This window comes from Rhipicephalus microplus, chromosome 1, assembly GCF_043290135.1.
Source record: "Rhipicephalus microplus isolate Deutch F79 chromosome 1, USDA_Rmic, whole genome shotgun sequence".
NCBI lineage: Eukaryota > Metazoa > Arthropoda > Arachnida > Ixodida > Ixodidae > Rhipicephalus > Rhipicephalus microplus.
In genome coordinates this window covers 248,503,057-248,629,506 of record NC_134700.1, presented here as the reverse complement: position 1 = coordinate 248,629,506, position 126,450 = coordinate 248,503,057, and the positions used below count along the sequence as shown (strand labels likewise).

Genomic DNA, 126,450 nt, shown 5'->3' with positions numbered 1-126,450 from the left:
GGAATCGCTGGATTGTCACGGCAGTCGACCACCTTACCCGCTACGCAGAAACAGCTTCTATACCATCTGGGACTGCCACTGAGATCGCCGATTTCTTTCTTCGCCACATCTTTTTGCGTCATGGAGCTCCACGCATTCTCCTCAGTGATCGTGGCAAAGTCTTCCTATCTTCCATTGTCGAGCAAGTTTTGCGTGCCTCGAACACTGTTCATAAGACCACTTCTAGCTACCACCCGCAGACCAACGGATTGACTGAACGGTTTCATCGGACTCTATCGGACATGATCGCCATGTACATTCACCCCAACCACACGAACTGGGATGCAATTCTACCCTTCGTGACATTCGCCTATAATACGGCTGCTCAACGCACTACCGGCTTTTCTCCATTTTTTCTCGTCCATGGTCGCTCGCCGAGTTTCGCTCTGGATGTATCTTTCCTTTCGGCCCCTGCACCCTCGACGGCTCCTTTCTCTGAAGAATTCCTATCTCGTCTTGCACACTGCCGTCACCAGGCCCTTGTTAACACCGGCCTCTCTCAAGACACTCGAAAATCTCGCTACGACTCGTCTCGCCGTGTTGTGAGTTTTTCCCCTGGTGACGAAGTTCTTCTATGGACTCCACTACGCGTCCCCGGCCTATGCGACAAATTCATCAGTCGCTTCATTGGGCCATACACGGTGGTCGAACAGACATCTCCTGTCAATTACCGCGTTTCTCCTCTTAGCGCTAGTCCTGATCATCGTTGCCGAGGAACAGAGATAGTGCACGTATCTCGTTTAAAGCCTTATGCGCGACGCATTTCATAATACTGTCAAGCGACCAGGCGGCCGCTTTCACCGCGCAGGGGAATTAGTGTGAGCGCGACAAGCAAATGACTCTTTATTCCCTTTGTAATCATCATCACCTGTACATCTTCTTCATCTAGGAATATCATCACCAGCGTGATTGAGCTCGAGCCTGGCCGAATAAACGGGTTCCTCACAATATATATATATATATATATATATATATATATATATATATATATATATATATATATATATATATATATATATATATATATATCGTTCGCGCCTGAATTCAATTAATTTCCGTATGAATGTGTGCCGACTATACAGGAGATCTTAGTCAGACTCGTGTCTGCGCTCCTTTGAGCAGCATATAAGCAACGCCCGTTTTCAAAAGTGGAGGAAGAATTGCGCGAATGTAAAATGTGACGTGCGTGGAATAGCGGCGAGTGCGCGATCACGACGACGTGTCACGATGCCGGCGGTGCGCGGACAAAGAAATACGGAAAGTGAAAGCGGAGCCATGACGACGATGTTTTTGTAAACAAAGGTTGGGCACTAAGCTTTTTACTACGTCTATGCTCAACGGTCACACACTTCATGGAATCAGGCTCGCATATGCATTGTTGAGCGTAAGCAATACCCGTAGGGCGACAATTGCTCGGTTATAGAGAGAGAGAGAGAGAGAGAGAGAGAGAGAGAGAGAGAGAGAGAGAGAGAGAGAGAGAGAGAGAGAGAGAGAGAGAGAGAAGACGATGAAGACGATATAGCGAGAACCAATTTGTTCCCAAACATGTGATCCAATGTAGCCTTGGTGTCCTCAAAACCTGTCACTAAAGCGGATCCGATAAAGCTGACGGTATTGAATGCCACCGATGTACCACGTAAATATATTGTTATGCATATGTGATTTGGGTATGCGCCTCTGGGTAGCGCGGAACAGGCAGAGGAGAGAAGAGGACGTTCGGCTAGCGAGATAGCCCTCCGGTGCACGACCCCTTCAAGTCTACCAGTACGCCACAGTGTAATAAACACATTTCTAAACGTAACAATATGATGTATATAACGCCAGCCCCGAGCAAGGGGCAGCAAGACTGTGCTTGATAGCGAGCTGTGCGATGGCGTAGCGAGGGGAGAGATGGGGTGGGGTTAGAATTCAATTCTCCCCCTCCCCCACACCCCCTGCCATGATAAAAAGTTTTCTGGGTACGCCCTGTTAGGACCGGCGCCAGGTCTGACAATGGATCGGCGTTCCTTTTGATGTTCCTTTTGAGTCGCCAAACGGGTTGGCGGCCTGTGTCCGCCATGTATTGTTCCCACCTGGCCGGAGGGTGCGGCGTCCTGCCGCCGCGGCGCCGTGAGCAGTTCGGGAGACCACCGGTGCAGCTTCTTCTTTGGAAAATGACGGCGGCGGCGGCGGCCGGGAATCGTCCCGCTAATTGAACGAATCGTTCGGCACCATTTGAAGCTTGTTTACGGCGGCCCTTTCGATGGATGCAGTCATCAACTTCAGACCCCTCGCCCAGCGACACACCTTGACGGGGGGGGAGCCGCGTTCGTGCCACATGGCCGTGCGGTGACCACGCTTCAGTTTTGAACGTTCGCGTGGACCGTGCGTGCTCGTCACCCTCGCGGGTAATGTGTGGTCCGTGATTGGACGGTGCCCTCTGTACGCGGTCCCCGATCTAGGGATCTGGGGAGGACAGACCCTTTATAATGAGCCCCCACGGCTCATTCGGTGTGCTTTTTCGAGTGGAGAGCTCGCCATGTACGAAGAACGCCACTATATATCTAAACTTTCTTATTGACCTCTCTCTAATGTAAATAAACGTCTGTTCTCTGTTTTCCCATATAAGCATTGCTTCTCGCTATAAGGGACGAGTCCGATGGGAGCCAGCTACCAACGACGAGACCCACAGGACTCAGGTCCCAACAACTGGATGGCAGCGGTGGGATCGAGCTCATCGACCAGGAGGCAATGCTGAGACCTGCTGTCTGGAGGACCTAGAGTCGGACAAAACTGCTTCGTGGCATCACTGACAACACTGGAAGGAACGCGTCCGAATTCATGACTGCATAGGGTGAGTGCACTGCTTTTCTTTGCTGAGATATCACCAGGCTTTGCGTAGGATTGTAAACAAAGCAGTGATTTGGTAACGGTGGACGGAAGTATTGATAGTACGTCAAAGTTGTTTAGTTAAAAGAGTTAGCAGCACCAAGGACCGCCATGAATTTGAAGGGACTAAAAAAGCCAGAGTTGTTAGAGTTGGCCCGAGAGCTGGGCCAGGTAATTGCCGAGACGAAAAGAAAGCAGGAGATCATTGACGCCATCGAGAAGATCGGGGCAGATGACGAGGAGCTGAGCGAATGCTTGGAGGCTATTACGCAAAGGAAAGAGGAGCAGAGGCTCCGTGAGGAAAAAGAGGAGCAGAGGCTCCGTGAGGAAAAAGAGGAACAGAGACGTCGTGAGGAAAAAGAGGAACAGAGACGTCATGAGGAAAAAGAGGAAAGGGAAAGAGAACGTATCGATCGTATGGAAATGAAACGCCTAGAAATTGAACTAGCAAAGGCTCAATCAATGAACGGAGCTAGCGCAGTGGCACGAGAAAGAGAGCGCCGAATGACAGATTTGATGCCATCCTACGCGGTAGGAGGGGACATGGGTCTTTTTCTGGTGCACTTTGAGCGCACGTGCGAGAGGGAAAATTTTGCTAAAAACACGTGGCCCCAGCGCTTGCTTACGCTGCTGCCGTGTGAAGTAGCTGACATTATAGCCCGTATGGGTAAAGAAGACGCAGACGACTATGACAGAGTCAAAGCGAGTCTGCTCAAAAAGTACAGACTGTCAGCGGAGGCGTTCAGGCGAAAATTTCGTGAGATCGAGAAAGCCAAAGACGAATCATACCCAGAGTTTGCGTACACCTTAAAGGTAAATCTGGAGGAATGGCTTAGAGAGGAGGGTGCGCTTGGCGACGCGGAAAAGACTCTGCAGTGTTTTGCGTTGGAACAATTCTTTCGGCGTCTACCTGAAAACATTAGGTACTGGGTTCAGGATAGACAAGGAGTAGATACTATCACGAGAGCGGCAGAGCTCGCAGAGGAGTACGTAAATCGCCGTGCCCTCGAAGGCGAGGATGTCCCTAGGAGGGAGATTAGTAAATATCGGGCCGACAAGCCTCCGCGATGGACAAAGTCGGGTCGGTATATGCCGAAGGGGGGTTTAGACTCCAAAGGAAGCGGTGATGAGAAAAACAAGAGAAAGGAAGAAGCACCCGAGAAAAGGGCGGAAGGGCAACAGAAAAAGGCGTTCGAGGCCAAGAAGCCGATAGTTTGCTATAACTGCCAACAGACGGGGCATATTTCTTTGGGTTGTAAGAACCCGAAAGTTGTGTTAATGTCACTCTGTAGTAATGACGAAAACATGAAATTGCTAGAACCATACATCCGAGACCTAGTCGTGAACGGCCAACCGTGCCGCGTGCTCCGCGATTCGGCCGCCACTATGGATGTAGTGCACCCGTCCTATGTCGAGGAGAGTCAGTTTACAGGAGAATGCGCATGGATAAGACAAGCAGTAGAGACAAACAGTGCATGTCTCCCAGTAGCAAGAGTCCGCATCGAAGGCCCTTTCGGTGTTCTAGACACTGAAGCTGCCGTTTCGGCACATCTCCCAGTGCAATACCCGTATTTGTTCTCAAATAAATCAGAGTACTTGCTGCGACAAAAAGGAATTGGGTTCAGTGAGGGTATCGTACAGGCCTTAACTCGATCCAAAGCAAGGGAGCTCGCCGCTCAGACAGTTTATAAAGATCCGGTGGCAGACGAAACAGCTTCAGCGGCAGAGCCTTCTTTACCTGGCACGAAACTGGACCACCCTATAATGGAGCCTCAAAACACAATATCTAAAGAAAGATGTAAGAAACCGGATGAATCCGAGGCATCTCGAGAAGTAGAATGCACTATAAAGCTGTTAAATGTAAGTCCTACAGAACTGATAGTGGAACAGGAAAATGACTCCACTCTCCGTAACCTAACGCCAGACGCGAAGGAAGGGGTGGCTAAGCAAAACATTCAGTTCACCAAGAAGGGGGGCGTCTTGTACAGAAAGTACACGAGTCGAAAAGGAGTTCGGTTTAATCAGCTAGTCGTACCGTATCCTTTCCGCAAGGAGCTGCTGCACCTGGTCCACGGAGGTTTGTGGTCAGGGCATCTCGGCATCAAAAAAACAAAAGAATGTTTGTTACGGGAGTTTTACTGGCCCGGCTGCTTTCGGGAGGTGGAGGCATTTGTAAGAAGCTGCGACACGTGCCAACGCGTTGGCAAGCCAGGGGATAAGGCTAAAGCACCTATGAAGCTGGTCCCCATTATCACAGAACCGTTTCGCAGGCTAGTTATAGACACAGTGGGTCCACTTCCTGTAACGCAGTCCGGGTACCGGCACATACTCACAGTGCTCTGCCCGGCCACGAAATTCCCGGAAGCAGTACCGTTAAAGGAGCTCAGCTCGGAAGAGGTAGTTAAAGCGCTTTTATCTATCTTTGCACGTGTAGGCTTCCCTGCAGAAATTCAGTCCGACCAGGGATCTGTTTTTACAAGTGCACTAACCTCGACATTTCTAGAAAAGTGTGGTGTTAAAATCATCCACAGTTCAGTGTACCACCCTCAGTCAAATGCTGTAGAAAAGGTACATTCAGTCATGAAACGGCTGCTACGCGCCCTTTGTTATGAGCAAAAAGAGGATTGGGAGGCTTGCTTGCCCGCAGCTATGTTCGCGCTTCGGGTCGCTCCTCACGAATCAACAGGGTTTTCGCCTGCGGAGCTTGTTTACGGACGTGCTCTTCGCTCCCCACTTCGCATTGTTCGAGAATCTTGGGAGGGCCGGGCGGACGACCCTTCGGTAGTAGCATACGTACTTGAGCTGTTGGACCGACTTCACGCAGCTCAAGAACTAGCGGAGCAGGAAATGCGCAGAGCTCAAAACAACGCTAAGCGCTATTATGACAAGACAGCCCGGACGCGAAGCTTTCGAGTGGGGGAAAAAGTGATGATACTGAAACCCTCACTGAAGAATAAACTTCAGGTCCAGTGGGAGGGACCTGTTGAGGTGGTTCAGAAATTGTCAGACACAAATTACTTGGTTACTGGACTGGGAAGGCGTAAAACGCAACAGGTGTACCACACTAATCTGCTCAAACCGTACCAGCAGAGGCATGCCGTTGTAAACATGTCGCTCAATCAACCGGAAGAAATGCCTATTGATTTCCCGGAGTTAACAACAGAAAACAAAGACATTGGCGAGACTATTAGTAACCTGGTAGAGCAGGCGGAGTTGGAGCCAGATCAGAAAGCGGAACTGAAGGAACTATTGTTTGACTTTAAAGAAACATTTTCAGACACACCTGGCAGAACCAAAGCCCTAGTTCATGATATTGAGCTGACATCTTCGGAACCAATTCGTTCTAAAGCTTACCGCGTTTCCCCGAGGCAACGGGAAATAATGGCCGCGGAGATAAACCGAATGCTCGAGCTAGGAGTGATCGAGCCAGGAGAGAGTGATTACACCTCGCCTCTGATCTTGGTTGAGGTCCCAGGGAAAGAGCCGCGACCGTGTATTGACTATCGGAGGCTCAACTCGATTACAAAGGACCAAACTTATCCAATTCCGCATATTGAGGAAAGACTTGAGCAAGTCAGCAGTGCCAATTTCATCTCGACTTTGGATTTAGTCAGGGGATACTGGCAGGTGCCTCTAACTGAAAGGGCTAGTAGGCTTGCGGCGTTTATTTCCCCGATGGGAACATTTCGGCCGAAGGTCCTTAGTTTTGGATTAAAGAATGCCCCTTATTGCTTTTCTGGCCTAATGGACAAAGTGTTACAGGGTATGGAGGACTTTGCCCTCCCGTACCTAGATGATATTGCTATTTTTTCTTCTTCCTGGATAGACCACATGAAACACTTGCGAGCTGTGCTATGTCGTCTGCGTGAGGCCGGCTTAACAGTGAAGGTTGCGAAATGCCAATTGGGGCGCGCTGAGGTAGCTTATCTAGGGCATGTAATAGGCCAAGGCTACCGCCGGCCGTCAGAAGTAAAGCTGGCCGCAATAGACAACTTTCCCCAACCACGAACCAAGAAAGACATTCGGTCGTTTCTTGGATTGGCCGGTTATTATCAAAGGTATATCCCGCGTTACTCTGACATTGCAAGTTCCTTGACAGACGCTCTTAGAAAGACTGAACCCCAGACCGTAAAATGGGATGGGGCCAAGGAACATGCATTTTCTACGCTAAAGAAGGCACTAAAAAGTCAGCCAGTGTTGAGCGCGCCTGACTACTCTAAGCCGTTCATTCTTCAGTGTGACGCCAGCGACCGGGGTATGGGTGTCGTGCTTTGTCAGAGGGGAGAGAACGACCAGGAACACCCTGTACTGTATGCCAGTAGAAAGCTTTCTGTTCGTGAGGAAGCATACAGTGCCTCAGAAAAGGAATGTGCCTGCGTTGTTTGGGCTGTGCAGAAGCTAGCTTGTTACATCGCCGGTTCTAGGTTCACAATAGAGACTGACCACTGTCCCCTCACATGGCTACAGTCCATGTCATCGAAAAACGGCCGTCTTTTGCGCTGGAGCTTAGCTCTTCAACAATACACCTTTGATATCCATTACAAGAAGGGTAAACTCAACAGCAACGCAGATGGTCTGAGTCGTTGTCCCTAGTACCCCGAGGGCTTCAAAACGATTTTCTGCTTTCTATCCTCGATTTGAGGCCCACTAGTTTTCTGTATTTATCCAATCATGTGTCAAGTGTTTTGTTTAATGTCTTCAAAAGTGGCTGATGTGGTGTTGCGACTCGGCGGGGGCCACAGGAATAAAGTTGAGGTAGAAGGAAATGACTTCCACAGGTGAATCTGAGTCTGGTGATTCTGAGTAGAGAATTGCCGTGTGCTTGCTTGTGTGTGGGTGTGCTTTCGGCGCAGTTTCCGCAGTTCCTCGTTTGTGGTGGGCGGAGAATATGGTGGAGGGGTTCACCTCATCCCTGCGAGCAACGCCCTCTTGGTCGATGATCATCGGATCCAGTGTTCGGGACCAAAGTAATAGAGGAAGAGCCGACAAGCTGCAATACAGATCCCGCTGCACAGTACCTGCTGGCCACTGCACCTCGGGATCTTCTTTCCCCGGCGGAGAGGCTGTTAGGACCGGCGCCAGGTCTGACAATGGATCGGCGTTCCTTTTGATGTTCCTTTTGAGTCGCCAAACGGGTTGGCGGCCTGTGTCCGCCATGTATTGTTCCCACCTGGCCGGAGGGTGCGGCGTCCTGCCGCCGCGGCGCCGTGAGCAGTTCGGGAGACCACCGGTGCAGCTTCTTCTTTGGAAAATGACGGCGGCGGCGGCGGCCGGGAATCGTCCCGCTAATTGAACGAATCGTTCGGCACCATTTGAAGCTTGTTTACGGCGGCCCTTTCGATGGATGCAGTCATCAACTTCAGACCCCTCGCCCAGCGACACACCTTGACGGGGGGGGAGCCGCGTTCGTGCCACATGGCCGTGCGGTGACCACGCTTCAGTTTTGAACGTTCGCGTGGACCGTGCGTGCTCGTCACCCTCGCGGGTAATGTGTGGTCCGTGATTGGACGGTGCCCTCTGTACGCGGTCCCCGATCTAGGGATCTGGGGAGGACAGACCCTTTATAATGAGCCCCCACGGCTCATTCGGTGTGCTTTTTCGAGTGGAGAGCTCGCCATGTACGAAGAACGCCACTATATATCTAAACTTTCTTATTGACCTCTCTCTAATGTAAATAAACGTCTGTTCTCTGTTTTCCCATATAAGCATTGCTTCTCGCTATAAGGGACGAGTCCGATGGGAGCCAGCTACCAACGACGAGACCCACAGGACTCAGGTCCCAACAGCCCCTAGAGCTGTATGTAGAGCCAATCTTGCCGACTAACCCTTCTTTTTTTTTTCGTGTTTCACACTGCTTTTATTGCTTTGTTTTAAGCTTTTGTTAAAGAATGCCAATTTTTTTCTCCAAATATGCTGCAGTCTTTTACTTGCGCCGAAAGCATAATTGAATTCCCCTAGCTTTGATCGCCATATGTGTGCATGAATAAAACCAGTGTTCTTCGATTCGACAAAATACGGTAATCGCATAAGGCCGTTTTTGCTTATAACTCTTCTGCGCCTGTATGTTTTCTCGCGTTGAAACTGCGGTTATATGGTAATGTCGACATGTCTTTCACGGCCCCTTGAAAGATAGCGCGCTGTCATTACTCAACACTGCCGCGGCACGTGACAACGACCGACAGAACACGCCCTTTCGCTTTTGGCTTTCCATTTATATTCAGAGTAGTCAGCGTTGTTCAATAACCGCAACGCTGCGTCTGCATGTCGTCGCTTATGCGGTGTAGCGCCGTATCGCATATTATGCCAGCGCTGCGTTTTGCCCTGTAGTGGCAAACCGTCCTCGGACACTTTCACGAAGGCCAGGATGCGCTACGCTGAGTGTGTCCTTTATTCGTTTTGCTTTTACCTTGTTTACCCTGCCCGTTTTCCTTCTCTTTCTTTTTTTTTTCTGTAAGACTGGGTCCTTCTATCAGCTACACGCATTCAATTTACGAGCACCACCATTCCGCGAACGAAGCTTCGTCGCACTCTTGCAGGTTCAAACAAATGTGTCCACTCGGTTAGACTCCATGTGCGCGAACGCAACAACACATGGTCCACCTCTACCGGTGTTTTACCGTTTTATCCTTCGGCTAATTAATGCTAACTATAACTGATGAGCTTGCGTTTCGGCTGCAGGAAGTTCGAGGAGTATATCCAGTGGGATATGCTTGTGATATCAGCAAAGCTAAATTCTTATAAGGAGTTTCAGGCCGCGCATCAGAGCCTAGGTGACTTACTACATGGAAAAAACCGGTATTCGGAGGCTAAGTGAAAATCTGGCAGTGTTGTCAAGCCAATAGATAAATAATTGTAGCTACGTACCCAATCGCTTTTTCATTGTACGTGAGACAACAGAGTACGTTTTCCCTACTCGTTTCGGAATGAAACGCACATCGAAGTGATGAATTACGGAGGGCGCTTTGGAGTTTGGGACTACAGCATTTTTTTCGGCATGCTTCTGGCCTCCACGGCAATCGGCATTTTCTACGCGTTCAAAGCCGCGAAGAAGCCGCAGGCGCCTAGGTCAATGGGAGCTGTCCCAGTCGCCATGTCTCTGATCAGCACGTCTATATCTCCGGTGGCCATGTTGGGCATTCCGGCCGAGATGTACTTCTACGGACTCGCGTTTATCATGATACAGTTGGGCCTGCTGTTCACCGTGCTCCTGACGAATCACATCTACATGCCTATGTTTTACAACCTCAACGTCACCAGCGCTTTCCAGGTATGTTACAAACAGGCGATCAATCAGCAACATTAGAGTGTCTTAACCAATAACATATTAGAAAAAACTTATCACTCAATGTCTTGAATTTTTATTTTCAGTACCTGGAGCTTAGGTTCAATCGAACGATTCGCACCATTTGTTCAGTGTCGTCGGCTTTGCAAATGGTAAGGATTGCGTACGCTATATACTTTTACGTGTGCCACCTTATCGACCGACATCATAACAAAAATCTGACAGAATGAACAATTGCATGAAAAGAACGCGAGTTACCCAAATATATTGCTGTGATTGCAGGTCCATGCTCTCTACGTAGCCTTCATGCATATCTATAGCTCGCGGCACTCACAGCGCGTAGCATGTTCGTCTTCTCGTACAAAGGTGCTCTGCGATCTGTCTCGCTGATGGATCTATGCGGAGTACACGGCTTCATTTACGAAATAGTTATTCCGTAGATTATCTAAAGTTGGGATATTATTCGTCACACGTCGTTTTGTATCTTCTTTCATGTTTTTTTGTTATTTTATTCAGTGTCGGAATTTTTCAATGCAATGGGCGATACTTAGCACTCCATATGAAACTTTGCTTGCTACGATATATTCATTATTTATTCCAAGTCATACGTATTGATAACACGCTACCACCGCCTATAATTTAACACAGTTGACGTTATGGTGTAACCTCTATTCTGCTTACGACGACGTTGATCGAAAAGCACCACAAAAACACAGCGATACGTGCGATCGCATCAGCTTTATTATGCTCCAACACAAAATTCGCAAATGCGGGTAGAGAAAGCGAGTAGGGCATTAACAAAGAGGCCATTTTTGTTCTTGCATCCGCGTGTCACATGCAAGCCTTTCAGTGACATTTAATTTCAACCAGCTTTCACAGATTCGCGTCCCTCTAAAGTAACTTTAACTTATTCTCTCGTCAAACTTCTCACAATTGGCTGATTACGCTGATTCGTGAATATCTATAAGCGTTGTTCAACACCTGAATGATGCAAGACTTTCAATATAATGCCAACTAATGAAGCCAACACGACGACGTTCAGCGTACTTTGCGACGAAAATATTACGTAGTATTTTTACGTCATCTGCACCGCTTCAAAACAAAATGGATAAAAAGAAGGCAATCTTTGTTTCAGATTGTGTACATGTCTATAGTGCTTTATGGGCCTGCACTTGCACTGCAACAAGGTAAAGCTACAACAAAGTAACAGTGCGTAAATATAGGGTTCTGTTATCTTCGTGCGGTGACCGAATGTTCGCTTGTTTCAATCGCAGTGACCGGAGTAAATCTATGGCTGTCAGTGGTCTCCATTGGCGTTGTCTGCACCTTCTACACGACAGTGGTAAGCGACTCAGTTCTCACCCGCTATCATGCCCACGCCAAATGTTACAAATTTGTGTTATGGTCGATACAACGTTTCCTTAATAAAGGCCTCTCCTGCACCCGCGGGATGCTGCAGTGACGATGACATCCTCAACAAATACTTGCTCAATAAATCATTCTTTCGCAGGGTGGCATAAAGGCGATCGTCATGGCCGACGTGTTCATGAGCTTCATAAAGTATGCATCCATCATACTGCTTGCAGTGAAGGGGACCATAGATGTCGGCGGCTGGCACAGCGTCTACGAGAAAAACCTCGACTCTCAGAGACTTCATCTGTTTGAGTAAGCCCACCTTCTTCCTTTTAGTCTTCTTTTAAAAGTATTATTCAAGTACCCTAAATGCCGAAACAGGCCATAGAAGTGCTACGATAAATCGGTCGCAGTTGCGGTGCACATTATCAAACAGGTAGAACAGAAAATGATCCAACGTACACAAAAAAATGCAACTGTATATCAATGCAACCACATTCCAGAAGATATGGCACAGTCCAATAAAATAAAAACGCTAAAAATGTATATTAGGAAATTGTTGCTAACGCATTATAAATCATACAGAATACAATCAACATGAGACAAGAGATGCACATAACACATATATTAATAAAAACTGTGAACAGAACCTAAGCACGTACATTAATATAGGATATTAGTTTATCAAGATGTACTTTAGGGCTATAGTTGGTTCATTTTTGGAGTAAAACAGCGTCAACGGAAACAAGAGACCGGACTACGAGGAAAACACGTTCGAAAGGCGCACTGACAACTGCAAGCTTATTCAGTAATGACTGAACAATTTATCTCCAACCCGCTTCCTCAGTAAGTGAATTTTACAAGGCAGGGCACCGTCCGATTCATGGCCTATCCCACGGAGTGCATGGGTTGCGCCAAGATGTTGAGGAACCAACCAACCAACTTGCGCAGAATAAGTACTGTCTTCACATTAATAAACAGTGTTACAAGAGATATGACAGTGCATCAGGTGGTCACTTCTACTGCGCGTGCAAAGCGGTTCCTGCAAGAAATCTTGACACCCTTCTGAGACATTACAGATAGCATGCTGACACAAGATTCGCCGAGCTCTTTTATCTCTAGCGCTTTAACAACTGCCCTTGTTAAGCTGTCAGCTGAGTCGCACATGACGCCTTTCTTTCCAGATCGAGGTGCGCAACTACAGTCTCTATACGAAAAATACCTAAATGCCCTGATGTCACTTTCGTTGTTGTATTTAGGCTCTATAAATCTTTCATTTAGGTGTCCTCCTGTTATATGTATGACACGCCTCAAGACAAATGCACTACGTAAATCATGTTTTCAGTGCACTGAACAAACCTGTCGCGATGGTTCTTAGTGTACAGAGGTGTCTTACTTTCTTCGTTGACCACCAGACACGCTTTTTGCGAGCTTGTCGGGCGGTTAAGGAAGCACGGTTGACGTCATACCTTTTCGTGATCGTCGCAGTTTTCGGCCGGACCCGACAGTTCGTCACTCGGTGTGGTCCCTGGTTATCGGTGGCACCTTCCTGTGGCTCACCATGTACGCCGTCAACCAAGGCTGGGTGCAGCGCTACCTAAGCATGCCCGACGTGGCCACAGTTAGGAGGTGAAGCCATCCCTTTCTATTTCGCCGACTTGGGTCACGAAAGTGACGCTACGTGGTTAGTGATTTGCTTGATGAATTATATCGATTGATGAATTTTAACGTCCAAGAGACACTAGCAGACTATAATTATTAGAAATATGTAGAGGTGGAAGGATGGAAGAGTTTGGCACCACTTAATTGAACAAGGGTGAAGGAAACGCGCGCACATTCGTTTCGAAGAGCGAATTGATGATTGATTGATTTTTGCGAAGCGGTATGATGATTGATTTGTGGGGTTTAACGTCCCAAAACCACCATATGATTATGAGAGACGCCGTAGTGGAGGGCTCCGGAAATTTCGACCACCTGGGGTTCTTTAACGTGCGCCCAAATCTGAGCACACGGGCCTACAACATTTCCGCCTCCATCGGAAATGCAGCCGCCACAGCCGGGAATCGAACCCGCGACCTGCGGGTCAGCAGCCGAGTACCTTAGCCACTAGACCACCGCGGCGGGGCTCGAAGAGCGGTTTGTAGACTGCGAACTCTCCATGATCATAGCAAGAACTGCAAAGAGCGCAGAGAGGACACGTTGCCCAAGAGAATGCTTTTTATTTAAGACACACACATATATATACGCTTCAACTAGACGCGAACCACAGGTTCACGGTGTTCCTCTAAGTATCTGTGTCATCCATCGTCTGTACTGGCCATTCTTCATGTCATGGTATCAAATTATGGTAAACCATCCCCCCTGTCTCCCTCGTGCACACATGAGTATTCGCCATTCCCATCGATACCGAGCGCTTCCGAAGGTTTGGTCTTTTCGGCATCGAGGTGCCTTCGTGCCACTTCGGCACCCTGATGACATATGCTGGCTTCATGGTAGCATAGCGCTGCAAAATACTCGCGAATTTGAGCAGGTGCCACTGTACGCCGAAGTCTCGGCCGCCGTTTTTTCGGCAACTTTCTGCAACGGTACATCCCGTATTATATCGGCAGCATTCGCAGCAAGAATCTGTGCGGTTGTTCCGACGATGCCGACAAGTAGACGCATGCGCAAACAGGCAAGAGCCCACGTATCTTAATTACCATAATACGTACCTTGACCACACTAATGTTACTACTATCGTATCTCCGTGAGCCACTGTAAAGTGAAATAGGCGCTATCCCACTCCAAGACTCTCTGAGCAAAATGAGCTGGCATGCATCACGTCTGCATCCAAATACTGCTGCACGAATGGCAACAATATCACACCACGCGGCGCTGATTGACACTCCCATGTTTAAATGCACATATATGTCCCAGAAAAGAGAACGGAGGGATGACCAGCGCTGCAGCTCAGTGGTAGAGCATCGGACACGTTACTCTAAGCTCGCAGGCTTGGTTCCTGCCGGTGGCAAATTATCTCTTCCTCCATTTTTTTCACATTTACATTACAATTAACTCTAATAACACGATTTATACTTTCCTTGCCATCATTGTCTCTTAGTTCTCATTTAAAATAATCCTGCACTTCCTGACCTCCTTTAGAGCCATGTGGATGAACTTGCTGGGCGTGATTGCGCTCCAAAGTGCGCTGTGCTACGTTGGACTAGTGATATTCACACGATACAATGACTGTGACCCCGTCAGCACGAGGCAGGTCGCCGCGGCGGACCAAGTGAGTAGTAGTGAGTAGTGAAACAGAAAAGTTAGTTCGAATTCGTTCGTTCTGTTCACGTGTAAGCTGACAGCTCAATTTGGGCGCCCATGTCTGTGTGGTGATGGGAAGCAGCCCGATAAATAAGGAGAATAGGGCAGATAGACAGAACAATATACACTATGTATCCATCCTTTCGCCTTCCTTTGCTCATCTTTTGCACTATATTTCACATCTTCTTAATTCACCAATTACCACAGCAAAACATATTAGTTATTACATTGTTATTCACTCAGAGACAAAAGTTAATGTGTGTGTGTGTGTGTGCGTGTGTGCGTGCGTGTGTGCGTGCGTGTGTGCGTGCGCGCGTGCGAATAGCATTCACGCAGCCCGTCTTTCTTTCGCTTAAGCAGGGCTTCACCCCTCTGGCTCGTTAATTACATGTACTCGCGCACTTCTACCTTGAGGGCTGCTCAACAGGTAGCTCATAGCTTCGTACTCGGTCATAGAGACGTGAGTTCGCTAGAGGAGCGACCTGACAGCCTTTATTGGTATGAGATTCCAATTTGTTATAATATTACATATAAATTGCTTCGCCCTTGCGGCAAAACTGACTTTTTACCTAATTGTTATTATATAGCAGCTTGCTCGCTAAGCTTCTTATGCTCGAGGTGAGTCTCTTAACGTGTAAGCTAATGCAATGTACCCACTACACGCCCAGCATAACTTTCATGAAGTAGGGAAGCACCCACATATATGCCTGTATGTCATTAGTCATTCTGCTGATAAGCGAGGTACCCGATACACGTCTGTGAGGCATTATGTGCAATTTGTGCTGCGAAGAAGGTTCGTCGACTGGCGGATCGCGAAGTGAGAGCCCGCGAAGCAGAGGCGGCCCGAAAACCTCGAATCGGGACCTGCATCGACATCACCTTGTTTGACTTTCAACTGCAACTTCGAATTAAAGATACCCTCGCCACATACTTCCCGACCCCAAAATTGTAATCTTCGAAGGGGAACGCGTCCCGGAGCTTTGTATAGTCAGTAATGTGATCCTAATTGCATCGATATGTAAATGATTGCATCTTGTGTATATACGTGTAGGTGAATATATTTGCATGGTAATGTAAATAATAAAACATTGTATAGGTTTGTATACACAATTGTATATACAAGATTGTATATACAATCACCCCCATAACAACGTGTCACGTCTTTTATACGGTAGAGGATTTGTACCGAAGATTCACGGGTTCTCTCAATCAGCCCCGATCAAGGTATGTACTTCGTGCAGATGGCGCAATTTTTTTCGCTTCGCGCTGCACATCTCCAGTTTCGGCGTCGCGCACTCTGCATTTGACCATGGTTGCCGTACCGAGCAGCACCGGCAGCGAAACGCGTGCGTGTAACCTTCGCACTTGCTCCTCCTTCGAAATGACAGACGCTCGGATAAGGATTTGTCGAGTTTTCGCGACACTTACGCATTAACTTGTATACTTTGTAAATACGATGGAGAACGAGCGACCTGCACGCATAATTTTTTTTTTGCTTGTAATACTCAAACTTCATGAAAGGTTTTTAAAATTTAAATCAGCAAACGAACTCTTCATTTTTACAGTTAATCTGAACTGCCAGAGTTGTGGGAAATGAGTGGTGAAGTTATTAATTTAAGGGCGGCTACATCGATACCAAAAATGAACATTAATAAAAATTACCTTGCGTAACACATCGAATCAACGATAGTGCACTATATACGCGCAGGTAAATCCATTTTTTGTCATGGACATACTGGGGAGCTATCCAGGTGTGCCCGGGCTCATCGTGTCGGGAATATTCAGCGGAGGACTGAGGTAGGTATAGTAACTTCGTGTTGCGTTTGCGTTTGCGAAAACATGAAATATAAGCTATATCGCTCTAGATTTTAGGGGCGAAGCTCCTTCAAGAATGGGCTGAGCGTCCCGTCGTAATCGTATGTAGCCAGCTCTCGTTAGTTCTTGAACCAGTCGTAGAGGGCGGTACTTGTACATATAACGAAATGCATATACACTGAAAAAGGCAAATGATACGATACTATAGAGGACGTTACTTGTAGTATGATAAATAATAAAAATCACAGCTTATCCATGGAGTGAATGATGACAAGTGGGGCGAATCGTCCATCAGTCCGTCCGCGCTTCCGTCCTTCCGTTCATTCTTGCTCGGTCTATCCGTGCGTCCATCTATATGTGCGTCCGTCCACGCGTCCATCCGCCCGTGCTCACATGCGTCCATATGTGCGGCCGTCCGTCCCTGCGTTCGTCCATCCATTCGTGCATCCGTCCATCCTCTCGTGCGTCCGTCCGTGCGTCAGACAGGCAGACAGACGACGGATGGATGCGGCTAGCGGATGATTCATGGTTTACGATAAAAAGTATGATACGCGCAAGGCGGCGGCGGCTTGAGCTCGAAGACGGAACCCCGATATGCGAGCACGCGAGAAAATAGGAATGACGTCACACGCAGACGTTGGTAATAGCGTGTTCGTCAGCGGCGCCGTACGCTAGGGGGTGCAGTGTAGTAAAATAAAAGCCGTTCTGGCACGCGGTCAGAAGGTCGGCGGATGGACAAGGCGTGTGCGCAAGGCGGCTGCGGCTCGCGCTCGAAGACGGAACCCCGATGTGTGAACGCGCGAGGCAGAAGCGTGGCGTAGAGCTGTGCGGCGGCGCCGACCAGATCCCGGCGTACGAGAACGGGTGCCCGAAGCGGCACGGCAGCGTCGTGCGGACCTGTCTTCGCTCCACTCTCCATCATTCACCCCGTGGATATGCTGTCATTTTTTGTTCAGTTGTGTACAGATCCGTGGAGCAGCGTTTTGCAATCCTCGTGACTGCCTCGATGCGCTCGTTCGCCGTTCGCGCATCGAGGCACTCTACTCGTGATGAGGGAGCCTTCATGTGCGCGCTCCCTTCCCGTGATCACAATGTTGGCAGTTTCGCTGGCTCTGTAAGTGATACGATGTTTCGTGTCACCGTTCGTGGCGCTATGCGGGAAACCAATGGGGACGCGTCACGGTGACGCCGCTGCATAACTAGCGCTGGGAGGTGGTGACGGCGTTGCTTCTATCCACAAAGACGGAGCATGGAGAAACAAATCTGACAGACGTATGATATTGGAGAGGGCAACTCGTGTTTCGTCTATCGCATCTCCGGCGGGAAACACCGTCACCCCCGGAAGTAGTCTTCGCCAGTTCTTTCTGAACAATGAGCGACGCAACTGGTGGAAGTGCATCGTCTACCACTGTTGCCCGAGCAGAGGCTCAATGCCGCCGACGTCAAATCAGCAGCGTTTGTCTCAACTTATCGCAAAATCAAAACGCCTGCCTAAACAGCTGCGCTCAGAATCGGCATTAGGCAGCATCGTAATCGTCGGTGATTTTTATTTTTTTCAAGCTATATGTATGTCACATATTTCTTAATTTTCTGTATCCCATTTCTCCTTCTCCAGTGCAGGGTAGCAAACCAGACACTTGCTTTCTGGTTAACTTCCCTGCCTTTTTCATACCATATATATATCCCTCTTCACATTAGTCTGGTGGTGTTTTACACATCGTGGTATTCTACACATCGTGGTGTTCTACACATGCAGCCACTTGTGCTTCGCCTTCCACATCGACCATGAATTACCTCCTATTTAATGCAGTACTTGTTGTGCGACCGAGTCATTTGTTCGATGGACGTCGGCTGTAGTTTCCACGACGTTGTTTGCTACCATATACAATATAGCCGTTTGAAACAATCGTGCTCTTCTCACTCCACACATCAATCTCTGCCTCAGGTGCAGAATTTATAGACATGGCAACAGATTTTCGCGACTACGCATTCGCTGATGTTGCTAATTGGGGGATAATGAACCCGATTCCTCCCTATTTACATTGCTTGTTTATTTGCAGTGGCGTATCCGCAAGCCTCAGCTCTTTGGCGACAACGACACTTCAGGATATCGTAAAGACGTACATCAAACCGGACCTAGGGGACAGGGCTGCCGGCATCCTACTGAAAGTTCTTAGTAAGCTTACTAAAACAGAGCATCGGAGCTTTCACGTGGTGAAAATCCGTGCGTAATTTTTATTGAATTGTCGGTTATATCTATGTCATTCACGCACGCAGGGCAACGCCTTCTGTTGTGTTGCCCAATATAGATACATTACTTAGGCACCTTCACCACGTACGGGATCTTGTACTATCCAATTAGCCTTCATTACACTACTCAATTTTCATTTAAGTACATCTGATCACAAAGATTGCAGGAATTGAGAAACTGCTAAAAATATTACAATAAAAGACGTAAACCACAAAAAAAAACAGGCGCCTTTCACTTCTCTTTTGGTGGTTTTTATCTTCTGATTTCTTAAACTATGCACCGACTATCCCAACAAGTTTGATGCTAATTTATTGTTCGAACATCGCCTACGTAGGAGACGAGCACTCAGCATTTCATATGTCGTGCAGTAGGTGCTCACAGCATGCAACTCCTGATCGTTTTGTGGCCTGTAGGTGTCATTATGTGCTAACATGTGTATACCTTCCAATTAAAAAAGAAGTCCGTGAGACATCAAAAGCAGCAGCAGGAGAACATATCTGCCATTGATACCTTCGCATTATTTATCTCGGGCGTCCAGCCATAGTGTTCGGAGTCATCGTCGTCGCCATGGTGTATGTGGCCCAGCAGATGGGGGACGTCCTACAGGTAGGTGCAAATGATGGAATGTTTTGATTGTAGCCGATCGAAGGCGGCGTTATAAAAGACAATCTTGCCTAGTCATAGATACGTGCGATGACGTTTACAGCGACCAACCGCTTGCGAACGGTAAACGATAAGGAAGGAATACTATATCGTGTGAATGGGATCCTACATCAGTGGAAGACCGTAACGTTTAAGGTAGCGGAACATGGTGCTACAATAAAGCATCGCGACTGACCTGCGCAGACCGTTGACGGAGCTGTGGCAAGTGCGCCCTGATAGTTTAGTAAACAGGAAGTGCGGAAGCTGGAACCGATTTCTTAACGCTCTTCGCCCAGTCATACAACTTATAAGTCACTGGCTAGCTACACAGTAATGTCACATCTATTATATCGCATTCACCGGCGCCTGTTTTTTACGAACCAGGCTGGCGACCTTGGAGTTATTTGGAAGCAACGGGACCGACTGATCACTCAATGCACATATCTTTCGAAATTACAAATCAACAGTTTAATCTAAAAAAAAAAAGAAACTAATTGTGATAATTAGTTATGCTAACTTCACAACCTTCCCCCAGAACATTTCTTGCGCACAGGTAATCTTCCTCCTATCCGACAATTAGAGTGGTTACAATGTTTGTTCACTGTCCATCCACTCGGACAGCATCATGAATGGCCACAACTGCGAGATTTACCATTGACATAAACTCTGCTGTCAGCAAACTAACGTTGTCATGACAGCCAATGAAGTTGTTTTATAAACAATCTACGACACAACGTTGGTGAGCATCATAAAGGCATATATGCATGCTTGGCCTATTTGACTATGATTGCACTTCTTCTTGCTGCCACTTATAGAAAGTACGTTACACCAGGCAACTTGTGAGTATGACCTTGTGTTTTACGTCACGCACGTACGTCGCAGTCAGCGCTCTCTATCCTTGGTATCGTCGGTGGCCCTCTCGTCGGCGTCTACAGCCTGGGCATCTTCGTCCCCTTCGCCAATTCCTTTGTAAGTACGTGCGCTAAATTCTTCTGGCACAACTTTTCAAAATGTAGTGCTGGAAATCACTGGCACGGAGTAGAGCTAGCAGATCGGGGTTTAACGTCTCAATAGGAACCCTTCGTTGAACACAATGGACACTTGATAAAAATCTACAAGGCGGCTTTCCTGTAAGGTTGTATTCCAACCAAAAACTCTTGTTCACGGACTACTTTTCTTACTCACTCTGTTTGTGCCTTTCCCCCGTTCCTCACGAATGACAGGTGCTATGTCATCCACCATTCTATGCCTGAGGGTACAGAAGCCGGGCAACCCCAAAGTAGTAGTTGGAAAACAAAAAAAACGTTTTGTTGTACTCACACGTTCTTACTGGAATAAGGAGAGGTAAAAGCACAATGAGCGAGAAAAGCAGTCTGTGAACGAAAGGTTTTGGTTGGAAAACAGCCTTACAGAAAAGCCGCCTAACAGTTTTTTTTTTCAGTGTCCGTCGTCGGGTTCTCAGGGTCCTGTTTTCTGTATTTATACTCTGGCACCCTCATCTGTGTACAAATATCATGTAACTATTGCATATGTAACCAATAAACTGAAACTGAGGGACGCCGCAGTGCAGTGTTCCAGCCAAGTGTCGGACAGCTGTCCCAAATCTCAACAGCAGGACGGCACACAGGCGTAGGAGGTTTCCTATTTGTCTGGGGAAAGGCCAAGCTGGCTTAACTGCATGCACAATGAAAAGTGCAGAGTACAAAACAGATCTTGCATTCCTGTGATCAAAATGTGGAAGCTTGTCATTATGCTGCATGTTTAGAACAAAATGCTGCTACTATAATTAGGACAGCTAATTAACGGAAGATTGCGGGAAGATGAACTCACACGAGCGCAGCCAGAGCTGATCGCGGAGGCCCCAGTTGTGTGTTATTCTAAATGCTGCACGAGTTCTACCTTCACACGTTTTCTTTTACGGCGAACTTGTATACCTCAACCCCGCAACGGCTTCGTCTCTGGGAACAGAAAAACACGTAGGCAACAAAGCGCCAGCCCCTAAATCTGTGAAGCCACAAACTTATATCTGGCGGAGAAGGTAACCATATTGTAGGCGGGATCCCATCCTAAATCAAAAGGAATGGTTACAGACTCTCGAAGAGCTTGCGAGAATTATCTTTCAAAGGAACTCTCTCCGTTGCCTAACAAACTATTAAAATTGAGCACGAAGGACCGCGATCCCCATCCTAACACGTCTTATACGTACTCCGGGACATCAGGGTTTCCAGGGTAACGAGGCTGCACATGCAGCGGCCCGCGCGCTTACTTCCCGGGAAGCTCCCCGTTGCCCTGATAGATCTGAACGTCCCACATCTGCAACACGGTAGAAACCGAAGAAAACTACATTGAGCAACGCCGCCTGTACCCGCACCAGCGAAGGGACTCTTTAAAATAGAGGAGCGCGTCCTGCGGTACCCACAGAAAAACACTCTGCTCTGTGCAGCTGTTTACAAACCAAAGTAAGTGGGCAGTGTCCACTTATATTACGACCCAAAAATAAGTTGGCAGTACCAGTACTGTGGTGAAGTGGCTATATGGCCTGGGCCTGCCAAATGAACCCAAAATTAACCCTGACCCCCAAATCCACCAAGCAGGACTGGGAACTAGAAGAACAGCGAACTGTGGTCCAGCGGGTTCGGGTGATGGCTTTGACTACTGACATCCTGGACTGGGGATGCCGACCAGCCCGGTGGGGAAAAGGGCTATGTGGCACTGCCAGCTTAAATAATGGTTCTTCCTCCTTCTCCCCTAAACCAACAGCAGACGCTCGCGATGGCCTGCTTCTCTGCTAGCAAATGCGAGCGCTCCTCGAGTTTTCAAGAGTGTTCGGGAATGTGCACAGACGGGCCGACGATGCGTTCGCTGCAGACTCGTGCACAACAACGCGACAACAAAATTTCAACCTCTGGGTGGTTTAGGGGAAACAATTGAAGGCAAACTACATATCTTTCTTTTGCAATCAGGCATACAGCGCTAGAAAAACTGCAAAACAAGCCACAAAACAATACAACTCTATAAAAACCACGAACATTTCATTTGAATAAAAACCCCAAAACAAGCATTGAAGCCGAATGCTGACCAGATGATAAGGCATCCGTGAAAAACGGGAACGCCCTTCCGCACTTTCCGGTAAAGATTGGGTAGCAGCAACACACTCAAAAATTTTTTCTCTTTTGAGGGTGTCATTGCTTTGCACTTCACAAGACGCCTCCGAATAACGTGAAACAGCTTTTCTTTCTTGTTTTCACATATATAAGAGAGAGATCTGTCTAGCAACGAATCAGTTTATTCTAAGACTGCCATGGGTAGACCACAGAAATTAAAGGGGGGTGCTACTAAAAAAAGAGAAAAAAAAAGATTTGTTTATTCTGTAGCGTATGGCAATGAATTTTTTGCTGCTACGTAACTTTTTATGCTAATTTCAAATATGCACTGAGTGTTATTGCAAGTTGCATGGTTGTCAATTTTTGCGATGACAATGTGTAAAATATAGTCTTTTGGACAAACTTTTTCTGCCCTAAACTTTTATATCTATGTGCGAATAATGGTTCATATTGCTCCACATAAACTGCAGAATGTAAATAACCATTAAGAAGATGTTTAAAATAAATTTAAATGAACAAAAATAGTAATGGGAAAAGTTTTGAAACTTTTCAGCCAATACTAAGTTAATTTGGGTTCATAATAATCAACTGTGAGATATCACATCAAAGGAGGATAAATACAAGAAAAAATTTTTATCCTAATCCGGCTATCAGAAGTACCAAAAACGTGATTACCGAATTCAGGAAGCTGGCCGAAATTGCATCTCTAGAAAAACTAATTTTAAACGTAGAAACGAAAGTGCGTCAGTGTGGCAAATATATGTGTGCTAAAATGATTTCTTGCGTTATGAGAGCTTGGGAATCATTGTTATCTTGGGCATGAGGTTTTAGTGAACTCATGCGAAATGTAATGGCAAGCAGCCAGGTGACTATTTCCGAAAGACTCTAGACAATGAGCTCTTTTTAGTTTTGAGTAGCCACCTTGTGCTCTTTAAAAGCGATTTTAGCCTAATTCGAGTTTTATGACACCCTTAAATTTTTTTTGTCATGAAAGTAGAGAAACTAAACTTGTGAAAGCAAGTGAAAGCAAAAAAAATTTTGAAAAAAAAAAAAGCATTTTTCGAGTAGCATTCTCGCTTGAGGACACCGGGGTGTGAATACAATGCTCGACGAAAAGAACAAATTCATTTCGCTGACAATGGTCACAGAACCAATCGCGGTCTACTACAGCAGTCACAAAGCAATTATCACAAGCATTACGTTAAAGGTGCACAAAGGAATAATAACCCCCCCTCAGCAGGTTTTTTTTTTTTATACAGTTTCACCGAACATTCACGTTCGCAGAAACGACTGGTGGCTTTTTTTTTTTTTCCCATCCTTGATGTGAATGCACCATGATGCTCATTGACTCCTGGCTTGTAGAGTTTTTAAAAAGATGCTAAAGAGAACTGTATCATTAACATTGAATATGCATTACCTTTCATTGCATTTTTGTCACACACTTCATGCCGATTAAAAGACAGTTCATGAGGGGAATGCACAAAGACCATGTCTGAAGTCATTACGCCGCCCCGGTGGTCTAGTGATCATGGTGCTAGACTCCTGACCAGCAGGTCACATATTTTTCGTGGAGGCGAAAACGCTCGCGGTCCATGTATTTAGGAGCACATTACAGAACCCCAGGTGGACGAAATTTCCGGACCCCTCCACGACAGCGTCTCTTATAATCATATTGTGGTTTCGGGACATTGAAACTCAATAATTATTGAAGTCAGTAGATCAGTTATCAACCACACAAAATGGGCCGCACTGCATTTCATCGAATTCTTGTGTCGGATAGGGAGCCGTCACTGGCTTGGTGGCCGGTGTGTTCACACTATCCTGGATCAGCGTGGGCGCCTATCTCCGGAGGCCGTTTCACTGGCGACCACCGGTCTCGGTGGACGGCTGTGTCCAGCTGTACCTAAACGCTACAGGCCTCGAACAGCCAACGCTTCCTTCTGTCGACATTGATACACACAAGTAAGCGTGCAATCACCGTATGATGGCCGAAAATTGCGGGAAGCTAAATTACAGATTATTTTATATAAATTATTAAAACGAAGTGACAACCAAGGCCTTTTATAGATGGAAATACTGCACAGCATTATTCTAGCAACCACCACACATGACGTCTTATTGCAATGACATGGTAGCATACGTCTTTTATCATAGCACAAGTTATTCACAGGACCCATGACCAGTAAGCATCATGGCCTGTGCGTGATGGCTCATTGAAAGACATTGGTTTTGTCGTATAACTTGTCTTCTCTTTCTTTTTTTTTCACAGTTCTCAGATTGAGTACATCTACCGCTTGTCCTACCTGTGGTACAGTTTTCTTGGTGCATTTATCGTCCTTGTCCTGGGAACCTTCGTTAGTCTTTTGACAGGTGTGCACAGACAAAACTATTAAAAAATCATGGTGACCCTCCTCCACATTCTGCATGTACTCAATTATGGCATTCAAGTCATACCATCTATTTTGTTATTGTACTAGCACTTGACATCTGAGTGCAGTTGTCAGAAAAGTTTGATCTAAATTTTGGCATGACAGTTGGCTTTGCAACACTTTACACTGTGTCATCTGCTGATGTCGCATTACATCAGTTTGCAATATTTAAATGAAAATGATAAAGTGTGTAGCAGTAATATGTGACCTTCTACAATGAATGGCAAAACAAAGAATACATGCTATCAGGACATGTTGCTTCATATTTCTTTCTCATCAGTTCGATGGTCCAAGCCAGTGGAGGAACGTCTGGTGATTAGGGTCACCTGCAATTGTTTTTCAAGAAGGGGTACAGGAGAAGACGCCAAGTCACCCTCTGCGGATGCTGACGTAAGTTTTGGGCCAATTCACTTGTTACTGCCTGAATATCGTTGCTAACAGACATTATTGCTCGTTTCAAAGTTTTCGGTTACGCTGTGCTACTTCTTGCAGTGCAAATATTTAAGAAAATTGACTTTGAACTACACTCTAAGAAACTCACATTTGTACATAACCAGTGAGAGCTCTTTTGACTTTTACTTTAAGCACTGGGCCTTGTCAAACAGGCCAATGGCTAAATTGAACAACTTTTAAGAATAAACCCTGCAGGTTTCATTAAAAGTAAGCAGTCTTGAACATGATTATTAAAAACTGATGTTGTTCATGCTTTCTACAGTACAATGTAAATGTGAGGGAAGCGTTCATTTACATCTGTCCAGGTGACATGACATTTGTTCTCTTCATCAGATTTCACATGGCATTGGTCCTTTCTTTGTGGAGCCAAGAGTCACAGAGTTATCACATCATAACTTGGTAAGAATACCAGCATTTTCTGGCAACCAGTTACTGTAACCAGATTCTGCCAATTTGATAAGAATGTACAGCCCTTGAAGGCTTATAGCAACAGAAAAAGAAGCCATGTGAAGAAATGAGTAAGTGAGAGACAGTATAACTGACCTGGCGACTAGTATTCCCACAATGCCAAAGGTTTATTATGGGCATTCATGTTTAAAAGGACAATGGAGTGAAGCAATAAATCCATTTCTATAGATAAAGTATTCCTTGAGAACTCTGATGTCAGTAATTTCATCATAATAATCTCGTTACGGGAGGAGAAACTTGAGGTTAAAGTACCATTTTTAAATCTCACTTCCTAATCTCTTTGCTAGATGCAAAGAATTTCAATTTAGCAACATTGGCAGAACGAAATTTCCTGAAACTTGGTATGTTAGAAATACAGCCTGCCCAGAGGTCAATCTGATTTATTTTTAATAATTAGGAGCTAAGTAGCCACTAGGAGACGCCGTTAAAACCTAAGCCGTCGCAGTGTTTTGTGCGAGAATCTCAAGGTGGCGTCGCTACCTGCATTTTTTCTTTGCGCGTTTTCTCGATTACCAAGACTCTTTTCGCAGAAGACATTGTGATTTTGGAATTGAAAAAGTCATTAACCAATAGCAAAAAAAAATCCTTCTTTGTAGTGCCCCTTTCAGTTAGATTGAAGCCACAAGGATATATATAGCATACCTTCCCATATATTTTGATTGTCCTGAATTGAGCATTCAATACAATTTTTTTTATATAAAGGCTCAAAGTATAATGTTTAAGGCCACAATTTAAACCTACAGGGAACGTGTCACAGTCTCATGACAATGGTGTTATCTGAAGGTGTAGTTATTATGCCCCGAAGAAGTTACAAATTCACAAGATACCTCTGGCCTGTCGAGCTCAATGCGCATCGCTTATGATGGCAAGCATAATAAGTTCTACCTGAAGTATTATTCTTATCTTTCTTGGAAATTCCGCATTCTGAACAAAAAGGAAGTAAAATAGGTAATGCAAGAAGGTGACAAGGAATAAAGAAACCTCAATGCTTGAAGATAGCATGTGCACACATCGTGGGATGTCACAGTCAAGCAAAAACTGTTTATTAACCAGAGCATTGTGGGATGAAAGATCACTTTTGTTTCTATGGAGTAACACATACATACTGCATCTATCAGGTTAAGGACTAGAAAAAAGCATATAATACAGCACTTTCTCGCAAGCAAATGGCATCGTAACATCAAAAAGTCATAATGCTAAGTGATTTTATCTCTCCACAAGCATTTCAATTAACATGTCGTACTTCATCAATAACACTGTGGTCTCTCCGACAGCGTCATTCAAATATTTGAAAATTCCCTTTGCGCCTACTTTACGCTGTCATCCATCCATCGTCATCGTTGGGGCACTAACTTCTAGGTCTCTCATCCATTTACCAAAAATGTACAACAGTCTCCAGCTACTGTCTGTAAATACAAAACATTATAAGCAGCTATGTCATGCTGTATGTCAGGAGCATGAAGTGGGTGCTTCTGATATATTAATCTGTTGTCTAGTGCCCACTATTCTTTTTGTGTCCCGTTGCCTGAACTGTTTATTTGGTACATGAAGCAATGCCACAATGGAATGCAAATGCCGGATGCCGAAGGAACGATATGTGGTTGGTGACGGCAGAGCATGTTACAAACATAGTCATCTTACAGGCAGCACTTGCCATCAGCAGCAAAACACCAGTGGCACTCGTGACAACCAGCAAGAAGAAGAAGAAGCCACTGGAAGAACCCACCTTCCCAACTTTGAATGGCACGGTTTCCAGTGTAAGTGCACTCATATTAAGTACAGGCAATTTTGTCAGAACTGCAGCCAGTTTCTTTGTTCTTAGACAATGTGAACGGTTCAGCACACTACAGCATTTGGCCACTAATGCTGGCAAGAATGAAAATAAGGCAGCACTGAGCACAAGATGCCTTTGCTCAAGTAGTAAGATACAAACCCAAGTCATTGTATGAAATACACATGTAGTTTTCTTAGTTTAATGAACACAACAAAAATCAGGGTATCACAGAGCCATTCTGCTTCTAGTACTCGTTTACATGATACCAACTTTTGAAAAACAATGCAATGACCAAAATGAAAGCCAAACAAAAGTCTCCCAATGATCAGAGCTACAATGAGCTTACAATGTATGCTCACATTTAAGCATTCATGCCTACCATCATTCAAAGCGTTTAACTTGACAAAAACTTTTTCACAATTAAACTCCAAATCTTTAAATCCAGAGATAGGGATGCTTTGGTGCACTATCACTCCCAGATGATATATGCACCACTGTCTTCCATTACTGGCAGAAGCAGCACCTGAAAAAAGACTCGTCATCACACAGTTGCGATGACCCAAATACTCTATGGAATTCACATAGAGGGGTCATTAAACGAAGCTGCACATCCCACATCTAGCTTGCTTTGCGTCAGAGGTGGCTAAAAATGACAATTAACGTGTCTTTACAGCAACCTAGCACCAGTGCTGCCTTCCATGACTTCTTCTCCTTGTGCCAACAGTAATGTTGCGCCAAATTGAAGAAATGAATAACAGCACAGGGAATGCTGTGAATAGGAGCACAGTCATTTACTTACATTAACGCACACATGCTAAAATGTTCGAAAGCTCAAAGAGTTTCCCAAAATATCACCCGAAGATATATTTTGCAACATTGACTGCACAACCTTTCTAATTGGCACTGTGCTATAAGAAAACACCAATATGTGGGTGAGTGGCATTTTGATTGTGTAAGAATTAGCCTAATATGAAATTATCTTTGTACAGATAGAGCATCGCAAAATAAAATCTTCCTGAAAAGTTTTAATTCACCAGCATCATTCTTTTAGATAAAGTTTATTGACCTGTAATCCGTAATCAGGCTGTGAGAAAAGGTAACAGATCCTGTCATAAAGCAATAGCAGACACCATTGTTTGTCTTCCAATTTTAGTGGCCCACTGATATTTCTATTTTTCATACAATTGTGTTTGGTGCGAAAATCTCAAAACGGCGTCGCCACCCTCATTTTTTTGTGTGGTTTCTCGCTTACTAAGCGTCGAGCCGCGGTAAGAGAGGTGTTTTCGGGATTGTGAAATTGTGCTTTACTAAAACGCGAAATATCGTTTTGCTCTTTAGCATCCCTTAAAGTGCACCACACATGTTGGATCAAATGGTACTTATTAAACTTTATAGCATTCGTGTAGCACAATATACTTTTCTTCACTTGATGTGGATGAGTTAATGTACTTGAAATGTGCAATATGGTGTGGTCATTGTGATTGACGTTCTGTAGGTGTTTGAAACCTGGAAGAGTTGTATGTCTTCGCCAGTATTGTAGTGTTTATCTTCATCGTAAATAACATATTTTGATTCATAGATATAATAATTTATCCGTATTGCCCCAGTCACACATCTTTCACTCAACGTGAAATATTTTTGAATAAATTGGTAAATTAGAAAAATCAAATAGCTCTCAAAGTTATCAGTTTTGTTTCTTTGTTGTTGTTTTTATTCTTGTGGCAACGAAGTCAGAACAAACCACGGCAACAAAGGATTTATATTTCTTGTCTGTCCTTACAGAGGAATGACACGCAGACTACTTCAATAATAAATGATAAGGCATCATCATCAGGAGATCACTGTGGCAGGATAAGCAGCCACGGTGCCATATTTATACCACCGCTGGCTTAGACAACATGTGCCACCTTCCTCGCGATGGACTTCATCACCTACACACATCTATTTCATACGCTTTCATTAATAAACAGCAGGCTCTGCCAATAGAATCTATAGAGTGAAGAGTATTTTTTGTCATAATTTACATCCACTTTGTTGTGTCAGGAACAAACATTTTTGCATATTATTTATGCCACGAGTTTAAAGACTTGTAGAGAAAGAAACAAATCACACCCTGTGTGGTCACAATAATTGTGCAAAGCACAATGTTGTGGCAGGACAGGCATAAGAATAAATAATATTATCTGGGGTTTAAAGAGCCACCCACCAGGCCCCATACCGAATTTTAGTTAGACCGTAGAAGTTGTTGGGTGAGTAATGATAAACATTTTGCTACATGATTTTTTTTAATCGGTTCAATACGAGCCGAGAAAACTGTTTTTTTGAAGCGGCACGAAACGAGGATGACAGGAGGTGAGCTCGAAACTCTTGCCCCTCCTCCGCGTAGCCTTTGCAAGCCAAATCTCTTCCCTGCCCTCTCCAGCATCCGACCAAGAGGTCACGTGCGCATGACGTGCCCGTACAAGCCAAACCCCAGTGCACGCGAGGGGCATTTTTCTTTTTTACCAGCATTGTTTTGAGGTTTACTACCTGTTTCTGCGGGATGGTTTGAAAACGCTGGCTTAGACAGAGTAGAATAGACAGAGTACGTGCTGGAATAGATGAGCACAACGAGTGCGCGAACGCATAGGAGCGTTCTACGGCTGTCACCTGCTCGATGCGCTGACCCCAGAACTGCGGGGACACAAACGCATGCGAAACGTTGGCACATTAGCCCCGCATCTCGTTGCGATTTGCGGGGGAAAAAAAATGATAGAAAAAGGACACTCACGTTCCCTTATTGGGTCTCATTATTAATCTAGAGATTTATTAATCTCTTCACGCAGCAATACACAAATTACACATGTCGTGTTAAATAGTTTTGGTCATGTCACGTGCCACTGTTGGCAACGTCAAAGCATAGCCGTCTACATAGAGGACCAACTTTACTGCATTGCCATGTTTGTAGGGCCTTTCATACGCGCATGTCATATGCATATTCTCTGGGCGTGCGCCCGCAAAAGGAAGGGGGAGCAGCGTTCATCTTGAAATTTGACCCGATTCCGCGGCGCGTAGCGTTGTCAATTTTGGCAGATGTGATGATCACGAACGTCTCATCCACGCATCGCGCTTGTCGGCTCAAAATTGTGAAACCTGGTGAGCGGACCTTTAACATCTCAAAACCATGATATGATGCGTCTCTCCTAATCATATGCTGGTTTAGGAACGTCAAACCCCACAAATCAATCAATCATCCATAATATGATTATGAGAGACACTGTAGTGGAGGGCTCTGGAAATATCAACCTCCCAGGGTTCTTTAATGTGCACCTAAACCCGAGTACGCATGCCTCAAGCGTTTTCGCCTCAACTGAAAACGAGGCCGCTGCGGCCGGGACTCGATTCCACGACCCGTGGCCAGCAGTCGAGCCCCATAACGGCTAGATCACCGTGGCAGTTTCAGACATAAGAATGCTTTACACAAGCTCCAAAAGGAGGTAAGCTTCACAGCTCTGCAATTTGCTTGAGCTAAAAGGGGGATGCAGCAATGGTACCTCCCATTGATCAAAATTCACAATTAAAAAAAGTTCATTATCATTGTTATTATTTTTGAAATTCTCAAGACAGCCTTTTACTTGTGTACTGTCATAAAAACCAGATTGCTCTGCCACAAGCCTTGCGGTTTTGCCTTGGCAAAGTGCAGCTATATGACCATCATCGTAGAGAGGTAAGAAACTCAGGGTAGTTGCAGGGCCTTTTTGTCAAAGTAAAAATAAAACCAGCTCTCTTTTGAACTCCGATCAGCATTTTCTCAGCTCCATGTTTTTCTGTGCCGCTGTGAGTCATTCCTATGCCATCCCACAAGAAATGAATATAAAGTCGTTCAGTATTTCGCACTTGGATTCTGAACTATTCATGAGTTGTCCATGAGCTATGCATATAAATGTGTACACACATATACACACACTCACACGCATAATTTTATATTGAGTGGGCCCAGTATTTCTTTTTTTTTTTTACCAGCTCCCATCATTCTAAATAAAATTGTGCTAGTATATGAGAATCTGAAAAGTAGTTTACATGGTGTTATATTTCTGAAAAAATTTTGTGAAGACCAATGGGAGCTTTGAATTTTGCACCCGCAAATGAAACTGTCGCACCAAATAGTTAATTTATGTTACTAGTTCGAGCTATTACTAGGAAACAATTCTCATAAATTTAAGGTGTTAATCATTCATGACTGCAATAGTTTATTTTTATTTTACTTCAATTATCTTTCTCCTTGACGAAATGTCACAATATGCTGCATGTTTAGTGTTAGAAAAAGTATATCGTGAACTCCTTTTAAGACAAACTGTGTTAAGACAAATTCTTGGTTAAGACGAACACAAGGGTGTTTGTTTGGTTTCCCTTAGACTTAATAAAAAAAAATCTGCTTAAGACTAACTGTTTAACATGCCTCTTCTGTCAAGAGGAATTCTTGCTGTGACCAACAACGATGAGGATTCTGCGCAATGAATAATATAGTCTTGATGGAGGCATTCAGTCGAACTGAGAAAGCAAAATGAAAAAAGAGAGGAAAGAGAGAGAGGACTTCTGCCGTCAAGACTCAAAGTATATCGAAAGCTAATTGTGACGTGGATTGAGAAAGGAAGATTAGTGCAAAAAAGAATGTCAACACATAAAAAGATGGTATCTCCCTCACCCCTAGCCTGGAGGTGAAAAAAATGGTCGTGCTACAGTTTTATTGTTGATATGTAGCAGCAATTCATTCATGAGCACATTTATAAATGAATCGTAAAATTGAGTACTCGCTAAATTAGTCTAAATACTCCACTCGAAAGCATGGTTTTTATCAATCCGAGCCAAATAAATGCTTTTTCTTGTTCCTTTCCTCCCCATTGTGAGTATACTTCATTCCGTGTTTTCAAGCAACATATTTAGGTGTAATTGGCATGTTAGCATTTGGTTTTGGGGGGGTACTTCTGATAAGACAAAAAAATGATCGTGGTTCCTTTGAGTTCGTCTTAAAATGAGTCTACTATAAATCTTCTTGGGAGTAATATAGTCATGTTCTGGGTTTCGCAAGTTAAAATAATAAGTGGTAAAAATACTGCATGACAAAACGAAGCATAAACATTCTCACTAAATATTGCGACAATGTTGGGAAAAATATCACTTTGACCCGTGTTGCACCTTCATCTTCTCTACTCAATGTATAGGTCCAAGTAAAACTATGGCTTATAAGTGTTTGTGTAATATGATTTGATGGCATAACACACGAAAGGTTTGCAAAGTGTGATGTTTTTTTTTTAAGTAAGCAAGGAATTTCGAAACTGAGTGACCACAAGGCTGTGCCAAGTTTGCCTTTGCCTCACGTTCACTCCACAGCACTTCGGAGCTGGATTCCAGCAGGCACGCCTCTTTGCAACGAATAATGCAAGTCCTATGGTTTCTTGTCGCTTATTACAAATAGTAAAAATGTCAGTAGCGGTAAAACCTCAAGAGTTTCTGGGCCAGCAAAAGACGCACCAGAAGCCAAGTGATGTCCGTGCTGGCAGCTTTTACCTGACGGTTAAGGAGGTACGATAGGACAAGTTAAAATACCGTCCGGCAGAGGTGACTGATGTGTCATATGTCGTATTATCTCGAAGGTTTACACCTAGGATGTATCGTTTCATCAAGCAATCCAGTGGTAAATGATCAAGTGATGACCTTTACTTTAAATATATTCATTTTAAACAAACTACAGTTCAGTTACACCGTTACATCGAGCCTAATAAGTTACACTGTCATTCTTGTTCCACAGGATCAGAAATCGTAACAGACTGCCGTTAAACTGCTTTATCCATGACATGATGATAAGCAAGCCTAGCACCGAGCACTGTTGCCATCTAAACACTGGTTTACACACATACAAGCACACACATACAAGCACAGTACCTGTGCTTGTATAGCATAGTGCATAGTGCAAGGTACTGTGCTTGTATGTTTACACACATACAAGCACAGTACATTGCACTATGCTTTACAGGTGATCCATTTATATTTGCATAACACGGCCTAGATGTTACTAGGATTAGAAAGAGTGCTAAAGCTCACCTTTCACAAAGAAAGTCGCAGGACCGTGCTGACCCACACGTAACCTCCAGGTGGTCAAAATAATCCAACAAGACTGGCATAATGGCACTGAATTCTTGTGTAATGTGAATGATAGTCTCTTATATACAATTCTTTGTTACAAGGAACACTTTCTTGCTTAAACAAGGCACACATCATCGATGGTCTGAAAGATATCATCAGCATCATCTGAAAATGCACAAAGAGAAAATGTGAAAAATCATGTGCATTTACTTTTCATGAGTGTGCAGCCAGATTGTCCGAAAGGTTAACAGAGGAGCTTTTATTGTAATCACCTCAAGGTATACTGTACTTAAAAATCTGTGGCATATCATCCAAAACTTAGCAGAAGTGTTCCCCTTCCCCTTCTGAAATGTATTAGATCTTTACCTCTGATAGTCACTGACAGATTTTTGTGGACCTACTTCCTACTATGCAACAGGATAAAAAGCCTAGAAAGATGGTAGAATATGCTTGTAAAGCTTGATGAATGATATACTTTAATAAAGATATTTAAACAAATAAAAAAAATAAAATAAATTAAAAGTGTTTCTTAACCAGAACATAGGACCTACTCTTACTCCAAGTTAAGACCAGGCTGGCATGCCAAATGAACTTTGTTATGAAATGGCAACAGTTGGCAGTTTAAGGTTGAATAAAACACTGCTGGTATATATTATGCATTTTCTCCTTTTTTTTTTTTTGGGGGGGGGGGCATGCTACATCACATCTTCATTGTATGTCGCACTACCTTCAAGAGTTTGTTAATAAAGATGAATTAAATGTGCAAACCATTGAGATAAAAAGAAATAATAATGACAAAACATCCCTGCATTATGATCAGTGATTACTCCTACCTTCGAGCCACTGAAGTTCTTCCACACTTGTGTCATTATCACTTGGGACCAGCAATTTTGAGGAACCAGCTGCAGCATTTGCTGATGTGCCATTCACCACACACTTGGAAGGAGTTGCATTGTTCAAAGCACGGGGCTGTGCTGCTACTTGAGGCTTGTTTGCAGCGGCCGATTTCAGCAAGCTGACGACGGGTGACACAGCACACGGCGGCTTGGGGCTAGAATTTGCTGTTGACGGCTGTACTGGTGGCTTGTATGCGGGAACTTTTGGGGGGCACGGTGATTCCAATGGATGATCAGGGTGAATTGCATTATCCTTTAGCCATCCACTTGGCCTCTTTGTTCCTGCTCCTTGAGCTAGCTTAGGTCTTGCACTCATCATGGGACTTTGTGACGTGCGAGTTGCACCTGTTGCTTCTACTCGTGTTTGCCACGAACCTGCTTTGCTATCACTGGTTCGTGATTGAGCACCAACATTACCCTTGTTAGAAAAGAGACTCGGACTTGCACTCCCCTTGCCCTGATTCCACTGTGCTCTCCCATTTGTGGAACCAGGCGGCACAGACGAAAAATTCCTGGCACGAGATTCCAAGTATGGAGAACTGCAGCCCAGATTGGAGTTTCGGTGTCCTGAACCTTGAGCCTCACGTTTCGCAGCATCTTCGAGAGCTTCACGCTCCAGCTGAGCACAGATGCACTCTAGCTCTTGCAGTGTCATGGGATTGACATCGACTCTGTTGATATCAGGGCCACCGTCATCAGAGCTGTAGTAGATATGGGCAATATTCTGCTTTGTTAGAACAAGGCAGTGCTGACTATGGTCATTGACATAGACACTTGCCTGGAAAAAAGAAGGAACAAGCTGTGTTGAAATATGCAACCATTATACAATGCAACATTGCATATGACCATCGTGAATATCAAGTATTGTAGTACAAGCAACCAAATTTACATGCAATGGGTATCTGTTATATTCACAGACAATAGAGCAGGCAATGCACGGCACTCTATTGACTCATAGTAAGCTTTTAAACATAACAAGACAACATACACTAACTTCTCAGTTCAAGTAAAAAAGTGATAAAAAACACACAAATAGCCTTTAGTTCATAGGTCTGTGGCTGAACAATTACAATTTCATTCCAATTTTCTGGTTATTCTTAAAAGGGTGGTGCCATCAAATTTTGATGCAATAACAAGCCTATTGTGGATTTCCTCTGTGTGCAAGGACACTCCCCACGAATGGTCGGACACAGCAAATGTTTAAAATAAATTTTAATTCACTTCCAAAGTATACCTAAATGCCCATTCTCCCGAAGGAGTCCTCTCCCTAGTGCGTCCAACAATGATGTAGCACTATAAGAAGGGTAGCGAAAGTTGTAGCAATGTTTAAAGGGGTTGCTGCGCAAACACAAAAGTGCTGAACGAAAAGTGTATTGGAAGGCAAGCCGAGGAACGGAAAGCAAAGAGAGATAACACAAGCCCTGGTTACATCCCTTTTTTTGCCGCTTGTGCTTGTTGTTGAGTGTTTCTTTACTTTGTGTGTGTGTTATTTACGGCCAAAGCATGTCAGTAAGCCTTGCCTTCTGTTGCAAATTTACTTCAGCACTTTCATGCTTTCAAAAGGAAGGCAGGGAGGTTAACCAGATGCTACGATTTGGTATGCTACCCTGCACTGGGGTTGGGGATTAGAGGGTTGAAAGAGGTTTCAAGCTTTACTGGCTGCTGGCTATAGTAAAGAGATGCCGCGAAAGCAGTAAAGTACGCTCGAAACAAAGTGAATGCATGCGTTGTCGACTGTTTACTAACTTTATTTTTAAGATTGTGTTGACCATGCGAATACCATAGGTAGCGGGAGAACTGCTCCTATGGAAACTATTAGTGTGAATGTACTGCACGAGATAAGTTACCTATCCCTCGACTGTGGTAATGTGTTTAGCGTAGTTTTGCAGTTCTTATGCATCTGATGACATCAGCTTTATGTTGTTACAACCATTCTTAGCTCGATAAAGCTATCAAGATATACCTTTGCTATATCGAGGAACTGTAGAAATGAAATTGACCTGCCTGGCCATTCCCAGAGTGAGAATGGACCAAGTTTTTTTTATTCCGAGGAATGCAAAAGAATGGAATCAGAGCAAGTTGCCAGTCCCCGGAATAAAATTGGAATGAAATGGACGTGCTGATTCCACAACACTGATGTAGATTTGTGAGGGTAGGGTAGATGGAGAAGTATTTTGCTGAATTTCTTGGTCACCAGCACAACAGCTGACACAGGAAGCGAGTAAAACGAAAGAGCTTGTTATCTGTTATTTATCTCAATTTCTGTGGTACTCCTCAGGCTGCTCACCAAATATGTTATACTGGTTTACTCGTAAATTTTTGTGCACGAAAAACAGACAGAAACACAGATGCACAGCATTAAAAACGCAAAATAAGCTAACATAACACGTTAGAAGGGTGCTGGTTTGGGCTTGTTGGTTTGCCATACTCGTAAATGGTTGCACGTGAAAGACGTAGACAGGAACACAGAGAAGCTTTCTGTGTTCGTGTTTGCATCTTTCAATGGCAACAGTTTAGGAGTATGGTAAACGAACAGGCTCTAGTTGACACCCTCCTAATATGACTTGCTTTACATTTTTAATGCTACTATATAAAAAAACCAAAAGATCCAAACTTGGTCTTGCAAGACTTCTCTTAGAAAATAACTAGCAGTACGCAATGAACTGAAAAAGTCTAAACTTGGTCTTTCAAGATTTCTTTCAGATGACAACTAGCACGAGATTAGAACAGCTATCCGACAGTCAGATAACCGTCTACGGCTATAAATTGTGTTGACCAAGACGTCTTAGCTCTTTCGACTAGCTGTTCAAAACATTTATTAGACATGAAATAGCTTTATTTGTGTTTCACGGAAAGTAGCAACTAGCATTTCTTTAATTACGTGTGGCGATACCGCTAAAGAAGGAATAAAAACAGTGCCACAGCGAATCTTGCCTAAAGTGCCCACTATGAAGCCATTTCTGTTTTTCTGCTAATAGTTAGCAATGATTTCCATTCTCGCACGATCATTCGAAGGCACGCGGTGGCGAAACCAAAGTGCATTTCGAAGCTACTGCAGAGTCCAGAATACGCAGCCAACACTGTGATTGACACAGCGGCGAAACGGACATAATCAGCAGTCCGCAATAAATGCGAGAACTGACAAAGTATTTTTTTTTAGATGCGGTACAGTCGCAGGGAGCCAATCGTCTACCATTTAGTTGGGTGCAGCACTTCATCTACTTGGCATACACACCCTGCTGAGCCGACTGAACCCACTCCTATTCAGACTGTGCACAGATGCGGCGAGAAGCCTGTTGCGTTAAGGCGATGCTGCGAACTTTCTACAAGCAATGCTCTCGCGGACCTGGCAGAGGGCCGAGGCACGTTTGGGCTGTCGCCTCATGAAAGAGCGTGCTACATTTGCTGTATTAGTGCCCGCGATCTACAACGCTCAACTACGCGACAACGGGCAGCTGTCGTTTCTGCAAAGCGGTGCACGCTGAAAACGGTACCATGCGACGACTCAGGTGGCAGCACTCAGCACCTCAGCGCTCTCAGGTAGTCGACGGCTATCAAATGTGTGCAGTAGGCTTAAAGCGGTGCTACACCACACACGCAGGCTTCTTGTTGATGATAAGCCATACTGGCGCTCTTTATGAATTACCAGCACAGGCACGGCCACAATCGCGCAGAAGTTGGAATAATTTATCGGCTGATCAGCACAAGTGTACAATATGGTGACCACGCATACTACTATGTGGCGTAGCAATGGCGCAAATTAAGACAAGAAAGACCCTCTTGAAGCCGTATGGTGCAGTGATTTCCAGTTGGCACAGGTTTCCCACAACTGACATATGCTTGCCACACAGATGGGCCGGGTTCGATCCTCGCTCAAACTCAGGAATTTTTATTTTATTTGCATCTTTCTCAATTTTTCACTCGCAACCAACAGCAATAACACCGACACCGGAATTTGTGCAAGAAAAGCTCTTTAATGCTATCCCATTAAAAGCGGCAAATACAAAGTTGCTACAGTGCAAAACAAGTGCCCATGCACTACCAAGCAGCGGTAAGGGTACCTCTCATTCACTTGAGAAAACTGCCTTATTTCCTGCATTACGGGGCATTGAACCCAACACCTCTTGCATTGGTCGCAGATGCTCTATCACTTGACCACAGTGAAAACTGAAGAGCACCGACATATACTGAAAGTACCACCTTGTCAAATAAAAAACAAATGATCTCACCTTCATCAGAATAAAGGCAGCACCTGCTTTTAAGCAGTACTTGTAATCTTGACAGCTTTTGTCAATAGTTGCAAGAATCTCACCTAGTGAAAAAAATATTTCACACAGTTCAAAACTGCAAGAACAGCAATATGAAACACAATTACAAAATCACAGACTATCTTCTACTCTCACACTTTAATGAAAAGGAATAAGAGCATTGAAACATAATATATATAGGTGTTGGGGTTTGATGTCCCAAAACTGCCATATGATTATGAGAGACGCTGTAGTGGAGGGCTCCGGAAATTTCGACCAGCTGGGGTTCTTTAACATGCACCCGAATCTGAGCACACAGGCCTACAGCATTTCTCCCTCCATTGAAAATGCAGCCGCCGCAGCTGGGATTCGATCCAGCAACCTGCGGGTCAGCAGCTGAGTACCTTAGCCACTAGACCACCGCGACAGGGCGTACAGAACCACTTGTACTGTTACAAAGTATTCTAGGAAATTTAAGTAACTTATCAAATTTATAGCAGTACAATGTTAATGCCTGTATGGAGTAAATAAATGAAGAAATTCCAAGAAAGGTACCCAGCAGACACCACAATCAACATCTTCACAAGCCTATGGTTGTCTCACCTGTACCATCACGAAGTGTGAGAATATCTTTTGCAACATTCTTGATAGAGGTGCAGAGAACTGGCACTTTGCCACGAGGAAGCTGCTGTAGCCGTTTCTGTAAAGAAGACATGGCGCACAAATCTTGCGCTCAAGTCAGGCATCACACCACTGGGCAGTTGGAATGGTACAACAAACATGGATGAATGAGGTAAGAGGCAAAAAAAATTATAAAGTTGGCAAGTAATACTACTTACAGATAACAGTTGTACCTTATAAATGACTGAAGAGTTAGCAATGTACATCTCTTCAAGTATTTGTATAGCATATTGCCTTTTTTGCATTAAGAAATGCATAAATTTCAAGTACCTGTGTGCGATCATGCACAAGTACTAGAAACTTATGCATTTCTGAATGCAAAAAAGGCAATATGCTAATTCTAAAAAGTATTCTACACACTGTTGCGGTACAAATATGTGAAGTTATAAATAATAGCTTAACTCATAAGTTAATAGCTGCCATTGTTTTTGTTTTACTTTTACCAGTATTATGCCTCCTAGAACTTCAAACCTGCTAGCTTTAACATCTGTTGTACGGAATACAAAGACAATACTAATATGGATATCGTACCATCTTGAAGACCCAGGCAATGGAGTACTCATTCAGCTTGCTATTTTTCACATCTTCCATTCCCAGATCCTGTCTTAAACGTTGCCAAGGAGAGAGCGGGTTGTCTGCCTCAGCACTCCATGGAGTGCAAAGCAAATCCTGGAAACGTACAACAAATAGTAGGCAGATGAACCACAACGCAACTTAAAAAAAAAAAAGAAACAAGAAACTGACCACATACATACACATATAGGGTGACGTGTGCTTATTCATGATTACGATCATACAGTTGAAAATATAATAATAATATGGATTGAATTATATTTTACTGCTGGACACCTGAACCGAGGAAGCAACTCCATGCTACAAAAGATACAAAGAAAAATGAAAAAGCTGTTTATATAAATTATGGTCTCACCTAGTCAGACTAGAATGCAGAGGCAAAACTAAAGTGGGCACTGGGATTATATGGGTATATGTACACACTCGTGTGTGTACAATATAAATTTCTAGGTCTCATTCTCACTCACGATTTATCTGATTCTCATCACATTGAAATCATGTGTAACCGTGTGCTTAGAAAGTCAGGCTACCTGCAATTCACATTACGTTCAGCACCTCTTGGCATTCGACTCCTTACTTACAAAACTTTGCTTTGTCCAATATTGGAATATGGTCTGTTGTATGGAACCCACACAAAATTTCTGACATCACCAAAATAGAAACTGTTCAGAAGAAGGCTGTACACTCCATTTATCGTTGCTATGGCAGGTATTTTTCACCTAGTTCCCATCTTCCAATTCTTGAGCTTACCAGTCTCTCTTCTCGTCGTCAAGTTGAATGTTTGAAATTTCTTCATAATTTAATTCACTCTCCACGAGTCCCCCTACAAAGAAAGTACATCACACCCACTAGACGAACAACCACCTTACATTACTACGAGTTAAACATGTCTACTTTTTCTCATCGTATGGTGGCGTTTAAATATAGTTTCTTTGTTCATTCTATAGAATTGTGGAATGCTCTGCCTGGGTATGTTCGATCTTCATCACTTGGTGACTTCTTTTTGTATATTACTAATCGATGATGTTTAGCGAAATTTGTTATGCTCTTTTGTGTGTTGTATTTCGCCACTCCTGCGATAGTTCTTTGGGGCTGTAGTATGTTGAAATACACAAATAAATGGGTGAAAAATATCACAGTGAACTATTATGCCTGCCATAGAAAATGCACTATAGTGTTACAGGTATCTATATAATGAAGCCAACAGAAAATAAAGCTATGGAAAGTGCAGGGTACATTTTGTAGTTTCTAAACATAGTGTAATAAGTGGAACGGAATTAAAGCGGACAAAAAGGAGAAATACATTTGCTGCTGGTGAATATACACCCTCCGAATTGCGCAGCTGATGCTCTACCAATGATGGCAACTATCACCGTTTACATTGTTGAGTATTTCTGCAAGTGTAATCCTGGCAGCATTAGCCAGTGTCACTTCTAGCCATGGCGGCAAATGAGGTACACTTTTTTGGGGAAGTTTGCATCACATTATATTTTTACAAGCAGGCAGCTTCATGCTGCTCAAAGGTATTAAGACTGGCGGGTTGAGACTCTTGAATTCTGTGTATCTAGCAGTACACTGACCATATTAGAGTTTCAACCCACTTCTCTTCTCGACACTCATTTTTGCCAATGAAGAGTGCCAATACTTCTTTTTTACTCACAAGATACTTACATCAGGTGGTTCTGGCTTCACGGAGCTTACTTCGCCGGTGGTCATTCCAGAACCAGGAAAAGGCAGTGAAGAACGCTGCAAACAGTGACACACAAGGTGTTACTATGTTTATGTCTAAACAAACGTCTCACGGCATGCTCACCGACTTGGGAAGTATGCCAGCAGGGCCTGGGAACTTCCGCTTTCTCGGCACAATCTCAGGCTCTTCTGCGAGCCAACCAACCGAATCATCGTCGAACATGTCCGATGGAATCTCCGGTAGTACGTTCGGAGCAGGGCAAGAAGGCAAACAGCGACTTCCTTCCCTCTTTTTAGGCTCGCTCTCATTGGCGCACTCATCAAAATCATCGTCGAAGCAGTTTTGAAGGTCCTCAGCACACAGGCCCGTGGCAACAAACAAGTTATCGTCGTTTGCCTTGTCGGGCTTCGTAGCGCTCTTTTTACCAACACCCGCAGTTGCTTTGCGTTTAGCATGCATTTCGGGACCTCTGTTTGATGCACTGCTGGCTCCATCAGCTTCGCAAAATGCTGCGCAGTCATCGTCGAATTCGTCCCAAAAGTTCTGCAAAGTTTGAGAATATGTAAGCAATGGGATGAAAGCAAATAAGGCATAACAACTAAGGTAACAAGGTCGGAATGTTTAGCGTACTTACATCGTCGGTTATGTTGAAGTCATTTACATCCCTAGGGAGTGACATGACGACAGTTTTCAACGATATTTACACGATTTACAGAAGTGTCATTCACACGGGCAATCTCAACTGCTCTACATCACCACTCTTCGCGCGCTCAAACACTGCGCCATCGCACATCGCAACAACAACGCATGTGCGAGTACGAGGAGCTTTCAACTCTGTAGGTTCGTATGCTGCTATATGATGAGAAAAGTTTGCTTGTCATAAGTTTTTTGTTTTCCTTAATGTCCGAGTACGGTACAGACTGTTAGTTTTTTTTGCGCATTTTTAAGTAACTTTATTCAAATTGCAACGGCATTGCCGCACTTTCGCATCTGTCATGGCGGGAATGTAGCATTTCAAAGTGCAGTTTTTGCTCAATCTTTCCTGCTTCTGCATCTCACAAAAATGTGCTCATTATCGTCGTTTCCTCGACCGCCACCGAGAGGTCTCATCACCCTGTTCGAAAAGGATGGTGACTTGCACGAAGGAAATGAACGTGAATGGAAAGAACTCGCGGAACGAGTGAGTAGTCCGTGTATGGTCTTTTTGAGTTTCGTACCTCATCGCTGTCTGGGAAGCTACAAGAATGAAGCACTTTACTGTTTCGATCCACGACTGCTTTTAGAAGATGACACAAACACAGTTGCGGACTTGCGGTGTAAAGCGGGCATTTAGAAAACAAAATTTCGGGTCTCAAACTTGCGCTACAGCCAGTCTTGCCGTACCATGCACAAATTTCTTGCCTTTCTTTTCACGATGTATGGATATATATGAAGAACTTCAACTGGAATTTCAAGGTGTCCTCAACTGAAATTGTATTAATCAGTTTCCAGCATATCCTCGTGTATCGATAGTCCGGGAGACCACAAGACACCCTGCTTTTGCGGAAAGTGCTGCTGGTGCCTTTCTTCAGCAACCCGAGTCCATTTGGAAGCAAGCATTTGTGTCATGGTAAGGCTCAACACCATATTTCGCTCCAATGGTGTGTATATTGTTGGGCATTATTTCGGATATTTGTATTCTAGGCAAGAGAAAGGATTCATTGGCTTCTTGGAACAGTTATCAACATACAATGAGTCATCTATTGGTGAGTACAGCAGATCAATGCATTTTTTTCCATCTCTAGTAAGAAACCTTTGTTTATAAAGAGCAGCAGCTATGGCCTCTGTTAGTTTCAGTTTGCAAAAATAAAATTTTTGCTCTATTTTTCAGACTTATCTATAGCACGATTTGCTGCAAAAAGTATTTTATTCGGCACGAGATGGTTTTACAAGCAAGGACTGCTGTTTCCACATTTGCTCGTGAGTGCCTGTTTTACTTCCACTCGCGTTTCTATTGAGCATGAAGCATGTTGCTTCCACTCTATGTAGTATGGTCACTTGGGCTACCATTGCTTTCGTGGGTTGTATTAGCATGGTGTACATTTGCAGCAGAATCGCACACATTTTGCACACGTTTTTTTTTTCTTAGGGAGCAGACAACATATCAATTTCACTTCTGCACATGCTTGCTTACATCTAGTATGTGAAGTAAAGTTTGCCTGCACGAAGACTGCGCATTGTACAGGCCATAAGACAGTGCCTTCCCTGTGAGTTCCACAGAAAATGAAACATAAAAGCAGAAATTCATGCTCTTTTTCATAGCTCTATCAAGCTGGAAATACGTTTCTCTGTTTCAATCTCTGTTAGTAATGCACAAAATTTGTCGTTTGCAATCAATCAATCCTCAAATCTCGCAAAGTATGTCTCCTCCGCTCCCTAAAGTTATTTATCATATGCAGGGCAGTTATTGTGGCAACCAATTTTAAATGTCAAACCATTTACTTTCACCTCTTTCACTGGTGCTATAATTATCAAGACATTTAGTCTTAGAATTTTGGGAATGATACTCGATGCAGCGAGCACAAATTGTTTAACCATTCAAAAATTGTCAAAGAAGACGGTTAGCATCATCGGTCGCATCAAGCGGGTACCTAACAGAAGGCGAGGCCTGAGCTAGAGAACTTGATATGGCTTGTGCATGCTTTCTTGATATGCTATTTCACGAATGTAACGGCTATGCACGTCTGGAAGAGGGCCTAGCAAGACAAGCTAAATGCCATGATAAAAAGGGGGATCAAAAGTTGCTTGGACTACCAAATTACACACACACTGACTGGCTCCTGCAGTTGAGCATTCACAATGCCCCAGTAGAGATTGCAGAAGCACAGGAAAGTGCGCAGATTGTCAGACTCTCTGGCACCAGGGCAGGCAGGCGACTCCTTATAGAGATGGGTGTCCCGCCCAGCATAGTTGGACACCTACCACGACCTTCCTAAAGAGCAAAAAGACAATCTCATCATATCCCCCACCTTGTGCAATATGCATCCCCAGCGTAATGTGGAAAGAAGGAAGGACTGGGTAGGGATGCTCCTACGTCGGGCGACAAAACTAGAAGCTGCTTTGTTGACACGGCCCGATATGGCAACAGCAATTGTTTTGCAGCACTATATATCAACCACATGGGTTTGACCATTAATGCCGTTTTAATACGATGCTCGTTGTTGTGTGGGCCGAGCAAGTGGTCATTGCCTTGGTGCTTCTAGATGACAAACATGAGCATATAATCAGGGACTCCAGGGCAATGATCCGTGCCTCCAGCTTTGGTGCCGTTTGTAAAGAAGCCTATCACACACTGGAGGGCAAAAACATCACAACCCACACTCTCACGTGGTTCCCCACTCACACGGGATCAATCAGGGAAGGCCCCACAAACCTGAATGAGCTGGCCTGCTCCAAGGTGCGAGGTCTCACTTTCCACGACCATGGAGAACTCCCCTGCCGGCCCGCAGCTGTGGTAAACAGAGATCATCGGACCGCTTATAACTTTTAGCACTTTCATCTCGGCAAGGGAGACATTCCCCTTCCTAACAAGAAGTTAAATCGAGGGCTAGCTTTGATTCTCAGACTACTGCAGACGGCTTCGTATTCCAGCCCGGCTTTATTGCATATAATTTATCCCAACATTTGTCCTAATAGCTCTTGTAAGCACTGCAACGAATTTGCCAGCCTAGACCACATGCTCTAGCATTGCCCCTCGTTACGGGGCATGGACCAATCCAATAAAGACAATTAGCTATCCACTATTAAGAGTCCTAATGTCTGGGATCAACTGCGGGCTGTCCAGAGGGCCTACAATGTGGTGGTTGGGCTTGCTTGGCCTGACTGTCCCAACGTGGGAGCGGCTTGTTGCGCATTAGTTGTGCCCCTCAGGACCCACAATAATGTTTCCCATATTTTCACATATATGTAGTAAACAAATTTACAGTAAAAACAACAGGCGTTATTTGGGGTGCAAGACCTCTTTGGGGTTGGTAGGTCCTTGACATTGTAGCTTCAGCACCTCATGACATGGCATCAGTTGATAGAAAAGAACCTCCCCTTTTCACTGCCCAAACACACACTCTCAGAATCGTTCAACTCGACAATCTGATCACTCCGCAGTGCCTATTTCTTTGTTGCTACAGCTCTGACCATTTGGGTCCCAATTGCCCGTGCACCCATGCAAATTTAGAACACATCGTTTTTACAGACCCTACAATTTCCTCATTATCCTAACCCACCACCTCTCTACTGGCAGGTGCGGTTGGCATTGGCGGCTGTTGCCGACCAATTTACCATGCTCCTGCTCTCTGAGGAATGTCTGTAGGTCTTAGTTTGACCTCCATTAAATTCATTTCTATCTCAGATAAGAAAAAAAAATGAATGGATGCTGATGGAATTTAGTCGAGATCAAAAGTGCTCATTTGACACGAGGACAAGATTTATTACTAAATTACACTGTGTAGAGTGAGAACATTCTCATTAGCTAGTAGGAAAAAATATAGTTTGGCTGCTTGCAACATCAATTGTCACAGCCGTAATTATTTTAAGTGAATGAACTGTGTTGTGACTTTTCAAGCGATTCCATTTTCACAACCTGAGTATAACATTTTTCAGTTGTCCAGTGAAGATATGTGCAAGGAGTTTTCATTAACGTTAAACTGGTGAGTGGTTTGTTCATTTCCTCAGCCCTTGATAGCAATGAATGCTTATGGGCACACCTACTTTGCTGTAGGCATGCAACAATTCGCGATCACGCCATTGGTCTTTTATTGAAAGTATTCTGGCTAATATATGCTGCTTTAGCTGCCTAGTTTTGTGGGAATCATGATATATGGGTGAGAAGCATAAAATGGCATTGCTGTATATCTGTTAGCCATATGCCCTCTGTGAATGCCTGCAGCACTTCATCATTTTTTTATTCCTAATTACCGTGCAAAAATGTGTAGTGCCTCATTTGTCTCGACTCCTTGTTTTTAAAATCTTCCTTCACTTCTCTCATTTTGAAGTAATAAATTAGCATTTACATCACGCCTATTCACTGCTACATGTACACAACTGTAAAGATAACACAATGTACCATGAGACAATGGCTGGGATTTAGACCCACAGGCATAGGGTTCTGAATTTCACTGAACATGATGTGCCTCAAGGCCTGATGTATTTCATGTCCTTACAATTTACATGTTTTCTCACAGGGCAAGGGGCCACGTACGAGCGTTTGCCTGGCACCCGCAGTGCCCCAAGTTTGCTGTGGCATCACACGGTGACATGATTCGCGTGTATGCACCCAACATGAGCATTACGCCTGTGCTGAAGCACAGGTCTCAGAGGAACATCACCGACATGGCTTGGAAGTATGCTGATCCTATGCAGCTTTTGTGCAGTTCACTTGTCTTTTATACTACAGCCCAGCTGAAATTTTTTGGTTTGTTTATTGACAACATTTTATTTCGCTTTTGGTGCAATGTGTTGGTTACCACAGAACAAGCTAGAAGAGTGCACTGCACAAAGATGTGCAAATGGGCAAAGCCTTATAGACAAAAAAAAAAGGACAGCGTATCAAGAAATGAAGTAAAGAAAACAGCATTAGTAAATGACACAATGATATCAAGTTTATTGGTGTACTTGGAAATATGCAGCATGTAGTGTATTTCTCACTTACTTTTAAATGTGTTCCTAACTACATGAATTTCTTCACACATAATTGGCTCTCTCTCTATGCTCTTGTACTAATTTTACTCTCTAAGAAACTGTGTTTTAGTTCTTACGATTGCAGCTACATTGTCATTGAGGAAGAACACAAAATGCCTACAAAATTTCAGGGCATTTAAAAGAAAGATTGCTGGTTTAAACAGCCCTTATCCTTCACTTTATGCCCCTGTTACTTAGGCAAGTTAACTGTGACCAACCAAAGTTAACTGTGTTGAACCGTGGTTAGCGCCATCTATGGTTAGCTGATGTTACACAGCGCAGAAACGTCTTTGGTTAACGTGGTCGACTCATCCTCCATGGACAATGCCATTCCCTCAGTTGACCACCGCATGGAAGTTGCCAAGCTCGGTTTCCTAAAACCGCGATTAGCGCCATGTGGTTTACGCTGCTTGTGTAACAAAGGTATTAAACAGCCTTAAGCTTTGCTTTGGTGGCTTTCCACTCATTGTTCTTTGTATTGCCATGGATTGGCATAGGTGTTTTTGCTTTGTATAGTTCATTTACTTGCTTTTCAATAAAACAGTAAAAGGGCCGGGCACCACTTTTTGAGTATGGTCAGAAAATGCTGCTGATCAGTTGTCAAGGCTCCCGAGAACCCGCAAGTGAAACATTATAGCGCAACACATTGCCTAGAATTCACGGTTAATTCTCGAAGTCAGCTAGAAATCGCTCCCAGTTCTCTCTACAAATGATGCCATATATCCAATGCCTTTGCCATATATACCCAAGTTTACGGCCATCACCTTATTTGAGCATCACTGCCTGTATAGGCCTTTTGGCTGCTGCAGGATACCACCACGTGCCTGCGTGCTTGCTCGGGATCATTATAAAAGTAAGCCGTGCTGCCTGCGTGTTTGTAGAAACAAATCACATTCAGTAACACTGACAGTTGGGCGAGCTGGTGTGAGTTTATAACGGCACAAAGAACATGGGACACAAAACCATGAGAACACGAGAATGGGCGCCATACTCGCAAGATTTGCAAGTTTGGCGCCCGTCCTCGTGTTTTCATCGTTTTCTGTCCTGTGTTTTTTGCGCCGTTTTTAACTATGAAGAAACAAAGGACATGAAACAACTCAAGGTCATGTCGCTTGCTGACGAAGAGACGCATCTTCTTGCCCCCGTGTCATTTCCCTTCCTGCATAACGTTCAGCGTGCTTACTAGTACAGAGCACAGAGAAAGCACAGAGAAAATGCTGGAAGTGGGCTGCAAATTCCTGTAACTCTGCTTGTACATGACGGATTCTAAAACATTTTGCAGCATGTGACTCGTGAAGAACCATGTGCTCATACTGATTATATTCCATTGTAACTCAGAAAGCGTATCAGGGCCTTTTTAAGGCATTTTAGCCAAATTGAATGTATTTAAGAAATAAGTCTAGCTTTCATTCTTGCCATATAGTATGAGATGTTCTCAGCCCCTATAGTTCTCTTGTAAGATACTTTAGGTTACTGTTTCAATAACTTGGCAGATTAGTACAGCTATTCATACTTTATGCAGTAAGGCTAGATATTTTTCTAAATAATGATGTATTATACAGTTTTTCATACATCTGGTAAATACATGTATGGCTCAGCAGACTTGTGAAACAAATAAAAGTGCATGATTGCCTGCTTTTGTTCTAGACTGTGTGGTTGGTGCTCTTAGACCTAGTTAGACTTCTTGTGATTTACTGCTCACATTTGCACCTAGAATTTCAGCAGAGTGACATGCTTTCTCTACAATGTTTTCTTAACAGTCATTGGAGCTTGGCAGCAGAAACAAAATTGTTTTTAAAAAATTTCAGCAGTGAGTACATCATACAAACAGAGGTGTTTAGTCTTTGTTTTCTTTTTTTTTCTTTTTTAAGTTATCTAAAGACTTATAATATCTGCACATTGAGGTCATTGGTAGCTTGTTGATATGCTAAAATATAATACTGGAGATGTTATTTAGTTTCTGCGGTTGCACCATTGTTTTCAGGCCTTACAGCTCTGCAGTTCTGGCTGTTGCTTGCCAGGAGGGGGTCCTTCTCTGGCAAGTGGAACCGACCTCTCTTATAGCAAGGTCAGTCACTTCAAAGTTGTGCTGTCATGGGTGATATGTGTATAAGTAAACTCTGAAAACTGGAGTTGTGCTCAGAAGTGCATACAAAGTTATAAACCAACTGGCACCAGGGTTGTGGGTGTTTACCAGTGATAGTTCTCATAACTGTGTCAATGTCTGTGAATAGAAGCCATATTTCATAACAACTTGCCTTGTTTATCGTTTTTTTTCTTTTGCACCAAGCCGTTAATCTGAATTTTGTAGATATTGGTGTGTAAGCCAGCTTTGAAGGCAAGAACAATAATTTAAAGAGAAATCAGTCATTAGAAATTCAACAGCAAGAGAAAATATGCAAAAATGTCGATCTAGCATGTGCTTGTACTGAAACATTCAGATTAGTATACAAATTGATATGGTTCCAGTGCCTGATAGCTCTAATTAAGTTCATTTTTCTATTACATTGTACAAACATGCATGTTCTCAAAAAAGCCTGATGCAACTGGAGGGCGTAAGGACATGCTTAGCAAGTATTGGGTGCAAGTTCGAGGTAATCAAAACAAACAGTACTACTGTAAAATCCGGAGCAAGTGCGCCCCTTTTCATGAAAGATAATCAGGCAAGATTTGGAGGGGGCACAAAAGCCTTTAAGAAGAATTCACACCTGTGCTTCTGATAAAATGCTCTATTGAATACGTGTGCATCTACCATTTTTACTGAACCGGAGGGAACCCGCATGGGAAATTTTATTTATTATAACAAGGGAAAAAAACCTTCTTTAAATGTTCCAACAATTTGTGACAAACTCGAATGTAACCCAAGGCACAACACCCTTAAAGTACTAATAAATTGTGCACATATCTATAGACTGCAAAAACCTGGGTTTCTGGGAACAGCTGGGAACAGCGTCACAAGCTGGGATTACGTGGCAGATAACAGGCTAAGAAGGGAGGGTAGAGGGGGGGCACTTACTCCGTCATTGGCGCATACCTCAAATATCCAGGAAATGAAAGGGGGTGCTTGCTCTGGTCGGAACTCTTGCTCGGGATTTTACGGTAGGGTATTGCTTGTAGCCCTTACGAAAGAAGGCAATTTTGAGGGCTTGTTTCTGTGTATGATACAACCTTAATGAATGTTGTAGCCCTTATGTTTTTTTGGCTTATAATTCCAATCAGTCAATTCGTTGGTTTGTCTTCATTAAAAAATACCATCTTAAAAAGGCTTGAGCATTGTGGCAAGATCAAAGGTTTACCTTATAGGCCTCTAATTTACTTATGTTGCTTTTCTGTGTTCTTTATTAACAGGCCCTCTTCAGCATATGCATCACTCCTCTCTCGAGAGGGGCACAATCCAGTCAGCAGCATTGCGTGGCATCCTAAAGGAACACTCCTAGCATCAGCTTCTGCAGCTGACTGCTCACTTCTTGTGAGTAGTTCTTTCATGTAACTTTTTATTATTTCTATTCTACGTGGATATTGTGCAGCATGTCGTCAAGGCATCTCTCACCAATCTTAGTGGCTGCATGTAGCGAGCCCGACTCAATTTTGAGTCTGTGTGGGGACCAAGTGCAACAATTCTCTTGTAACTAAGATAACTGCATGTTAGAAAACATGAGGTGGTTAAAGTTATTTGGCCTTTCTTAGTACTGTTACTTGCAGCTGAAATGTACTTAGCTTTGAGGTATTAAATCAATAAGTTACCAATTGCAGTTGTTCATGGCCTGCATAAGTTAAGTACAAAGAATGGGGTAAGCGTTGGGCTCCTTGCTGCCTTAAAATATTAAAGGGATGCTAAAGGAAAAAGTCAATATTTAAATTACCACACAGCACTATAGAGATCACTCTTACTGTAAGATGATGTTTTGTAGGTATAGGCCAGAAAATGTGTGTAAGGACTGAAGGTGGTGTCACCTTGTAGTTTGCACAGTAATTCACCTTGACAGCATGGATTTTAGATGTGCTCGTGGGGGCCTCATTCTGCATCAATAAAAGTGGACCACACCATGCCACAAAGAAGCCAGTGAGATGCAGGCATAATTTGTGCGCTTTTATTTTCTGATGTCATCCAAATAGGAAACATATACACCTATCCCTTGTTTGTAAACAGGAGTAGGCGCCGTCGACTTACTGAGTCGTGGCACGCAGGCTCTGCCCATTTCAAAGCTGGTCACCGCCCTCTGTGATCACGTGACAACTGGTACAGCAGCTGCAAATGTGCGCTCGCGCGGGAGACTTCTTGATGCGCTGTGGTCGGTGGCAACTTCTGCCACTGAAACTGCTAGCTATTTATTGTCACTGCCAGCTGCAAGATGAATGCAGCATATTTGTGTCAACCTTCTATATGAAAATTCTTGTGGTGCTGGTAGAGCTCAGCCATATCGATTTTTTTCAATTTGTTGTTGATTTTTATGCATTGTTGTCGCGACTGGAAATGTAAGGATTGGCCTGTGTGAGGGGATCTCACTTGAAACATGGTGTTCTGTGAACTTTACTTCTGCTCATCAAGAGCTCATGTATGGTAGTATGTATTTGAAAATGCTGCATCATTTGCTTCCTCTACAGATTTGGAATGTTGCTATGGAAGAGTGTGTTCCATTGACTCACATATCTGGTGGAGGAGTCTCTCTCATTCGGTGGTCACCTGATGGCTGCCGACTCCTCGCAGCGTCACCACAGAGCCTCTTCAGGTAAGGGTTATGATTTTTGCGTAGCCAATTTCAAGGACCAGTAAACAATCTCGCAGTCAAACATTTTTTATGTAGAAATAATTGTGCACTTGTATAATGTGAGCATGCTTCCGCAAGAACTTTGCGAATTAGTGCTACATAAAGAAGTTAAGGTGTGCAGAACGATCCACCCTGGCTAGTTTCAGTCGCGTTTTTTTCGCATCGTAGTGAAGTGGGCATTAGCTCTTTGTCACGACTGTGCCCACTTTATCAATTTAGCACGACTGCAGCGGTTACATCATGGGCGTGCACCCAACGGCCAAACAAGGCTTCCTTCGCATGCATGTGTGTCATAGCGGTGTGAGGAGGAAGTGTGGTGTGTGGAGTACGAGGCACTGGTACGGTATGCATTGGGTGTGCACCCCTTTCCCTACTGATAGATTAGAGGATGCTTCTTCGTTTCGGAGGCTTTCGTTTTGGCAATGACACTTGTCCTGGTAGTCTCGGGCTTTACAAAACGGCAGGGGGCAGCACAGGAAAGTGAAAATGTGGCCTGCGCGGCAAAAACTGCATCAATGCAGGACCAAGGCACCATTTCTTAGTGCAAGGGATCAATCGATAAGCTCAGTGGTTTGTAATGCTGCCCACAGGCAAGATTTTGTCACTGCTGCAGGGCAGAAGATCGGACAGGTTTAAGGATGAAATAAAGAGTCTGTGTAGCGCACAGTGTTGTAATATTGGCAAAATGTGATCATCGCAGTTTGCTGCACAAATCAGCAAGCTTGCTTGGGGGGTGTACAAAAAAAAAAAGGTCTGAGCCTGTTTACTAACTCTTTAAGTGATCTCTGTTAATCATTTCACTTGGTACATTGAAAAAAGGATTTCAGTGAAACGGCCTTTATATATTTATGGCATGTCAAGCATGATGACTTAGTGGCGATAACATTACTCTACTGCTGACCACGAGGTTAAAAGCTCAATTGCATGCTTCTGTTGCTGCATTTCATCAGGCTGGTATCGAAAATGCTTGGTCTGCTGAGCATTTTGTCGTAGCTAAGGGGTATCGGCTCTTCAGAGCAAAACATTGCAAAAAAAATGTGTTTGTGGAAAATGTTATTTTTGGATGAGAAATGAGACATATTGTAAATTGTGTCAGGTCCTGTCTGTAGCTCATCTTCAGCCAATGTGTGGTATTATTGGGTGTCATTTTCTCGTCCCATGTTTTCAAAGGACTTGCTTTATCTTGCGTTTTGTATGTGACCTGCATGAATTTCTTTTGCCTGCTGGCAACCATGTTCTGCTAGATGGGTACATGTTATTTCAGTAATAACTGCAGTTTCACACGACATTCCAGGGTATGGCATACAAACCAGTGGCAGTTTGACAAGTGGTCAACTCAACAGGGCCGCTGCCGGGCGGCCTGTTGGAGCCCCGATGGTCGCTGGCTGCTGTGTTGCTTTTCCGACAAGCCTCACCTGTACGCGCTGAACTTCCCGCCTCCAGTCGCAGCCTCTGTTGATGAGGACGAAGGCGAGTCATCCACTTGGTCCCCACACCCAGATGCTACCTTTGGGACAGGCTTACCTGTTGCTGACCTCACCGAGGTGGACTTACCGCTGCACTCTGGTACTGGTGAAGGAATTAGGTATGCAGTTTATGCTTTTGCTGTGACAGCAAAGTCGAGAAGTCCTGACAATCGAGCGAAATGCCTGATGCATCTCAAATATTTGTTGCATTTAAGATAATGCTTTTCTCTCTTTCAGTATAGTGCTAATGTTTAGCATAGTTGTCTTATTTTGAAGTTTGAACCATATTTAGATGCTGTAGTACTGTGTAACTTGACTTGAAATAAGCAATGGTATGGTGCATTACGGTGTCTTATGAAAAAGTTATCTGTATGTAGCAGTTTTGTGAGCTAAATGTTCCTTGACATTTACTCACTCACAAATATTCAACATAAGTGAATTTTTGTTCGAAGTGGTTCAAAGCATTAATTTTCATTTTGCTTTATACAGTTCACATTCCAGATTATTATGACGTCCTCATTTACTTTGTAGCTTCCTTAGTTTAAGAAAACAAAGAGCCCATAAAATATTTTGTTTTATTAACGGCATGTTGTGCTATGGAAATTATTGGATATTTGAAATCAACATACAAAGGTGCACAAAAAGTTTCATTAAGACTTATCAAAAATCAAAAGAAAAAAATTGAAAAAGCAGTGTTGTCTCTCAACAGGACACCTAAATTAAGTGAAACAATGACGTGGTTTAGATTTACAAACTATTTATTATTGTAAGTTTCACAATCATAAGTTCATTTCTAGAGGAGAAATTAAGGTTAAAGTTTCATTTCTCAATTTCGTGCCGAAATCTCCTTGTGTGGCGTCGAAAATTTCAAAATGTACAGTGTTTTTTTGTATTTTCACGACATTGGCTAGATGAAATTTTCTGAAACTTCACATGCTAGTTCTATGGCGCCCAAAGATTAGAATGTACTTCACTTTTACCAATTCAAGACTACGGAGGACCTGGTAGATGCTGTCAAAATCTATGACGTCACCTTGTTTGGTGTGGGAATATCAAGGCGGCATTTGCACCAGCATTTTCTTTCCACATGGTCTCTCAGGTACAAAACATCGTCCCGTGGTAAGAGAAGTCTTTTCAGGAATTGTGACATTATAGTTTACTAATACGCGAAAAATTGTTTTTCTCTAGTTTCTCTTTTGCCTCTTAAAGTAGCAATTTGTGCTAGGGCTCATTTTTCATTGCATGAGAAAATTTTACCCCTGAAATAATTGTGAGCTCAATTTTAGCCTTCTCATAAGGTATTCTTTCTTGTTTTCGTTTGTAAGGCTGACGGGCTCTCTACAGAGAACCATGACCAGATTCCCCCTGTCCTCCTTTTTTCCCCTTTCTTCTTCTCTCTCTCTTTTGCTTTGTAGGCAGAGCATAGAGCAATTCTTCATTTCAGTTTGGTGTGTAGGAAGGCACTCCATAACTTTGCACGCCTTAGCATCACGAAGAGTGTGATAGGTCAAATGGAAATAATGGGTCGACCAGCCTTGGTTGTCTGTCTGCCGCATAGTTATCAGTATTTTATTCAGCATGGTTCATGGATTGAACTGAAGTGCAAACATGCTCAGTTATTACACATCATAGGACTACTTGATATAACATCTAATTGAGCAGAAATGATGAGTGGACTTAGATGACTGGGGTGTCCGGTTTCTCTAATGCGTGTGGCTTATCAAACTTAATCACTACCGTAATGTACAGGATCTGTCAAAAATTCCCAGACCACACTGCCATAGTAATTTATGCAATAGTGGCCTGGGAACTTTTGATGGACACTTGACCTCCGTGTTTACGTGCTGGTTAAATTTGCGATGTCAAGTTCTGCTTTGATGGAGGTTTCCTGCACTGAAGTTAGAGGTAATCAAATATTTGAAACATTCTATTAACAAATATAGTAGTACTTTGGGCGAACTTTTACTTGGGTGACTTGTTGACTTGTTTGATAAACATATTGTAGCGGTGCAAAACTCAAAAAGAAAAGAAAAAAAGGAAAGAAACAGCAGGAGGGGAAAGAAAGAAAATGAAGTAGTGTGTAATTTCATTCTCTTTCATTATAAAACTATTTGTACCCCTCAGTAACAAAATCACCACGGAAACGATCTTTGTTTCCCAAGAATTTTGTTATCGCAAAAAATAGAACAAAAATGCACACCAACTACTTTTCACCACCAGAATTTATTTAAGGAAGCCGCTCGTCTTGTTCTATTTCATGTTGGTTTGAAGGAGCTCATGGCTTGAGTCTGGCATCTTAATTACCTTTGCATAGCTTTATCATTATGCTGCACTCCAAGGAAAGTGCGAATGAGGAAAAAAAGCATCAACAACTTTGCGCAAACTTACTTGCCTTTCTTGTACACTGTTCCTTTTCTTACTCTCGTCATCTTCTCACGTTCTTTACACATACTTTCAGAGATAGCATCGATAGTGCGTGGCATCAAGCAGTTAGGTAGTCAACAGAATGTCTGTTGGCATAATGTCGCTTTTGTAGGCATTGCCACCTCAAACGTCATTTGTCAGTATAGTTTCCAACAAAGGCAATAGCAAAAACCTTTTCTCGGTGAAAAAAATTGTTGCTATCATTGTCATCCTATCGAATGTTAATTGCAATGGTCGCATCGATGCTTGCTGGTGAAAACATTTGCCTGAGTAGTGGAATGAGTGGCGCTGCAGCTTTTCAACTTCTGGGTTCCCAGTTAGTTGATAGATTAAAAAAAAATGTTTCAAATTGCTACCTGGAACTTTTGTTTTTGTGGGAGTGCTTTTTAAAACCACTTTGGTTGCATTGAATTCAATGGATACACGCTGGGTACGCAGGATTTCTTCGTTGTCGGGAAAATTTCATTTTTAGGGGCTTTCATTATTGAGGGGTTCAACTGCATTATCGGGAGATTTAGGTCCTTGAAGCAAGCGGTCAATTCATATTCTCACTTTTTTTCGTGTAGCTTCCAAATGGTTATATATTGTCGACTGCACGTGATCATACATAAAGCAAAAATGACAGCTTTCATCCTATTTGCTGTCTATATCAAAGCGAATTGGCAGATGCTGTTTATTACTAAAATTATTGAATTTTCGGACATGCTTGTAATTTGGATACTTTGATAGCACCTCCCCGTATCTCACAAAGCCAAGTTTTTTGGGGTGTTCAAATCCTTGACCATCTGATTTTTTTACAGTGCAATACTAAGATAATAGTAATTGATGCCACCACTACGTCTATGCTTGTTGGTTAAAGTTTGACGTACTGAAGAACAGCATAGACAACGAGGCCCCTATTTTGTAGGTGTGCCTTATGTTTATTCAAAGCAATCCTATCATCTACCACTCATGGCCTGCCAATTTCATTGATTGTGTGTTTAGATCATTACTCCCGGCCACTGGCTGAGTGTGTGGAAAGGTATCGCTCCAAAATACCAGCCCAGGCCATGACAATATGCTCGCTTCGCTGTGATTATCTAGTACTCTATCAAATGCATAGCTTAGTATTCCATCCAGTTTGTGATATTTTTCAAAAGCATATATTTATTTTTGAACTATTGATATTCCACCACTTAGCAGTTTCTTTAGAGTTCAATATATCTGGATGTTGGCTGTATTCAATTAATATTTAATTCACTTTTGAAACTCTTGAATCTGCATTCATTTCACTTTTAGAAACTACATAGTACTCACACATGGATAATTGAAGATAACATTTGCTTTCAACAGGGTTGGAGGACTTGTGCAGAATATGGCTTGGGACAAGCATGGAGAGCGCTTGGCCATTTCTTTCAGGGGTAAGCTTTCTTGTGTGCGTTTTGCTGCTTAGCTACTATGCGTTTCCTGCTTTTTAACAGTACCGTATTTACTCGATTCTACCGCGCCCTCGATTGTAACGCGCACCCGATTTCCACCGCGAAAAAAAAAAAAAAACGTAAGACATCAATTGCAACGCGCACCCATTTTTCTCGCCGGCCCGCACGATCACACCACTCGAAAAAACTACTCCTTTCGGGAGCGTATTCTATTTAAATATGAGGTACGGGCGAAGCTTGTGCCCATCTGACGTGTAACAGAGCTTTCCGTCACGGTAGTTTTACCGTGGACCGATGTCAGCACGCGAACTTGCTTCGCCCCCTTCTTCTCGGGGGTTGTGGTGCCAGGCAAGTCGAAGTAAAGAGGCGTCTGATGGGCATTCCCGATTTGCTCAAGCAGGTAGCCGTTGTTGCGCCGCAAGTTTAGGACGAACCTCTGAAAACTGTGAAGCTTTTCATCGTACTCCTCCGCAAAACTTTTCGTATATGCATGTTCCCCTTCGGAGGGAAAAGCCTTTCCTCTAAATAAAGTTAGTTAGCCAGCACCTGCTCGCTTTAAACTGGCTCTGCATTAGACCTTTTTCCAAGACTAATTGCATAGCCCGCACTTCGAGCAGTTCTGTCGTCACGGGCCGCTGTGCCGCTCGCTGCTCAAGCACATACTTGCCGAGCAGCTCTTTAATTTGCGGAAACCGACCCTGCTGTGGTCCACTGAAGCATTTGCGTGAAGCTTTGCTGTCGAGAATCTTCTGCGTTTGTTTCCGCCGGTCCCGCACGCACGTTTCGGGAACTCCGAACGACCGCGATGCGGCCCGATTTCCGTCCGTTTCTGCACACGCCATAACTTTTCTTTTAAAAGCGGCATCGTGGTGCTATCGAGTTTTTGGAGTCGGCCCTTCCACGCCGTCGATGCTAATGCACTACTAGATGACGAACTCCTCAGCACACGTACGAAGTGCCGCACATGGGAAACACATAGGCAGAAATGGCCGACGCGCCATGCCGACGCACGTAGGGGGCGGCCATTTTGGATTTGCCGATGGCAATAGATTGACCGTAATTTTTTTGTTCGTACTCGATTCTAACGCGCATGCAATTTATAAACTCGCTTAACCGGAAAAAAGGTGCGCGTTAGATTCGAGTAATTACGGTAAGCTTAATTACTATTAGAATTACTAATACAGATATTAGAATTACTAACAACAGATGTTTTTTTGTTCTCTCTTGTGTCTATGCTTGCTTGCGCGCTTTTCCTTCTTTTATAATGGATCCTTAGCAACTATCTCAACGTTCTTTCATGCTGTATAACATGTGGACTTTTGATATTTTCTATGTATATTACCAAAACCTCTGGCTCTCTTATTGATTGTTCTGCAGATCACAGTGAGTACGTTGCTCTGTTTAGGACCAAGACTTCCCCTGTCTTTCAAATGTTCCCATGGTGAGTCAAGACACTACTAATATTGTAGCGCAAAGTTCCAGCAATATTTTCAACTTGGAAAGTTTGTATGACTGCTTCACGGCACAAAAATGAGCAATAGCCTTTTGTCTGTGTACGTTTTTCACTTGGAGTGACCGAACATCTGTGAATTGTTAAAATCTGATCAGTTCTCTGACTCAGCTTCTGGTGTATTGGACTGCATCCACCAGTCTAGCAATTGAAAGGCTGATACATGTATGCATTAAAGTTTGCTCTTCTTGAATTGGAAAGTGTAGTTGCGGTTACTAGGGGTGTACAAATATTGAAACTTACAATTAAATCGAATGTGAATCGAATATGAATATGTTGAATACTACTAGAATATTTTTCAAATAGTAAAACAACAATCATTAAAGCATGCCTAGGATTTCAAAGCTCTTTATTTCAAACAAATAACCGCAACCTTTAACAAAGTAGCATTACCTTTAGATTTAACCAATAAAAGACATCACTTTTACGTAAACATTAGTAATATCGTATACAGTAGTGACTATAGCCATCAAAATATTTTTTTAATGGTAAGATGACTGCAGAAGTTGAGTACTTCATTATACGAGGTGGTATTTTGTCACCAGCTTTTGAATATTGCCAAGGCTTAATGGTTAAGTAATTTTTTATTAATTAGCTGCATGAATCTCATGATAATGGATTGAGGACACATTCGCCTCGGCGACATTGTAGTCTTTGTCTAGGCAAAAATTTCTTCATTCAACGATGTGTAAAGCTTCAATAGACTCGTGAAAGCTTGAACTGCATGCATATTGGCTAATCACTCGTTGAAAAAAAGGAAAAAAAAGACGATTCTTTCTTTTAACATGCTGTTGCTTTGGAGTCTTCCCATCAAGGTTAATTATTCTAAAAGTATTAAAAAATATTCAGTAATTGGAATATGTGCTATTCGATTCGACTACCAAATTGAATACAATGCTATTAAATTTCTTATTCAAAATTTTTCTATACTCACACACCCTTAATTGTTACCCTAGAAAGAAGTGCTGCCCATGCTATGGTAACCTCTTTGCTGGGACGTCTCTATTTTAAGGCCACTTTGAACAGGATGATTTACCAAAGCTGAAACAATCGTATTGGGACAAAACAGTAGTAGTAGATACTAGTACTGAAACTGCCTAGTGATTTTGGGTTTTTTCACTTGTGGTAGCGAATGGCCAAGCTTCAAAAGTGGTAGCAGTAATCACATTGTGCTTTTTTTGTTTTGTTTTGTTTTCACTCAGTGGCTTTGTATCTGGTCCCCCTGGTGAGTCGGCTCAGCTGATAAGCTTCTACAATGGCTTTGAAGGTGGCTCACTGCTTACTGTGGTAAGTGTGGTGTTTGCAGGATTACGTTTATAAAGAAGGCTGCGTTATACAGCAGACTGCATCCTCTCTTTAGGCCCTCAGAATTTATTTTCAGGAAAGCTGCAGGTATATAATACACAAATTCAGAATGTCTGGTAACTGTGACACGTCAAGTGCACTCGCTGCTTATTGGTGTCGAACGCTCTCTAACCAAGCTGTACTTAGTTGCACCTCAGGCTATTCATATCGCCCTTAAAAACCGTGCCGGGCGCTGTGAATTACGTTGTGACAGCATTCAACTGTAGTTGTCTTTGATTATCTCCGCAATGCAAAAACACATGTTCATATTGTAGTGGGAATATTGAGTTTCATAACTGAGTGCTATTTCCTATTTGTTGTTTCATTACTATTTGTTGCAAGTTTTTTTAATGTTTAGTGCTTTTAATTTGCAACATTTTTAGTATGTAATACAAGTGCTCCGAGCATGTGTTATTTATGACTATCTTTCTTTACTAGGCTTGTGTGAATAGTCTATTTTTGGGTTATAAGCAAATAGTGATTTTGTCCTGATGATTTTGAATAGAATATGAATACTAGTATATACGACATATACAAAAAGGGGCATATTTATCATGACCTAACTAACCTGCACATTGTTTTTTAAAAATTGAAATAGGGCCTCATGCAAATGTCCTTTTTTTTAATTTAAAAGAAATCGAAACAACTTGGAGTAGTAGCAGGATTTGACTTTCGGCAGGATGCGAGTCATAACTCATAAAATAAGTAACATTTTTAAAATTTATTATACTTAGCACATATTGTACTTAGCGCATATCATAAGAAGCTTGTAAGCGTAATAAAATGAATTCATTTGAGGGGCATATTTTCATTTAAAAGGGACCTGCAACACTTTCTTTGTCAAGTAGCCATGGAATCAATTCACTAAAGAAGTTTATTGCCTCATGAATTGACCGCCACAAAAATTTTTAGAATCCGTCCAGTACGAGCGGAATTTCAAAGATTTGTCGCACGCTGCAAGTGCATTCTCTCTTCTCGGGAGAAGGAATGGCGCGGGGAAAAAACATACATCATGCGTGCTTTCTGAGCTTATAGGGTCATTTGCTGAGGGAAGGGAGCAGTTTTTAGCGGACTTTGAGAATTTATTGTCAATTGCAGACCGCGTGCTGCGCTATAATATTTGGCTCGTGTGCCCTCAGTAGGCTCGACTACTGATCAGCTACGTTTTCTGGCAATGCTCAAAAAGTGTTGCAGGGCCCCTTTATACTCGCGACAGAGCGAATCTCTGGTGGGTAGGAGTTTTCACAGCTCAGTATCCCCACACTGCTGTGAAACCATCTTGACAGGTGGTACATTTGGGTTAATATGCACGTATTCGTTCCTTGTGAATACTTCGAAATATTCAATCGTTTAAATGTGAGTCTAAGCGAATGCGTATACCCTACTATTCCTTTGAATATTCGAAGCATTGAAATATTCGCACAAGCCTTCACTTTTTTATAATAGGAATTCGGGAACTTTGTCGAAGTGCTACTATGGCTTTCGTCCCGTCCGAGCCTTTTTGACGGGGTCCCTTTTTTGACAAGGTCCCGCCCGCTGCTTTTTGAAATCCAGTAATATCAATTAAGAAATCGGAGCATAACCAGAGGGTGGCACTCCGGCATGCGCTCTTTCCGAAATTTCCTTCTGTCATAGGGCACAGAGCACAAAATTAAGTTCAACCACCCTCGCCTGCCCTGCCTTAAATGCATATTGAGTAGTTTGCACTAGCATCTTGTCTGCTGCCTAGTTATATTGGTGTGTTTTATCACATGCCCTTTCTGGCAGCTGTCACCTTTGAGTTGAGATATCAATGTGAGCCTATGAATGCAATATTATGCATGCTTCCCCATCTTTTTGTATTGGAGTTAGACATGACACACAGGGGGATTCAGAGGCAGTGGCATTATTTTGCAGTTTTTGTTCATAAATCTTCCAATTGCAAATTCAATAACAGTGGTACGAGAAGCTTTATATGGCATTAACCCTTTGGGACACAGTGTACTCATTTGAAGGCAGGACTTACTTTTGCCATTTCTGTGCACTGTCGCCAGGGAAGAGACTGTAAACACTGAGCTCATGGTAAATAAGGATTTCTTGTTGCCAAAAGTTCCTTTATATCACTCCTAATTGAAATATTTTGCTATACACAATTGCTTTGTTGAAGACAGTACTATTTTTTGTTTAACGAGCCGTTAGACATGGGCGGTTACGGCAGGATATGTTTTATTCCATTTTAGGAATGCTTGCTGTCAGCAGACAACTTAATTATCGTGTGCAATTTCAATGGCCCTTGAATTCATTTAATGAAGAAGTAAAGCACTACTAACAGTAAAATAGATTTATGTTTAATTCCACTGTGATTGCAATTGATTGCTGTAAAGTACAATATAAATGTTTTTAACACTTCCACTTGCAATTGATTGCTGCAAAATGCACTATAATTGGTTCCAACACTTCCACTTGCTTGAAATTTTGTCTCTAAAACCTTTGGATGAAATTCTCTTTTTCATGCATTTATAGACATTTGATCAAGTGCATGTCACAAAGGGGTAAATGGGCACTCAAAGCCAAGTACGCGTAGCAATGAAGGCTCCGATATTCACCTTTCTTATCATTTTTACCCTTCAATATATTTACGATATTCACCTTTCTTATCATTTTTATCCTGATCAGCTGTAAGGGACGAGTAACGCTCATCACTTTCATTGCCTTTACATGTTCCCTTATTTCAGTGCTGGAGCAATGGACTGGTGAGTCATGTGCCACTCTGTTACTGCCCCATCTCACCTTGCGACTCGTCAGGCACGGCAGCTAGCCTTCCCTTTACATCGCTCAGGCCACCACATTTGTACAGCACGTGAGCAGACAGGAGGTGAGCGGTGTCACCTTTAGTGTGTAAGATTAAATAGCTCATCACACTCGATATAAACTGGAAAGAAAAGACACACCAAAAAACTGCTGCTTTTATGGCGAGACTTATTCAGCTTTAGACACTGAGTTGGTATGCAATCATTGCATTTTATGATGTAAAAAAAAAAAAACAGTACATACTGTTAGCAAGTAAAGTCAGACCTCAGTATTACAAACCTCTATTTAATGAAATCCATAGTGTAATGAACTATTTGTATTTCTCTATCGTGGCTACATTTACAGCACTGTATATATATTGTTTAGGAATTCGACAACGTAACCTCGGGCAGTACATTCAATTTAACGAACACTTTTGTGCATCACATGCACACACCTGGAATTTTTGTGACATACTTTACTAAACACTGGGCGAAAGAAGTTGCACCTTTCCCAAGCGTTCTTTCACGTTGAATTGTTGCCAGAGGGCAACATGACACTTCTCTGCCATCGCAGTCTATCTCGCTGATGTGGCATTTGCTCTGCCTGTGCACCATTCATGCTCACAATGTGTTTGTTTGTCTAGCATACATACCAATTTTACTGTGCCTGAGATTCATTGCAATAAAGTTTCAATGAATTTTGTGAATTGTTTTCTTTTTTTGCTTTGTGACTCATATAACAGTCATGACAAGTATAATTTAAAAAATGAAAGAGATATATAAATGATTGAAATACATCGAATGGTCGAATTCCTAGCAACCTTCATGCGACAGCACTGAATTTTCACAAGCTTAAATGAGCAACTGTCAAATGGAAAAAGCCTGTGCAACGCGCTCAAAATTCTTGGCTTTGCGTAGGAAGGCGACACATAATGTGCATAGTCACACAGCAAGTCTGTTGAACTATACTACTAGAACATTAGCTACTTGAAGTCAATTAATTCTAAAGTATTGCAACCATTTTTACCTTACGAGGACTCCTGAATGTTCCATTGTGTATGTTTATTTTACTTGTATTGATTTTTTAAAGTTACTTTCTCTTTCTTTTTTATGATATGCAGCCAAACAAAAACCACTGTATGCACTCTGGTTTTTTATAGTTAGCTGTGGAATGCTCCTCGCCTTCATTTATGACACATTTCTTTTTTCTAATATATATCTATCATACTTTGAAACAGTCAAGGCTGGATGATTGGTTCTGGTATATGAGTAAATTATCCAAATGCATAGGGCACATCAGTAAGCTTACCCTTGGTAACATTTTTCTGCCCGTGTTTTGCTCCGAAGAAAGGCAGAGGCTCAGGGGAAGGTGGAAGCTTGAAGGGACGAAAACTTTGTGAATATTGTGTGTCACTAGAGCCAGCGTTTCGACAAGCGGGCTTGGCTACTTTGAGGTCCTTGAAGACAAGTCCACTTGTCGAAACTTCAGCACTAGCGACACCCTGTTTTCAGGAACCTATCAACAGCGATAGCGTTAAAGAGCTTGTTTTGCAGAAATTGCGGCATTGGTGTCATTAGTTGTGAGCGAAAAATCATCTTTGCATGACCAAGAGAACCAGAAAGATGTAAATAAAATAAATAATAAAAAATTCTGGCCGTGAGTGGGAATCGAACCTGGGTCGTTCCCACGGCAAGCGGGTGTTCTACCGCACAGCCTCTGCTTGTGAATATAATGAAAATAACCTATTTTGCTTGGAAATGCAGTAGAAAGCATAACTTTCATGCTTTACAAACACACACGGTCTGTATACATGCTTCACAGTACAACATGAAAAATTGCCGTAAGAACGCGTGGTACAAGCGTACATTGCCATCAGGCATAAGAATGATTTCATCGTTTAAAGCCAGTTGCCCACTACAAAAGGCACACATGCTACTGCACCCTTAAGGCCACATAGAGGGTGCATAGCAAGTTGGAAAAGATTTCATACTCCGTGTTTGAAGTAGGCACTAGGAGCACAACATTGCTGTCACATTCAACTCTTAAAGGAGAAGCTTAAGGGTCCCCCAATTTTTTCTTTGTATGTTTTGTGCATATGTGTTCATGTTACCTGTAAACTGTGTATTCTCATTATCGTTCCATTTTTTCAGGAGCTGCTCGTGGACTGATGACAAATACGGCATGCCATATTCATTTGGGCTAACCACCTTCTCTTGAAAATTGTTTAGCTTTTATATATATTATTATCAAATCAGTAATTTCTGTATACTAAATACACTTACTTTACTAGTGAGAGTGCTAAATACGAAACTTAGGTTTACACAATTTAGTGAAAGTGAACTCTGATAAAAGCAATTTCCAAGCAAAAAAATTTTATAATGTTAAACAAAATAAATGTAGCAAAAAAACATAATAAAGATTTGTGTTGTAAGAATGGTTTGCAATGTGCTATGAATCATAAGGTTACTGGTGCAAATACTGGCAGAGAAGTCTGAAGGGAGAAGCAAAGTGACAAGAGGAACTCTTATGTAAAAAAAAAAAAGCAATAAAACAATTTCATAAGATATAGCTTTCTGATTAGCTTCCTGTAGATTATGAAAATTCTGGCAAAGAGCTGTGTTGTGATGGTACATGCATGTAATGTGTAGTATTAGTTCATGCTTTTATTAAAGATTAAGTCACAGTCATAAAGGCACTCTGTAGAACACCAAGGTTTATAAGTGCGTAAAAGTAATGCAGGTGGGTATGGGACGTGTGTCTTGTCACGGTGTCATCGTTTTGTGCACAATTTCGTGGTCACAAGATGTTTAGAGGCCTGGAAAGGGGGCAAAGGAAGTGGATGCTTCCTGGTTGGAAAAAAAAAAGGAGCCGAATAGGAAAGCAATATATGGAAATGCTTCATAATACACCAGAGGCGTTCTTGCTCTGCATTAATTATGAGCTCCTATTTTGTCCGGCTTTTTTACTGTCTTAGATGACTCTTTGACTTATGCTAATTGTATTCTTGAAGTTATTGACTACTGTGTTCTTGCTGCCAACTTTTTTATCCGTTAAGTGTCAATCTTATTAGGTACATTCAACCATCATACATGAAGCTTTTTTACTTTTTGCGAGCAGATGTTGGGAATATTGTTATAATCTGTGAGATGGTGCGTAGTATGCGTTTACTGGCACAGGAAGACATGTCATTTTCAGATAAAAGCACATTGCGTGTTGCATCATAAATAAACATACAATTTTTATTCAAGTAATGTAATTTGGTGCAGTTTATATCCTACTAGCCTAATGGTAATATTTTTTTATATTTCTTGCATTGTTTGTAAATGGGACAGGGACATAGCAAGACAGTTGTCTGCTTTTAGAGGTTTTTGCAAAATGCACAGTATGTCTAACATATAAGGTTGAGTATTTTGAATTTGAGACATGCAGCAGTGTGATAGCTGCGCGAATAGCCAAACTGTGCCAAGTGGTAAAGCCTGCTCCATCCTGCAATATTTCAGCCGATATCTCACTAATTTGCACCAAGACGTCACTTTAGCAGACTTTTGATGAAAAAGCAATATGTCAGGCACTCGATGTAATTAAATGATCAATCAAACTGTACAGGTGTAAGGTTTCTTCCAGCAGGCCAATTCCGCTACTTCTCGGCAAGACATGGCCCTTGCGATCGAAGTGCGGTAGCTGATTGCTTCCACAACTAAAGAAATAGTTAAGGTCACCATTTGCTCGGCTCATGTAAATATAAAGCAAGCACCCATTAGTGCAGGCTCGTGTGTATTCTGACATGGCCACTGCCTTCTAAAGTTGTACAGAATCAATTGAGCAGTAATTCTGTATGCTAATGTTTTCTTCTGGAAGGATTTGGGTGGGGTGAAAGCTGTCCTTCACGCGGGTGAATGGACCTTTGAATTACTGAATTCTGCATTTTGTACACAAAGCTGCCCACAAATTAGCGCCTTAACAATTCTCTTCATGAAGCAAGGAGCATTTAGGTAAGCATACAACGTAGACCTAGGCTGTGCTTAAAGTACGAACATCATCAAAATAGCTTTTTTTTTCTGGAGTACAAGAAGTTGCACAAAATAATTATGCAGCTTGCGCTTCCGTGCAGTAACTAAAGCATCATAGAAAGCATCATTTAATTTCATGTATGAACTGTATTGCGGGCAAATCTGACTTGACAGGTGTTCACAGGAGTGGAGAAATCGAGGGTTGGGAGCAAAAAAATAAATAATAAAAAAGTGTTTAAGGTTCATTTCATCGTCTGAAGTTATAATAATAAGCATTCATGTGTGCTTATATGCATTTTATTAGGCATGGCACAACTGCTCCGTGTTAGAGAGGCAAATGTTAGCATTCGGGAACGTTGGATTGGAGCCATGCATCAGCCAAAAGGCTGATGCGCAGTTTCATAGTGGGGTATCAGCTTCTCCAGAAGCTGTGCTATGAGTTGGATCAATTACATCACTGGTGATACCCACTATAGCTATCGTGGCAAGGTCTGTCAGTTTGTGTGCGAAATTACATGCAATGTACATTAACAAAAGCCGCCAGCTTTGCTCACTGCACAAAGAGTAATTCAGGGTCAAAGTACGAGTGCCCTTAAACGAGCCTTGCAAGTCTTTTTGAGCATGTTCAGAAAATTCTGCCTCCCGAGAACCTGCGAGCCAAATAATATAGCTCAGCACAAGACCTGGAATGTACAATAAAATCACAAAATCAGCTAAATGTCGTTCCTCTTTGATCGACTAATGGTGCTACATACTAAAAAATGAGTGCTTCATAGGCCGAAGTATTACTCTATTCAGTGTTTTGAACATGGCACACTCTGGAGTTACTGGGGCCACCACGGGAGCCCACAATTTGTCCATGCACGCTATTGCACTGAAAAGCTGTCCATTTAAAAAAAAGAGAGAGAGAGAAAGCGCTTATGGTCCAGCGGGTAGCAGGACGTACCTTCCCCCGTGCCATTCGTCCCTGCTTAGCTTCCAGCGCCTTCATCAGAATGAGAGAAGAGGGAATGCAATGTCACTGGTGACAAATATTTGTAAGTCTGCTCGTAGTGGACAGATTCTAAAAGTTTTTACGGGGGTTAATTCGTGATGCAATAAGCTCCTTTACTGAATTCATTTAATGGCTACTTGGAAAAGTGTTGCAGGGCCCCTTTAAATCAGTTGTCTGTTGTCTTGTTGGCTATTTGAGAATATTAGGATATAAAAATTTCCTATGGCACCTGCACAGCTATTTGAATGCTGCGCTGAAATTTCGGTTAGCTAGCTCGGTGTTCCAGCTGTACTGGCTCTGGTCATTATCCTTAGGAATGATGCACTTGAAGGAAACTAGTCGACTGAGCATTGAATTTGTGTAGCAATGCACTAAGTGAATATTTCTTTTGAGCTCACGCTTTTGCAATCTTCAAGCTATTTACATGTCCTGTGCATTTTTTCAAATGATGACACTAGTAGAAAGTATCAGGAGCTACTGTGTAATGTTATTTTGAAAAATATTCCATGCAGTAAGAAATCACAAACTATATTTTACACGGTTATGAAATTTTCTTTAATTTTCTATAGATAATTACATGCAAACTGAAAGAAGTAAACATAGAACAGTCTTTGTACACGTTTTACATCATGAGGTGAAGAAAGGTGTATAGGGCCTAGTCTCACATATTTTAAATAACTGGTATGAACGATGTTAACAAGTGTCGCCGTGCAAAAGGCTTGTTTACCTAAGAACTTTTCACTAAGCTTACGTAATTGGTTTTATTGTTTTATAACTGGCATCTTGTTCTGCTGCCCCCTTTGGTGACAGTTACAAGGCTTACGTAACGTTGAAAATTGACCCGACACTGTATTAAGTTGGTGAATCTCACTTCGAACTCGGGATAAAAGCCTTTCTAAGCCATGGCGAAAAATCATATAATTTTTTTAGCATGTAACATTCTGAAATTTAATTTAATAGTTTATAACATGTCCATATTGCGATTTTATGAGTACTGTTGAATCGTCAGAAAGAAAATGGCACCCAGTTTGTCAAGTTCTCTGATGAAGTATATTATCTACCTTATGAGAATTGAATTATCCAGCTTGAAAAATTGCAATTTCCTTTCTCTGCAGCAGTTGTGGTATGGCAACCCACACTGCATAAAAAATTATTGTATTTGGCATCGTCTGTTGACAGTGAAAATGTTGTAGCAAGATGAAGGTATTATTGTTTTAGGGCAAGATTACAAGTGCAATAGTTTTGTCTAGGGCATAGTTCTGGATGGTCGCTATGAAGACAAAACGAAAATATAGGCACGTCGCTCATGTTAGGTAGGTAGTGCAATAAGTGGCAAAGAGTTGGCTGAGTGCACTACAGGACTCACTGTTGTCTAAGCATATTTCTCCTTGATGGCGTACTCTAGCCGTATGTCCAGATAACGTCCAATGAAGCCACCCATGAGTGCCCCTGCCCAGTAGACTGTGAAGTGCTCGGTAGTTGTGCTTCCGGCACAGCCCAGCATAAGTGCTGACGCCATGATGGGATTGAAGTAACCACCAGTTGTTGTCAGAGCTGCATGAACAGGCAACTGAGTTAATGTCTGGTAAACAATGTTGTGACGACTATCTGCTTAACAATGTCAACACAGTGCTCACACTCGTGTGCCATATGGCGCCAAATGAGATTTGAGCCTAAATGTGCTCCCGCGCCCATATGCGCCAAGGTGTTGCCTCCAAGACTACATGCACAGTCGGATTTCGGAAGTCATGGCCAAAATTAGTGACAGCGTGAAAAGCGTGCCGCAGTAGTGGTCTGCAGACGTGCGTGACATGTTTCATGAACTGGCTTAATAAATGTTTCTCTCCATTATCTAAATTTGCGTGCTGCTCGAGACGTTTTCGAACCGCACGGTCTCTATGGTTGTTGGCCGCATGCCGGCCCATCGTGGAAGCCACGAAGGAAAGGAAAACTTGGTGAAACTTTGAGCATCGCCTTCAAGAGTAAACCGTTATAGCGTAATCGGACCTCTTGCCCATCGTCTTCCTAACCGCTCGCCTCGCTTCGGTTCTCGGTGGACGCGTCAACCGTACCGCAAGAAAACGAGTGTCTGTGCGCATTACATGACCGTTTCAAACTTTCCTAGAATACCGTATTTACTTGCGTAATGAACGTACTCGTATAATAAACACACCCCCAACTTCAGTCGTCAAAATTCGGATTTTTTTTTCTCTCTTGTCATAAACGTACCCCCCCCCCCCCCCCGCATTCATCCGCTGCAGTCCCGCTAACCGACACCTGGCGCCTGCGTGCCCGTTGGGTCTCTGCCGTTTTTTATTATTATACCGAGCTCCCCCCCTCAGGCACCTCGACTCGCTCCCTCTCCATTTCGCCCGCTGATGCGCGCCGTATTGTTTTTTCTTTCTATCTGTTTGCCACAGCGGGGTTCACGAACATTGCGAGTGTGAGACATCGCAGCTGATGAGCACACAGCCAGCGAAGGTCACGAAACTGCCCACTCCAACCGACGGTCGCTTCTGGCAAATACGAAGCTTTGAGGCCCAACCACATGCACGCTATTTTCAAGCGACGACGACAGGATTTGTTGTCGCCAATGGCCATGGCTGTCGCGAAGGGCCATTCGTGACCATCGCGTCGCAGGTTTCTGGAAAACCAGATAAAAATCGCTTGTCGCCTAGAAAAGATCGTGACTATTTCTGCAACATGATAGCACCCTCGATTCTCGCTTCGGTTGCAATTTGCTCTTCATGCTTGCTATCTGCGCGTACTTCAAGGAACGTACTTCTCACGTGGACAACGAAGTGGCGGTCGTATTTTGTCGTTAATCTTGTTATCGACGGTTTGTTTTGGTGCTTCGGTGGTTGCTTGCTACAATGTCAAACGGCGCCGGTTGGTATGTGGGGTTTAACGTCCCAAAACCACCATATGATTATGAGAGACGCCGTAGTGGAGGGCTCCGGAAATTTAGACCACCTGGGGTTCTTTAACGTGCACCCAAATCTGAGCACACGGGCCTCCTTCATTTCCGCCTCCATCGGAAATGCAGCCGCCGCATCCGGGATTCGAACCCGCGACCTGCGGGTCTGCAGCCGTGTACCTTAGCCATTAGACCACCGCGGCGGTGCATGTCAAACGGCGCCGTCACGGTCGTTGTGCGTACGAGGTTGCCACGAAGTTGGCGATGTGCGTCGTAGCCCACGCTTCTGGGCGCCCCTCGAGATCGCAGCAGATACCACGGGGGGATTAATCGATTGCGAGAAAAGATAGCCGCGAAAAGCTTTTATGGCGTGTGCGGGCGGCGTGGGGACAGCTTGCAGAAGATAGCGACATCCAACCACCGAAGACGAGTGACGTGCAACGGAGAATCTCTTTCCAAACAGTGTTCGCGTATGTCAATTGCGAAAGGCTTAGCGACCTAACTTTTTCTTTTTCCATTACCGCGTTTTTTGCCCTCCCGAAAAAGTTTTCATATATTTGCCCTGCGTAATAAACGCACCCCCAACTTGCCTGCGATATTTCGAGAAAAAAAAAAACTATGGACCATCTCTCCGAAGGGAACCCTGGTAGGATGCGAAGCAGCAGTGGTGCGCACGTCGTTGACCCGGTTGAAAGGGGCGTCGACATGGGTGCTGGAACAACAGTTTGAAGCGAAACTCGTAGCGTTTACTCGAGTATAAGTTTGTTTGAAACGCAAAGACACGGGAGCCGGGACGCGTTGAAGACGCTTGCGCCGGGCTTCCTTGGCTCGCGTCTCGTCGGTGTTACCCGCGCGCCGTCTAGATTCTCGAACGCGATCGGTGTTCTTGACTCGCACCTCGTCGGTGTCGCTGGTCTTCCACTGCGGACGCTTGCGTTCGGCTTCCCTGGCTCGCGCCTCGTCAGTGTTGACGTCGCCATGCGCGAACGCGATCGGCTTCGCTGGCCCTCGCAACGCCGGCGACAGCCGGAAAATGCCGCGACGGCATCCCGCGCGTCGGCGTCATCGCGTGGCGAGCAGCGGCGCACTGTTGACATTGTCAGCGCCGCGAGATTCTCGAGGCGCGTGCCATGGCGTGCGCACCCGCAGCAGAGTTGCCAGGTTGCCGCCAAGCGAACAAGCAATTAGTCACCCCAAAACAAGCCCCAAAAAAGCGGCGGTGCTTCTCCGAATAAGTCCAAAACAAGCGGAAGCTAAACAAATGTTCTTATTTCTGAAATTCTGTTGTAGTACGGAAGAAAATACTATGGATACTTCTGGAAGTTCTACAACTATTTTCCATAATGAGAATAGATGCATGAATAAAGGCATGCGTTTTTCTAGCTTTACACTAATTGTTTCCGACATCTGTCTGATTAGGATAATTCATGGTATTCACGTCCGCAGAACCATAAGTGTTTTTTTTTTTTTTTTGCGTTGAATAGTTCCATCATTTGCGTTTGGTTGAAAGCCTCGGCAATGAACTCCACGATTTTCAAGGCTGTAGCGAACGTGGAAGATGACGCTCAGCAGGAGGATGCATGTAGATTTATTATCGGCTTCGGTGACTGAACGTAACGAGTACTCTAGCTGCGGCTCCTTTTCCCACTCTTTACAATACTTCTTGCCGTAATTTGACCACCTCGAAGCCATATATAGCAATACACTACGACGGCACGGGGACACAAGGAACACACCTGACCAGCACAGACTGACAACTGATCGTTATTTACTAAGAAACCGTCAAATATACTTTTTTTCGCACCTCATGAATGCTGCGCATGAGCAAAACGGCATCGTGCAATCGTTCAGATAAAGCCTTACCGTAGAAGGTGTAATCCCATATTATAAGGACATCATGTCTCATAAGGACATGTGCGTCAGTCCCTCTTCGGTTTTGCTGAATGATTAAGAAACTGAATTGTTGAACAAGATATGAGATTCTACGGTGAAGGTCTTATCATTTTATGTAAATGAATGTAGGATGCCGATTCGCTCATGCTCAGTGTTCACAAGGTGCGCAAAAAATTATATTTTGTGATTTCTTAGTGAATAACGATCAGTTGTTAGTGTGCGCTGGTCCAGCGTGTTCCTTTCTTGTGTGTCCTCGTGTGTGCGCGCTAAAGTTCCAATGTGATAGAATCGCCGACTGGTGTAGGGAAGCGTAGTTTCGCCGTGTTTGATAACGAATTGCGTGCTGAGCGATGCAACATTATTTTCAGAAAAAGCAAATGTAAGCCCCCCCCCCCCCAAAAAAAAAGGAAATTTGCAAGCGTTTTGGTGAAAAAACAAGCCCAAATCAGTTTAGAGTAAGCTGAACTAGCAACATTAACCCGCCGGCTCGCGGCTTTTGTTCGCCGAAAGATGGAGAGAGTTGGCGCGGGTAAGATGATGCCCACGTCAGGAGTGGGCTGAAGCAACGCCGACTAAGCGTTGGCTCAAGCGTTGCGAGAGGTAGAGAGGGTGAAGCGATAGAGCCGACCGGCGGTGAGCGCGCGGCAGGAAAGGGAGGGAGACGTCACCCAACGTTGCGTCACCGCGCACAGCTAGGATGGCGTGAGCTACTTGGCACCGCTCCAACACCTGCGGCGAGGGAAGCCGTGTGGATGGAAGGACGGCGTTACACAGGCTTTTCTAAGAAAAAAGCGCGCGCTGAAATTCCGTGTGCTCTGCTTTCTGCTTTGGTAAAGCCGGGCGCACTAGGCGATACAGGGTGTTTTTGCTGGAGTAGAGAAAAGCTGGGGAGCGCGCTGATTGGGACGGCTGGACAGAAACATGGCCCGCGCCCACCATCTCGGAGACCATGGTATGGACATGAATGTTCTCTGGTGTACATCGCTCCTTGCGTCATCCGCTAGTCGCAGCGTGCTCGCATGTGTGCACACGACATAAGCGTCCTCCTAAGGTAGCTTGTTCTGGCATTTTAGCAAAGTGTCAAATTCTTGTGCATAGGCCTATACATTACACACAAGCACTTCACCTACACATGTGTGCCCTCTAAATTGAGTGCGTGCATGCGTCGGCGGGGCGCTAGGTGTAGTCATCGTATACTGTGTATGCCCTAAAATCATTTCTATGTGGGTGCTACTTTGTCATTAAAGCACACGCAGTGCATTTGCCGTCGTCCAATATAAAAGTAATACTAAATTACGAGGTGTGAAGTCAGAATTTGTAAGGCAGACCATGAGTTAAACCTAAAGCAAAAAAAAAAAACTGACGGCGTGTCAATGAAGTGAATGCTGATAGAGATCCTATTGTATAATATGCTATTGTATAATATCACATATCTGTTTTATAAGTACGGCTGAAATAAAGTCCTATTCTGTGTCTCGAAATACACATAACCAAGTAGTATGGTATAGTGCTCTAGGCTCACATTTTTATGATTCGCCCTGAAACACAAGTGCTCCCCTGCACCAGACATGCATCTTGAAAGTAGGGGCTACATATATACTCTGAGAGTCGTTCAAGTACTGTAGCGTAGGGTACTCGTTAGGCTATCTATTCTTTGTTTTTATGACGCACCACGCTAATAAAAAAAGGTCGGCATATTCTAAATAAATACTTACCGTTCACATGTCACAAAATGCACTAGCCTCTTATCAATTGAGGGTAGTAAAATGCAGGTTATCAAAAGTTACTTCATAGTAAGTGAAAAGTGCTGACTCAAATGTTTAGCCCATTAATAAATTGTTAGTGACCCCGCAAATAGATGTTTACACCTGTTTTGTTATGTGTGTGTGCGTTGCCTTATTAGTATGATGCTATTACAAAAGTATAGGAAAAAGAAAACGAAATGGAATTGTCCTCGTACATCAAAGGGGCCCTGAAACACTTTTTCCAAGTAACCTTGGAATGAATTCACTGGAAGAGCTTATTTCCTCACGAATTCAACACTGCAAAAATTTTAAGATTTTGTCCAGTGCGTGTGCGGTTACAAAAATTTGTTGCACGCTGTAATTGCATTCTCTCTTCTCTCGTCCCGACGAAAGCGCTGGAAGCTAAGCAGGGAGGGATGGCAGGGGCAAAGAAAATACGTCATGCGCACCTCGTGACCTTGAACACTTTTTTTTTTCCTTTTTCTTCGAATGCGCAGATTTTTCAGTCTGATTGCGCGCGCGCGCGTGGACAAGTCGCGGCCTCCCGCGGTGAACTCTGTAACGACCGAGCTCGCCATGTTCAAACTAGCCAAGGCTGATAATAGATGGGCTTTCTACGAGTGATTTTTGAGCGTCTTCCATCATTAATCGAGAGAATAGAAAACTATTTTTAGCTGACTTTGATCATATATTATGGATTCAAGGCCGCGTGCTGCGCTATAATATTTGGCTCGTGTGTTGTCGGGAGCCTCTACTACCGATGGGCAGCGTTTTCAGACCATGCTCAAAAAGTGTGGCAGGGCCCCTTTTATTAATGGCTGCTAGCTACTTCATGTAACTGTACCGGGTTAAGCGCTCATTACAGCAACATAACTATAGAGATCTGATCATATGTTTGCATGGTCACATGAATATACCATCATATGATCACACATATGATGTATTCATACGATCATATTATATCATATATATGATCATGTCCCTATGATCATATGAATATGAGAACTCGTATGAACAGGATCATGGGTATGAGAACTCGTGAATGGATCACAAGCGAGAACACATTGCGAAACGCTCACACAAACTTCAAGACTTCGACATAGCAGATTTCTACTGTAGCAGCAGCTTGAAGGCGATATATGCCTCTACATTGGGATTGCACACCGTGTACTGGTTAGCAGCCATAGAAAATAGAAGAATAATTGATGTTTTCTGCACATCATCGTGTGCCCCTCCCCCATATTTGTTTTTACATGTGCCATTACGTAGCATGAAACCTCTAATCGAAGATAGTCAATAAAATTAAAGCTTGCCGAAATTTCGCTTACGAGTGTCGACATTATGGCGAAATATGCTGTGGTATTTACGTTAGATCTGGCAACGTAGGTGGCTCAGTAGTTACATAGTTAAAAACGCTAAAAAGGCTTCCCTGGTTGGTAGCGGCAAAGGTTACAAGCTTTATTGGCGGCTTGCTATTTAAAATATGCCACGAAGGTAGTAAAACACGCTGGAAACAAGTAAGTACACGTGTTTACTAACTGATTATCAGCTTTTTGCTAAGAGTACATGCAAGGATACCTGAAGATGTGTAGTAATGAGACATTAATTTACCAGTATTAACAATGGAGAAATGATGTTGTGAAACGAGCATGGTATTAACGGCTACTTTTTTCCCTAAAACCTCTAAAAGTTACTACTTATGGTTAGTTACGGCTAGGGTAGTAAACGCCTACTGAATGCTGTTAGTAACGGCACAGGTAGTAACAGTTACCACCCTCGCCTTTACTAACTGCACTTACTACCAGCGTTGAAACATATGTGATTAGCCATTACTACTCCAAACTTAGAACACTATCTTCCTTTTTTTTTTTTTTTGATAGCGTAAAACCCGTTTTGTTGTCGTGCTGCATTGCACGGAACATAATCTGTAATATAACTAAATACGCGTTTTAGAAGTTCAGCAAACACAAGAATACGTGCTCTGATGTTCTAGAACACTAGAGCAGCCCCGCCACGGTGGCCTATATATGCCAAGGTACTCAGCTGCTGACCCGCAGGTCGCGGGATCGAATCCCGGCTGCGGCAGCTGCATTTTTGATGGAGGCGGAAATGTTGTAGGCCCGTGTACTCAGATTTGGGTGCACGTTAAAGAACCCCAGGTGGTCGAAACTTCCGAAGCCCTCCACTCCGGTGTCTGTGAGCATCATACGGTGGTTTCGGGACATTCAACTCCACATATCGACCAATTAGAACATCAGAGCACGTGTTCTGTGAGCGAAGCACAAGAGGAAGAAGAAGGCGTGTGCCGATTTATGATGATGGTGGTTTTCTGTTCGCTCTGCACACACTGAAGGCTGGCCTATATCAGCTCTCAGCTCCGCTATTATATGAGTCGACAGGACCAATGCAGGGATGGGGTAATTTAGTAAAACGATAGTGTGTGCTCTAATAACACGCACAGTCAAAATGCATTTCGTTCGAGTCGCGTGCTGGTCAACGAACAATTGTTTTGGTTGTCTCAATCTATATGTGGACAGTGACTTACCGGCCAGCACCAGAATGACCGTAGTAATGGAGTTGATGGCGGTGGCCACGTTGTCTGTCCAGTAGATGGAGCGCATGGCCACGAACCGGCTGACGCACGTGATCGCGCCCTCGATAAGGGCACCCTTGGTCGGGCTCACCTGCGTCGACCGTCATCAGAAGCTCGTATTATATATGCACTCCGTGGAATGATCGTGCATAAACATTCACCGTGCGTGCCAATTTTTTATCGCAAACTGTCGATACGCTCGCGGAATACGGAAAATATCTTCAGCTCGATCTCTACCCCATGATGGTCATCGATCGCGATAGGAGCGCCGTGCGACCGTGGTTCATTCAACGTTTGCAGCTTACAGTATTGGAGGCCCCCACCGGATAGACTGGCGCTGCCATTGGTGTGGGATATAGCGTTAGGGTCAGATGGGCGCAACTGCCGGTTTTCTCCTCGAAAGCTTAACTATATAATTGTGAGGGCTTTAATCCTTGCAACTTTCGGGTCCAAAACTTGATTGTGAGGCTTGATTGTGAGGCATATATGGATAGATGTGCAGTTAAAGTGAAGTTTATTTTCATTTCACACAAAAGGGGAAAGCTGGGGCTATAGGATGGAGTGCCTGACAAAGGCCCGGACTACCTTGTACAGCCTGACATATATAAACGAAAAAATTTGATTGCGGAGTTAGCTGCATTCGCCAGTATAACACAATGCTGATTACTGTTAAGCATGCAGCGTATAGACAAGATACAAAGCATTACAAAAAACACAAACTGATACAAACCACAAATCAGATTCAAATTATTATTTCTTTATTTGCTTTTTGAATAACTTCAATGCAATATCAAAAGGAGTATTTGTCGGCACTTTATTAATAGCAACAGTTACCTGATAATTTAATTTTCGTTTGCCATAGTTTGTGCGCGTCATAGGGATCCGGTGGATCATCCAAGTTCACCTACAACACCCGTATCTTTTGCAAATTCTTGGTAATATTGCGCGAGCGTTGACCCCTGGACGTGGTAGTGCCTAAGATATGTATATGCGAAAAGTAATCGTATTTCCTACGTGATGCCGTAGCGTGGAGAGAGAAAGAGAAATCTTATGTTATGCTGATCGTGTAATCGTTGACCGCGTTGCTTCTCGCCGCTATTAGACGCTACCGTAATATGGAGTCGACGCTCGCATGATAGTAAAGAAAATTCCAAGTAGCCGTGTGTGCTGGTTACCCGGGTGGCCGAATCGAAGGACCAATTAAAGTAACTTTCAGGCCCGTATAGCTAAATTGAGGGCAGTCTTTCTATATATCGACTATATATTTTTTTCTAACATCCAAACACGACAGAAGGTCAGTGTAAGATGGAAGCTTGAAGTCGTGGAAAATTGTTGAACGTGGAATGGCGCTGTTGGCATCGGAATCTCTGGCTTCGGCGGCATTCCATGGTCAACGATTTTTCAACACTTGCTCTTGTAAAATAAAATTTGGGCAGCAATCTCGACTTTAGAGTATCCCTCCAGCAGTTTGGCAATCTTTTTGCGCGATCATGTGGCAACACTGGAGCTCCCAAAAATTACTAGAAAAAAATGCAGAATTTCGCTTCAAAAGATGCGTCGGACGTTTCAATGATGACCAGTTTTGTGAAATATACAAACTTAACGCGACTAATAGCATCTCGTGGCCTAATTAACTCATTCTTGCGAAACTTACACGAGGTCTTGGGAGGAAAAAAAACATCTCTTATCGCAGAGATAGGTATAATAAAGAAATAAATAAACGAATATATTTAAAGTAATACGGAGTTTTTTTGTTGCAAAATACGTATATTTCCGCAAAAACAGCGGCATCTTCGGTCTTTTTATGTAGCGGAACTAGCACAAGGATGCGGAAAAAAGAGCACACTCAGGTACATGTGTATGCGTCTGTTTCGCTCTTCCGTCCTACTGCTAACCGCTGAACACGAAAGGGCTTCAGAATGTTTTGCCAAGGAGCTCCAATTTCTTTAGTGATGAAATTTCAGACTTCTTAGGGAAACTCTGCTTCGTGTTTGCAGACCTGTCCCTTCTATAGAGGGATACCTTAATATTGTGTGCTGGCATTATTGTAGTACACTAAACTTTAAGCACTCGCTGTGTCGGTTTTCCGCTGATTTGCAGGTGAGAGGTTTGATTCCCAGTCATGCTGGCCCAATCGAAACGTCAGCGGTTAAAGAAAAAAAAAACGGAAAAGCAAGTTTTGCTGTTATCGATTCCAAAACTATGAAGTCACCCACCATCTGCTTCTTTTGGTACATTTGAAAGATCACCTCACTATTGCACAAACTGTCCGTCAGGGTGACTTGAATCTAACGCTTAAAGCTGGCCTGCATGGCTATTACGTATACGCGTGCAATTGCGTTCCGTGTGGTGCGCATGCATATACTACCATAAGGGAGGTCTGGCATTCCGCTGTCGCCATGATCTTGTGCTCCGGGATAAGGTGCCAGGACCAGATGAACATTATGTACCTGTTTCGAAAAACAAGCCCAGTGATAATTCATATATTAAAGGCTGTTCTGTCAGTTGCTAGAAACAGCTATAGCACTCGCACATTATGACGCCTGGGTGCAGTTTCAGTGAAAACTGAATGATTAACTGACAGTGTCAAGTCAGCTGCTCGCTACATGAGACAGTTCCGGTGGCAATAAATAGCGTCATCCTGGAGAAGTGTGCGGTTTTCTTTTGTCTTATGGCCATCGTCATCCTCGTATAACGATTCGGTGTTACTGTTTGACTTGCAAGGTCGTTAAACCATTTGTATTCGTATGCGCAATTTTTTTCGACAATTGCGTGCAACTTTGAAATTGAGTTTACGTTCCGCAGTCGTTGCATCTAACGAAGCTGTTTTCTTGTCAAATATCACCAAATCCGGTGAAATTAACTTGTGAATACCACTTTTGTTAGAAGTGACATATTTACTAGTTTATTTGGTGCTCGACGTGCTTAAATTAATTACACTGTATGCCGGCTAGTTAAACATGCAGTTAATGTTTCAGCGCTAAACACCGGAGGGACTAGACTGAAGCGCATGATAAGGACTTCTGGAAATTGAATTTCTTAGCCAAAACCTCGATATAATTTAAAGGCCCGCCGTGATGCGGGCTTCCGCAAACCGCCCAGGGGCTGTTAAAGTGCACCTGGATCTATAGGTACATGGGTGTTTCTGCAATATGCAGATGCTGTGGTACGTGATTGGTACCTGCGTCTGCAAAAGATTACCGGTTTAATTAGCTTAGTAGCCGCTAAGCTACCACGGTGGTTGAGAAAATGGAGTGAGGATACATTCACACAAACTTTCGATGTACTCTCGCTTCAGCCCGGTCACTTCGTCGTTTCGGGCGGGTTTTTAGCATTGATGGTGGTTTGGTTCTCAACGTAAAAGACTCACTGAGCGGTGAGCAGTCCGCCCATCGCTTGTCCCAATAGCCGGGCGCGGTAGTCTCCGGGCCCGATGCCGAACAGCATGTCCTCGATGGGACTGCACGGGCATGCCTCGGCGTCGCCGAACGACCGGCACCACCACACGCAGCACGCTAGCAGGGCCAACGCGTACACCCAGACACCGTGCCGCTCGTACACGATGCCTGCGCGCAGCATATCGCAAGTGGTTTTAGGGGCGAAGGTCCTAAAGCCGTGGGTCTGTCCATGCATGTCTGTGACAGGTTTGTAACCACCAAGTTGTATATAGGACTCACTCAGTAGGTGGTGCTAATGTGACAGACAGACAGACAGACAGACAGACAGACAGACAGACAGACAGACAGACAGACAGACAGACAGGCAGGCAGGCAGGCAGGCAGACTGACAGACAGACATATGGACGGACAGACAGACAGACATATGGATGGACAGACAGACAGACAGACAGACAGACGTATGGACGGACGGACGGACAGAGAGACAGACAGACAGACAGACGGACGGACGGACGGACGGACAGGCAGGCAGGCAGGCAGGCAGGCAGACATATGGACGGATGGACAGACAGACAGACAGACAGACAGACAGACAGACGTATGGACGGACGGACGGACAGAGAGACAGACAGACAGACATGCAGGCAGGCAGGCAGACATATGGACGGATGGACAGACAGACAGACAGACAGACAGACAGACAGACAGACAGACAGACAAAGGGACGCATGGACGCACGGATGGCCGGACAGACGCTTCGCTTCACTCATCATCATTCACTCCGTGGACATGCTGTGATTTTTCTTTCTTTGCACGGACGTTTATTTTCGCATAACAAAACGCCACTACAGGTCACGTTATTTGTGGATGATGCATAGTACTCACGGATTCAAACGCGACAGCAATATTGATTCGTATATGCGCAGTTGCTCGAGACAAGCACGTCATGCAGTGGTGAAAGCTGCTCTATAATCATAATGTTATCTCTAATGTAACGAGTTCGAGTCAAAATTAAGCTGATATATATGTGTGTTACTTAGTCGTAAATTGTGTTACTTGTGGGTACTTTGCAATCAAACTGTATACACCGATAATGCAGCGTGTCTTTCGGTGTCACGTGTATATAGATGGCGCACGCGATGTACTTTAGTGAACTAATTCTGCATTCCATATGGCATGTATGCAACAAAATAAGCTTCAAAACATCTGTACGGTTCTATAAAAGGGCTCGGTCCTCCCATCGAGAACTTCGAACATTTGCACCCATTAGGGCGATTTTCTGCCGCACAGCGCAATTGTCGTATGGCTTGTGTGCTTTTTCTGCACTGACGCCGTGTGCCCGGCATCATCAGGCCACGGAGGGCGTGTATGCATTCAACGTCACATAACAAAAAAAAAAAAAGAAAAAAAAGAGGGGGTGCGTTAAAAGGGTGTCATTTTGTCTCAAAACAATACTAGTTTTCTGGCTTGCTTGTATTTTTTTATTGAAGACTCGGGGCTCGCCACCATCCAATCAAGAATGCTGACACGCTGATAACGCGCATGCCTTTCGTGGCCTGAAAATACCGTACTCAGGCGCTAATGCAAGCAAACGCACGCGATATGGCCATTAATGGTGTGGAACAAAAAAAAAAACGCCCTTTTTACCCGCTGAGTACGATGTTTATTGGAAAAAGACGAGCGCCTATAGTCACGGCCGTTTCCGAGATTTTCAGGAAAGAAAACGCCAGCAAGCTACATTAAAACCTCGTTAAGTCAACACTCGTTAATACGGAAAAAAATTGGTAATGCGGACGTGTTCTACGATCCTGGCTATCATATATGCATTGTTTTATGTCATCAAGCTCTCGTTAATTCATTTATAATTTGACCGTTACCCGGTTCATTCGGATGATCATCGGAGCACAACGAGTACACGCATACCAACTTGACTGCGGGTAGTTCATGCATTCATTCACTAATTCGTTCGTTCAATCGTGCATACATACAAGCAGCCCTTCCAGATTGACCCACTCCCCTCCCCCCTTCCACGTATTCCCGTGGCAGTCTTTGGAATTACATCGTATACGAAATTGACAAACCCAGTTCCGCGACGTCGCTACACAATTCCCACGTTCCGATGGCCTCCGAGATGGCCAGGCGCCATTTGAGGGGAGACAGTCTGTTTGCCAGCCGGCGAACTATCATGAACAGTAACGTGTTCCCCAGTAGCAACAGGTACGGGACGAGTTCGTCCACGTACGAAGAAGTCGCCGCCGCCTGCACCACCGCATCCACTGCAGGTTCCGGCTCCGTCTCATCCATGCCTCTTCACTCTGCAGCACACTGTAGAGTTGTTCCCATGGTGGCTGTGAATGTCTCAACACAAGCGGCAACGTGAACTCAACGAAATTCGCGAAGACTATGAATATCGGCCTCAATCTGCGTTTGATAGAACCCAAGTGAGTGCGTAACCAGAACGAAAACAAAAACGTGGCAGGTCCTCCTATATAGAAATTAGTATAACACGAAAGTGAAACATGTATTTGCAGAGGTTGTTGAGCGTATATTGTGCATTGCTTCAGCAACAGCATCAAATTGCGAAGTCACGTTAAGAACGGCAAGTAGCTCAAAACTTGCAGCGCACACCTCAAGCAGAAAGCACGCGCGAAATTAGCATACACAGGAGGAGCGCGGGATAACAACTTTCACAGCTCGACAGTTAAAGCACGCTGTTCAAACACAAAGAAAGACGCACGAAACGAGTGTGCAAGTATACACAATATTCCTGCGTCGTGTGTGAACAGCGTGCTGCTTTCGTGAACGCAGCCGCAGCAGCGAGCGAAGTGACCTTTGTCCTCGCCCGAATCGTGACTCTGATAAGCGCGCGCGCAGGAAAGACCATGCTCCGTGGAGGCAGCGCTTCGAGGAGGCGACGACCTTCAGAGCGCGCTCAACGCCAGCCCTTCGCAACATCTCGCCACTGATAACTAGAACGTTAAGTTTCGGAGCTCTGAGGGCTGCCAAACGGTGTATGGCGTATAAAATAGCTTGCCGTTAGCATTCCTGGCAACGTACGCTCCGTGCTATGGTGGTGAGCGCCGCGCGCTGAGAACGATGAGGTTGCTGGTTCGATTCCGCGCGACGAATGCTTGCTTTCTGGTTTTTAGGGGTGAAACTCCTTAAGCCGTGGGTCTGTACATGCATGTTTCTCTTGGTACATGACCGCCTAGTTCTATGACTCACTCAGTAGGTGCGTACAGACGGACGGACGGAGAATTCACGGTTTACCGATGAAACCCTCCGAAACTTCGCATCACTCATCATTCACTATGTGGATAGGCTGTAATTCTTTTCTTTGCAATCTCTTAGTGTATATTTTAACGTTACTTTCGTGACAAAAGTACGTCAGCATAGCCGTGATTAATCCCGGCATAAAACACTTTCGTGTTAAAAATAACTCTCTTATCAGCGTCAACCCAAAACAAATTATTCTTCTGAACAGGCTGGCAGAAGGTGGTCTTCACATTAATTAGAATTGGGTTATATGTAAAAAAATGGTTACGCGCACGGGTTTAAGGTCGCTGATATTTATAGCTTCGATGCAAAAGAAGCTCCAGACCTTATGTCACATTTAAATAAAACTTTAGAGCATACACATTCTAAATTTTCATCTGACAATGTGTTTCATTGTATGTATGCGGCGTGAGTATATAGTCTCAACCTTAACGCGTTGTGATCTGTGTCATAGTGCAGCTGGAGGGTCATTTCGAACCACTTATGCGTTCACGTTTTCGCAGCTATGCAGTTTTAGATTAGCGTACGCAAAGCTTTGCGTTAGCGTTTGCTGCCACTGCGCATCCGTCGCATACGCTATCCTCTTGTGGGCCCTCGTTCAAAATAGCGGGTTACCACAACGTCCGCTATATTTGCGCCTAGCCGCGGTCGTCTCCATGGCGCTCGATTCCTGACCCCAAAGGTCGCGAGTTCAAATCGAATCTCGGCCGCGGTGGCTGAATTTTCGATGAAGGTGAAAATGCACATTGAAGAAATCCAGGTGGTGTAAATTCTCGGAGCGTGCACTACGGCGTTTCTCGCAGTCATTTCGTGGCTTTGGGAAGTAATACCTCCACAATAATAATAATACCTCCACAATTTCGGAATAGCGTACGCAAATGTTCGCGCTTGCGTTGCGAATGCGTCATACGCTAACCTCTCGCGAGCTCCCATCAAGTCACGCCCGCAATCTTTGTGTGTAGTATTCTAAAACTTTGCGTGTAGTATCCTAAATTTTCAAAGGCATATAGAGCTTAGCGATCTTTCACCTTCATTGGTGTTCGTGCCGTGAAAGTTTCGTGTAACAATAAAAACGACCGCATAGTATTTTTTTTTCTTTTTTTGCTGGTAACAACTGTTCTCCGGGGTAGCACACTCGTATTCCGAAATGACTCGATGTTTAATAGTAGATAATTTCATTTGTTCGTTTCGGCTATTTATTTTATGATGGTGGAGCCCTCGGTCCAGGACGTCACTTGCTGTTGCAGTGCCATGGGTATTTCGGTTAGCCGGGTGTCTTGGGGCATTCCCACGTATAATGGTTAATTGGGTATTCTCCAGATTAGTTGCTCGGGATACCCGCATAGAACTGTGATGGTTTATTTAGTAAGCACGTACCACATAAACAGCTTGCAGCAGGCCCGTAACCATGAATTGGGGGGAGGCCCCACCTCTCTCACCTCAACTTTTCCGCAGTTTTGTTGGAGTGAGTATTTCGCCGACAATAAAAAGTAGGCGCTTTGTCAAATAGCCAATGCATTCAGTGTCCCCTTCGACTTCGAAAAAAATTCTCACCCCTCAAATCCTGGCCCACCAGGGGGCCCGCGTGAGGGCGGTCAGGTTTAACCATACCGCCATCGAGTGGACCTAGCCAGGGGACGCTGAGTTAACTCGCGTCTGTTGTGGAGTTATTTTACTCACTCACCCATACACTCACCCACTACGCGCCTGGCTTGCAGCATAGTATTTCCTGGCATTGGTATTATAAATAGCAATTACAAATCTACTTCATCGGCCTAGGATTCAGTTTGTTTCTTAGCCGTGATTTCTGCTCGCTCTCAAAGGAGCTGCAAAAGTTTTCACATACCTGGCGCTGCACGCCAAGATTTCGATGTGGAGCAATACTACTATTGTAAAGAAAAAGGGGTTCGTGAAGGTGCGTGGAGGAAACACCAGGTGCAGTAATTTTCTCTCCCCTGTCCTTTGTAATTGATTCGACGAGCGTGATGCTACTGCGAATTGAAAGTTCTTTTTCCATCCGCACGTGGTAATTAAAGGAAACAAAAGCTCTACTATTCTCGACGGAACAAGCAAAGTCAACTTTGTATGACCTGCTTGACTACCGCGTTGGTTGCGAGCCATGTTTACTCAACGCGCGTTTACACTAGAGAGACACGACACCGATTTTGGTCTGCTGGCTGTCTTTATGAGTGTATTTTCTTTTGTTTTCAGTCTATGTACGCTGCAAAGACACAAACAGTCCGCGGATGGTCTCTCGAAGACCCCGCCCGCGCCTTGTCGTGCTCACAGTCGTTCCTTGGGTAATTCTGTAGTCACATTGGAGGCACACTCAGCGACACCGACTAAACTTGCACACGTGCACCTCATTTTCAGCCAAGCTCCCCGCTCTGCCGTTGTCCCTCTCCGGCTAAGCGGCGCAGCCCCCGCCGTAATCCACGGTAATTTAACGAGGGACGGGGGTGGTGCACACAATAGGGAAGCGAAGAAAAGACTTCCGTTGGGTGCTCGAGCTGCCTATTCAGACGCCGCGGAAGCCTCGGAGAGGGCATTGTTAACTCCCCCAAGATTGCCCGCTTCGTGGTCGTTTAAAGCAAAGGCATGTGGTGAATTTTCGCTTAGCCGCCGATCTCCCGAAGACACGCCAATGACAGGACTGCGGATGCGTTTTCCAGGGGCTTCCGGTCTCTCACCATGTTACAAAACGATGAAATGTTGTCTTTTGGGGCGTCGCCAGCCTAGTGCGACCATGGGGTCTGGCGACTTCGTCAACTGGCGACTCGTCGGCTGATGGTTTGCCTCTGCCTCGTGTTTTCTTCGGGGTGATGACAGTGTTGTGTCGCTCTAATATAAACGCGTTTTTAGCAGCTGTGGCACTCGCGTCAGTGCGGAGTGAAGGAATGAAGTGAAAGAAGTGGGTATATTGCGGTGGTTCATATGGCACCGGGACTGGCGCTCCTTAAGGCGCGTTTACACTAGAGCGACACGACGCTGACACGAGCCCGCCGAGGACACGAGGCAGACGCTTACCATCGACCGACGAGTCACCCGCCGACGAAGTCGTCACAACCCATGGTCATACTAGGCCGACGATGACGCCTCAAAAGACAGCATTTCGTCGTAGTGTAACAGGATCAGAGACCGGAAGCACCAGCAAAACGCATCGGTAGACCTGTCGTCTGCGTGTCTTTGGGAGATCAGCGGCTGAGTGAAAATTCGCCCCATGTCCTTGCTTCACACGACCACGAAGCGTGCAATCTTGGAAGAGTTAACAACGCCCTCTCCGAGGCTTCCGCGGCGTTTGAAGAGGCAGCTCGAGCACCCAACCAAAGTCTTTTCTTCGCTTCCCTATTGTGTGCACCACCCCGTCCCTCGTTACCATGGATTATTGGCGGGAGCTGCGCCGCTTAGCCGGAAAGGGACAATGGCAGATTGGGGAACATGGCTGAAAATGAGGTGCAGGTGTGCAAGTTTAGTCGGTGTCGCTGCGTGTGCCTCTAATGTGACTACAGAATTGGTCAAGGAACGACTGTGAGCATGACAAGGCGTGGGCGGGGTCTTCAAGAGGCCACCCGCGGACTGTTTGTGTCTTGTAGTGTACATAGGCTGACGACGAGAGAAAAGACGCTTCTAACGACAGCCCACAGACCAAAAACGGTGTCGTGTCTCTCCAGTGTAAACGCGCCTTCACAAGCAGCGAATGTGAAGGTTAAACCTTTGTTCGCATGGTTCCCTGCTCACGTGGGTCCCCTGGAAAGAGGCCTAACTAACCACAACGAGCTCCAATGCATGAGGCCTCACTTTCCGGTCATCTGCGAGAACTCCACAATCCGAGGTTTCGAATAACGTCGACTTTCCGAGCACATAAACAGTGAAATCACACAACACTTACACCTAAACTTAGAGGACCTTTCCCTTCCTTAAGAAGAAACTAAACAGACCCCAAACTAATTGTTATTGTTATTGCTTGATGTAATTCAAACTGCAATTTTTACAATATTACTCATGTATATTTACGTATGATCTTACAAGCCCATTTTGTACTGTTAACGTCGTATGCTGCCAATTGTAAAGGGTCTTCAGGGACCAAGTCAAGCTGCCTCGAGCAGCTTTTATCCCTGAAGCCCATCCAGAATTTCTCTGGTGAAATAAACTTTGACTTTGACTTTGACTTAATGCTCCGTCAAACCGGGGCTTAACCAAACTAGATTTTATTACACGCGCTGCACCCAGACACGTATACACTCGTGCACATCCTGCAAAGGCATAGCAGATTAAGAACTGCTGCTCCTGTTGTGCGGGACACCATGGACCTCAAGCAAGAAAGATAGTACTCGGCCACACGCAGTCCTGACTTGAAGAACCATCCATGGTGCCCATGACTGAGTGGGCAGGGGCTGCTCGCCCCGACGTGGGAGTTAGCGGCCCTTTTCGCGTTAGAAGGTCGCGTTTCTCGGTGCCTCAATAACGTTTTGCTTCTATAAGTGCTTGCAAATGTTCCCGCGACACAGAGCGAGGATTCACTGTTCACTTTGTGCACTAGCTTGTAGTTAGTCCGCAAAGAAATACTCACAGAAGGAGGTGAATCAGTGCGTAGTGTGTATGCGCTCTGATTTTCCGTGCCGTTGTCTCGTCAACTTTTTACGGCATTGAATGGTCACTCTTATGAATGCCTCAAACGTTAAAAGATATACTTTCTACTTCAAAAAGGAAACGATAGATCTCAGTGGATCTTCTTGCGGACTCGAATAACGGCGAAAATGGAGAAAATACGAGATAAAGATGTAAGATGGGGTTCTATTAGTTTAAATGCGAAAATAAACAGTTTATGCTTTAAAGGTAACTAATTGATAAGCATACAGCTGTGCTATGCAATGCTATAAACCTCAACAGCTGGCCTTTCTGCATTCCTTGGTGTCTGGGTCTATATCGAAAAACTTGCTTTCACGTGCGCCTCGTCGCGAGCATCCGTCCTCACAAACACGACAGCTATTTTCAAACGCGCTTTATCCCGTACACATTCATTTACAGTACCCCTATAGAGGCAACGCAAAGGATAGCACAGACGAAGCCTGCATGTTTTCACGAGGCATTCCTTAAATTACTGTGAAGTTTGCACTCGATTGGACACCTCTGTCGTTCGTTCTCCGCGCCATCGCTATAGCGCTATTTCAGGCCCGGGTGACTTTGAGACCTTAATTTTATCTGTATCCCGATCTCACTATGGTTTAAAACTCCGGAGATCCGCAGGACAGAGTCCGTGTTATGAAGCATCAAGAGTAACCCATCATCGGAGCCCGTCGCAACGACCCGGGATTATCACAACGCGGGAACCAATCGCTTGTAAGAAGAACGAAGAAGGAGAGGAGCAAGCAGAAAAGTGTTAACACGCTCACCGTTTAGCAGGAGCCCTCGATGTCGACCCAGGGTCGGGAGTGGAAGGTGGGTGGGAGGCGGGAGGCGATGCCGCGCAGGCATCGCCGGGACGAGCCAAGGCTGCCGCCGGTGACGCTATTCTTGGCATCCCCGCTTGTCAGGTGTCCAAGGGTGCGGGGACGCCGACACACTCACTGCACGGGAGCCGAGCTGCAGAGCCGGGCCCTGGTCTCTGCACTTCCTCGACCCTTGGGCTGCAGTCTCCCGTGCGCTCTTTATGCAGGCATCAAGTTTAACGCAGAGGCGTCCACTGTCGTTAAGGATCTCCTTCGTCCTCGTACGTGTGCATGCCTGTGCGTCATCTGTCATTGTGCGTGTTGTCGTTTTCACAGTGCCCCTGCTGCTACCGATTGTGCGCGCCCGTGCGCAGCCGCGCCTTTCACGGCTGCAAGCAGTCGCGTGTGAAAGCGCCTGGTTGCGCGGTGCTGTGTGAGCGTGTTAAATCAGCGTTGGATTTCACGTTCAAGGACGAGTGTCTGCTTCTTGCTAACTCGCAATTGAGTCTTTAATGACCATAGCATCCATGTTAACGAACGTGCAAAGTATTTCTTTCTAAACTGAATTAATGCGTTCTCTTTCGAATTCTCGTTAGCGTTTGTATTAGTAATACGCTCTTTGCCCTTTTATTTCCTTGAGATCTCGCAGATGTTCTCACGCCTATTGCCCTCTCGCTTTCTTATACAGACACACCAGTTGCAAGAGCCACGCTATCGTACCTCTCTTTCAATAACTGATTCAAGCGCACGCCAAGAATGCGTGCAAGTGGAGGTCGGATCAATTACGATATGGAATTTCCGAAAGCGGCCAAAAGGAAGGATCGTGTGTATTACGGATGCCTCACATGCGAAGCCTCACACGGCGACATTACGGAGGAGTCTGTGATGTTAGTCTGTGTTCATACTCACTTGTCGAAGAATTCCACTAGGCAGGTAGAACGCTTATTTGTTTCGAGACCGGCGCGTTGCCACGCGAGATAATTTACGAGCACATGTTTGTAGGTCTTTGTGCGGAGACAAATCACAGTGTTGCTTTGACGTGCAGCCTGCATTAGCATGTGACGTGCTGACACAGGCAGAAGGCAGCATGTGACGTGCTGAAATTGTGACGTGCTGCCTGCTGACGCAGCACTAAAGCGGATATTCAAAGTACACACTTTGCTTTGATCATTTTGTGACGAAACCAGGGTGATCCAGACAGAAGTAGAGGCGCATTGGTAGCTCGCACGCCATGTTATCTACGAGCAGTATGGTCAAGATAGCGGCTTAGATGACGTCAAGGCAGTATAATCACGTGGTGATGAACCTGCTTCAGTGTGATAGCGACGTCGTTGGATTGTTATTGGGCCTCTGTGCACGAATAACGAAGAAATCGGCATGTACTGATAACACTATAGCGTGGCATCACAAAGTTCGCATCCCAATATGTTGGTGCTCCAACCACGTGGCTGTTTCAGTGAGGACAGTGCGAGCCTTCTATACCACGGCACTCCTACTAGCTGCAACAAGTCATAAAATAACACAGCGCGTGCGCGCGCGCGCGTTTGTGTGTGTGTGTGTGCGTGTGCGTGTGTGTGTGCGTGTGTGTGCGTGCGTGTGTGTGTGTGTGTGTGTGTGTGTGTGTGTGTGTGTGTGCGTGTGTGTGTGTGGAGATAATGCTGCCACAATTAACTTCTACCCACAAAACAAAATAAATAAGCTTAACGCGCAACAGGAAGATCGAAAAAAAAAAACAAAGTATGCTTGCCAATAGCTATGAAACACAGTAATGAGACTGTTACAGCCGTAGCTGAATAGCGACAGCGTCACGTACGTGTACGATACCTGCCTCACCTATGCTGTGCCATGTCAGTCATATGATGTTGGGGCTTTCGCTCAACGAGTGCTCTCCAATCGACGTTCAATAAAGCAACCATATAGTAGAGTTACCCACACTTTTTTATCAAGGAATTCGCGTATCTACATTTACATCCTGTGGGCGTTTTGGAAAGCACCAAAAGAGAGTTGGGGAGGGGTGAAGTGGAGTCGATTTATTGATACATTTATGGAGGTGTTTTCCCTTCCGACAGCAGTTGAACCAAGGAATGTGTTGCGCGAGATGAATATACATTCAGTATTAAAAGGAGCTCTTGAAGCCACATCGGAAATGAGGTGGCGGGTATAAGAACATGGAAGTGGAAGTGCGCGCACGTGCGTTCATACCCAACCAGACATACTTCTGTCGAATGTTTACATTCATGTGCGTTTATGTATCCCTACATTTATGTCGAGTATTTCGATAAGTTTGTTTTTTTGCTCCTCCACACACTGAAAATTGAAGAAGGTGCAAAGAAATTGTGACAGAGGTTCGCATACGTTTAATGTCGTGTATATGGCAATGCACAGTCGTGTCGTGATAACCTATAGGGCAAGTGATCCAGTGTACCGTGACGAAACGTAATTTTGGAATTTCCGCATGCCAGAATTAGGCCAGACACGGTAACGCACAACCAGCGCGAAGAAAATCGATGCGCCGAACATGGCCCACTGTGTTATTCCACGCGACATCGTCAGTGTAACTGCAGGCAGCGCGATAACACGCTTGCCATCGCTGGCCCACCTTAGGTGACGTCAGTTACTGAAGGGGTTGAGGACCTCGCCCCGATTCGCCGTGTCGCAAAACTTAGCAGCCACGTGGTGCATTGTAGGACTGAACTTTGTTGAGGTAAAGTTCTAAACTTGGATTACATCAAGGAATCAATAATTTTGTGGGGCTCCCTCAATGCGGAGTACATCAACACGTTCCCACTCTCCGCCTTATTCAATTTCTGGGAAAATGAGGAAGTTGCTCATCGAGCCCCAAACCAATTCATACCGTACCCGAGCGACACCGCGCAGTGACCAGGTGTTCATTCATGATATTAATGTCATCCGGAAATGGAAGAGGCGTCTTATGAACATGTTGAGTTATTTCGGAAATGACTATTCGGGATGGAAAGGAAGGGGCTGCGTCACCTGGGGTGGATAAGGGGTTTCGGGGAATGCGTATAAATCGCGGCGCATGCTGCCCTAGAAGGGAAGGCAATACCACTATGGAATTTTAGTTGACGATCATATTACCACCCCCACCTAACTATAGACCTATGTCAAACACTTGAAAGATGTCATATCGGTCAATGACTTTATTCGCATCGTTCAATTAACTAAGCGAATAACTCTAGAAGCTCTTGGCCACTTACTTGTAGCCTTTCTACAAGATCTACATCGTCATCTTATTTCTCGTCTCGTTCCGAGAGTGCGCTGGCCCATTGACATGCGTACAATATGGTGGTTGGGTGAAGGTGCGCCAGATGGCGTTGGTGGTGCAGCAGCTCTCCGATTGGCTGCTGCGCGGGGTTGCGCCAGGCGCCGAGCTCTCATTCGTCGGATCGTCGCCGTACGAGTGCGCTTGCCGGATCGTGCTGCTTGGCGGACAATGGACGACGAGGAGCGCCGGATGCCGAAGGCCACTGCGGCTCGTGCTCGTCGGCCAAACCCTACCACGGACAGGGGAACGTGCATAGAAGTTGTCTTTGCAAATTTTGGTCACGCCCGTTCAAGAACCCCTATCGCTGCATTTAACCGACAACAAGGCGGTAATCATGAAGGCGAAATTACAACCGGTCGTTGAAGTTTGAATAAAATTTCACACACACTATCGCTTTCATTACTGCTGGGCGAAACTACTGAAAATATCATGCTGTAACTATGATTGCTTCGCGAGATTCGCCACAAACTCTTCATCATTCACCCCGTGGATATGCGGTGATTTTTTTAGGACCGAAGCTCCGTAGGGTGTGGGTCGTTCTCTCGTAACAGTATATGCTGGGGCAGTAGCCACATCTCATTTAGACTGTAGTAGTAGCCACTTCTAGTTAGTTTTAAGAATTGCTTACTAAATGGCGTTATCTGTGTATGACCTTGCAAATAATATCACTGGCGTCTGTTCTTTTCGTACAGTTGACGATTAAAGAGGACAGATGGCGCTGTTATAATAACAAATTCACAGCACATCCTCGGAGTCAATGGTTACGAGTGGAGTGAAGCGTCCGTCCGTCTGTCTGTCGCACAGACGGATGGACGCTTCGCCCCACTCATCATCATTCACTCAAGGGATATGCTGTGACACTTTTTTTGTTTTAGTCGTTTCACGCGGCTCGAACCGTTTCAACATGTCGTAAAATCGAATGAAGCGTCTGCATAATGCGTGCTGGAAAATGCGAGACTCCTCCGCAGGCGTGTTGTGTTCTTTGGCGGCAGTAGGGGCAATGTTTGTTGCACCATATACGTATACATTTGATGTCCTCGCATGCAAATTTAATGACTGCCATTCACCTTAGTTATACTGACCTCTTTTTTTTCTTTACCTGCTCACGGCCTGTACCCGTTATATACAGAGACTTGCAATGTACCTAAAGAACCCCAGGTGGTCGAAATTTCCGGAGCCCTCCACTACGGCGTCTCTCATAATCATATGGTGGTTTTGGGACGTTAAACCCCGCAAATCAATCAAGACTTGCAATGTACGTTGGATGAGCGACAGTCAGCTTGAATAATCTGCTGTGCATTGCTCCCAGCACTGGGTGATTCCTCAAGAGATCGACACGGGTCGAAAAGTTGATATTTTCGATTTGACTGTTCATTTTATATTTTATGCACATACCACCCAGTAGCCCAAAAGTGAACTTTGTTTTTATTAACTGCATAGTTTAGGCGGAAAAAAATATAGAACCCAATTTGTAAAAAGGGACCGCTTTGGTCCCTTGTCATTTTTGAAAGTTAACGACGATATAAAAACACCAGTAATAGCTTGATGAAGACGATTTTTTTTCTAGTAAATGCACGCGCAAGGAAGAGTGAAACAGCATTGTTTGTAGCTTGTGAAAGAAACTGTTTCTGAAAATTGTCTGAACAGGTGACAATTTCAAAAAGTGGCTTGATTTGAAATTTTTTTTCTTTATAAGCTAAACCAGCTAGTGTATCATAACTTGGTTACCTATTACAACATAATGTGTACAATTTTGCCTGTCAGTACTGTTGCTGTACCTCAAACACATAATTTTAGAAATGGCCTCAAACTTTCACATTTTCGACAGTAAAGCCTATTGAATAAGCAATATTTAAAAAAAAAACATCTACTTCTTTTAAATCTCATAAAAGTTCCTAACAGATAATAGAATAAGAATGTCAAAAACATATTGCATTATTTTAGTTGCAGCGACAAAATTATGGCTGGAAGTTTTAGCTTTTCGAGCATGCGTTTACCGCCTAAGCGGTAAACGCATGAGAAATCGGGCTAGAAAAGTGAGCTTGAGCTTCTGAGTCGTTTGAAGAGGACCATATTTACAGAGTAAAAGCAGATTTGGTAAACGGGAATGACCGTTTTGAGTGCGCCCTTCTGAAATACCACAATTTTCAGTTTCATGCCGAGACTTGAGACCCCCAAGTTATTGGCACTTAAGTTGCTCACCTCGGTTACATGAGGCAGCTATTACAGTCATCTGCTTTTAGCGTTTTGGTTCAGCACACTTAGATGGGTATAGGCTCGTGAGGGGAACCACCGAAGCATAACGAATGCTGAGATTTAGTAACGCTGCAGCCGCCTCCTTAACCTGAACACGGTTTTAGCGTTTCCTTCTCCGGTCGCCTGCTCAACAATTTCATGCGAGCCCCCTCTTGTAGCCAATGTATGATATAATAAGGTTTCAACTATAGGAAATGGTAAGAAATCTGTAATTTTAACGGAACATAATTTAGTAAAGCTTAGCAAAGCACGAAACCTCACTCTCCCACCTAAGAGCGGCAAGCTTGGGAGTCATTAAGCCGGCATCTGAAATTCGGGTGTGGAAGACCATATGGCTAAACGTCAGAATTCTCTCTGTAAATGGGGATTAGCTAGAGACCATTCGTTACTTTAAGATTGTTCTAGTGCATATTTTTGCCACGTGTTGCAGGCCTATGTTTTCGGTGCGTTTGGTCAACCTCAACAAACGATACAAATTGTGGTCGTGTTTTGTTAGTGTCAAGCACTGCTGTAAGTCAACTGAGAAAAAAAAATGCAGCGTTTTGAGCACACCGTGGCTTTTGTTCAATGCATTCCTCAGCTTAAGAGGGGATAGGGGAGGCGGTCATTCCAAGAGTTCATGTGCTATCTTCCCCTGGTCCTATGCTGGTGTTAGAGCATTTTAATTCATTGCGTTGTCTGCAAATATGTACGGATTGCCTTAGAGCATGTCATTATGTATTGCTCATCCGGCATTAAAGCTAAGCGAAACGCACCAGAAATGCGCCTTTACAGAAATTTATTCCTAAATGTGCTAAATACGCTTCTCCTCTGTAAGTACAGTCCTGTTCAAACGACTCAAAAGCTCGAGCCCACATTTTCTTTAATCCGATTTCTCAGGCGTTTACCGCCTAAGTGCATGCTCGAAAAGCTGGAACTTCCAGCCGTAATTTTGTCGCTGCAAATCAAATAATACAATATATTTTTAACATTCTTTTTCTATCATCTGTTAGGAAACCTTTTATGAGATTTTAAGAAAAATCAAAGCTGTTTTTTAATTTTAATATTGATTTTTCAATAGGCTTTACTGTCGACAATTGCAAAAGTTTGAGACCATTTATAAAATTATGTGCTTGAGGTACAGCAACGGTACAGACAGGCAATATTGTAAGCATTATGTTGTAATAGGCCACCAAGTTATGAAACACTAGCTGGTTTAGCTTAAGAATAAAAAAATTCAAATCAAGCAACTTTTTAAACTTGTCACCTGTTGAGAAATTTTTCAGAAACAGTTTGTTTCAGCATACAAGCTACAAACAATGCTGATTCACTCTTCATTACGCGTACATTTACTATAACAATTTTCTTCATCCAGATAATGTTAGTGTTTTTATATCGTTGTTAACTTTCAAAAAATGACAAGGGACGAAATTGGTCCCTTTTTACTAAATAGGTTCACTATTTTTTTCGCCTAAACTTTGCAGTTAATAAAAAAAAGTTCACTTTCAGGCTACTGGGTGGTATGTGCATGAAATATAACATAAACAATCGAATCTAAAATATTGTTATGAGTAACTTGTTTAATGATCTATTTACAGCGCACAGAACTCGACGAGCAAGATGGCGTCAGACCAGCATCCAACGGAAAAACCCACTTCTTCCTCCTCTTTCATGCAGCCGTGTTTAGCGGCTGTTTTGTATCATAACCCCCGGCGGTAGAAGCACCGTCCAGGTGCTAAATTTACGCATATGATGTCGAAGGGGGGTAATAGGGCTTTAGCCGAGCCACGTGAACGGTGTCGCTCGGAGCTGACGATGACTTTGTTGGATCGGTTGGAACAATCTCGTACGTGACGTCTGTCACTTGACGAACGATACGGAATGGTCCAGTGTATGGCGACAACAGTTTTTCAGACAGTCCCACACGCCGAGTAGGTGACCAGAGGAGCACGAGAGAACCCGGAGAAAAGTTCACGTCCCTATGGTGAGAATTGTAGAGCTGTTGTGGCGCGCCTGTGAAGCCTGTAGACGGTTACGGGCGACTTGGCGCTCGTGGTCGGCGCGAGCAATGGCTTCCACAGCATATTCAGTGGCCGCAGGTAGTAAAATGTCTAAGGGTAGAGTTGGATCCCGGCCATATAGTAGATAGAAGGGCGAATAGCCGGCAGTGTTGTGACGAGATTGTAGGCGAACGTCACATACGGCAAATGAATGTCCCAATCATGGTGGTCTGGCGCAACGTATTTGGCAAGCATATCGGTTGGGGTCCTGTTAAGGCGCTCCGTGAGGCCATTTGAGTGGGGATGGTACGAAGTAGTAAATTTGTGATTGGTATGGCAAGACCTCAGGATTTCATGAACGACAGCTGATAAGAACGTGCGGCCACGGTCGGTGAGAAGTTGACGGAGAGCACCGTGCACTAATATTATGTCGTACAGCAGAAAGTCCGCAACGTCGGTAGCGCAGCTGGTCGGGAGTGCTCGTGTGATTGCGTACCGCGTCACGTAGTCCATGGCAACAGCAAACCATTTATTTCCGGCTGTGGAGAGTGGAAAAGGGCCCAACAGGTCGAGACCAACTCGAAAGAAAGGCTCGTTGGGAACGTTGATCGGCTGAAGGTAGCCGGCTGGGAGGGCAGACGGCGTTTTGCGACGCTGAGAGGGCTCACAAGCGGCGACATAGCGTCGAACAGAGCGGGCAAGTCCAGGCCAAAAAAACCGACGTCGTACCCGATCGTATGTGCGAGAAACGCCCAAATGGCCCGTCATGGGAGCGTCATGAAGTTGATGCAGGACAGTGGAACGCAGGTGCGCTGGGATGACAGGAAGTAAGTCTGATCCGAAGGAATCAAGGTTACGGCGATATAGGATACAGGCTTTCACCAAAAACATTCGTAGGGACGGGTCGCGAGGTGTTGACTGCAGTTTGTCAATGATGGCTCGTAAAGAAGCATCCCGACGTTGCTCTTCGCCAATGTTTAACAGCTGCGACACGAAAAAAAAAACGTCCGTGATAGCGTCAGTATCGGTTGCTTCGTCAACAGGGTAGCGGGATAAACAATCCGCATTCTGATGTAATCGCCCTGTTTCGTACATTACAGAGAACGTGTACTCTTGAAGACGTAGAACTCAGCGAGCGAGACATCCCGTGGGGTCCTTCAGGGAGGCTAGCCAGCAGAGCGCGTGATGATCCGTGACAACACGGAATGAACGCCCGTACAGGTATGGGCGAAACTTGGCGACTGCCCATACAAGGGCGAGGCACTCGCGCTCCGTGATGGAATAGTTGCGCTCGGCTGGAGATAGCAGTCGACTTGCGTAGGCTATAACACGGTCGTGTCCGCGTTGTTGCTGCAATAGCACAGCTCCTATGCCGTGTACACTGGCGTCCGTGTGAACCTCGGTTGGGGCTAATGGATCGAAGTGAGCCAAGATTGGTGGCGTTGAGAGCACTGTCGTTAAGTTGAGAAAACGATGACGCTTGGTCATGGCCCCAGGTAAACGAGGCGTCTTTCTTCAAGAGGTCTGTGAGTGGGCGTGCAATGGTTTCAAAGTCCTTAACAAAGCGTCTGAAATATGAGCACAACCCCACAAAACTGCGGACATCCTTTGTGGTCTTCGGAACGGGAAGTTCGTGACTGCGCGAATTTTTTCTGGGTCTGGACGCACGCCTTGAGCATCGACAAGGTGACCGAGCACGGAAATTTGACGAGTGAAGCGGCACTTGGAGGCGTTAAGCTGGAGTCCGGCTCCACGAAAAACGTCCAGAATAGCTGACAAACGATCAAAATGCGAGTCGAATGTGGGCGAAAAGACAATAAAATTGTCAAGGTAACACAAGCAGGTGGACCATTTCAACACATGGAGCAATGAGTCCATCATTCTTTCAAATGTGGCTGGTGCATTGCAGAGTCCAAAGGGCATCACCTTAAACTGATAAAGACCATCAGGAGTGATGAATGCGGTCTTCTCGCGGTCCATCTCGTCGACGGCTATCTGCCAGTACCCTGACCGAAGGTCAATAGTTAAAAATTAAGTGGCACCGTACAGGCAGTCGAGGGCGTCATCGATGCGAGGTAAAGGATAAACGTCTTTTTTTTTTTTGGTAATTTTGTTAAGGTGACGGCAATCGACACAAAAGCGCCATGTTCCATCTTTCTTTTTAACAAGGACGACTGGAGAATCCCAGGGGCTGCATGAAGGCTCGATAATGTTTTTCGCAAGCATTTTGCCGACTTCATGTTGTAATATTGCACGCTCCGACGCAGACACACGGTAGGGGCGTCGGTGAATAGGGGTTGCATAGCCAGTATTTATGCGATGGGTGACAATGGTCGTTTGGCCTAAAGGAATGCTGGCAAAGTCGAAAATGCTACGATAGCCCCCAAGAACGTGGCAAAGCGCTGCAGCTTGCTCAGACGTGAGTTCCGATGACACCATTCGCTCGATGTCGGCGCCCCGAGAACGTGATGGAGTGGAACCACTGACTGAGCTGCAGCAGTCGTCAACTCTGAAGGGCTCAACATGGTCATCTTGGAGAGCAGTAATTTTGGCCAGGGAAATACCCTGTGGCAAAACTTGGGTGGTGAGTGAAAAGTTGACCAGTGGAAGGAAGGTGCGGTTTCTCTTAATCGTCAGAATCATAGGCGGCACAGCAACCCCATGCGTAAGCATCACGGCAGGAATCGGGGCCACCATGTAATCACCATCAGGTGCTGCCGGCGTGGAGGATAAGTCGACACGTGTGACAGAGTTAGGAGGGAGGCGCGTGAAATCAATGCAGCAGAGGCTGGTTTGCGGTGGGCTAGGCGGGTCGGAAAAGAGGGGTAAATCGAGATGGAGAGAGCCAGCTGAACAGTCTATGAGGGCAGAGTGCGTGGCTAGAAAATCCATACCGAGAATGAGTTCATGAGGGCAATGTTCGATAACGGCGAAAAGAACGACAGTGCTTCTCTCCCCAACAGACACTCGCGCAGAGCACATGCCAAGAATTGCGGTAGTTCCTCCATCGGCGACTCGTACAGCTCGGTTGAGGGTGGGCGTGACAACTTTTCTAAGTCGGCGGCGAAGGTTAGCACTCATAATGGACACATGCGTGCCAGTATCTATCAATGCACTGACACGAACATTGTTGACAGTAACATCCAAAAGGTTCCGGTTCGTTGTTAATGTTAATCGAGGATTTCTTACGAAGGTCGTCAACGCAGCTCCACCTCCAGAAGCTGCACGGCCTAGTTTTTCGGTCGGAGATGATGCGAATAGGTCGGGGAGGCAGCACGGCGTCGTGGGGGCGACCGGGACTGACGACGAGCAGGGGACGGTGACCGGTCGTAGCAAGGTCTGCTCAGAGGTGCTGTAGGAGTGGAAAATGTGGTCGGCGTTGATGGAGAAAGTGATGGGGACGACTGGCGAGCAGAAGTGGCGTGTTACTGAGGTGCATAATGGGACGGTGGAGCCCAGCGGCTGCGGCAGTGACGAGCGATATAACCAACGCGTCGACAGTTAAAACATATGGGCCTGTCATCAAGAGTACGCCATTTAGACGGATTACGTTGTATGCGAGGTGCAGAAGGGGTACGATAAGAAGGCTCAGCAGAGTATACGGTAGGAAGAGGATGTAGGCCGATATTCGATAGCTCTTGACGAACGACCGCTTGTATTAAAGAGATCGTGGTCGGGGAAGGCGCAGGCGTCGGTAATGGCGTGGCTATACCGGTTGTGCTGCCTCGACTTCTCGACGAATGATGCGTGTAAGGTTGTCACACCGAGGGGCCTGGTGGAAGGCGTCGTCACACGAAGAAGTGGCCGCTGTGTTTGGAAGGCGCACGATGCTTTGGGCTACGCGGCGGGCTTTAGCTTGTTCGAGACGTCGGCATTCTTTAAGGATTGTGTCGATGCTCGAGACGTTGTTAAAAACTAACAGGTTGAAGGCATCGTCAGCAATGCCTTTCAAGACGTGGTTAACCTTTTCGTGTTCCGACATGGACTGGTCGGCCTTGGAACAAAGGGCCAAGACGTCAAGAATGTAGGAGACGTGTGGCAAGAGTCTTCTGTGGCAAGAGTCTTCTTGTGTGGCAAGAGTCTTCTTGTGTGGCAAGAGTCTTCTTTGCAGCGAGCTGACGACCAGATGAATCGCCAAACAGGTCACGTATCTTTTTTTTTTTTTGAAGAGATCCCAGCTCGTTATGTCGGCTTCGTGGCTTTCAAACCATGTTCGGGGAGTGCCGTCTAGGTAGAAAAGCACGTTGGCGAGCATGAGCGTGGGATTTCAGCGGTGAGTAGCACTGACGCGCTCGTACTGCTTCAGCCAAGTGTCAAGATCGATCGCACCATCACCGGAGAAAGTGCCGGGATCCCGGAGGTGCGGGAGTGTGACGTAGATGGTGGCTTGGACTGATGAGGGCGGCGTAGAGGAAGTACCAGCAGTCGAAGAAGTCGAAAGGTCGCCGATGGTGCGACCGCTGCGCGTCTTTATTGAGGTACGGGGATCGTCCACCTCCACCAATAATGTTACGAGCAACTTGTTTAATGATCTATTTACAGCGCACAGAACTTGACGAGCAAGATGGCGCCAGACCAGCATCCAACGAAAACTCACTTCGTCCTCCTCTTTCGTGCAGCCGTGTTTAGCGGCTGTTTTGTATCAATATCATCATTTCGACCCGTCTCAATCTCTCGTGGTATCTCCCCACTATGAGTTCGCGTGAGCAAATTTGAATGGTGCATCGCAGCGTGTGCTTGTTTTTACAATGATTCGCGATACTTTTTCGCTAGAGCAGCTGCGCTTCACTGAATCAAGTGGCACGTAGTCATTTTTGTTGGAAGCCATGATCTGACACGCGTAGGCCTATGTGTAGAATGACTCGCGATTTTCTTGGGAGTCGGTAAGTACTGCTTTTAGGGGCGAAGCTTCTTATAGCGGCACCAGTTCGTCCCTCGTGGCCGTCATAGTAATACGTAACAAGTATTACATTTTGACCTCCAAGGTGGTGCTGGTGAGAAATTTCTTCTGTCGTTCTTGAACAATAAGAGATAGTGCTCAATGTACATGTTAATGACTGCTATATAAGGGGGAATGAGAGAAATGAGAATTCGGCTTTTAGTTAACGCGCACGCAGCGAATTTTTTATTGTTCAACAACGCATAGAAGACAAGAAAGGGTTGCTACGTTATAGTCGCTGGGCGTAACCTCCTAGGTTTTAGAAAGGTTTGGCGAGTGTTGGTTTGGCGAGTGTCATGAATACAGTGAACTAGTATATTTTATGAACACGAGGTGGTTAAAGGAGGGAAGTAGACGCGAAGCGCAAGCCGTAAGAAAGTGTGCGTGTGCCTCCTCTCGTCCAGTCCTTGGAATGTCCGCTGGATGGCGGTGCTTCTATATGAGGAATACAAGATGAAAAGATGCGAGATGGTGGTACTTGGAGTGTTGAATAGGTGGACGAACGGACACACAGACAGATGCATGGACGGACGCACGGATGCCTTCACGGACGGATGCACGCATGGACGGACGCAGGAGCGGATGCATGGACGAAAGCAGAGACGGATGCGTGTGGGTGCATGAACAGACGCACGTGCGGACGGGCGGATGGACGCACTTATGGATGGACTGAAGCAAGAGCGAATGGACGGATGGATGCTTCGTCCCACTATCCATCATTCACTCTGTGGATGTGTTACCATTTTTTTTTCTTTTTACCTGGTAGTGTTATGAAATATCAAAGTGGCCCTTCAGCACTTTTTCAGCATGGACAGAAAACGCTGCTGATCAGTAGTCGATGCTTCTGTGAACATCTCAGCCAAACAATATACCGCAGCACGCGACCCGGAATTTACAACCAATTCTCAGGGTCAGTTTGAAATCGCTCCCTCTTCTCTCAATTTATGATGTCATAAACCCAAAGCCCACGGCTATTAGCTGACTTGAGCATAGTGAGCAGCATAGTTACAGAGGCCGTCGCGAAGTGCCACCACATGCCCTCAAGCGCGCTCGCGATCACACTGAAAGTAAGGTGCGTTGTCGAAGAAAAAAAATACAAGAAAGTGATGGAGGTCATCCCCTTCCCCCCACTCCGCATAGTATTAAGCGCTTTCGCTGGCATTTTTACCCGTTGATAGCCCGTTTCAGGCCAGGAATACCAAAGTGGTTTTAGACTTCGTCAAGTCCTTCACTCAGACGTTCCTCAGAGCTTTCTCCATGTACAGACAGGTTCACTGTTAAAGGGAACTCTCTTGTGTGCACAATGTCAATATTTTGCTCTCTGGCAAACGCATAGTGGCTGATATTTGGATTAGATTATGGCTGGTTGACTTTTCTGACTCATTTTGATAAGACTAGTGCCAGGCGCAAACAATGTTTGTACGTATACCTGCGGTTATGGGGCCCACAATATGACAGGTGCTCATTAGAGTGGTCGTTTTAACAGTGGACGGCACTGTACATTATTGTTCTAATCCTTGCCACAATCTGACGTGTTTTCTTGAGCTCAAGACTGTATTGATTGATACGAAAAATGTAGCTTCCGAGCATACATGCGCGGAGCGGTTTTTTGGGGATTCTGTAGTCTATGCATACTTTCGATCTGCATTTATAGTGGGATGTGCATCCATATATGAAAAAGGACGTAATATGCATAAGATCATGTATTGCCTCTATCCTCGGTGATTTGTTCTTAGCTCAACTTGATAGGGGCCTTATAGTTGCCGACTCGCGGATTTTATGCAAACAAGGCATTTAGACACCTTGACGACTTCATAATATTTCTTGAATGTAGCTCTGACACTTTTGAATTGCTAGTCAATAACTTGCTAATCCTTGAATACAAAGGCCTAGTGCCGCTAGAAATCACACATGAAATGCAATAAACTGACAGTATATTAAGTTTCTTAACATTAGACTTTAATTAGTGGCAAACGGGCGTGCTGGAATTACGAGCCTCGTGCTAACAAACCGTTTTTTCCTGATGACTCCGCCCATTCAAAACTAGTTGAGACGGGCATCCTCAACTCATGCATTTCGAATGCAGCGCACAAATCATGCCCGAAACCAGTAGGCGCCAGCTTCAACGGACAAACCATCCGGCTATCTGACTCTGGTTATCTCACTCAATTAGTTTCGCCTAAGGCATCCTGCTAAAGAGAGAGAGATACTTTTTATTGCAATCATAGAGAAAAGTCGGGTGGGGCTCTCAGTCCAGAACGCCGACAGCCGCTGCTGCGTTCCGTGTCCGCCGAACCAGCGCCCGCTGGCCACTCGGGCTTTCATCGCGCAGTATGGCGTCCCAGTCTTGGGTAGGAATAGGAGAGGAGTTTGCAGAGCGCATGGCAGGCGGACGCTGACATTCCAGGATTACGTGAAATAACGTCGGTACCGCTCCGCAGCCAGGGCATTTGTCAGGGTAATAAGTGGGATGGAGGATGTGGAGGACATAGAGATTCGAAAATGTGTTCACCTTCAGTTGACGCACTGAAGTTGCATCCTCTCGGGTGAGCGTGTGGTGTGGTGGTAGGTAATGAATGCGTTCTCGTCTGTAGTAATCGAGAGTGTCTCGATATCCTAGAAGTTCCGTGTTTGTGTCCTCTTCCTCTGAGTTGGACAGCTCTTCCTCCGCTTCCCGCTTAGTGAGTGCTCGGGTACGTAGCTGCATGTGCGCAGTCATGGCCAGGAAGAGCGGCGTGCGCAGCTGTCCAGACAAGTCGGAACTTACGTGGTGTGTGGAATGCACTGCTCGAAATTCGGTGCGTGCGCTGTGAGACTATAGCTCGTGTGAAGGCACGACAGGTATCCTGTGAATCTGTAAATATTAGAATAACATCTGTGTGAGGAAGGTTTATGGCAGTGTGGGAAATTGCCAGAGCGACGGCACACTCTTCGCCCGGCTCATATATCTTCATTGCAGGTACGCAAATTGAGGCTATACTATGTCGTGATCGTTGTTCACCACTGCTCTAACTGTAAAACTGCGGGAGTAATGTCTAGCGATGTCGCAGTATAAGAGAGTGTTTGGAGGAGACGTATTGATGAGGCGCGTGAGGGTTTTCGCCCTTGCCCGCCTGCGCTTAGCGTTGCGCTCAGGGTTCATATTGCGTGGATGTGGCGTGACTGTAATTCTTGCTCGGAGATCATTGGGTAGCTGTTTTTCTGGTGTATTGTATCCACATTGGTTCGGAGGATAGCCTAGCCTGACGAGTAGCCGCTCTCCCACTTGGGTGCTGCGTAGTCTTCGTAGCTGACTATTACATTGTGCTTCGGTTAGTTCCTTTAGGTTGTGTACTCCCATGACTAGGAGACGGTTTGTGGATGCGTACGTAGGTAGTGCACGTGCCGCCTTGACGTCTCTGCGGAAAAGAATGTCCAGTCTTCTGTCTCGTGCAAGCGTTAGGGTTCGATAAGAGACGTGGTAGGTGATGCGGCTTACTATGCAGGCATCAACTATACGTAGAATGTCTTGCCCCTGAAGTCCATGCCTGCGGTTGGTGATGCGGCGGATAATATGCGTGATTTGAGAAACTTGCTGTTCTATTTTCATGGTGTGCGTTGCCTTGCGATCAGCTTGAATATAAAGGCCAAGGACGTGGAGTTTCTGTACGCAGGGAACTACATGGTCCTCTAAGGGGACTGTGATTTCTGAGCTGTTGTAGGGATTTCGTTGGGGACGACGAATGAGCGGAAGTTCCGACTTCTCTGCAGAGCAAGTTAGCCCACCTGCTCGTGCGTATGCCTGAACTGTATTACTGGTTCTTGGAGCGCATCTTGTATTTGTCCGTCTGAGTCTCTGGTCCCCCAAATTGTGACGTCGTCTGCATATAAAGCATGCCGCAGACTTTGTATTGTGGCCACTCGAGGCGGTAATTTAGCCACGGCGATGTTGTAAAGTGTCGGAGACAACACCGATCCTTGTGGCGTGCCTTTACTCGCGAGCTTGATGATGTCACTACTTAGCCTAATCCTATGGTTGCCATCCTGCTTGTTAGAAATGCTTTCACATAGTCAGAAACCCGTCGTCCGCACAGTGTCGACGCGACATTTTCCAGTATCAGGTCATGCGAGACGTCGTCAAATGCACCGCGGATGTCCAAGGCAAGCAGAGCTCTTGGCGCAGAACTGAGCCTGTCAATTACTTTTTCTTTTAGTTAGAGAAGTATGTCTTGCGTGGAAAGATGTGCCCGGTACCCAAACAGTGTGTCTGGAAAGAATCCCTGGGCCTGAAGGTCTGTTCAACGAAGGCAGGTCTGTTCAACGAGGGCGTCCTGGACAAAGTTGCATGGAAGCGTCCAAGTACTGGGGAAGAGCGGTGAAACACGTCCGTTCAGTTCCATGGTCGAAAGAAGAGTCCTGCTAAAGAGAACTTCAAAACATTCTGATGCGTTGCAGGGTGTTACCAGCCCGTGGAAGCTTGCTCATAAGTCCGTGGCTTGTCCCATGGGCTAACAAAAGATGGGGCAAAAGGCGAATGTCGAAGCCGTTTTTTCTGCTCCTGACAAACCTCAGAAACTGACTGTTCAGAATGACGAATCTCAGCGTCCCTCACTATACACAGTGTGCAAGAAGCATAAAGAGAAGTTCGTCGATTGTGCGGATTCAGTCGAGTATACATCTTCTCTATATCATGTGGCAAATCCTATGCAGAATGAAGGAACTGAACAATTAAGGGCTAGTCTTTTTTGTTAGACACACTATTAATGTGATCTAACACACAACCATGACAAGAAAAATGTAGGGGTTATTATATGAGGTAATTGTAAAGTGAATACAAAGAAAGAAAAATGGATGAAAAGATAACTTGCCGTGGGAAGGGACCAAACTTGCGATCTTCGAATAACGCGTCCGATGCTCTATCAACTGAGCTACCACGGTGGCTATCCCCCATCCACTTTACTGGTTGTATATGTGAATTAAACGTGGAATAGTCAGCAAGGGCCACCTGTCGCCATGGAGGCGAGTTTGGAACACTCTTCTTGCCTGTCTGGCGTCACGAAGTACGTGGTCTTATTACGAGGTGGCAGCTGACCAATATACCCTCGTACACCTTCTCAAGGCATCACGTTTGCCGGATTGAAACCCTCGCTATGAATGAATGAAAGAAGTGTACAATTAAGGGCTCGTTTTTTTTTCTATTCAGTTTTCTTTCTTCACATGTACTATCCTCTATATTTTCCTTGGCATGATTGTTATATGTCAATAATGTTGTTTCTAACAACAACAACAACAACAACAACAACAACAACAACAACAACAACAACAACAACAACAACTAACACAACGACAAAACCTTCCTTATTCTTTACGTGAGAGCGTGTTCCCACGGTAAAGAATAAGGAAGGTGCGCATTTAAGCGCGCATGTCACTTCATGTGGATGCACACCACGCTTAACACAGATTAGGATCCTGGGCAAAAGTAATAGGAAGGTAGCATGAGAAATTTGGGAGGCCTTTCCCACGAAGGAACGGTGTATCAATTGTGTTAGCGAAACTTCATTCATCCTGTATGAGTCGGAAGCACGGTTCTTGGAGAGCACGTGGTCTATAGCGTGATTAGGTCAACGACGGCTCGAGCACGTTGCGCATGCTTTGACGAAAAGTGAGTTTATATTGGCCTGTTTCCTTAAAAAAATAAACAGTTGCAAGTGAGCGCCCGTCCTTACCATGTATACTCTTCTTCCGTGTGGTCGTGATTTTGTCGCGAAAGTGACTAATTCCGACACGCGCCAACTAGCCCACCAGCAAGCTCTGCTATATACGGTGTCTGGGGATTTCCTAATTTTAAAACAAGGGCGTTAAAGAACCCGCGTCGGAGAAATTCTGGCGTCGGTGCTGGCGGTGTTGGTTGTGAGCGAAAAATTGGCGTTGCCCAAAGCGGTGAATCGCAATTGTGGCAAAGATAACTGATGGGTTCGAACCGGAATCGAACTCAGGACTTCCGGGTGCTTGAAGTTTAGTAATTTCTTTCCTGTGCTGAAAGAGGAGCAAGAAATGAATGCCATATTGCCACTAGCCACCAACGATTTCAATTCAGGGTTTTAAAAAAAAGTACCTATACAGACGCCACGTCTCTTTTTAATTTTTGATTTAATTTATTCAAAGAAAATTTGTGTACAATTACCTCGGGGGACACGAATCAAGGCTGAGTAATCACCTGGCTAGGTCGTGCCACCCTGACAGCAAAGCAAAATAAACACACCAACAAGCATTTATAGTACCGATTGCACTGGTACATATTGATCTGCTCTATTGATGATGTTCAAGGAATCGCTTTCATGCGTGCAATATTTGATTGATAGATTGATATGTGGGGTTTAACGTCCCATAACCACCATATGATTATGAGAAACGCCGTAGTGGAGGGCTCCGGAAATTTCGACCACCTGGGATTCTTTAACCTGCACCCAAATCTGAGCACACGGGCCTACAACATTTCCGCCTCCATCAGAAATGCGGCCACCACAGCCGGGATTTGAACCCGCGATTTGCGGGTCAGCAGTCGAGTACCTTAGCCACTAGACCACCGCGGCGGGGCATGCAATATTTCGTGGCAGAAGCATGGAATCGCACCAGGAGTCACGCTGTGTGAATTACGCAGCGATTGCGTGGTTTTATTATTATTATTATTATTTTTTAATACTGTAACCCTCACTTGAGGGTCATTAGAGGGAGGAATATAAACACAAAACAAAAACAATACACAATGACAAAACAGGCATTACGTTTCATGTTGCCGGCAGTACAATTCTAGCGAACACTCAAACGCTTTGACATTTGCGCTAGTAACAGCGTACTCTGGAAGTCTATTCCACACTTCTATACTATACGGAAAAAAAGAATTTTTAAAGCCATCGAGACGCGCCCAAAAAGGCCTTATTGGGTGACTATGGTTCAATCGAGCTCCTCGTTTGGGTGCAAATTGTATGTATGTGTCTTTATTTTCATTTCGCCTCTAATAATTTGAAACAGGAGTTTTAACCTTTGCTTTTCGTGGCGCACTTGCAGGGGTTCTAGCGCACATGATTTTAACAAATTTGTGACGGATTCCGTCCTCCGGTACCGCGAGCGAATGAAGCGCACTGCTAGCCTTTGAATTTTTTCTATTTTATCTCTCAGTGACTGCTGATGAGGACTCCGTATACAGAAGACGCATACTCCAAAATAGGGCGAACAAATGCCTTATATGAAAGTAATTTGACATCTCTAGGGGCATGTTTGAGTTTTTTCCTCAAGTAAAACAACTTCCTGTAGGCCTTTGAACACACCTCCTCAACATGAGTGTGCCACACCAAATCGCTGGTAATAGTCACCCCCAGGTATTTAAAGCTGTGTGTTCTGGTCAGAAGGCTATTTCCGATTTTATGATCATATGCGAGTACGGATTTTTTCTTGGTTATATGGGTGAACGTAGTCTTTGAAAAGTTAATTTCCATCCCCCACTGGGCGCACCAATTATGCAAGGTTTGCAGACAGCGATTAATTTTGATTTGGTCGTTTGCGTTAGTTACAGGAGCGTAAATTAAACAATCGTCTGCAAAAACTTTGATTTTAACCGGGCTTTCGACAACTGCGGAAATATCATTTATAAAAATTAAAAACAACAAAGGACCCAGCACAGACCCCTGTGGGACACCAGACAGTACTTTCAATGAACTAGATGTGCAATCATCTACACGTACTTTTTGTTGACGGTTCTCCAAATACACGGCTATCCAATTTAGTATATCTGAGCTAAGTCCTAGTTGCTGAAGCTTAAAAATTCATTTGCAATGAGGAACTTTATCAGATGCTTTGGCGAAATCTACACAAATGACGTCTATTTGTTGTTGACCTTGGAGAGATAAATAAAAATCATGAACTGTTTCTACCAGTTGAGTAACAGTTGACAACGCCTTCCTGAATTTTGTGTTGATGGGGATAAAAATACTCTTTTGACTCGAGAAAAATAACAATGTGCCTTGCTATGAAATGTTCTATGATTTTGCAACACACAGAGGTCAGTGAAACGGGGCGATAATTGTTCACATGAAGCCGATTGCCAGCTTTGTATATAGGCTTTACAATTGCAGTGCGCCAGTCTTGCGGTAATGAGGACGTTTCAAGAGATTTTCTGAAAATGATTGTTAAATAAAAGGACGACCATTCGGCATACCGTCGCAAGAATTCACTGGGAATTTCGTCTGGTCCGGTTGCCTTTTTAGTGTCAAGCCCTAGCAAGTGAATGAACACCCCTTCCTGCATGATAGCAAAGGACTCCATTGCGCAGGCGCGCGGGCAGGCCTGGTGTGATGCGATGGTGATGCGACTGGTGCGCGTAATTGTGAATGATTGAAAAGTGCGCGAAATTAAAGGATGACCGAGTGCACGTGCTGGGTCGCCTGAACAACGACGACGCCGAGGACCGGTACACGTGAGAGCGTGGAGCGCAAGCATCCAAGACCATAAAGCAAACAAGGGCCAATGGCTGATCACCACGGAGTTTTGAAAGGCCAATCGGGACGAGACAAGTGTGCCCCAGAGGAAGCCAATCCTGAAGGGCAAAAGAGCTAGGAGTTCGAGGTGAACGAGGCAAGAGGAAGGTCACAGCTGGGAGCTGAAGACAGGCAGTCGGGTGGCAGACCTGAGCCTTCTGGACTTCACCCGGTCTGGACCTCCGGACAACGCCTTCCAAGGACGGCGAGCTGCCTCAACGGTCGAGACCAAGGCCTGCAGATTCCGGTGCGGGTGCAGCAACGGCAGTTCGGGTCACTGGCCTGAGCCTTGCAACCAGCCACCTCATCGGGCGAATCTGGGCCGCCACAGGCATCACCGAGCGAGTCCCATTCCATCGTCGCCGCCAGCGAGCATCGGTACACGCCGTCGCCACCATTACAGCAGCAACGTTTTGGTGAGATCGAACTTGCTCTCTTCCCTGCACCGCCGAATCACCGCGTCAGAACTGCATCATGTAGCTGTGACTTTCCGTCGGCAGTTTCGGGACTTTAGATGTTTGTTTTCCTTTTAAATCCCGCTTTTAGCCAGCTACTCATTTCTTGTAGTTTGTGTTTGAGTTTTGCTTCAGTTCTGCAGTAAATGTTTAGGTGTTGTTTGTTAAGCAAACGGCTTCGTCTTTATTAGAAAAACTCTCCGGGGCTCAACCAGGAGAAACAAATCAGCAACAAGAACCCGCGTCACAAACTGGCGTCCGCAGCGACAGGACAAAGCCGTTGGTTTGACACCTTCATTTATTGACGCGGTTGACATCATGTCGAATATGCGAGAGCTAATGGCCTTGGCGGATCGCATGGGAATTGATGGGGCGGATTTTAAAGCATGGTACGAGGAGAAGGAGGCACGAGCACGAGAGGAACGGGCTGCGGAACGAGAAGCTCGAAAGGAACAGTTGGAACGGGAGACGCAGGCCAAGAAGGAGCAGCTTGAGCTCGAGACGCGCGAAAAAGAAAAACAGCTCGAACTGGAGACACGCGCAAAGAAGGAGCAGCTGGAATTAGAGAACCAAAACCTGCAACTGCGTCTTAGACTTGCCGAAGCTGAGAATAGCCGTGTAGAGACAAGAACTGTTGACTCAGCACCAGGCTCAGCACAAGAAAGGAGTGTTTCATGCAGCGTGAATCCTCATAAGTTGATACCGGGATTTAATGAAAGCCGGGACGACTTGGACGCCTATTTAAAAAGGTTCGAGAGAGTCGCCATCGGTCAAGAATGGCCTAGGGACAAATGGGCCACAGCTTTAAGTTTATGTTTGAGCGGAGAAGCCTTAAAGGTGTTTGGAAGACTTTCGCCGGAGGATTCACTCGATTATGATAAAGCCAAGTTGGCGTTGCTCCAGCGTTTCCGTTTTACGGCCGAAGGGTATCGGGAAAAGTTCCGACAAAGCAAGCCACAGGACGGCGAAACAGGCAAGCAGTACGCAACTAGGCTACTGAGTTTTTTCGATCGTTGGGTCGAAATGTCGAGGACCGGAAAAGAATATTCGGCTCTTCGTAACTTGATAGTTACAGAACAGTTCTTAAGAAACTGTCATCACCGTTTGGCACTTTTCCTGCGAGAAAAGAACTTCAACAAGCTAGAGGACATGGCCGAGGCCTCAGATAACTTTTTAGAAGCTCAGAGGCAAGTCAACCTGTTAGTTTTCCGAGAAAAAGTGGAATCTAAAAGCAATACGGAAAAAAGTGGTAGTTACTCGGAGAGAGGAGCAGTACGTTGTTTTGTATGTGGCAAAATGGGTCACAGGGCATCGGAGTGCCGATCAAGGCCAAAACAACCTTTCTGTGGATATTGTCAGAAGGCGGGGCATGATTCCAAAACTTGCTCAAAGAAGAACGGTTCAGCCAACAAGACGTCATGTCTTTTGTCGCCAGAGGAGCACTCAACGGAAGTGAAGCTTTCACCGGACAAAGAAGAGGACATGGCGGGCGCCGTGAATACTCACCCGAAGTTTGCCACACACAAAATGCCCGTGTTACAGGGCCGAATCTTTGGCCGAACCGTCTCAGTGTTGCGGGATACGGGTAGCAATACACTGGTGGTGCGTCGTTCTCTGGTACCCGATGAAGCCCTCATAGGTACTACCGCTACGCTATTCTTAGCCGATGGCAGTAGCATCATCGTTCCTGAGGCGGAGGTGGAAATTCATTCACCTTATTTTTCTGGTACATCTATTGTCAAATGCATGACAAACCCACTCTACGACCTTATCGTCGGAAATGTACCAGGTTCACGTGAAGTCCATGACCCCGATACCAAGTGGGAGGAAAGGATTCCGGTAAAAACCTACCCCAACTATATAGCGAGTGGAAAAGGAGCAGATAGAGAGGATGGTACCCTGAAGTCTTCAGTGGTTGGTATCAAAATCCGAGAGCAACGGTCAATCTCATCTGAAATCGATGTACCCACCTTGAAGACGACCCGAAAGGATCTTAGTGCCGCTCAAAAACAGGACAAGACCCTAGATTCTTGCAGGAGTAAAGTAGGTCAAGGGCTACAGGGAGGATCAAAGTCCTATTCGTTCGAGATAGAAAAGGGGCTGCTATACCGCTATTATCACCTACCATCTGGTAAGGTGATTCAACAAGTAGTAGTGCCCCAAAGATTGCGCAGCCAAGTGCTTACTTTGGCGCACGAAACCCTGATGTCGGGGCATCAAGGAATAAAAAGAACGATTGATCGTGTTCTACAATCATTTTACTGGCCAGGAGTTCAAGAGGCAGTGAGGAGATACGTGCGCTCTTGTGACGCATGCCAACGAACCTACCCCAAGAGCAGAGTTGGTAAGGCACCACTAGGTCGAATGCCTTTGATAGACACCCCATTCGAAAGAGTGGCAGTGGACATTATCGGGCCTTTAAAGCCAATATCACACATGGGTAATCGATATATACTAACACTAGTGGACTTCGCTACTAGATACCCAGATGCAATAGCCCTGCCATCCATCGATTCAGCCACAGTAGCCGAGGCACTGGTAGAGATGTTTTCTCGAATCGGGTTCCCGCGTGAGGTACTTTGTGATCAGGCATCATGCTTTACATCGGAGCTAATGAGAGAGGTCAATGACTTGTTGGCGATCAAGCATCTCAGCTCCACACCCTATCATCCCATGTGTAATGGCTTAGTGGAGAGATTTAATGGCACACTAAAGCAAATGTTGCGTAAATTGTGCCAAGAGGAGCCCAAGACATGGGACCGACTATTAGCCCCACTCCTGTTTGCATACCGGGAAGTCCCGCAAGCCAGCTTGGGATTTTCGCCTTTTGAGCTGATCTACGGTAGAAATGTTCGAGGACCTCTCAGTCTACTTAAAGAATTATGGACCGGAGACAATCAAAGCGAGGAAGTGAAGACAACATATGGGTATGTCCTGGATCTCAGAGATCGCCTAGAAAAAACATTGCAGTTGGCACAAGAAAACCTGTCACGAGCTAAAACAACGCAGAAGAAATACTATGACCGGGGAAGTCGGATGCGTCGGCTAAAGGTTGGAGACCGCGCCCTCGTACTACTTCCCACGACGGAAAACAAGCTTATGATGCATTGGAAAGGACCTTTCAGGGTCACAGGAAAGAAGGGTGACTCTGACTACTGGCTGGATATGGGACATACTACCAAGCTGTTCCATATAAACATGTTAAAACGCTACGAAGAGCGTCCTCCAGAAATATCACCCCAGTCCGCATCTTTCATTGTAGTGGAAGAGGAAGAGACAGACACGCCAGTGCCTACCTTTAAAGCTACTGAGGGCTTTGGTACTGAAGCTATCAAGCTTGGTCCTAACCTCAGGAATAGACAAAGGGAAGAAATTGACGAGCTCCTAGCCACCCATAAAGACGTCTTTTCCGAAGTCCCCGGCAAGACAAACTTGTTAGAGTGTCGTCTTAAACTGACAACGTCCGAGCCTATCAACACTCCACAATATCCGTTACCATTCGCAATGAAAGAGGTAGTTGAGAAAGAAGTCGGAGAAATGCTGCGACTCGGAGTGATTGAAAGGTCCGACTCACCTTACAACTCACCATTGGTGCTGGTGAAGAAGCCCGATAAGAGTTACCGTACTTGCATCGACTTCCGTCGCATCAATGATGTGTTGGTCTCCGACGCAGAACCAATTCCGAGAACGGATGTATTGTTTACAGAGATCGGCACTAGAAAATTCTTTTCCAAGTTTGACCTTACGAAAGGATACTGGCAGGTGCCCTTGGACAAAGAATCCCGGCTAAAAACGGCATTCTCCACCCAATCGGGACACTACCATTTCCTCTATATGCCATTCGGTATCAAAACAGCGTCCGCAGTGTTTACCCGGCTAATGAGACGTCTCCTTCAGGGCATCCCGAACGTCGTTCATTATATCGATGATGTTCTCGTCGCTACGACAACCTGGGAGGAACACATGCAGACTCTGAGTGAACTGATGAATAGGATTCGAGAAGCAGGACTCAAAATTAAGCCCCAGAAATCGGAGATTGGAATGACGTCGATTGTGTTCCTGGGTCATCGACTGGGAGATGGAACAATTCAGCCGGTAGAGGACACGATCATAAAAATCGCCAAAGCCCCATTACCCACTACGAAGAAACAACTACGTTCGTTTCTTGGCTTGGCAGGATATTATCGTGATCTAATCCCTCACTACGCTGAGGAGGCACTGCCTCTGACAGAGATGACAAAGAAAAGGGAGAGTAACAAGATCAATTGGAATATTGAAGGGCAGACAGCTTTCGAAACACTAAAGCAAGCTCTGGCGTCTGGACCTATTTTAAAGGCTCCGGATCTCAAACGTGGATTTGTACTCCGCAGTGACGCCTCCGATTCTTGCATCGGTGCAGTCCTTATGCAAGAGCACGACGGTGTTTTATACCCGGTAAAATACGCCAGTCGTCAGCTACTGCCTCGAGAACAGAACTACTCAACAATCGAGCGGGAGTGTCTCGCGTTGGTGTGGGCAGTGGAAAAGTTCCACATATTTTTATATGGGACATATTTCACGGTTCAAACAGATCACCAACCGTTGCAGTACTTATCTCGAGCAAACCACCTCAACAGCAGAGTTCTGCGGTGGAGTTTAGTACTGCAAGAGTACAACTTTCACGTAGAACATATAAAGGGATCCGAGAATGTTGGAGCCGACTACATGAGTAGGTTGCAGTGAATATGTTCTGCGTGTTATTATTACAAGGTTATGCTTGTGTGGTGGACTGTTACTGGAGTTAATGACTGTATTTGTACTGTTCTTAGTTGCTGCCAAAAACTTTTCTTATTGTTGTTGGTTGAATGTTACGTTCTGTGGACTCGGTGTTTCGACGTGAGACATGTCAACGAAGAAGCAGTGTGGTGCCATCGGTGTGTTGTGATAGCTTGTGTGGTGCGCATCGAACGACAGTTTTTCAACGGGAAAAACTTCTTCGAAAGGGGGCCATTGTGATGCGATGGTGATGCGACTGGTGCGCGTAATTGTGAATGATTGAAAAGTGCGCGAAATTAAAGGATGACCGAGTGCACGTGCTGGGTCGCCTGAACAACGACGACGCCGAGGACCGGTACACGTGAGAGCGTGGAGCGCAAGCATCCAAGACCATAAAGCAAACAAGGGCCAATGGCTGATCACCACGGAGTTTTGAAAGGCCAATCGGGACGAGACAAGTGTGCCCCAGAGGAAGCCAATCCTGAAGGGCAAAAGAGCTAGGAGTTCGAGGTGAACGAGGCAAGAGGAAGGTCACAGCTGGGAGCTGAAGACAGGCAGTCGGGTGGCAGACCTGAGCCTTCTGGACTTCACCCGGTCTGGACCTCCGGACAACGCCTTCCAAGGACGGCGAGCTGCCTCAACGGTCGAGACCAAGGCCTGCAGATTCCGGTGCGGGTGCAGCAACGGCAGTTCGGGTCACGGGCCTGAGCCTTGCAACCAGCCACCTCATCGGGCGAATCTGGGCCGCCACAGGCATCACCGAGCGAGTCCCATTCCATCGTCGCCGCCAGCGAGCATCGGTACACGCCGTCGCCACCATTACAGCAGCAACGTTTTGGTGAGATCGAACTTGCTCTCTTCCCTGCACCGCCGAATCACCGCGTCAGAACTGCATCATGTAGCTGTGACTTTCCGTCCGCAGTTTCGGGACTTTAGATGTTTGTTTTCCTTTTAAATCCCGCTTTTAGCCAGCTACTCATTTCTTGTAGTTTGTGTTTGAGTTTTGCTTCAGTTCTGCAGTAAATGTTTAGGTGTTGTTTGTTAAGCAAACGGCTTCGTCTTTATTAGAAAAACTCTCCGGGGCTCAACCAGGAGAAACAAATCAGCAACAAGAACCCGCGTCACACCTGGTCAGCATCCACCTGATCGGTTTCATCTCTAGTGAAGACCGACTAAAAGAACTGGTTGAAAGAATTTGCTATCTGCGGTTTTTGCCTCACTGTCTCGGGTCCAATTTTTATCTGTTCAATTTCTTCTTTTTTATTCCTCAAGTGAAGCCAAAATTTTTGAGGGGAAGACTTAATGAAGTCAGCAAGGGTTTCGGTATAAAACTTTCGTTTGGATTCTTTTAATGCTGTCTTTAACTTTCCACGCAATTGTACGATTGCTACCGAGTTGGTTTTGTTTTTCCGCATGCGTTTTATTTTTCGTTTGATATGGACGATTTCCCGGGTTATGCACGGACTGCGCTGTTTCGTTTTCTTTTTACGAGTTGGAACAAATTTATCCGTACAATGCTTTACAATGATTTTGAAACGTTGCCATAACTCTTCTACAGATTCTGAGACAGAAGCAAGTTCAAACTCATGAAAAGACAATTCCAGATAATCAAGTATAGAGGTGTCATCGACCCGGGCAAAATTTTTAATCTGAACCGGGATAAATGGCCGCTTCTGCGGCTTTGCGTATAGTTGGATATTGCGTCTAGTTGGAAAAGGGCCACCCAATACAAGGCGCTCAGAAATAACTCTCGATCATCGTCAGCCACAGCATCAACAAAGCGAGCAACAAAGTAGGTGAGCTTATTGCCTTAGGGACGCGTAGTGTTACTTTGCTAATCAGCATAACGTCATGAATTGTGGATACTGATCACTTTGCAACTGCACTTGCAGAAGGCATTCTAGAAGAATTTAAAAACGAACAATGTCACGCATACAGGCGTTCTTTTCCTTGCGGCACTTCGAGACGCGAAGCGCGGCAAGTGGGTGAGAAGACAATGCAATTTGAGCCCGATTGCGATGTCGCATTTCCGCTTTTGAAGGCGAAGTTAAATCTCTATTCAATTTGTTTAGTCGCTGCAGACTTTGTTGTTTGTTGGATACTCGAAGCGAAAAAATGAAGTTCTATACCAGCATTGAGATAAGAAATCGTCGTCATGGCAACGCTACTCTGAAAGCTCCCTTGCCCATACGAAGTCTTCATAACAAGACGCCAACCAACGCTACTCTGAAAGCTTCCTTGTCCATACGAAGCGTTCATAACAAGACACCAACCTGTTCGCCCTCTTTTAATCGTTACGCAATAACATGAAGCATGAAACTGCAACGAAACTAAGAGTAACGCACTGTATACTAAATATCATCCCATACAAGCCCATACATACCGAACCATGTCAGTGCGTTGCACGTAGGTGCCCAATTAAGCGAGATTACGGGTAATGCGGCGGACGAATGCCTTGCTCTCGGTGAGCAGGCGTGAGTGCATTAGCGAGAGGCCTCGCTCGGCTGCCCGACGAGCCGGCCATCTATTACGCCAGAGCGTCTTCCTGGCTTTCGCGCACGCACGCCGCTAACGCGTACACGCCGCCCGCGTAACCAGCGTACTTCGTTATATATACGATCGAAAGCTCACGGCAGCTGCAGAAGACGCAGCGCCCAACCGGCGGCGTGCTGTGCTTTCTTCTTGCCTCTTGGCCATGTACCGTGCAGCGTTTCGAACGCTGCGAGGCGCGATGGGGCATTCTGAAAGCTCCCAGTGCAGTGGTGATTTGCTGAGTCTGTACCTTGGTTCTATAGTACGCTACTACGGCGTGAGTTGAAAGCACGCGCTCGCCGACTCCTCGTGCCAGCTTTAGGGCTACGCTCGCCCGCCCGGTTTGGAGCCTTCTGCGCACTGCACGTTTTCGCCGAGGCAGAGCGTGTGTGTGCATTATACACAGCGGTGCACGTGGCCACCGCTGCCGGGCCGTGCTTCCTGATTCGATGTGGGTTAATGCGCCAGTCACTTTCGAACCAGGTCCCAGGTCAATGACACCCGAGAAGCACACAGCCGCCGCCGTCACGTCGAGCAGACGGAGGCAAACAAGGCGCCTCCTCGTGAAGAAAAGAAGAGGCACCGTATTTTTAGAGTTTCTTCGCCAGATAGGTTTCGCCGCAAACCAGCACGGGCGACGCTCTTCTCGTGTATGGTCCGTGCAAAGAGTCGTGTGTGTGTGCGCGCCTGTGGAGGCGACGGCGAATGCAGGCGTTGTTCGGTTGCTGCAGCCCCTCGACGTCGTCGTAGCCGAAGGCTGTTTGCATGGAAGCCGATCGGGGCTTGAGGCTGCGGCTGGGATATAGCTGACCGAAGAGTTTCTCGCACAATCTTTAACGTTGTTTGCCAACGACGCACAAGGATATGGTACACACGCGCACTTCATGCGGCACCGCGAGAGTAATATAGTTTTATGGTTACGCCTTATACTGGTAGAAAAAAGTTACCTGTGGACGGCGTTCTGTCCTCTGCGTGGGCGCGGCCAGCGGTTACAACGGCCCCTCGTCAGAGGACCCTGCAGTAACTCCTCCGGTTCTATTAAAGTTTGCTGCCTGCCTGCCTGTTTGTCGGGTAGACAGCATAGTGTGAGCCACTATGCTGTCTACCGTTGCATGCAAGATGGACCATGCTATATATATATAAGTAATGATCTTGTCTTGTACGTTCTGTACCAAAAGACGACTGGCGTTTCAGATCATCTTGCCATTTTGGGACAATCTGTATTACAGAACAACCCAAATAGACTCCAGGTAAGTTGTCTCCTACAGGGAACGGCATAACCAGTTTTTAGCAGCATGAGCCGGCACTTACCGTTGAAGTGTCCGCTCCGACGAGACACCTTAAAATGAATATGTTGATGCCGAGCTGTCATTCAACTCAACTCAAAAAACGCAATTTTTGTTTACGTTTTAAATAACCCTGGATTAGATTTCAAGTGAATCTGAGAAAACTGAGGCTCAGCACCTTGCAACACTCAACCAGAAATGCCGCTTGTGTGTGGAACCCGGGTCGCCTCAGCATATTGTAGGAGGCTAAACAATCTCCCTTAAAACCTTAAGTGGTATGTTAGAAGGCTATGAGCTTTGGAACATAACTTTAGCCATCTCCAGTGGGTAGCCAAAAAGTATCACCCTTACACCCCCTACCATTACCTCCCCAAAAATATTACTGCCGATGGCCCTGGCCATATCCAACCTCGAGAGTCAGCGGAGACTGGCCGTGAGATCCCAGGGTGCGGACGGGGGGCTTTGTCGAGAACGCATTAAGAATTATCCTCAAAGAAACACGAGAGCTAGCAAGCAATCAAGCCAAGAGAAGTATACGGGATGTTATTTGTAGCAATTATGATTTAATATGAAGAAATAAATGGCGCGAAAATGTGACTTACAGCCGGCAAGGATCCAACCTGCAGCTGCACGCGTCTGAAGCTCTACTGATTGAGCTACGGCGGAGAACATCCTACGATCCACTTCATTGATATTTGCAACTGAGAGTGTTAGTAGAAGCCGATCGCATTCATGGCGGCGAGTGTCAGTGGCGTAGCCAGGGGGTGGTACACCAGGTTATGACCCCCCCCCCCCTTCCTATTCGGCAATTGTTTTTTGTAAAGACATACTGAGCGAAAAATGGCCATTTCGAAAAGGTGCCCCCTCCCTGAATAAATTTCTGCGTGACGCGCCTGGCGAGTGTGGAATATTCTTTTTCTGGCTGCTGGATTCACGTAGCACGTGACGCCGGCAAAGTTCCCCTTATTTCCATCCTCAACTAAAGGCGCGTAGCCCCGCCACGGTGGTCTAGTGGCTAAGTTACTCGGCTGCTGACCCGCAAGTCGCGGGATCGAATCCCGGCTTTGGCGGCTGCATTTCCGATGGAGGCGGAAATGCTGTAGCCCCGTGTGCTCAGATTTGGGTGCACGTTAAAGAACCCCAGGCGGTCGAAATTTCTGGAGCCCTCCACTACGGCGTCTCTCATAATCATATGGTGGTTTTGGGACGTTAAACTCCACATATCAATCAAGATAAAGGCGCCTATATTTGCTCTTTCTCCTTATAGGCGTGTCGTTGCGATAACCGGCACTTTTCGATTTTGTTTTCGCATGCACCATGGACCCCTTTAGTTGTTGCGGACTTGAACAAAAATAAAGAGTAAAGAACACTGAGGTTGGGAAAGAAGGAAAAATTGGAAATATAAAAAGAAAAGTGTAGTTTTCGTTGCAAAGTTTTAAACGCCAAACGAAGTGATAAGGTATACGCTGGCTCATTGTTCAATATTTCGTCGAACAAATTTATACCCCACTCTGTAGATAATGCGGCGTGTGGTAGGAAATGCATAGCCCGCGTGTCTCCTTTTGCCTATAAGGCTGCTAGGCAGTTTTTTTTTTTTGCACACTGATATTGCGCCATTGCTAATAATGATGAGCTTACACTGAAACAATCGCGCACTTGTTTCAACGCTATTACTGATCATACATTGTTTCGTATATATATATTCACGCGCGTCGTCCGCATTCCGCTGCCATCTCGCTATGTGCAGCAAGTATCCACTGCTACAACTGCAGGTTGCACGTTCTATATACAGACAATTCGTCGCAGTATTGAAAACGTGCAGTATGTGCGTCTTAATGAGGTGAGCAAGGACGCTTTGGACACGTAACTTCATGTCACCGGCGTGTCGCGCATATGTATCCGTATTATTACGAAACGAGTTAAATGGCTGCAAGTATTCATTACGACCGTGCTACTGGTGAATCGCGTGTCCTCGATCGTCCAGTTTTCTTTTCGTTTTCTTTTTCCCAGCCGCGAACGCGACCACGAATTCAATTTCGCGATTGCGCAGCTAGACGCGGCCTTGCCGCTCGCGCAGACGGGGACAGAATGGCTAAATGACCGGTTTGTTGGGCCGAGTGTTGCGTAAATACGCAGTGCCATCATAGTGCGGTCTGTAATGATGAACAGCGCTCGATGGCCGGGGCCTGAATGCCAATTGGGCCTCGTGCCGATTCCCAGTTGTCTCCCCTGTCATCACGGCACGCGCCTGCTGGGTGACGAATGGGCCGCCCCTGCGGTGGCGCCCGCCGTGAGCAGCTTTGACATCCGGAGAAGACGTGACGGCCAGACGACGCTGTCTTAATAGAATGCCCGGGCAGGAACCAGATCGCGCGCGTTTATTTCGATGCAGTAAAACGACGTACCCGCGGGGGCGGGACGAGCGGCTGACGTGCTGTACAGTAGTTTGGTGACTTTGGCGATGAAGTGAAGCTAGACTGTAGGACTGTGTGTTGGCAAGCGAACCGAACAAAGCAGCAAGAAGCGTCCTAACATGAGCTGGCTTGGTCGTCTCGGGTCCGCGTCTTGTGAGACGGCTGGCCATGGAACTGCAGCCCCGAGAGACAACATTTTGAAGAGAACGAAATTATTCAAAAAAAAAAAAAAAGAAAATCACTCTTGTGCTTCAATAGATATGCCCCAGAAGTATTCAGGAGTACCGTTGTTTGGCGTTCCAACTGCCGCCGAAGGTTGTCGCATTTCGAGGAGGGCTGAATACAGGTATGCATGTTAATTTAAGTTCGCGTTAACTGAACGCGCAGGGGATCAAAATTAATGTGGAGTTCCCCACTATTGCGTGCATCGTAGTCATGTTTTGCCGCGTAAATCCCCGTAATCATTCTAAAAGACAGGGCATGCAAACGCAGACACAAGAAAGACATCATGACATCACATACGCTGTACTGAATACTTACCAACTTGCTCAACTACCTGTTATTTTAAAGCCCGTAATTTGTAACTTTTTGACTTTGGAAGGCAGTACCATCGGCTTCGACGGCGTTTGTTGTCACTGCTTTCTTACTTTCATGTAGAATTAACATAATCAGTTATTACGTATGTTATTTCGGCTTCAGTCACGATGTAAGAATAGGTTGCTTCAGTACAATCTTCAGTATATATACTGCTCCTTCTCGTATTTATTCATTACATTCTTTCGTGCTGCTCCCAATTGATGAACTGCATGCCTGTTTGTAAAGTTGTAGGAGATCCATCTTCTTTTTCCTAAAGAGGGTTGGCTATAGGACCACCTCTGGAAAAGCTGGCACCAGCGTCAGTGCGAGGTGCTAGGCGGGCCACGTAATCACAGCAGCTACGCCGTTTGCTTGGGGGTGCCGAAGTGAGCTGAAAACTAAATTTTGGAGTGCCACCTGCGCTGCAATTCTGATAAAGAGAAGAGGTTTTCGCGCTTCAGCTGTGGGCTCAACGATACTTGTAAGCACTGTTATATGTAGTCGCTGACTTCGAAGGCGTCTTATGCGGTACGCCACGGCTTGGTGCCGTAGCGCAGAACGTATGCAATGGAGCTCGGTGTCAGGCTTCACACTTGTCCGCAGAGTATATATATATACGTACCGTTATCGAACGTGTAGGTGGCGTTATGCTACATAGCACACTGACGAGGCGTTTCCGATAGATGGCGATCACGTAACTCCTCGTCCCTATAATGCAGAAGTGACAGTACTATACTTGTAGGGCTAAAGTCTATGAAGTTTATTTTTCCTTGCTAATGGGCGGTGTAGTCACCTTGTTAGAGTGTCTGCGTTTTGATGAAGGAGTAAGTAAAGTTCAGAACAATCAGTCGTCTTAATTCTTAAAAAAAAAACAAAATTCACGCCCTGTTAATATGAAATGATTTCAGTTCACGGCGCGCCGATTGCAGATGGCGTTACGTTGCGTACAGGGCCGGCTTACCACATTTATGCAATTGCAGCCTTGCTTGTACGCGAGCCATATCCCGGTGCCTACATTGATGAGTTGACGTTATAACGACTTCCGTGTTACCGCGTCAGATGAGAAAGGAGCACAGCCAGTCGTGAAGGCGGAAGGCGTTTGTCTGCTGACGTAAACTGGCCGACACGGCAGACGTCGTCTGAGTCAACGTGTCAGCAGCCAGAGATAAGACGCCGACTTTAATGGTGAGTTCCCATGCCGCCCACTCTGTATAATTTTTCAGTCCATGCCTGCTTGTTAACAAAAGGGCCCGGAGCGATGCTCTGTGAACCGGTATACATCCCGACTGCCGAACTGCTTTCGAGTTTTCACTCATATTTGGTGCCCGGGACTCGCAATGCATGGAGCTGCGTTGTTTGTTTGTTTTTGTCTGGTTCCTCAAACGAATAGGCTATATAATATTGAAACCGCCAACGAAATTGACCCGTCTCAGAACTTTAATCTATAGTAGACAGGCCACTGACGTGTTTTCTAAGTGTCTCGCTGCTTGCAGTTTGTTGCGGGCGCACAAAGCGAATGTTATTGAGGCATGCACGTTTTCGTCGTTGCTTAAATTTCTCACTCGCAATTTCAGCTTCGCCAAAAACACCTGCGCAAAGCTTTCGAAATTCCAGCATTTCTTTTTTTTCTTCACTCGTGTGCAACATCGCATTACGTTTAATTTCGCTTAGAGTTGGAAAATCTTCACACCTTTACTCCCCCACCCTCCTTCCCTCTTTTCCCTGCCGGTCTGCGAGTTTGATTTCCCAAGTACGGCAGACACGTGCGTCGTTTCGCTTCTCGATTCTCGATAGAAGACGGCGGTTAACTTCAATTTTATTTTGCCAGTCTGCACCACGTGTGAACAGCACACGTTGTTTGCATATTCGACGAGTATAGCAACTCGCTCTTTGAAGAGAAATCCACGACGCGCGCGTTGAACTGACCGACTTGCGGCCACCATCTTCTCAGCCGGTCTAACTTCATTAGCATCGGACGAGCTGCAAGCCTGAACCGGACTCGAAGGTATACGCACTCTGCTGATTATATTTGGGCCGAACGCCGCTCCACTTCTCGGCTTGTAAGCTTCGCTTTCTTGCCTCCGCTCTGTTTCTCATCTTCTGCGCTTGCCCGTCCTGTCTCACCGACTCGGAAGTGGCCGCGGCCTTCTCCCGCTAATCGGCCTTCGAGTCCGTGCGGACTGCGGAGCAAGGCGTATTTATTTAACGAATCACTGCGTGCTGCTCGAGGCTGGCTCGCTCGTTCGGTCTGCCGCACCGATCTCGGAGAGGTATATACCCGCGCTGCGACGCGGAATAAACGGAGCCTTGGCGCGCGAGTGCTTGCACGCACGTAACCGTGTGCGCTGGGGCCTTGGGCGGCATCGTCGGTGAAGCAATGAACGGTCGTCTAGATTCCAACCGCAGCGCTCTGCGTCGGCGTGTAATGACCGCCGGACACTGAGCACCTTGGGGCGGGGCGACGCATTGGCCGATGCAGCCGCGTCGTACAAAGGTTGCGCTCAAACGCAACCGCTGACAGTGCTTTTGGGGCACGCTAAACGAGTACTTTCTTTTTTTGGTCAACCATCTGTACTCGGCTTCAAACGCTTGCTTCAGCAGTCACCCAGTTTTTCCTGTTGGAGGATGGAGGCATACATGGCAGCGGTGCAAGTTTTCTTGACTCGCCCATTCCATGCTCTGAAAACGTTTGCGATTACAGTTGCACGCATGCGCCACGAAATAAGCCGTCGTGGTGACCCTTGTTTTCGATGATCTTGTTTCGGGGGCATGCCACGGCTACATTCTTTCTTTTTCGCCGGTACATGTCCACCAATCAGTCACTGACGGACGTATCTCGTACACTTCCTGAGATAAATATTTATGGTAACTAACAGGCAATGATGCCAGGGAAAGTATTAAGGGTTGTTGTTAGAAATAATTGTAACGTAAATGTCAGGAATGATAAGTGAAAGAAAACTTGACTTGCCACTGGCAGGGACCGAATCTGCGACCTTCGAATACTTGCCCTAACGGACACAGGCGGCGCTGACTGGCACGCTTCCGCGTTAAATGCCCACGTCCTATAAATTGGATAGAGGGATGACCGCCACCGCAGCTCAGTGGTAGAGCATCGGAAGCGTATTCGTAGGTAGCAAGTTCGGTGCATGCCAGCGTAAATTATCTTTTCGTCCACTTTTCTTTTTGCGCATTGAAATTACAATCACTTCTAATAACATCCCCTATACTTTCTTTGGCATCATTGTCTGTTAGTTATAATTAATATTGTGTCTAACAAAAAGAAAAAAAAAACGGGCCCTTAAGTTTACACGGAATTTTTCCTGAGGGTAACTTCAGGCCAAACTGTTCAACCCACAGTATTCTGTAAAAGACAACGTAAGCTTGTCCGTATTTGTAGCAACTGACGTCATATGAGACGTCCTCTGTGAGCAACGTAATACGACCCACGTTTGTCTGTAAAAGGTTGCTTGCTTTTCGTGTTTTATTTTCCCTCATCCTTCTTGCCCCCTTTGCCTGTCCTGCCATACATGTTACCAATGGCTAAACATGCGTGCACTTTTCCTCCTTCGCTGTTCAAAGACTTTCAACCGGAAGGCAATTAATTACCAGACTCAGAAATGGGCGGATGTGGACATACGTGAGAGGAATTTGTGTTTGTCTGATAGCTCCCACCTACTAGAGAGCACATTTCAAAATGCCGGGCACTTTTAAAAACAACACTGCATCTGTGCAAGCCTCATGCTGTAGACACTGAAAAAGTGGTGTGGCTAATTGTTTCGAGCTAAGTATATGACCGCA

The 126,450-nt window shown here is 45.1% G+C and overlaps 4 protein-coding genes across 5 annotated transcripts; 2 read left to right on the top strand and 2 right to left on the bottom strand.

Moving 5' to 3' along the window:
* The first annotated feature begins 8,698 nt into the window (after positions 1–8,698).
* LOC119164325 (sodium-coupled monocarboxylate transporter 1) lies at positions 8,699–29,769 on the top strand. The gene is made up of 17 exons (XM_075892768.1): positions 8,699–10,174; positions 10,276–10,341; positions 11,325–11,376; positions 11,464–11,531; positions 11,700–11,854; positions 13,031–13,171; positions 14,684–14,813; positions 16,554–16,642; positions 18,721–18,836; positions 19,450–19,517; positions 20,436–20,522; positions 24,438–24,619; positions 24,927–25,027; positions 25,367–25,476; positions 25,873–25,938; positions 27,651–27,764; positions 29,564–29,769. The coding sequence occupies exons 1-17, from the start codon at positions 9,851–9,853 to the stop codon at positions 29,672–29,674; spliced, it is 1,980 nt and encodes a 659-aa protein (XP_075748883.1). The 5' UTR covers positions 8,699–9,850; the 3' UTR covers positions 29,675–29,769.
* On the bottom strand, positions 27,029–42,914 carry LOC119185821 (uncharacterized). The gene is made up of 9 exons (XM_037434692.2): positions 42,626–42,914; positions 42,115–42,534; positions 41,973–42,047; positions 40,260–40,397; positions 39,651–39,747; positions 39,030–39,112; positions 34,738–35,578; positions 33,863–34,069; positions 27,029–28,304 (listed from the first exon to the last, which is right to left on the bottom strand). Exons 1-8 carry the CDS (start codon positions 42,668–42,670, stop codon positions 34,020–34,022), a joined length of 1,749 nt encoding a protein of 582 aa, XP_037290589.2. The 5' UTR covers positions 42,671–42,914; the 3' UTR covers positions 27,029–28,304; positions 33,863–34,019.
* Positions 42,915–42,962: 48 nt separating this feature from the next.
* LOC119185808 (aladin) lies at positions 42,963–65,970 on the top strand. The gene is made up of 15 exons (XM_037434684.2): positions 42,963–43,171; positions 43,476–43,600; positions 43,675–43,736; positions 43,862–43,950; positions 46,627–46,673; positions 47,208–47,366; positions 49,688–49,771; positions 51,052–51,172; positions 52,309–52,433; positions 53,767–54,057; positions 57,695–57,762; positions 59,158–59,221; positions 60,493–60,577; positions 63,349–63,488; positions 65,557–65,970. The coding sequence occupies exons 1-14, from the start codon at positions 43,055–43,057 to the stop codon at positions 63,475–63,477; spliced, it is 1,566 nt and encodes a 521-aa protein (XP_037290581.2). The 5' UTR covers positions 42,963–43,054; the 3' UTR covers positions 63,478–63,488; positions 65,557–65,970.
* A 2,971-nt stretch (positions 65,971–68,941) lies between these two features.
* Positions 68,942–90,854, bottom strand: AQP (aquaporin). Of its 2 annotated transcripts, XM_075892783.1 has the most exons (6): positions 89,626–90,854; positions 83,038–83,281; positions 80,929–81,124; positions 79,927–80,008; positions 77,511–77,649; positions 68,942–69,964 (listed from the first exon to the last, which is right to left on the bottom strand). In XM_075892783.1, the coding sequence occupies exons 2-6, from the start codon at positions 83,258–83,260 to the stop codon at positions 69,783–69,785; spliced, it is 822 nt and encodes a 273-aa protein (XP_075748898.1). In that variant the 5' UTR covers positions 83,261–83,281; positions 89,626–90,854; the 3' UTR covers positions 68,942–69,782. The 2 variants fall into 2 exon arrangements, with proteins under 2 accessions (XP_075748898.1, XP_075748903.1); XM_075892788.1 differs by lacking the exon at positions 83,038–83,281.
* Between the last annotated feature and the right edge of the window lie 35,596 nt (positions 90,855–126,450).

Coding starts and splice junctions, on each gene's coding strand:
- LOC119185821 (XM_037434692.2), bottom strand. CDS start 42,670: ATGTCACTCCCTAGGGATGTAAATGACTTCAACATAACCGACGAT. Junction 42,535..42,625: donor ACTTCAACATAACCGACGAT/GTAAGTACGCTA, acceptor CAAACTTTGCAG/AACTTTTGGGACGAATTCGA. Junction 34,070..34,737: donor AGAACTTCAGTGGCTCGAAG/GTAGGAGTAATC, acceptor GTGCATTTTCAG/ATGATGCTGATGATATCTTT.
- AQP (XM_075892783.1), bottom strand. CDS start 83,260: ATGGATGAGACGGAGCCGGAACCTGCAGTGGATGCGGTGGTGCAGGCG. Junction 80,009..80,928: donor GGCGGACTGCTCACCGCTCA/GTGAGTCTTTTA, acceptor TTTTCGAAACAG/GTACATAATGTTCATCTGGT. Junction 69,965..77,510: donor GGTCATTCTGGTGCTGGCCG/GTAAGTCACTGT, acceptor CTGTTCATGCAG/CTCTGACAACAACTGGTGGT.
- LOC119164325 (XM_075892768.1), top strand. CDS start 9,851: ATGAATTACGGAGGGCGCTTTGGAGTTTGGGACTACAGCATTTTTTTC. Junction 18,837..19,449: donor CATCCTACTGAAAGTTCTTA/GTAAGCTTACTA, acceptor TCGGGCGTCCAG/CCATAGTGTTCGGAGTCATC. Junction 25,028..25,366: donor CTTCGTTAGTCTTTTGACAG/GTGTGCACAGAC, acceptor CTTTCTCATCAG/TTCGATGGTCCAAGCCAGTG.
- LOC119185808 (XM_037434684.2), top strand. CDS start 43,055: ATGTGCTCATTATCGTCGTTTCCTCGACCGCCACCGAGAGGTCTCATC. Junction 51,173..52,308: donor CAGCTGACTGCTCACTTCTT/GTGAGTAGTTCT, acceptor CTTCCTCTACAG/ATTTGGAATGTTGCTATGGA. Junction 60,578..63,348: donor GTGGCTCACTGCTTACTGTG/GTAAGTGTGGTG, acceptor CCCTTATTTCAG/TGCTGGAGCAATGGACTGGT.